General features: G+C 39.4%; 1 protein-coding gene across 2 annotated transcripts; it reads right to left on the reverse strand.

The window, feature by feature from the left end:
- Positions 1-5005: 5005 nt before the first annotated feature.
- NR5A2 (nuclear receptor subfamily 5 group A member 2) lies at positions 5006-88120 on the reverse strand (the record flags this gene model as incomplete). Of its 2 annotated transcripts, XM_084211084.1 has the most annotated exons (8): positions 5006-5253; positions 27678-27825; positions 38587-38706; positions 71123-71769; positions 74483-74624; positions 75829-75947; positions 78295-78432; positions 88057-88120. In XM_084211084.1, 8 exons carry the CDS (start codon positions 88118-88120, stop codon positions 5006-5008), a joined length of 1626 nt encoding a protein of 541 aa, XP_084067210.1. The 2 variants fall into 2 exon arrangements, with proteins under 2 accessions (XP_084067210.1, XP_084067211.1); XM_084211085.1 differs by lacking the exon at positions 78295-78432.
- Positions 88121-144179: the final 56059 nt, after the last annotated feature.

The raw sequence follows: 144179 nt of genomic DNA on the forward strand, positions 1-144179 counted from the left end.
GGCAGGATGTCAATAGACACAATTTTGATTCAAGTGCTGTTTGTTTTGGCCTCTGTTTTATTAGCAACTAATGGTAAACCCTGCCGTCCTTGCTGAGGCAGGGCAGCAGTGGTCTAGGCCTCCCTGAATACAAACAGCTTCAGGAGCTCATGCTCCACCACCTTGCTTTACCTCAAGTCTGAATTATCCCCTGGGGCACGCACAGGATATTCACAGGTTTACAGCAGTTAACTTAGGACTTAGAGAAGTTACAGTAAAATGGAAATGGGTCAGAGCCTTCCTGAGGCAATGGTGAAAACTCATCTATTGTTGGAAGTCCAAGCTTGCATACCAGATTTCAAAACTGTCAGTAAAATAGAGAGAATTTTGTTATGTATTGGAGCAAACCCAAAGGTTTGCAAAGTGTGTTTGATGCAGAGAATCTACATCTTGTCCCACCAATGTGTGCCAGACCAGACTGTATCTATCAAGTAGCTTCTAGTGCTGCTGTCTTCAGCTGAGATCCACTGGCATCAGAGTAGGCATCAGCTGTGTACTCCATCTGAGGGTCAGGTCCCCTTTTACCCTTATCATTAAGGAAAATTTTTTTTTGTTGACAAGTTGCCCTTAGAAAATGAATATTTTTTCTACTCAAGTGCAACTGAATTTGCTTGACTGTCACAGAAGTATTTGGGCTCATGCCAGTATCATAGTGTAATACAGCTCTAGGATCTGCCCCTAAAAGTTTATCTGCAACTTTCTTGGTTTGCTAGTTAGTTTAATGCTGTTTGGCATTCCAAATTCCTACAGATGCAACTATATGGAATTTCCCTGGAAAAAAGCAGCAGTTCTGTCAGAGAAGATAAAAATATTGTTAGAACTCTTGTGATGTATTTAGACTATGGACTTCAATGTAGGGGTTAATAGAGTGTTATTCAGTATTCCAGGAAATTGTCAAGATCACCAAGTATTGTACTGGCTTGACCTGTGTTACATTGAACTCACTCTTTCCATGTTTCCAATAAAAACATACAGCAGATTGTTCCAGAAGCAGTGTCAAACTCAGTTAAAAATAAATCCCCTCATACTTTAAACATGTAGTGTGTATACTAAATATATCTCACCAAAATATCTCTTGTAAGGAAAACTATCTAAAATATATCAACCCTGAAATCTCCCCTGGGTCTCTGCAAAACCATGTGTTTCTGTTATGATTCCTAAAAGTTAAAATAATCCTTCCTCATTATAAGCCACCAAATCCTCTGTGTTTTACTCTGCTTTTATTTCAACACTAAACCAGCTTTGTTTCATTCAAGTGCAGGATTTGTAAATACCTAATTATAGCCCTGTTTTTTCCCTTGAAGCATTAACATTTGGGACCTGAGAGAGCAGCCCTGTTTCAACTACCAGACAGTTCAGGGGAAGCACTGGACTGGGTCTCAAAACAGTAGGGTACAGCTGACAAGGTCTCTTGGACCACTTCACCTCCTGCTCTCAGAACAGCAGTCAAATGAGCCAGAGGGCAACTTTAGGAAAATATTTTCCTCTAGTAGCAGTAACATCTGTCTCCTTGGCAGCCTGCACTGGCAGTTGTGTTGGAAGCTGTGGGTTTGCCCCTGGCCCTGCCATGTATTTACATTGCTGAGAGGTTATCCTGAGCTCTGCTGGATCCTGTTACCTGATTTTCTTTTGTTCTGTCATTTTCCCTCCCTGATGCTTCAGCTGCTTAACTCTTTGTGGATACATGTAAAGTGAAAATTATGTGTGCAGTATGAAATCAAAGGTATTAATTTGAAAGTATTAAGCAATAAATTTCTTTCTGGTTAGAGATTCAGTTTTTCTAAACTGTTTTAGCTGTATTTACTTGGCTTCAGCCTAGGCAGTGTCACCATTGCTGTCTGAGCTTTTGAAGGTGCTGTTCTCTACACTTGTGTCTTCCACTTGTATCAAATTCTCTTTGGTGCTCATATTTCTCCTGCATTTTACTCTCCTCTTCTGAGTAACTGATTTTTGACTGATGCTTCATTTCAGTGGAATGATGGTATTAAAAAGACAATTATAAAGTAATCAGCACGGGCATATCAATATTTATTGAAATACTGAAAAAAATAATTCCATTGGTGATGAGAAACTTGGCAAGAACTGACATGACAATATGTATTTCACTGATACAGTAAGAGAACTTCAACTTCAACAAGTAACTCACTGCACATTCTAAGAGTTGCATGGATTTAAATCCAAGGCAGCTGCAGAACATCTGTAATACAAATAATCAGACTTTACAGATTGTCTGTTTACAAACACAGAACAACTATAATAAACCAGCCAAAGCTAAACCTTTTGAATTTTAGTCTGCTTTTACTAATATATCCTGTAATCAGTAAGGCAGTCAGAAGAAAATGCTTGGTTACAAAGTAGTTAACAATTAACGTGAGCGGGTTCTTTTTGCGGTTTGTTTTGTTTCGTTTTGTTCGTGTACTTCGGGCAATACGATGGGGTTCTTGGAACCCCAGATGTGGGCAAATATATGTTCCATTATCTGAAAGCATTTTCATGAACCTAAACTGTTCCTTTCTTCTACATTCTTATTTTAATTCTTCTGTCCTGTATATGGATAATGGTGCTATGAATATTTAGCAATATTTTTTCAGCTTTTCCCTTAATATTCAGTGAAGTTCACTGTAGCATTTCAACAGGAAAAAAAAAAGAGAAAATACAGAATGCAAACACTTGAATTAATGCTTTGCTTTTCTTTCTGAAAGGAAAGAATGACCACACGTATCTTGTTCGTGTATTTCACAGCCACATCAATCTTAACTGTTAATTTGGTTTGTTTGAGGGAGAGCGCTGGTATTTAAATAATGCTTCTGTCTGCCCTGGGGGATGCTGAGGGGCTGTGCTCGGTTTGCTCGAGGTCTGTAGGACAGTGTGTGTGTGCTGTGGTACAAGACAGGCATGTAGGAGTTGCAGACACTTGGCTTTGCTGTGTTGGTACCCTATGCATGGACAGAACATTAGAGCTGATTAATACAGGCAGTTAAATAGTGTGCTTCGTACTAATGCAGATGTAATTACTGATGTCTTTGGTATACAATGTATGAATGGTTGGACAAAAGTGAGAGAAATGCACCTTTTCAAGTTCACATGAAACAGAAAAAGTTACAACTCACATAATTTACAATAGATTTAAATAAACTACATTTAGGATTATGAAGATTTACAGACATTTAATCAAGTGAATGATTTTAATTTGTAAAGACCCTTCTGTGTCCCTGAACTATGTTCCACTAACTTGAAGACATGCTACAGTAAACACATATATTTGGCTTCTTCATTCTGGCTATATCTTATATAAAGATGAAACCGAAGAACAATAAATTAGCATCATAATTGTCTACAGTGAAAACTATCATATACAATATAAATAAACTATTCAAAAGCCAGCAATCTTCATGAAAAAAAATTAAAGCATTAGGATTTTATACAGTTTCTACAAGTGATTGTGCAGCCAATAATCTCAAAAATTAAAGTAAAAATGAAATACCCCTATTGATTTTAGTGTCTCACGACATACAGTAATTAAGTAGTGGTAAAATAATTACCAATTTAAAAGAAATAATAAGGAAATCACTGCTCTGCAATTTTATCACAGTTTTTCCCCACAGGACCTAAAGAATGTAAACACTATGTTTTTGTTAATGCTAGAGATTAATACTTTATTTTGAAATGTATGTTGATGTACACCTGTGCAGTTACCTTTAAGGGTAATGAAATAAGGCAAGACTTATAAATGTGGCACTACATGTTAATACTGATATCTTCATTTGGACAGAGAGAGAAGTGTTTGTTCTTTTCTAATATTTGTTCTGCAGCAGACTTTGGCCTACATAGACACAGCAGTATCACTCTTCTTTCTTTGCGTAAAATAGGTATATTACCTAACTTTGAAAACAGGAAGTTTCATTAGATATTGGATGTTTGAGTTGAAATGTAGTTTCCAAATTACTGGCAATTTTAAAGATAATTTCTTAATAAACTCCCTGGCATCATCCAGTTGTACAATTCCCTTGTCACTTCTTTTATCACAAAATTATTTTTTAAATTTATTTTTAGTTTTTTAACACCAGTATTTTTTGTTCTAATTTCTGTTTTCTTGTCAAAGAAATTGTTGTTTGGGATGGCTGAAATATCTCTATTTTCTTTATTTGGAAACAGCCATGAAAATATAGTATAATATCTGTTAGCAGCTGGTTGAGTATGCAGTTGAATTGGCTAATTTATTTTATCAGATAGCTTAACAGCTGTCTGATAAGAGCAGTAGAAGAGGGATACTGCCTGGTAGAGCAACATGAACACGGACAAAACAAACTTCAGAACGCAGTTAAGTATGCCAAGCTAACTGGATCCCAGACGCTTCCTAGGAGCGGTTTGCAGGCTCGACAGGCAGGCCCAGCCTTGGAGGGTTTGGTGGCCACAGCCCACAGCACGTGGCCTAGGCCAGCTCTCTCTTACAGCTTGTTCAATGGATGCCACATCATTTAGCACAGAAGAAGTGTTGGGTCCCTGTAAGGATGACAGAAGATGCTGTAGATGCAGTTTTGCATCTGTTGTAACTGTTTTACGAGTCCTTCTATGCAGTGAAGGAATTTAGTGCACTCAAATTCCCCACCATCTTAGCTCAGTAATACAGATCAGTTTCTTTTTTTCCACTTAGGTTTCTTCATGTTGGCAATCAGCAGAGTTAAATATACAACAATCATTCTGTCCTTTTTCTTGTTGACATTGGTGATGGTATCCGCTTGGTAAGTTCACTCCAGTATAAAGTCCTATATAGATTCCTTTGGGGATGTGTAGCATATGATTCACAGTTTGCAATACAAATACCCTGATACATCACTTATTTACTATTAGTATTTGATTATTACACCATTTTTCAAAGTCTTAAAACCATGTTTTAATTAGTGTTGCTTGGAGCAGTTCAGAATAATTTCTTTTCCTTGAAAGCAGAAGCTGTAATGGGTATAATTTATGCTCTCTTTGCATGCAGCATCTCAATGAGAAGGTTATTACACGGCACATCCCCGTTCAGGTGTTTGTAATAGAGGTATTCTTCGGCCTGCATACTGATGGCCCGGATTTCTGGTAGTCGCAGGAGAAGCTGCCCAAATTTGTCTGTTTGCTGTGGGTAATTACACATGGTGTAGTCCAGCAGAGCAGCATTCACTTGTTCCTGAACACCTTCCACAAGCTGGAAGTTCTCGAGATTTTTGACATCTGAATGATAATAAAAAAAAAAAAAAGTAAAAAAATCCCAGGTAACAATTCAGTTGCATTTTAATTCCTGTTTATGAAGTCAGTGTTTCACTAAATTGATGTATTTTTTTGCCTCCTGACAAAAGCATACTTTACAAGCTGCTGAATATTCAGTGAACTCTTTTGCCAACTTTCCTGGGAAAATGATCACAAAAGAGCTTTAGTGGAGTGTCTTGTTGAAATTCTGCATATACCTCAAATCAATTAGACACCAATGGAGTCTGAGCAAGGTCAGCTCTTTTCATAGCTAACAAAAAGAAAGGTTGAGGATTCCTAAAGTAGAAGACCATAATATATTGCTAGCAAATGAGTCCCAAGAGGAAGCCCTATCTTTAACCTACTATGTTACACAATTCATATAATTCTGTATTAATTTTTCTGACCCAAGGTGAAATCTGTGTCCAGGGTATGATGTAGTTAATTCTAATAAAAAGTGACAGTGCTCTTGTTTCTGTTTGACATTTTCAAAATGATTCTGAAAGCCTTTGACTTGTCTAGCCTATGTTAATGAACCATCTGGTACACTCCAGTGACTGCCAAAATAATATTCCCTACTAGAAACTCTCTAAAAAATATATTTCACTGACTAATGATCTTTATAAAATGAAATCATTGTCCTTTGGGTAGAATACTAGATAAGAATGGTGCCCTTTAACCTGCATATGGTTTCTGAAATCCAACACAGATTTTTTTTTTTTTCTGGTATTGGACAACGCGGCATTTACATCAGCACGGCAGGTACAGTTTGTTCACTCTACCTCTATTTGATTATCTTCTGTTCCTCTACAGCAAGTTCAAGCTCTGGAAATTCTGGTCAGAGATAAATGCCAGTATATTATCTTCTCATTGTTTGCTCCCCTGTGTAAAAACCACTCAGATGAAATTGTCTTTTAACATGTCTGGTGAATGCAGAAGTTATTCTAAAGCTTGCAAATTAGAGTGCTGCTCTAATGCAGGAAGAGGGAGCTGATTAGAGAGCACTTGCTGGGAGAGCTTGTTTTGGTTGTGTTTGATCATTTTTACCATCAGTAGAGTACTGTAGCACTTTCTTGTAAGGTTAAAGCATGGTGCTACTGGGCACAACTATGCTGCTTATTCACTTTGCATAAAGACAAATCTGTTCATCTGTGGATATTTTTGGAGCCCAGAAGATGGAGCATTTTGCAGAATTTGGTTCATTGTAAATGCCAGCCTCTGACTGTGGGGAAATGAGTGTTTTCCTTTGCAAAACAGGAACACACGTTGGTCACCCGCTCCATCAGGAGCCTGGGAGGCTGTGTACATTTGGTCTCACTGAAGCTTTTCCTAGAAGTGCTTCAAATGGAGCAAATACTGGTTTCTGCACATAACTTTGTGCTGGAACATGAGGGAAATGGTTGGAGGAGGCAAACATTGTCTTTAGAACAAGAGAATAGGAAAGATGCCAAGGGTCCTGGTGGCAGCCAGTGGCAGCATGCACAGCTCCAGAGCCAAGTTCCAGGCTTTGAGCAGGAGCCCCTCTGGAATGTGCTGGCTGCCAGCTGCACACTGGATTCCCTCTTGCATGAACCGGGGCCAGTGTTTCCTGCTGGGGTTGTTATTGCCTGCCTCTTTCCTGTCCCAGTTTCACTGTGGAAATGAAGCGAGTGACTCCTGGATTTGTGCTGCTTGTTTGGGAACTGGGGACATAACATCCACCAGAATTTTGCTAGCTGAATTAAGGAACTTGCCAGTAATACTGAAATTGTGATGGCTGTCCAACAAGAATCATCTGAACTTTACATTATCCCAAGTGAAGAGGACTGGAAACTTCAAAGCTGCTATGCCTGGTCCCTTAGCTATTCAAACTCATTTATCCAAAGTCTTTTTGCCAGTGTCTCTGGAGATCTTTGGATAATCATGTTTTCCTGTACTACACTGGACATTTTCTCATATAAAATATAGCTATTATTTTATGTACCTACAGAAAACTCCCAAGGTATTTTGTAGCTAGTGTAACCTGGTTTAAAAATTGGGTGTTCTAAGCATATTTTTATAAAGCTAAAAAAGAAGCAGTATCACTTATCACAATTAGCTTAAATAGGTTGTTTCAGATGCAAAATATAATCATGAATGAATTACTAGAACATAAAAAACTCCCACAGAAAACAGGGACTATGCTGGAGATTAAACTGTTAAACAGCAAGGTAAAATGTATGATGATTTCAGAATCAGTATTTGGAACTTTTTTCCTCTGTAAAAATAACTTTAAAAGTCAGGAAGTTTTACAAACTGTTATCTGATTCAACCCCCTTTAAATTCAAAGGGCATCTTTCTGTTACTCTCTGTCTATTTTGAGCCGTACTGTGTATGAGATTGTGCTGGCTTCTTGGAAAACCAGGTTCATTATTATTTTTACCCCCTGTTTAAATGTTATTGCGTGGAATATATCTTTATTGAAAAATCACAAGATAAACTTTTACAGAGAGAAAGAAGAAACAAAATCAGAGAACTGCAAACTTTTAATATTTTTCTACAAAAGTGGTAAATTTAATACGCGTCTTTGAGCCATATATTCTTCTGGTTTTAGCTGTATTGATGCCATGCCTCCAATATAAGAGGAGGCATAATATTTTATGTATTATATATTACCCAGGATCAGTGGTTTTTGGCAGTGAGTGCACGGGTGCAGTGTGAGGTGCTCCTGTACCTCTGTCAGCTCTGTTGCCTCAGGGAGTCCCATGGGCATTGCAGAACTGCAGGGGAAGGTCTGTGTTGTTTTCTTTCCTTATCTTGGGACAGTTCCTTCAATACTTACATGTGGCAATATAAGCACTGCAGCCGAGATGTAGAAACAAGTCCAATTGATACTAACAGTGAAGAAAAAGTAGTTCTGGGCTCCTGTGCCATATTCAGCCTGGGGAAATACTTTTAATGTTGTTCCTCTAACAAGTTCTTGCTATTTGTGGTGAAGGCTCAGTGCTTGTAAACAAGATGTTATTAGTTAACCAGTGGAAATATGTAGATTTTCCTGACTTTCTATACTGAATCAGGCACAGTCCAAGTAATCACTATTTAGGACATCACTACATAATTCATTTGTGTGTAGATCTCTTCAGGACTGCAATTACAATAGTAGGGACGCAGAGGCAACCTGATGTGGGGTGAGTCTCTGTGAAGTGACCAAGATCTCTGCATGTGGCTTTTGATATGTGTTCTTATGTCATATACATTAACAGTGAATGTTGCAGTAAAGCAAATGAGACAATCTGAACAGAGAGAAGTCAAAGGATATGTGCTGAGAGCACTGTGTAAAACACCACTGTCATCTCCTCTCAGGCTCTCCTGGGATACTTATGGGATCAGCAAACCTATTTTTGACAATATATAATTGCAGTAAAAACTCTGTGGGGTTTTTTTTTATGAGAGATCATTAACTGTAGCTCTGGTTAAGATAAGTAATAACAAAGGAAAACATGTGAATATTAAGTTATTTGCAGCACCTTCAAGTATGCAAGTAGAACAAGAAATGGTAGCATTTTCACTGGTGGTACTTAGTGTTGTACAAATGAGATTAAATAATAAATTTGGGGTTTAAGTAGATGGTTTTCCTGTGGTTTGAGTTTGGTTTTGTGCTCGATATTTATTATGGACCTCTGGCTAAACAGATTTAGTTTTACAAGTATTCCCTTTGACTGCTAAGGAGTTAACTTGTGAGACACCAAGCAATGCTGGTGTAGCTGCTGAAGGCAGTCGTGTACAATGAGCATGAAATCTGCTACTGATGTGTACAGCATGACATCCCTTATGCTTTCACGTAATTCCTCTTTCCTGTTATTTTTTTTTAATCTAGAATGTCTCTTATCGATCTTTACATTGGTTAGTAACAATTTAAAGTACACATGTTTAAGCTTAATGAAAGAAATAATTTTCTGAAGTTTAGATGCTTGTAAATTAAATGAGTAGGAGTAGGTCCCCCCCTCCCACCCACACACCCTTTAAATCCTAGCAGCTAGAAAAAGTGTTTTGTGCTGCTACAGTAAGTATCAGTCTCTTAGCTCTTCTACTTTATTCACTCAGGGACTAATTACCAACTTTTTACATGAAACAGCCTTACTGTGAGCTCACAGTGGGGCGCGCATCTTTTTCTAGCCTTATTGAAAAGTAAACCCTTAGGTCTTCTGGAATATATTATATGTTTTACAAGAAATAGCAATTGCTTTTCTGTCAAACAAAGAATTTTTGTTCTCTATAGCTTACTTTTGACGATTAAGACAAAAACAGTATTATAGTGTGTCAGGATCTGCTCTGCAGTCACAGTGAAGATCTGCCAGTATTCCCAGATATCCCCCCATTTTGATTATTTTCCACATCTGCCATAAAACCGTGCGTTAAGCTGAAACTGCATACAACATTCAGCCCAAGGAGAACATTTTTGCATATTTTCCCCCAAAATGGGTCTGGTCTTTAGAGGGGAAAAAATATTTAGGTTTCAGAGAGATTTTCTCCCTCTCATGTTCCAAACGTGAAATACTGAAAATTTGGGGGTGTACTAATCTATAGAGAGTTTCCTTTGGTCTGGGAATTTTGAAAAGAAAAATGAAACAGAATGAGAGATTTAACTTTGAAAAATAGTAACTCCTTGGGAGCACTAAATATTTCCCAGAGAAAGCTGGTTAAACTTTACTGCTCGTGTCTTTTATTCTATGCTGTTTCTACATGAAGCAATGAAGAGGTGTGAACACAGTTCATCTGCCTCTTTGCATTTTGCACCATTGCAAGGACAAAATAAGATTTTGGGCCTCTTTATGGGAAAGAGGTTTTCTCCTTTTCACAAGGCTGCTTCCAGCCTCATAGATACTCTGGGCACTAGGGCTTGTTACCAGCCCTGGCCTGAGCTTCCTCACCCCAGGGGTCTGATGAACCCCATCATTTAAGGACTTTATTGAAACCCAATGCCTCTAACACTTAGCAGCTCTTTGGAACGACTGATTAGCTCATTGATAAACTTTTACATCTTCCAAACTCTGCTGAGGCTGGTTTTGGCTAGGATGGCCTTTAGGCTTGCCCTCTGAGAGGTTTGCTTGGTTCTTTCCAGCCATGCTGCACAGCATGAGAAGCAGCCTTGCCTCTGCCTAGAAGTATTCTGTTTTATCAGGGAAAGTGACAACGTGCCTCCTCACATGGCTGGGGCTCTCATCAGGGCCTTTTGTGTGAGGTCATTTGAGCTTGAGGATGGAACATGTTAGTTCTGATGAAGATTTTTACCCCAAAATAGTTCAAAGAAGGGGAATTAACCAGGACTGAGGTGATGTTGCCAAACCTTCCTCTATTTGAACAGTTTTGTACTACTTTTTCCTACTTTCTGCTAGCCCTGCAAAATCTGTGCATTATAGGACTTAAAACATAGGTAGATTTTTGACATGTGGTAAAAATTTTTTTGAAGGCAAGTGTACTAATGGTTGATAAAGTGCCAGTCTCTGAAAATTACCCACAATTCTCCTTCACTGAAACTAAGGGCAACAGCAGCAGTTCCATATAGCACATCTGTCATGAAGGCAGATGCATGCCATTCTATAGCTAAGCCTTCTTGACAGACAAAATGCTATAATGAAGGAAGATTTATGGTAAAGATAAGCTCCTTACTACAAAATTCCCCTCAATTTTATTACAGCAGGACTGTGCTGAATATTATTCACTTAGAAGTCATGGGAAACAATTCTTGATAGATGTTTTTTAATCAGTGATAAGCTGCATATATTTAGCACTTTCCAAACCTTGAAAAACCTCTACACTCTAAGAACAAAGAGCACTTTTCTTAAGACTCCCAAGTCCAAACTAAATGTGTAGAAAACTTTTCCTGTCTTTAGGATTCTTTTTTGGCAGTGGCTAAGCTGTCTGTAACAGTGCAACAGTTGATCTATTTATTAGGGTCATAAAGTAATTTTTATTTTCAGTTGAACGTAACATCTGATAAAGGGCACATTTGCTTTGAAAATCTTAATTAAATTCTTCTATAGCACAATGTTTCATTCTTGCCCAAGTATGGGGCAAGACTGTATATATTCTTAAAGTGAGAAAAAGATACTTAGGAGAACAAGCTGCAATTCCTCGTCTGGATCCTATTTCACTCCCTCAGTTTTCAATCTTGATGGACTTCTGGTTTCTTTCAGAAGAACGTAGACTCAACTAAAACAGTTTCATATTGCTTTATAGTGGTAGGCTTCTTTCTAAAGCTATTTAAAATATTGAAGCCTATTATTCTGTTCTAAAAAGATTGTAAAATGATGGATTCTTACTGAGAAGCTCCTGATGTCTGTTAAAAACCATGCTTATTGATTTTGTGAGTAATTTTATAATTGCTTTTGGCACTGTTAGCTCTGCAACGGGAAGAGAGACATGGGGAAAAAAGGTGGATTCCTCTCCTTGTGCGACTGTGGAAGTAGGTTACTACATTTCAGTTGTTTCTTTTCTTACAGTACTAGTAAAGACAAAGGGCAAAGCTTATTTGATTTCTTGAATCTTTATGACTGGTGTAATTACTGAGTCATCACTCAGGAAAATAAAACAGCTTGACTTTCAGCAGCTCAGGCTACATTTACTCTCTTGGAAGTTAAACAAACAAAATCTCCACTCACTTCTTGTCCTGACACCCCAGGAACCAACATCCTTATTACTTGCACATGAAGCATACGTGATACCGTGGCCATTGAAACGCAATAAAACAAGATCCTGCCAGGCCTCTGATGGAAGAGTTGCTCACAGATCCTGTCCCAAATTCCACAGCCAGCTACACCCTTAAATACAAAGTCCAGCATTTATGCAGCTTGGGAAGGAAAAATATATCCAGGTACAGCCACAAAGCCAAGAGTGGTAGATCCACACATGCAGGGGTATGGGGAGTCTGTGGGGATGAAACTATTCCTCAGCCCGGGAGATGTGGGGACAGACCACAGCCCCAAGCAGTGGTTCTGCTGCTGGCATTTCAGCTTTGCCATGCTTAAACTCCACTACCACCTCACTTTCTTTCACTTTCTAAAGCTCCCTCCCTGCCAGCAGTTCTGCGCCTGCTGAAGTCCCAGCCTGGCTCATGCCCTGTGGGTCAGCAGTGAAACATTTCTTGTCTCTTGCTCATCTGGGACTGAGGGCAGCCCATCCATGGCCCAAAGGTTTATTCTGTAGGTATTTTAGTCCATGCTTAAGCATTGACTGATAGTGTTATGTTCCATATAAAAGAGTAGCTGCTGCTTTCTTTGAAGATATGACAGAGGAACAGGAATTTGGAGAGCAGTTGCTGTGTTGTGTCTTCAAGGAAATTCCCCAAACAACTGGAGTCTCTCCCCATACCAATGGGTGGTCTTTGCTATTGCTTGCTACAGGCTGTTCTCAGTGAAAGTGTGCTTCAGTCTTCAGGTTGAAGCTCTGCTGGTGCATTGGAAAAATTAACCCAATGTGGTTAAGCCCAAATTTACAGCCTGCCTTTGTAGGCTGGTGGAAAGGGAACCTGTCTGGGCTGATGTGGCTTTCTGGTTCCTGCTTCTAGGCTTGTTTGTGGGCTTGATCTAGTGACCACTTAAGGTAAATGACAGATCAATTCTAGATAAAATTTCTCAATCTAAATCTCTCTTTTCTAGGAAAAAAAAAATCTGTAACCACTGTCTTGTGGAGGCATGGTCATATTTGTATGTGAGCACACATTGGTAAAGTAGGGCAGAAATGATTTAGTGAAGGTCTTGCAGATAAACTGAGAAAGAAAGTAAATTGAAACTTAATCTTTTTCTGAATTCCTCACCTCATCCCACGATCATAATATATGTTTGGGCAATAAATTTTTGTCTTTGAATATTTAGTTAGAATGAGCATTGGTAACAAAACTACTGTGCTAATTGTCCTCCTATCACCAAGCTTTATATATATACATATATATATATACATACAAAAATATATATGCTTACATGCAGGCAAATCTGCCAGAGCAGTAGTATCACAGTATCAAATTTTATAAAGGCAAAAATAGGCTTCCGATAAGCTAAAAAATGAGACTAAGTAGGAAATTGGGGAACCAAAGAGTTTCCCCAGTTAATTTCTGCAACATCATTTTAATCTTCAATAGCACACAGAGTTGTTGGTGTTTTAAGGGAATTATCTGTCAATGCCTGCAATTTGTAGGGTGTGAATAGTTTAAGATGTCATAAATATTTATGAAGTTCCTGGGAATGATGATAGGACATCATACAAAGTCCTTGAAGTTACGAACTGAGGCAGAAAGGGTGTTATATGCAAATTGCAATAATAGTGTGGTATAGTTTTAAGAAGAGCAAAAACCAATCTATTATTTAGGTGAGAAGAAGCTGAATATTTAGAAAACAAGGAATGAAAATTTTTGAGAGATTTGCTTTTACCTAGAAAAATTTTGCTCTGCTTTTGCCTAGACATTTGTAACTTTTCTGAATGTTTGCCTTTATTGGTCTCATGAGAAGCTTGCGCATTATCTGTCCTTTCCCTTTCTATCCCTCTCTTGCTACTCAAGTACCTTTTGAAGTAAGAATAATGGAACAGATTAATCTTGAAGGTATTTATACTGCTGCCACTGGAAGTTGACCAAAGGGTGATATAGTCCAAAAAGAAGAAATATAAATATTTTCTGGAAAAATATGGGATATAAATTTCTACTGAGGTTAAAACACAGAAATGCAGCTGCCACTGAAACCCTTTTGAGTATCAGGCTCTATCCTTTTATAAAGCCCATCTGTCTCTGCAGATTATAAAAAATGCATGATCATAAAAAGCAGTACTCCTTAGGGGAAAAATCTCTCTGTACTAATCTTGTAGTCACTTCACAAAACAGTTTTTAATCCCAAATTTGCATTTGATTTTCAGTCAGGAACTTTTGTGGTTTTTGCAAAGTTTTCCTATTCCATTAGAATAAGATATGAGGTACAGTTTGTTCAGGTGGCAAGTCCAGACTATGAATAAACCAATGTTATCATATGAAAGAGAATTAAACAGGCAGATCCAAGTGGGGATATATTAAGCCAAATTTAAGCTCCAGTAGTTGAATTTAGCCTGTACTAGATGTCTGGTTTGCCTCAGGATATATTCAGCTTTCCAGCTAATCGACTGAGGAAAACTGCCTCAGGTATGATAAAATTTACAAGAGAGCTCAGTCGAATAGCTCTTGTTATAAATACTAGCTTAAAGGCATTCTTCTGGTCTTTGGGATCAGAACTGTATTTGCATTTAATTATTATATTTCAAACTTTTTCAACTTGGTTAAAAATATTAGACCAGCCAGTTTGGATTATATCATAATAGTACTTTCCAGATAATGATTGAATTTCATACCAGATTTTTATTACTGGGAGAATATTGTTTGGCTTTATTCTTTTGTTAAATCTAAATTCCCACAGGAGCAAAAATTATTATAATATATTCTCATTGAGAGAAGGAGAATTAAGCAAAGGTGTTTTAGTGATGTGCCAATCTAAGAGGTACTGCGCTCTGCTATGATTTTCTGTCAGCATAATTGACCAATAATTCAGAGTTTTAAGCCTCTTGCACTATTTTCAGACAAGGCTTAGTGTTAGAACTAACTGTCTTTTAGTCATTGATTTCAAAAACCTCTTTTTACGCTCTTCTGAGACTTTTCAAGACATGGTTTTGCTAGTTCTGTGTGCCAATATTTGCACTAACACTTTGAGGTTTTTTTTCACTGAACCAAGTTGCATCAGTGGAAGTTGATTCTAGTTTAGAAAGAACATGAAGAAGACAATCACCTCTACCTTGTAAGATACGGGAAGTGGGAGTAACAGAATTATTATCTTTTATAATTGTGCTGAGATAACATAAAATGAAATGCTTTCATTTATTTGCTAAGTAATTAGCAACAAATACATGATGCCTGTTATCCAAACACTTGAATTCTACTATTCTTAAGAGGTGGACTCTACTTTAGGCAGTTACAGTTATTTTCTATGTAAATGTACCTGAAGATGGCTCACAAGACATCGATTGTACACTGAAGCTGGTGCTATTTCAATCCCCTGTCAAACTAGCACTGACAAAAAAACCCACACTGGCTTAGATGAAAAGAGCCAACGAGTTTGGTAGTGTCGTGTACAGGAGTGTACTAGTCACCAGATCACTGTCACACCTGACTGCAGCAGCCCATGAATTCACTTAAATGCGCAAAAGAGTACTGCCTTCGTGGACAATGAACACAACTAAGGGAGATAATTTTCTGCTGCAGTATTTCAGAACACATTCTTTCTGACATTTGATCTGAGAGGGAGTTGCAAATGTCACTTTTTACTGTCCCAGATGTCTGAGCTTAGTTGTGGAAATCGTTTGGCAAATGGGATGACAGAAGCCCAAACAGGCATACCTCCAGCTACACTGCAAGTGTCAGTGCTGCCTGTAGGAAAGACTGGAGAGGCACCTAGTGTGTGTCAAAAGAGCCTTTGGACTACTTTTGCAAAGATTTAGATGTGTTCTTCATCCTTTTTCCTTAAACTTTTAAACATACAGATATGAAATCTAAAGAAAAACCCACCTGGAAGTCCCTCTGGCAGCATGGTTACTCATCAATCAAACAGGGTAGGGAAGTGAGGAATAGAGCAAATACTCTTACACCTGCATTTCAAACATGCAGCTCTTAGGAGAGAGTTTTACTTTTCAGCTGCCTCTGATTTCTTGACAGGAAGTCCTGGTCAGAAAGGACTGGACACTCTCAGTGAGGTACTGTCTCAGCACATTTTTAACATTTCAATCGCTCAGTAAGAAACAGCAGCAGGAAAACTGCAGATTTGTGCTCACTGCTCAGCTCAAACTGAAATATTTTGGTCAGATATGGATGAGATGTTTCCATAAGCAACACAGTCACAGGCTTAACAGGAGGAGCATGAATTATGGGGCTCCAGATCCACACTAGCCAAGAAATTGTGCTTTCCTGTAGCCTTGGAGCCGCAGCAGACAGTGGGATAAGCATTTGGCAGGACACAATTGATGTGCATACACATGTGCATCCTCATGCTTTAGTTTCATGGAAATCCACAGGCTCTCAAATCTAAGGTACTGAGCATCAACCACTGCATTTACAGCTGTAAATCACTGTAGTCTCAAAATGCCAAATTTAGCACTAACTCCTGCAGCAGAGCTGCCCACCTGCCCTGCAGGGACTCCTGCCCAATTGCTGGGGAAATGACCTGAAACGCTGAATGGCCTGGGTTCCTTCAAGGCAGTGCACTCACATGCTTACTGTTCTTGCCTTTCTTCATTTACATTTGCTAATTGGAAGTTAATTTGTTCCCAGAGGCAGGCAAGTATTTTTAAACCAAAAATCACATTATTTTTTTTCCAAACCTTGTGTTGAAAAGGAACTCTGTGCTTTTCCTAGAGCACAGTCCTGGGAGCACCTTTGAGTGTGTGATAATACTGTGCTGCCTCTTTCAACTCTATCCTATTTGTGTTTAACACAGAGATTATTGGTCTGTTCACCAGTCAGCTTGCTTTGACTAATAAGATAGACTAGTTCAACAAAGATTAACACAATTCTTACTGCTTCTGTCCAACCAAGTTAAGCACAGCCCAGCAATATATTTGGGTATTAATTTCCTCTGTCAGTGTTATAGTAAAAAAAATACACAGATAAGAGTACAGAAAGTAAAAATCAAGCCTGATACTTTGGGGAAAAAAAATCATATACTGGAAAACTTGACATAGAATCCAGTGGTGTCAAAAATCTTAGATATTTGTTGTTTTCAATTCAGTCATTCTTCATTTAGACCAAAATAACAGACATCTGTAGTGTACCTTACTGCTGGTGACTATTTAAGAAGGAGGTGCTCTCACAGCATGGTACTTTTTATGTGCACAGTAATGAAAGTTCACTATTGATTTTTCTGTAGCTGCTTGTAACTATTATAGTTGATACATCAATAGAAAAGGAAAGCACAATGTTTCACAGGAGGCAGAAAATCAGAGATTACATGATGCTGTGACAGTAAATCATGGCATAATCTCAAGAATTGATAGATGGTTACTGCTAACTTGAAGCCCATGGCTTTCTCTGAAAAGACTTACCTATAATCGTTCAATATGTTCTAACAGACTGACTGCCCATAATAGTGGTAAAGGACACAACACAATGTTTCATTTCCAGAATAATGGTTTCCCCAAACCAGGTGGTTGTGGTGGAATTCGTTTTGTGTGTTACCACAAAGGAGGGAGAAAGAGTGGTGGGAATGCCATTTAGACTAATAGTTACAAGTTGTAGGAAAAAGACATTTTTTTTAGAAAAGAGCACAGAAGGGTTTTGTTTAAAAAATAAAAGAGGAAGAGAAGTTGTCATTAATTTTTAACTTGCAAAAGTCTGCAGTTAGTTGAAAAAGAAATGCAAAAGAGCTGATTATTCTTGAGATCAAAATATTGGAGGTGTTTTGTCAAGTTAGGCAAATGCAGAGAAAATACATTTACTGTAGCTGTTTCCAGTTCCACAGTATCCTGAAAGGAAGCCAAAGGCACGTAAGTAATGAAAGCTCTTTTAAGTGTCTGCTTCTCTCTGCTGCACTTTTGAGGGGCATAACAATCTCTGAATTTTACAGTATGCCTAGTGAATTTTTAACAGGAAAGTTCTTAATTGCTTTGTTCCCTCTTTACTCCCTGGCTCATCTCTGTAGCTTCATCTGTGGTTTTAATTAATTGTGAGGGTCTTTTTTTTCTTGTCTCAAAACAGAAAGTGAGGAAGTACCTTCCGTAAAGGTGGCCAGCTGGAGCACAGTGTGCAGTCTGGATGACACTGCTCCTACAGTCACCTCTCACAATGTTCCTCTCTGGAAGATATTTTCATTGTGCTGCATTGTCTTCCAGCACTTTTTTAGGGCATGTGAGTTTGATACCTGCCCTTTTCACCTTTGCTGGTGACTCCATTCTCTAAAGACAAATGTGTCCCAAATAGGATGGTCCTAGACAAGAGGAAAGGACCTTCTCAAGCTACCACCCATCCAACCTGCCTCAACCAGGCTTGAAGGACACTGTCCTGCTTAGGCTGTAGGTTTTCCCCTGGTGAAAGACTGGATAGTGTTGTCTATCTTGTCCCAAGCAGTTTGCTGATCACTGTTACCATTTTTGGTGTTGGGGAGGAAAGATGCTTCCCCACTCTGTTTTTGTAATCTTTCTCTTTGCTGAGGTGAGACTTTCCTTCACCTGGCAAGCAGAGGTGTTATGTAATATGTTTATAATACTCATTGAACCCTCCCAGTATTGAAGATCTTATTAAATGTAAGATTTTCCTTAATAATTTTTGAATAACCTTTAAAGAAGCCACATGGACTGTTTTGGGGTTTACTCTTTCAATTTGTCCCATGCTAAATGGCTCTGCACAGGACCAGGGCAATACTAGGAACTCCTGCTCTGAAAGCTTCATCCAGTCTTGGTAGCAGCATTGCCAGAACCTAAGGAATTGCAATTTTCATTCTCCACTCCTTTCCTGCCAGCAGAAATCATCTGGGACACACTCCAAGCCACAAGCTTGGGAAAGAGTGTTTCTGCACAGTCCACTTCTGTCACCCAATTCAAGATTCCAGCTGTGTTCAAGGCTGGGCCGCAAAGTCTGTTTCTGAATTTTCCTTCATTGTTTCATTCCTGTTTGCTTCTGTTTCCTCCCTTTCCACCTCTGGCTTGGCTTTGATCATAGTCCCATGGTTTCTCTTTCCTTCCTGGCCTTTTCCCCCTATTTTCATTACTCCTATCTCAAGCCCTCCAGTCTCTATTCCTCTGGTCCACACCACTGCTGTCCCTTGTTTTCATCAATCACTCCTGGTTCTTGATCTGCCCAGATATCTTCTTCTCTTCCACTCTTCTCCCATCCCTCTTGCAGAACCTTTTTTCCACCTGTGATTTCTTTTCATTGTCCCTTACAGCATTTCTCCTCTCTATTTTAATTCCCTTGTTCCTTTAGAGTATTTCACCTCTCTATTTTAATTCCCTCAGAGACAGACTTTGCTTTTGTTTTTCATTCAGTGCTCAATCTTGCACAAGCAGCGCAGGGGTAGGAGAAAGAGGGAAATGTGCCATAGTCTACAGTGCATCTCCAGTAAATGGCCAACATTACCCATGTATAAACTCAGGTAAGAGCCTCGGCAATGTATTTTTTAAACTAGAAATACATGAGGCAGTTTTCAGTCTATGTATTCTGGTTTTAAAACTATTTAATAAGTTGTCTGTTACTACTGCAAAGTTAATCTCATTCAGAGAAACATTTAAGATTATGTTCAAATTAAGACTATAGGGTAGTATTACTGGCTCCAAGATTTAGGATATTCATTCACTTATCTGTATTTTAATATATAACCATTTATTCCCATGTTGTGCGAAGTACTTGACTAAGAAAAGTAGTCACTGATGTTAAGGATTTCTGCCAACAGCAGCTGAAAAGATTCTGTGTAATACTGTATTTCCTTTGTTAACTATATAATACATTTAAACTTGCAACTTAAGCATCTAAAAATGGTAAGGAATTGTAAAAGTATTCCAAAAGGAGAGACACTTATAAATGTGCGTTACATGCAGGTAATTTTTCCCCCTTATAGGAGGTGTTTAAAAGCCATCCTTACTAGTATTCTATAAACACAATGGGGAAAAAGTGCAGAGCACACTGATTGGGCTATTCTGAAATCCCCACTGTCTCCGCACAAAGGCAACAGTACAGAATACAAATATTGCTTGATACCCATGTTTCTAATTACTTGCAAGATTTATATCTAACAAATATATGACCTAATTTTCTCTCAAGCATCTAATCCTATTGTTATTTCAAAACCTTGTTAAATATGCATTTTAGAAAAAAAAGGACATGAAAAGGAAAAGTACTTGCGGAAGATGGTTAATCTTTTTTCCATGGCTTGCAGCTGTCAGACAAGCAGACAACATAACCAAGTAATGAACAGATTGAATCAAATTCATGCCTCAAATAATGCCATTGTACTCAACAGTTACATGAGGTATGAATTTGCAGCATTCATTGCATTTAATGAAATAAAATCAGGAACAAATCAACAGCAATTATTAATTTTCCTCTATAATTTAGTGTAGTTTATTCAAAAAACTCAATCAGCCATGAAACAGAAGGCTTTCTCTGGGATTCCTGGAAGATTTTTATCATTCACTACTCCTACATGCAGGGCTGAGATGAATGATTAAAATTTTATTTATTAAAAAATATTGGTTTAATTTTGAATTGTTCCTCATAACCCCAGAATTTGTACTTTATTCCTTTTATATTACATGCTTTTTTCCCCCAAAACCATTGATTGTAGATTTCATTAAGACAGATACCTGGAAGATAGACACTGTCCTACTTTCTTTCATACTGCCTGCACTTGTGTGCCACCTGCATAGGAGGATGGACTAAAACCTGTCAGCTCACTGAAATAATGTTCTTAGGAGCAAAACATTGTTTGTCAAAATCATCACTCTATACATCATTTAACATCTTAAAGAAATTTAGGGACCTATTTTTAATTGTTTGGCTTTGCTATGGGTTTTGACAGGTAAAAGAAATGAATATGTCTTTGTTTTTGTTTTTCCATAAAGAAATAAAAGCCAGGGCAAAAAAAACCCCAAAAAACAAAACCACAACACTTTTTCCTGCATGTACTAAATACACTTATAAAATAGTCCCTCAAAAGATGAATTGTCAAAGTTTTAGACCCTGAAAATGCAACAAGGAACTACTTTCATGCCAAGTGATTTATAAAGGAAAGGATCCAATTTTCTCAAAATTTAATCAAGATATTTTAAATCAGATTAATTTTAAAAAGTTGTTTGTTATAAAATCTGTAGAGATTTCAAACTGTGTTGTTCCAATCTGCTTCTACTCTACAAAGTGTCTTTTAATACATTGGATTTTACCACTGTTTACAAAAATAGATGACTATTGCTTTTGTTTACCAGATTGCATAGTTGAGATATTATTTTAGGGACTTCAAAGTAATGGAGTGAGAAGCAGAATTAGAGACAAAAGGGTTGATTTCTCTGTTGAGCAATGCTATATCCATGAAAGGAGAACATCCCTCATGAGATTATTCTGAAATGAGGTTTTGTCCATATTCATTTGCTTTACTTTCCCAGAGGGTTAAAGTAGAAAAGTGGAATAGCTCTTCTAGTGGCAGAGTGGAGTAGCCCGGCTGCTTTGCCTGAGATCCAGAGAAGAGTTAATGTTCCAGGAGCAGGCTGGCTGTTTCACTGTTCTGCTGGCCCTTATCATCTCTAGTAAGAAATGGATCCCTGGTTTCCAAGGCAGTGTGGAACATACAGCAGTGAGGGACTATGTAAGATTGCTGCTAACTGTTCACATTAAAAGCTACCAAATTTTTCAAATCCAGAAATATTTGTAAAACTTGAAATTAAAAGGCATGATAAATTTCAACTGCTTGACTATTTAGGGACAAGAAAGAACCCCTATAATCGTCATTATTATCTCTTTCAGTCTTCTCCTCACTGCAAGCCATAAGTTTCCATCCAATGGTTGGGCATCAAGTAACTTTTGTAACTTTTTGTAACTTTTGACTGAGCTCTGTCATAATAATTTAGAGAAGCACCATCTTGACTTCAGATTTAAAGAAGCAGAGCTTTCATTATATCAAGAGATGATCCACTGTCTTCCAAAAGACAGTGATCCTCACCTTGAAATTTGTGTATTCCGTATGCAGTTTATCCCAAACTGATATTACAGCTAATCCTGCAAATGTATTCTCACTGATTTCCATGAGATGTGCACAGGGGACATTGCTTAGTTGGTTAAATTTTTAACAGACACATTTTGCTTCAGCAGATCACATCTCAGTGCCCCAGCATTTCATCCTTTGGCAGTGGCAAACGGTGCTGCCAAGGTACCCTTCTTATCTCATTGCTTCCCTGTCTTGGCAACTTTCCTTTCCCTGCCACATTCACTTTCAAGGCCTTGTGGCTGTTCCTGCCTTATCTGTCACCAGTCATTCAGTGTCACAAGGTCACCTCCTGCCCTGAACTTGCCCAGAATGCCATCTTCATTTCCCACCCACCAACTTTCCAGACCAAGTCCTTTTCCACTTTCTCCTTTCTGCCTCTCAGGCTTAATATGCCAGATCTATTTATCCACCTTCTTCATTCTCTATCAAAACTTTTTGTAGTGACATCTGGGGGAAGCCTGGGCTGGGTGTGCTGGGACTGTGCCTGTGATCCCTGCATTGTCTGTCAGTCAACACCTGTTCATCAGCACATATGGAGATTGTGTCATTTAAAGGAGCATTTTAAAATGTCACCTGCTGTTAAGGACTCCTCATCATAAAATTAGGAAATGTTTCCATTGATAAATTTGTCACAGTGAAAGGATGATCCTAGCTAGATGTCTCATTCTCCATTTTTTTGGGTTCACTCCCAAGCACTCTGCATATGGGACAATAATTTCAAAAAGTCTATTTGAAATGATGCAAAAAACCAATCAGAATCCAAGGGAACAATTTTTTTGTTAGAAATTGGTGTGTGGAAAAAGGTACTTAAATAAATCTTGATTTTATCTATTAGTTAGTTGTCAGCTAATAATAAATTATGTTTAGTTCTTCACTTGTTATAAATACATATTGATTAGTTTTAAACTCTGAACTTCAGAATGAGTTATATCTGGTCATGCTAAACTGCTCTCTTCACTAAGAAAAATATCCCCAACACCTATTATAGTGCACTTAATTAAGACAAGCATCACCTTTATGTACCTTTATTTGCTTCTGCCAAGTCTCTGTGGTATAAATATTGAGCAGTTGCAACTCTTGAATACTAATCAGTCCGTCCTGAATTTCAAATGATTACATAAAGTTTAGGAAGTGTTTCCCTGCCAGTGTGAGCCTTCAGTACATACTCTGGGTGGACATTAGGGTTGAGACAGCCTGAATCAGACAGGTATGCAGTAAGTATTTTTTAAATTCAGATGTAATGTTGGGAAGCCTGAAAGCTGTGCCAGAGTGCTGTCCAGAACCCCTTGACTGCTGGATTTCCTGGTGTATAATTAGTATAAAAATTTAGTCAACATTCCCTGTTATATTACCTCCAGCTGATGCTTATACTCTTATTTTCCTGTCTGCATAAGTGTGATATTAAACCCTCAGCAGAAGTTATGGAAGTGAAAGTATTGACAACTTTATGTTTCATCATAATCTGCTGCTGTATTTTTTTAATCTTTTCTGTGCATTTAGACTGGAGGCTCCCTGGTCTGTAAATCTAATAGAACAATGACTAGAAAAATGATGTTACATAAAGTACATTAAAAAGTGCAATAGCTATTTTTTTCAGTTGCAGATTGCTGTGTAACTGCATTGAGTGAGTTTCTGCACCAGGTGGAACAGAGCACAGGCAGGCTTTGTGCTGCTGCTCCCCCAGTGTGTGTTTGAAGGGAACACCTTCTATACTTGTGGGTGCTGGGGGTAGAGTCTGCCTTGAATATGCTTCATTTCAGCCTTTTTCATCTGCATTAGGATCTTAACAGGCACATTTATTTTCCATATGTGCAAATGGTGGGGCCTAGGACTTCAAATACCTCTTCTCATCTCAGCTCTGACACTTTACAGACACTAAAAGCAAGGAAAGATTCCTTTTCTAATATTCCTCTTAACTTGCTAATATTCCTCTCATTTTAACAGAAATGAGAATGGAGTGTTGCAGATCTAGATGAACTTCTGTTGAATTTTCTGCCTAAGTAAGACTGTGGTTTGTTTTGCTAGGGTTTTTTTCTGTTGCTTAAGCAAGAGCCCATTGTTTAATGTCCCACAATTAAATGTTTATTATTTGTACTGGACCCTCTTGTCTCGTTAAGTGGGATGTGAGATCAATAGTGGCTCAGTGATTATTTGTCCATTGATAAAGCCTTCATTTCTCAAATGAAGCACATTTGTCTGTGTCCTGACAGTGATAAGGGAGCAGTACCAGTCAGCTGCTGCCTGGTCCAGTATTTAGCTCCACAGCCAACAAGTGCCTGGACACAGGTCAAACTATGTCTAACTTTTTCTTACTGGCATTTCACTTTACAAACTGCTCTTATGGGACTTTGAAAAATCATCCTTGCTGAGTTCACGTAATAAAAACTAGCAGGACAAATGAGAAGTTTTTGTAAAGAGAAAACAATACTGATTTCAGGTTAAATAACCAGTCTGTAAAGCTACAGGATGGTGAAATAAAGATGATAGAAAACATTCCATTTAAAGTACTAATTTGGTTCTTCAAGCATCATTTAAATTTAGTAATTTGTCAAATTTAATTGATGAAAGTTTCTTTTGATTTTTTTTTTTTTTTTGTGATAGAAAGCAAATTTTGACTCCAATAAAAAAGACTGAAATTCTCTTAGCTTTAGTGAGGTCAAAAGTGCATGTCCCAGTGGAGCATATGAATTGATTTCAGCTCCAGAATTAGACAATTCAACAGCATATGTGGGGTGATTTGTTTGCTTTTTAAAATTTGTTTTATTTCTAATTCTTATTTATGGTAAGGAAAGAAAGGCGTTTTCCAACTAATGTCACACTGGTAATGAAAATTCAAAGAGCTTGATAAACTGACACATTTGCTTTTTTTGTCCATACTGTTTCTTGATTCAAGCCAGCAGTTATTAAAGACAAATAATATGTATTTAGTTTTTGGTCTACTTTTTGATAATGTGTACAGTGGGTTGTACTGTGTACTGGTTATATGCTGTAGAAAAATTAGGTGTATTTTTACTCTGGGATTAGGGTAAAGAATTCACATTATCCTCAATTTAGCCAACTTTCAGAAAGCCAGAAATGTTCATTGTTAATGTATTTGGTAGTAAATCTGGTAAACAGTTACAGAACTGCGTGATCAGCATCTTTCTCAGATGTTTGCATTCCATGTGTTGGACATGAGCTGATCAAGTAGTGGTAAAAGTAGGTTTAACACTCAAGTCAGTCAAAGATTTCTTTATTTTTTCCGATTTTTGCAATTTGTGCCTGGCCACTAACTTCCCATCAATGGTGTGACTGCAGTTGCTGCATTACCATATCCATGTTGGTTCTTCATTGGAGGAAACCTGTCAAATGCAACTAAGAAGTTGAGAAATCCATACTTGCATATCTCTTGAGCTGCTGGTTTTTTTTCTATTTTGTTAGTCCACTTATCTTTAGATTGCAAAAAAAAATCAGCGGACATACCTGAGCTAAATTATGGTTTGACTCCCTAAGGTGGAATTTAGGGGAGAATGTCTGTATGTGAAATCACAGAAACGATGCCCCAGAAAACAGACTTACTTTGGGGTTTGCAAATATAATGTAAACATCAGTCAAAGAAGGGTTGGCAAGGGAAACTGCAATGAAAGACTTTTATGTACAGAGAGGTAAGAACTAGCTACCTGTAAAGACATTTGTTTTTTACAACTGAGAGAGGGACTTTAAAAATTATGTAGTTCTACATATTTAACTCTTCTATAGCACTAAAATAAAGAGACATCACACTTGAGAGACTATTTACCAGCCTCTGATCAATTTTAAAGGTGTCAGACCTGTCTTAGCTACATCACTTTTACATGCAAGTGATGGGAATACAGGGTTCCTATTAGCAGCAAAATTAGCTTGTTTTAAAGCAGCATAAATGAGAGGAAAACTGGCTAACCTGGCTTGGTACAAGTTTGCAGGTTATTCCTGCCCAAGTGCTTCAGAAGTTGAGCACAGTACCTGGCAGAAATAGAAGAGCTAGAGGTGAAAAGTACCAGAACAGCTGATGGAAATCATTAAATAAAAACCCTCCTAAATGTGAGAATTTTCCAAATGCACTTCATTTATTCAGCTAATTTAAAATGTTTCTGGACTGACATGAATTCTCTAAATATTTTATAAGAAGAAAGCTACAGGCTTTATTTGTGCCACTGTATAATGACTAAAAACCTACTTATGAGGAATTAGGAAATATGAATTCTTGTTATCCATCAGATTAATTCATAAAACATAATTTCTGCAACAGATGGTTTGCTTTCGCTTCTCTGAATCTAAGATATTCAAGCAATAAAGCCCTGAATACAAAATGTTAATAGTTACCAAGGAAATCCATCATCTCTTCCTAGGATTCAAACTGGACATACCTCAGGATGATCCATTCCATTAGCATCATTCTAATTTCATTATAATCTGTAAAATATTTTCTATCTTCTGCAAGTTCTGTCCCCTGTACCTCTGAAGTATTGGTCTTTTATCTTCCCTACATTTAAAGGGAACTTTATCTAAAATTTTCTCAAGCAGGTTCAAATTCTGTAACACCGAGGAGGGACATATTTAAGACTGTAATTGAGATCTACAGTGTGATCAAAAGTGTCTCTTTTAGTCTACTTGCAACTGTATCACAGCAATTTATTTTTAGAATTTGATGAATTTACGGAATTTTTTAAAAACTGAAAATGAAAGGAAAGCATTACTAAATGTAACCACTGCTGATATCTTTCATTGTGTCCTTGGCTCACTTACTCTCTTTGTAGACAAAACCACCTTTTCAGTAAAACAGGAGTTTTGCTATGGAGGCATGGCTGGGCCTGACCTTATTTATGTTTTTAAGTTTCTCCTTTGAACTGTCTGCCAGAAAAAAGCTGCTCAATTGGGCAAAGTTCATTTAGACCAGCTTTACAACAAAGTGCAAACCTGAGACAGAGGACAGGCAGAAAAATCTCTTCCCATGAAGTCAATAGGAATCCATCTCCCTAAGATCTTTTTTATTCTTGGCACCAGTGATTTTTCTCAGCTGATTTATTGGAGGGCACTGGTTTAACTAATTTGTCTTGCATAGGTATCTTTCCCATTCTGTCCTCTCCACTACTACAAAACAATCTTCCCTTTAAAGGTTATTTCCTAGCCAGATCTGTCCTAAAGCTATTATCATTAATTTGCACTTTAGGAGTTCCTTTCACTTTTAAAAAACTATGAGATACATTCCTGATTTATGGGTTACAGTGTGTCAGCCATCATATGCAAAGAAGATTGTTTATACTTACCAGAGATGCCCTTGAATAAGGGAAATTTCAACCATATCCCCAGTTCATGTGCTTTACATAACTGTATTCAATATCATAGAAGAACATGGCAGTCTGTATTTTCCACTGTTCTCTAGGTGTCTAATAGAATTTTATCCTTGTTCTGGAAAATTCAGTATTCACATACCAAAATACAAAAGGTTTATAATACTCCACAAAATTCCGTAGGTTTTAGGAGTAATTTCCATGGAAAAACATTTTTAATCCTTATACATAATTTCCCTGCAACTGATAATTAAAAAATTATCCTCAGATTACTGTGAACCTCATTAAACATATTTCAAAATTGTGGGTTTCACAAAAAATTGAAGAAAAGCAAAATATTTTCAATGTTTTTTAGAAAAACCAGTAAGTATGAAGATGAGAGTGTACCTACCTAAACTAAACAGCACCAGGAATTTGAGACAGACAAATTCTCGTAGGTCAAACTGCAGCGAACGAAGCTTTGCTACCAGTTCTTGTGCATGGCTCATAAGATTGTTGAGGGTGGCTCCAGCTTGGGATGCTATTACAGAATAATCCACCTGTAAAAGAGAATTATATTCCTATCTGGTTGTCATGCCCACACTTTAGGATGTTTCAAGCAATAATATGCAACCAGGATACATCTGGATATAGAAATCACTCTTAATTTAATGAAGTTACCAAGTCAAGATAATTTTATGTATAAACCAATTTTAACCCAATGGTATATATTGAAAATAACATTAAACCATATATCTTAATGGTATGTGACATCACTGTGAGTGCTGGTTTGTCTATATTAGCTTTTTTAGAAACTTTAAATAGCTGCCTATGACACTGGTAGCTGTCCACATCTCAGTTTTTTTCCTTTGGTGTCTCCTGTTCTCATTCTAATAGTATGGTCCTGCAGAGAACAACTGATGGAGTGAGCTTTGTGCCTACCCTGGCTGTATTGCTCCAGATGGACACAATGATATTCATGGCAAACAGTCCTGTGTCCAGAACTTGGCCAGAAATGTCGGTGTATTCCCACAGGAAACAGAGGTATTGTATGGGTGGTTGCTGTTCTCCTCAGCTACACAAATACAGGATTTGTTGGAGTTGACTGGAACTCACTCGTGGCAAGTGCTGCCCTGCAGGGGAAGGAGGGGTGGCAGGTGTGTGACAGCCCAGCTGCCCCAGCTGTGACTGCAGTGCACAGAGCTCCTTTCCCTGAGCTGGGGACACAGGTGGTGCTGGCCTCTGCTGCCCTCGGCATGCTGTCCCTTGTTCTAGGGGCAGGCTGACCTGCCTGGGAGCTTTCCTTGTATACAGAGATCCAGTGGAGGGCTGGAGTTAATACACTAAATAAAAAAGGGAAAATTCACAAGCACAGGATACTTAAGGTCTGTCATTGCTGACTCATCCGTGGGTGATCCTCGAACCTTGAGCAACCTCCCCATGCCCAGCATGCTGAAACTGTTCTGGCCGATGCCAGTCCCATTGCGGGGATGTTTCCATGCAGGAGACTGCCCCAGCCCCTGCCACTCTGAAGATGTGCCTGCTTTGTCACAGGATGGTGACCAGTGAGGAAGGGCACAGCCTGTGGGAATGCTGTGATGGGAAGTTGAAGGGAGGGGCTGAGCTAGGCTGGCTTCAGGGCAGGACCATGGCTCGGTGTGGGGCAGGTTGTAACTGCAGGGTGTATCAGAACTGGGGTGACCTGAGCAGCAGCTTGAGCTTCAATGCTCAGCCCACTTCTCATCAATGCTCCACATCCCCTGCAAGCGCCACTGTCCCATGGACATGGCCTGCTGTGCTGCTTGATCCCCACAGAACCACTCCTGGCCAACTGGCTGAGACCTAAATGGGTCAGTGGCACATTTTCAAAATGCTCTAGTATTACCATCACCTTTCTCTTCCAGGAGCCTCCAGAACAACAGGGAGATTGCTAATCATACTTCATCGAAGTGAAGTCTGGCTGTAAATTACCACTAAGCACAATAGTAAGTGCTTGCTTTGGGTCAGTCATTTGTTTAATGCAATCAGTGCTCTCAGCCCATCTCTAAGGTTTCCCATAATAAAGTAGTTAATAAAGAATGGAGCCGTATCACCACAAGAAACAAACCAATACTGCAAAGTTTTGTTTTTCCAGGCTCAGATCCCTTAAAATCTGTTTTTAAAAAAAAGCATGTTAAGTAACATGTATTTAGATTCTTAATTTTAAAAAAAATTATTTTATTTTAAAACTACTGAATTGATTTTGCTCAAGTATAAACAGCAGTAAAACTTGGAATACTTCTAACCTGACAAAATTGCAGCAAGGAAAGATAGAAAGATGACTAAAAGAAACTAAATTTAACTTTTCCTGGTAATGACCTTAATATAATAAATAAATTATTGACTTTTAATAAGAGATTTAATTTGTATGTACTCTTATTGTGCCAAACTGATTGGATGTAACTGCACAAGAAAATGAGGTTACACTTTTTGAATAGAGGTTAAGAATAACAACACTTTGCAGTGTTGGAGCAGTTAAGAGTTCATGCTTCAGTTAAATAAAGGATTATGCTGACGAGTCCTGTGAGGGATTTTACACCTGGGGAAACTTGAAGTAGTGACACATTTTTAATGTGTATATATATAAATAATAAGAAAAAATAAAGTAATGTACCTCAAATAATTTTTACTCAAAGATCAGTTTAATGTATTGACATGGTTTAACTACTTTGTATTGAGGAACTGGTCACAATAAATATGAAATTTCATAACTTAATATCTCTTTTGTAATTGTTAAGAGTGGGGGAAAAAGCTCCAAATCCCTTACTGAGCTTCCAGTTTGTGGGGAAAATATGATACTCACTTCATAAGAAGAAGTTAAGATGTCTGAATGTCAAGAATATCAGTGGCCTTAGTGCAGCGATTATGCCATAATGGAAAAACCCAGTAGATGCCTGGATCTCCCAGCATCCCTCTACTGGAGAGCTCTCAGGCAGCCTGCTCCTCTTTCAGGTGCATTTAATATTTGCAGCACCAGCAAATTTGTCTGGGAGGCAAGTCCTCATCTGCCACTCACCAGGAACAGGCTGTATTAAATTTTTATATTTATTGACATTTCATTACCATAATTGACTGCAGTTGGTTCTCTAGTAGAAGGCACAGGGCTGCCTCCTAAGCATGAGAATTGGTCCCTTGAGTAGGATTTGCAATTAAAAACAACGCAGAATGGATTTTTTTTTTAATTGTGTAAATATGATGAGTTGAATTTTCAGCTTTAACTAGAGAATAGTAGGTGTGCAGAAGGCTTTTTTCAAGAGTGAGCAAAATTATGAGTCAGTGGAAAGACGACCCCCAAAGGTGTCAATCAGTTTATACAAAAGCAACTGTGCATGAAAAAGCCTCAGTTAATGTCTATTCTGAAAAAGTGGTCACATTAAAGACTACACTGTTCTGCTTGCTTGGTCCTTTATGCAGAAATTGATACTAAAATGTGTATTAATTCTTTTACCTTCCAACATGATTAAAAGCACTTTTAAAAGACAAAGATTTAACCAGCTTGGATTTTGTAAAAAATGCTTAATTGCATAATGAAGTCTTAGCATTTACTTTATATTGTACATTTTACTTCATATTGTATATTGATTTTATTTAGTAAAATCAAATCCATGACTAAAATATTCTTGCATCCCAATTAATACTACTACATTTCACATTGATTTTGATCTTGACGATGTTGTCTGGCATTTTTGAAAACAGCAGCTTTGTCAGAACTTCCACATAGCCTAATTTGGAAGTACAACAATGAGCTGAAGTTATGGCTGCACAAACAGATGTGTGAATTCCTCCTGTACCCTGGGCTAAAAAAATGCTGTGGCTGAAGGCCAAAACTAAAGGGAGCACCAGTTTTTGGGGGGTTTTTTTGGGTTTTTTTTGGGGTTTTTTTGGTTTTTTTGTTTTGCAAATGGTGTTTCATGGTAATTAAAGATTTTTGAGGACAAATTACTGAGCTCAGATAGTATCTTTTCTGGTGGAATCAGGTGCTGGCTTCTGGTATCACCTCCTCTATGCCCACAAAACAGTCTAACACTTGATGGTGGAATTAAGTTCCCTTTTTCTTCTAAAATTAAGGAGTGTTTGATTATTCTAGAGTATGACTGTGGTATCATGAGTAAATATTGTGTGGAACTGCACCATCCCTTTCAATGCTTCAGCAAGTTTGAAATTGTCTCCAGAATATGATTAGGGTGATTTTACTTGTTGATGGTGTTGCCAGGTGCTGACTGTCCCTGAATGCCATTCCTTTCAGCCAGACAGAAATTGGACAAGTAAGGAATAAAGCCCCTGCTGTAGCTCTATTCAGTGTAATCTAGCAGACTAAGGCAGTCCAAGTTAAGAAAAGATTGATTTCATATTGGATTTAGTAAATTAGACAGCTGTGAGCTTGGGGTCCAAAGGCAGAGGCAGTGGGTGCCCATGTGCAGCAAAGGGAGCATCCTGCTCCTTCTGCTCTACAGGGTGCAACCCTGGCCAGCACCTCTGGCTGCTGGGGGGTGCTCCCCCAGCCCCCTTCTTGGCTTCAAACAGCACTGAAAGGCAGGGATGGCCCATAGTGACCTGCCCTGGGTCTCTGAGCCCTGACCCTGCTCGAGTGGATGCTCAGTGGGTGGGTGGATGAGCCTCATCTCAGAAACATGCATTCAGTATATGGCAAACAAGCTCATTTACTCTTGCAACCTTTCCACTCTTTCCTGAGATACAGGTTTCACTGGAAACTGCAGTGGTTATTAAACTCATTTTGAGCTTTTAATATAATTTTTCAATTAAAAACAGTGCTTCTGTTACATTTCTAAGCAAATAAACATGGAAAACACTTTGAAGAGGCACCTACATACAAAATTGAGGCAGTTTCAGAATGGAAAAAACCCACAGATATGCTTGTATCTGCTGGTTATCAGGTTTGGATATATTAATTAAAATTTTGTTGACTTATGCAGCATAAGATGCTTGTCATTTTAATGTGAGACACAATAATAGAAGATAATGAATTAAGTTGCCAGTGGCCCTTTCCCCTAGGATGATATGGTGCTTGATAATTAACTATAATATGCAAATAGTAACACTCCAAAGTACTGCAGAGTACAATAGAATCCATTTCTTTACCAAAGCATTACAATTTACTTTTGTGGGTTTTTTTAATTTTGAGATGAGATGATAAAAAAATCACTACTGTGTTTGATGTTCAGTAAAGCTGATCAGAAGACAGAAAACCACTGGAAAAAAAATTGTGATTGTCTGGGTAACATCTCACAAGGCTGTGCTAACTCAAACTGCTTCTTCAGGAGCTTTGAACCATGTAAATGAATTCCCCCTTAAGACCCTCTTATTTTACCCAGATTTCTGCTCTACTGTTTAAAATCCTTTTCCACAATGGGTAGTCAAGACTGGATGTATTCACCTTGGATCCCATCACTCTCACTACTCCAACAGGCAGTTGGGATAGACTCACATGGTGCTTTCTGAACAACTTTGTCTTTCATGCTGGAGAAGCTTAAAATCAGCTAAGGGATATTTCATGAGTTTGTGTTGACAGATTTGTTCACTAGCATGGGACTGGTTTGGAGGACTAACAGGCTTGGAGAAATGCTGCCAGACTCCAGGCAAATAACTTTTGTTTTCTTTCTTACACATAGGAGCCATGTGTATGAAATACAAAAGACATGTGTTTCCCATGAAGACAACAGAGTTAATGTGTGGAAAATTGAAGAGTTCTGGTGTATAAGGATTTATTTCAGGTGCTCTCTCCATGAACCTTTGCTGGGAGAGGGATTTTAGACTTTCAGATGTAGTGCTATGATGGTTTCGTGGCAACACAGTAAAGTACATGTGAATTAGGATCAGGTTGTTCATATGTCCATAGCTACATGGAAGGCTCAAAAGGTATGTCCATAGCTACATGGAAGGCTCAAAATATGTAACAAATATTTTGAAAAACCTGAATTCAGGGCACTTCATGGTTATAACTGAATTTTTATGTGTTTTTTACTCAGTTTAACTGAGCATATCTAGTTCATCCCCAAGGAGCAGCCAGCAGAATATCTTCATATATTCATAAGGCCCTTTTAACAACTACCACAACCTTACTTTTCTTTAGGCAGAAACCACTAGAGTAAGGAACTGTGCAAAAAAGCTAATACTATACCGAACAGTGAAAGAATGATTGCTTGATCTCATTTGTATCCTCCATGAATCAAATCCTGTCTTTATTTGCTGATGTAAGGACTTCTAGATTTGGCCCTCAAGTGCCAACACCTCTTTTGGGCCCACCACAACTATGAAGCCTCACTGACTATAACACAAATTGAATGGGAAAAAAAGATATTTACTAATTTCCAAAAATATAAGAAATAATAAGTTTCCACTAGATATCCATGAGCTTTCTATACCTATGACTTGTGGATGTCCTTTGCAGCCACTCCTCTGACTTTCTTGTGCTTTTGTACTTCAGTGATACTTCTGCAAGAGTGATCTTTCTTGACAACACCATCAAGATCTCATGCTCTTTCTCTGGTGCTATGCTTTAGAATAGAAATCCAGGTGTAAAGATGCATTTGTGTGATGACTTCAACTAAATCAGTAGTTTCAACAACCTCCAAATAATCTGAGATTTAGACAAATTTTTGAATGGCCTTTTAGTTAGAAAGGCTTTGGCCAAGCTCAGCAGAGGGAATATTTGGCAGTAGAGTGCAGGTATGAATAAAAGGAGCAGATGAGGCTACAATTCACGTGTTGTGCATTGACCATTGCAGGAAAATGCACAAGCAACAATATTCTGTGCAGAGCTTTAGCATCTACCTTATGTGTGCTGGGTCTTGGAAGCAGGCAGTGTATTGGTCTTGTAGAAGATACAAGAGGGAAGTGCTGAAGTTGAAGGAATTAAAATTCTATAATTAGAAATGTCTGTTAAAATTACATGCCAAATGGCAAGCCTACAAAACTCAGCATGTGGAGAGCATATTGGCAATGATTTACAATTAACCACCACATTGCAAATAACTTCTTAGCTGTTTTCTATTATGAAATTTTGAGAGTTGTAAAATGCATTTGTGCTACTTTATTTCCTTTTGAAATGGTAATTGCTACTGCTGAGGGGCAGTACTTAGTGCAGAAAATGAAGTGTGCAGCACACGGAGGAACTTGTTTCTGAGGAACTGCTGAGGAATTGTAATGATCTGAAAAAAGTGCTTTCTTGAAACACATACACACAAAAGAGCTTCATTTATGAAACCCCAAATAAATAACAAAATAAAATAAAACACAGTCTCTTTTTATACAAGGGCCAGAGCTGTTTCTTGCTGACTGCACTTTTCCCTCATCAAAGTGGGAACAGTGGATTGGCACTGAGTAAAACCCATAAGTCAGTGGCTTGAGGGAAATGCAGATATATGGAAATGTGATAGCAGTGCCCTAAAGTAATGGGTTTTGAGCCAGTGTGTTTGAAAATTATCAAGTGTTCTTCTAACTACTAGCCCCTTTTAGATACCTAGTACAGCACTGACAGTGGTACCGCCCTGGGGACCTGGATAAAGTTTGGCTTTTGTGTCTGAGGAACAGAGGCTGTGCAGTCTAAGTGGAGAGAGCAGGTATGTTCTAATTAAGTGATGGTAAGTTCCCCCCTTACAGCTTCCACCTTGATGGTGATTTGTAAAAAGGACAGTGTTTATGAGTAGCTTTTATGGAGGGATATATTAAGGAAAGTGAGGAGTGAGGCTTCTCAGGTCTTAAATTTGCTAACTTGTGACAATAAGCTTGATCTCTCAGGTAATAAAGTTGGCAATCTAGCTCAGGTCCTCAGTTTAAAGTTATTATCTTTGAAAGCCAGGTGATTGACTGTAATTTTGCTCATAGTGCTTTGTTGGTAGCAGAAATAAAAACATCTACAGCACTTTTCATCAGAAGCGTCAGAGTGCTTTCCACACCTTAATCAACTAATTTTTATGAAATGGTGGCATGGTTTTTCCCTGTCTCTTCTGTGGGAACTGAAAGGGTCAGGACAGTAAACAGAAAGCATGCAGGAAAGGTGCACTAGCAAAGACTCATAATGCCCAGGTCTAGAAGAGTGGCTTCCCAGAATTATTTTACAGTTTTTGCAGAGGATACAGACACAGTTTAATTGTCCTGTCATAAACACACTTGAACAGATGTTGTGTCTAGGAGTACAACAGTCTGAGTCAATGCTTCCAAGATGGTCCACCTTGACAGTTAGGAAAAGAGACAGTTGTATTGGATCAACTTGTCTAAAACAGTAACTCACTATTGAAAATGGATGTGCAAAAGCAGTGCACAGCAGCTGAAGCCAGGAATGGATCAGGATGGGTGATGCAGAAATACCATCCATGTCCATGTCCACTGCCATGGAGTGATAATGTTAAAATAGGGTTCAGCTGTACTTGAAACTTGCAAGGGATGTTGGATTGCCAGGAAAATGTGGGACTGCAGCTGGATTCAGATGGTGATTTTGTGGCAGCAAGCACAGACCAGGCTAAGGCTTTCAGTGCAACCTTTGCCTCAGTCTGTCCTAACAAGATCTCCTGGGCTCTGTGCATTGCATCAGGGCTCAAGGAAGAGGAGAGTTATGAGCACTGGGTGTAAAAAAAAAGACTTCATAGGAGAACCAAGGAAAAACTTTCTTCCCATGGAGATTGTCAGGCAGTGGTACTGGCTGCACATGAAGTTTTGCAGTTTCTATTATTGTATGTATTCAAAGCCCAACTGGACAAAGCCCCGAGAAATCTGGTTTGCAGGGGTTTGGACTGGTCCTTAAAATTCCTTCCAGTCTGGATTATCATGTGATTTTAAGATTTCTAGCTCTGGCAATTCTAGATATATTAAAACTTCTGCTTAGCTCACCCAGCCTTGTCCATTTAAATAAAAGAGTTTCTTCAAATAATGATTTTTACCCATGAAAATAATTTGAAAAGATGCTGGTTTAAAGTAAATGCTTTTGATGCAGAAATTGCCTACAAGTCATGTAGTGGCACAGCACTGGCACTGCTGCAGCAGCTCGACTAGCAGCAGCGTTTGTGTGAAACGTGTGCCGTGCACAGCCCAGCGGGGCAGGCACCTGCTCCTGGAAGCAATCTGGCTTTTCACCAAGGAGCCAGGGGGGCAGAGCTGAGTGAAACTGGGACAAAGAAGGGGCATTATGGGGAGATTTCAGAACCAGCAGCCAGAGACTGTAATTCAGGTCTAGTGTCTCCCTGTTTCTTGAACAGAATCTGTGATACATCCATGGGAGTATGTTCTGCAGCTGTTAGGAATTGTGAAATGGGAAAAAGGACTGACTGTGGAGTTCTTGTTGCTGTTGTAGTGATATTGCTCCTGCTCTTAGCCTAAGTGCAAAGAGGAAAGTAAAGAAGGTAATGGGAGACTCTGGGGTGCTTGCAGCAACTTCAAAATGACAAATTTTGGCATAGTAAAGGGAAACTGGATTTCAGGAAGGATGTGTTAAAACTAGTTTACAAACATGGGCATAAATGAATGCAGTCATTCCAACATAGCCAGATTTTAACCTAGTTGGAGACTGCCTGCAAATGCACAGCTTCCCAGTCCAGCTGCTGATTTGCAAGCAGTACATTTAATAAGCATCCTGCTACCTGTTGTCCAGCAGTGAAGAAACGTTCTGCTTTGCCTTGAGATCATGTACAGCTGGGGTTTTTATTTTCAAGAAAAGAAAAAAGTGGCTAATGAGGTAAAAATTACTACTGTGGGAAAATGGGGACAATGGCTAGAATTTAAGGGTAGTTAGACACCTCTAATGATTTCAGTGGGACTTAGGCACTCAGTACCTTTAAAACAGTGCTAATCACATAACAAAGGAGAGACTAATTTAGCAGTTCTCTCAGGAACAGAAGGCTGTCAGTGTACTTATAGCTTTATAAACAAGCATCCTGTGTGGTAAATGAAATAATTTCCAGTAAAATTGTCTATATTGCAGAGCATGAAGTGGAAAGGGAATCAGTCATTTTCTCAATTGCACCAATATAAATCTTGGTATAAATTGCCAAGAGTAATGCAACTAAATTAACTTTTGCTAATGCAATTAGGGAATACAATGATATCTGAGATAGGTTTGTGACTTTCCATGAAGTGCAGGAGTCAGTTCCATAGATAGAATTTGAGTTTTCCCAATTCCTTTCTTGAACAAGTCAATAATTTCTGCCTTCTTAATCATAAATGCAAACAGGAGAATCAGAATCCTTATTCTAAGTGCACTAAGTATTCTAAGAACACTTATTCTAACTGTTAAGAAATGGCTGCATCTTTAAAATTATAGCTAAAGCTGTAAACAGATTCCACAACTTACAGACACAAATGATGTAGCACAGGAAAAGGAGCTCTTTCCCATGTGTGTATAAATTGAGGCAGTTCAGTTTGCACCTACTTAAATACCAAAGAGCCATCATTTGTTTTCACTTCAAGACAGAAGCATAATGTACAGGCACACTTTGCTTTTCTTTGATACTCTCTTTTTTTCCTTTCTTTCTTTTTGTTAAAAGCAGAATAACAATCTTAGGAATAAGGTTCTTGTTTTACTGTCAAGATTGTTGTGCTTTGGAAAGCATAGTGGAGACAAAACTTTCTTTTGTGTTCTCAGTGCCACCTGAGAACACAAAAGTTCTCACTGTGTTTTCTCACAGTTTTCTTATATTTATTACATTATAGCTCTTGCATTTTGGGAGGTGCTTGTATCTGACACATGAAGAAAACTACCCCGGGATAGCCGTGCAGAAACTGAAGGGTGCGTACCCTGAGGCAGTTTCTGAGACACTATCTGCTTTTATAGCCTATGGACAGAATAATTTCCCTGTGATTAGGTGTCTCAGCTGCCCAGTTTCTCACACATGTGCATATGTCTCTAAAAGCAAGGTATTTCTGAGGTAGTAAGCAGCAGGTTCTCTAGATTTCTGACCCAGCCACTGCTTCTTTTCAGTAAATGACAATTCTGAAGGGAAGAAAACTATACATGCTTAAACCTAAAGCATTAGGTTTGGCAGTGTTGTTAGAAACCATTTAGCCCCAAGGAAATACTACTTCTTGAGATACAGTTTTCATCTGCTGCTTTTCAATTACTGAAGTATTTGAAAAGCAAAGTGCCTATGATTATATCTGCTTTTTTAGGTTTATCTGTCATCAGCAGACTGGAAATAAAGTGCACAAGTGATTTTACCTACACTACTTATGAAGGATCTCTGAGAACATGGTAGTGCTTCTGACCTAGTTAAACTCCTGGTATTTTGAAAATTATTATAAAAACATGACTTTCTCTCAGACCACATATTCACCTGTTGCCCAGTAACCAGAAGGATGGAGCCTTCTTTCCCATGTACCACTTGCCGGTAAATGTGATCCAGGATTAAGAGTTCGCTCCAGCAGTTCTGAAGCAACTTCATTTGGTCATCAACCTGTAAAGGAAACACAAACATTGGTGACATCACTCTGGGAGTAAGTCTGACATCACAGTAGGGGTCAGCCCTACTTCACACACAGCTGGCTGACATCAGGAGAACAGAGATGCTGTCTAGAACTATTCATGCCCAAAATCGCTGTTTGCAGTTGAATAAACAGAACACTGCTGTAGCCTTTATCTTAAAATGTACAGAATATTTACTCCTGAATAGATTCTAGGAAAGCAGAACTAGGAATTAGATTCTAGGAAAGCAGACCTTTGCATTGTTATGCTAAGTAGTAATAATTGTATATTTATGGCAATGGAAATTTATCTTTACCCAAAACAAGAAGAGCAGGAAATAATGCTGATGTGAACTTTCTCCTATTCCCTATCTTAAACCTTAGCTTCTGGAAATAACAAGGAATCTGCAGATTCGTGTTATTGCTTCAACAGGCCCAAGTCAGAGACAGGTCCCTTACAAATTAAAAAGTGAAGAGAGGTTAAAAATGGCTGTGGTGCTATGAAAAAAGAACACTTCTTAATAAGCAGAAGCTGAGCAGCCTTGGGTGTCACTGGAACGACAAGAAAGGGCAATGCATAAGTCAGTGATGACCAGGGAGACACGTGAGTAGATTTGGGAGCAAAAGGAACATAGTGGGCACCCAGAACAAGGAACCTACATTAAAATTTTCTGAAGTTATTTATGATCTATGTCTTAGAGGACAAAGACATTTATCCCTAAACTGACTGTAAATGCAACTAGATTGCATTAAGGCTTCTTCACTGGAAGACTGAAAAAAACTTAGGATTTCCATGGAAATGGGAGAAAAAAAATCACAAATTAGGGGAAGGTAGACTGTGAAATTAAGTCATCAATATCCTGTGAACCTATTCTTACTGAGCTTCATAATTTCTTTTTAAAATCAAAGTCTTTGACTTTAAATGGGTGCCCTGGAAGAGTTGAGAGGTGCATACATTAGCCTTACTACAATTCAGGGTGGTAATAGCACCTATGTAGTTGAAAGGACTCTAAGAAGCTGCATAGGCAGCAATTGCTGAACAAATTAAAAATGCTATAAATGCTATAAATCTAGTTTCAATTGCTTTAGAACTAGATTTTGTCCTACACAGGAAACCACACTACAAAGACTAATCCTGCATGAGCTGAATTAGATGATGCAGTAGATGTTTTCAAGTTTTATCAAATATGACTTAATGAATTTTAGAACTTTATTCTTTCAGGCTTGTTTTCTAGTTGTGTAGTAGAGAAGGAAGTAACATTTCTTATTAATAGATTTTTGTAATGTCACCTGTGAAAGTTACCTACAATTGTCTCTTTCCAGTCCCTTGCCACATAGCTCAGACTTTAATATTTGAAATAGTGAAATCTTTGCTTCTTCCATTTATCTTAACTTCCCTTCACCTTTCAAAAGCACAAGAAGCTATGTGCTGCCATTTGTGTTTTCCCACACAGATACAGAACAAGGCTGATTTGGTGTTAAAAATCTCTTCCTCTGCCCACAATATGTATTTGACTACAAAACTATTTCAACCAATTGATTTGTTGGCTCAAGAGAGGACAGTAAATCACCACTTTGATACACTTAGGCTGGGCCAGGTTTAAAGTAATTATTTGAAAAAGATGCTTGAAATGTACAGATTCTGTTATTCTTGCTTTTTATGTGAAACAATTCTTTGATTTTTTCTCCTCTGAACAAAAAGGGGTTGGAAAAAATCACAAAAATCAAAGACATCATGCTAACTTGAAAATGTAATCCAAATTACCATTTCACACAAAGCTATCACAGCTTACATCCAAAGAAAACAAATGTTGAGAGAGTTTAAACCTTCAGCATCCATGTCATAACACCTATTACCTGAATAAGAGGTCAAGCACTTGACTGTACTATAAATGACTATATATTTCCAGTGTAAGCCAGCTGTCTCAGCCACAGGCTTTTGAAAACAAACCACAGGCATGGCTTTCTGAAGATCTCAACAGCAGCTACTCCACAATCAAAGCCTACCTCCCAAGCTCTATCCCATCATTACCGAGCTAGTGCTGTGAGAACACTGCAAGATGGCAAAATCACAAAAAATTGTTCCGCACATAGTCTGTTCCTATCATTTTACAAGCCTGACAAAACTAGCACAGCAAACATCTGCTAGTGGTTCACAGAATCTCCTCTGTGTTCTCTGTAATTTAACCAGTGAAAGCCCATAAAATGGATAGCATAGCCAGCTCTATACACATCCCAAACACTGTGTTGCCTGTAAAAGATTATTATATCCAGCTGCTTTTGCCATTTTAAGAAAGATGGTGGGGCAGCAGATGCCTCCAGTTTGCACTAGGAAGAAAGAAACATGACTTTGATGAGGATTGTGTATTACTAAAAGGTAGCACAAATGACCAGTTCCAGCCTACTTCTGAAAGACAGGTAGATGAGGAAAAGCATTTAGATCACGTTGAACAAAACCAGTAATGCACCACTTCTTGCTTGTTCTGTGTTAGAACAAGCTGGTAAAGTTTGTGATGTGTGGAAGTGCAGCAGAACACAAACACCATTGTGTTTCCGTGGCACATCAATAAGTGTGTTGCAGAAACATGTTACCTGTCAAAATGAGAAAATCAGCCTTTGACAAAAACAATTATGTGCCTGAAACCTATCCTGAAGGCAAAGAGACTCAAGTTTGCTTCTGAAGAGGAAGGTCCTCTGCAAGAAAATCCTCTTGTGGACTTCTGACTCCGAAGCCAGAGAAGGCTGCTCTGCCATTAGCAGTATAAGCAGGAGAAAAGGTAAGATTCTGTCTCTAAGACACTTAAGTCCAGTCTGGGACTAGACATAATCAACAACATTTTCAATTCTGGTATAAAATGAATTAAAACAAGCTCACAAGCTTTTACTACTGGCTAAATTTTGAGGGTTTTTTCAGTTTGTGGAGATCCTTAAAAGTATTATCAATGTTTTAACAACAAGAAGAAAAAGCTCCTGTTGTCCTAACTACTAGGAATGCTTATAAATAAAAGTTAAGCATCATGTGGCCAACACCTCCCCGCTGCAAGAACATTCCCCAAATCTGCAGCTGCTCCTGTCATAACAGAACACTGGCATGAGGATAATGTAACCTGGGTCTTACCTAAGCACATTGGCAGATGAGATGCCCATTTGACAACTATCCAGCCTCAAGCAAAAGTGTGAGTGAATACTGTGCCTCCCTGGCCAGTGGCACTCAGATGAGGACACACCAGTGGGGACAGCATAACTGGAAATTGTTGCTGAAGAAATGGCTTTTAAAGAAAGATGAGGAAGAAGGTAATGAAAAGCCTGTGACTTAAGTAGGAGATCATTTGCAGCAGGCAGGGTGGCATTAAAGAGGAATAATGTTACAAGTATGAAATGAGTAAAATATCACACATGTAAAACTGCTCTTAAGTGACAAGGGAAGAAAAGGGGGTGCTTAGGGGGCTGCTTTAAAGGAAGAGAGAAGGTGGTGGGAGAAGACAAAGGGGAGCTGGATATTGGGTAAAACCTCAAAGGTGAGGAGGACGAAATGCGGACTTAAAGGGTTTGTGCAACTGCAAATGATGCTGCTGGGGCAGAGGAGAAGCAAGTACTATTTGTTAGAGAAGCAGAGAATAGTGGTGGACAGCAGTACAGGTGTGGGATTGTTCATCTGCACAGTGAACTTGATTCTGTCAAGTGTCTGACTACAGGTTTGAACACAGAACTCTCTGGTGGCATGTCACAGTTCTACACTGCCAGCTGCGAGTATAAGGTGACTTTAAAGAGTTTTTTTCTGCGTTTTCCCCTTACAAGGATTGGAAAACAGGTATGAGAATACATCTAGATGCATCTATTAGTTTGCATAATTTATCTTGCCAATATAATGCGAGCCACATAGAGTATTTCCAGGAGTGGAGGAAATGGATTCTCAATTTGAAGAGGAAAGATCTAACCCTGAGCACTGTGGTGTCAACACTATCTCTTGGCAGGAGTAGAAGATAGGAATGGGAGTGTCACATCTTCCTGCTAAACCCAGGCCTCCCCTCAGCTGGGCCCTGAGCTTTTGATATGGAATTTAGTGGAAGTTTGTAAGTCTCGCTGAGGCCTCTGTTGACACTGAAATACGCAATCACACCTTATCAATTATAGTTAAAGGGAGGACTTATCTCAGAAATGCTGGTTACTCATCTGAAAAACTATTTGTGCTGGTGTTATAGATGAGGAAGGCTAGTGTGACACAAGAGTAGTATTGTTGTAGAGTGTATGCTTCCCACAGCACAGAACGTTAATCATTATAAACTTTTGTTTTTTCTGAAGAACAACACTGAAATTACCAAACAGAAAAATGAAGAATAATGTGTATGCTTTGCTGAAATTCACCTTAATCTTATCAAAACCACACTGTGTCTTTCTTTTAGGAAAGTGTTTCACAATATTTTGCGCTGTAACCAACAACTGCAAATTTATTGCAATTTTTCTTCTGAAGAGGTATTTTCAGCCTGAAACTTGATGAATTACCTGTTAAAAATTTCAGGGTCGTGGGTTTTTTGTGTTCTAAGTTAAATATTTTCCTTATAATTATTGCTGCAGATTCAGTTAAACAATGTGTTCACCTTTTACCCAGTTTACACCTATTTTTCTCAGAAGCTGGAGAATCCTTTTTCATCTCTGTTCATTTACATCAACTTGCCACAGTAGCTTTGGGCTTTTGTGCTACTAAAAATTTAAAAGGGTATCTAATGATTTTTAAAAACCACAATAATTGAAATTTATGTGATAAAACTCTACTGGATTCAGCTGAATTATTTTTACTTATGATTCTAAGAGGGAATGCAAATATGGAATAACATGAAGCATTCATCTCATAGTGCCACTTTTAAATTCTACGGCCATTGAATAGCCATTTCCTAGTGAATATGAAGTGATTAAACATCTGTCTGAGCTGTTCAGCCTGAAGCACATCGGTTCAAGGAATGGTTGAACTTTCTTTCAAATGCAGTTAGGAGATCACTCACAAGTCATTGCAGACATATAGTTTGAGTTGTTACTCCATTTTCTTATGCTATGGTGGTGCAAATCACCCCAAATCAAAGTTTTATAAGACAAGTGCACTCCAGAGACTATTTTTTACTCCTGAATGCATGCATAGTTTCCAAATCATTATATAGGTTGGGAAGGATATGGACTCTCCAGATGGCTTGCTGCTAACAGTGGGAAACCTCCTGTGCAAGGTTGCTGTCAAAAAGCAGCACGTAACAGCCAATGTGATTTTAGAAGTGAATGCACATAACTTTCAGAATCAGTGAATGCCCTAATAAAAAGTGATTACTACCTATAAGCTCAGTAATAAAATGCTACAAAGTTCAAGAAGAAATGATTTAATATTAACTATGATTGTTCCAGCTCTTTACTAGAAACCTGTGGGTTATAAAAATTTCTAGGTGAAGGCAGGGAGTGATCTTTACAAGTCTGTGTTTGGTTAAATGACTGTCCTGTTTCCATCTAGCTCTAGCATGAAGGGAGTATAAATCTATTCAAGTTTGATAGTGCTTTACATTTGTCTTGATTTAAAAATGAAAAGAAATACAGAAATACTTCAGTGTGTGCCTTTTCCTGCTCCTTTGCAGCTTGTACAGAGGCTGTTACACAAGTGCAGTTGTACTTGGAATGTGCCTCTGTGTGTAACTCTTTCTCTAGTAACTCCTGAATTCACCAGTCAGAGCTAGAATATTTCAACAGGAAGTTTTTCTATCCAAGAGACTAAGTTTCTATAGGCTTTGTTTGAATCAGCATCCACACAGAGGAAAGTAACTGCTGAATACCATGCTGAAAGAAAGGTTAATGTACTCATCATTTTTTCAACAGCAGGGAAGTGAGAAAGAGAGAAGGACTAAACTGCTTCATTAACTCCTTGCTTATGGAACCATTAGTATTTGGAATAACAGATTTCTTTGGAATTTTTTAAAGGACATAGACAAGGAATTTATAGCACAAAGCAACATTTGAAAAGTCCCACACTTTTTTACCCTTCCAACCTGTGGAGGGGTGCATGAGTGGTGCCCATGCTCTGAAAGGTGTGCAGAGTTTCCTGCTTAGGAAATGGCTTTGCCAGAGCTTCTCCACTCACATGCCCCTGGACAGCTCCCTGTGAGATCACTGGGAAAGAGGGAACCAAAGCAGCACTGCCCAGGCATTTCCCAGTTTCATTGCTGATCTTCCAGAGAGTCAAAATTCTTTGCAGCCTTGAGCATCAGCTCACACTCATCCTGTTTTCTTGCAGGAATCGAACACAAGGTGCCTGAGTCTGGGGGCCTCAGATTGCTGAAGGAGTAGGGGCAAGCAGCAGATGGTCATCCTACTAAAGAATAAGATCTCTCTTATGGATCTCTGCACTCCCTTTAGAAAGTCTGTTAAGAAGAAGGTAAATGACCAATCTCAATTCTACAAGCATCAAGTGAAAGGGCTGTTACAATGAGTTTTCTGTGTATATAAATCTATTATATAGGGCATCAAATGCGACACATACCACTCCTATTTCTTCTCCTTTTCCTCACATTTATCTCTGTGCAAACTGCATGAAAATTACTTGGTATTTCACAGTCAGCATTATTTCTGATGAATTATGAATGTGTTTTTCTTAGGTTCTTTTTTGGGTGGTTGTGGGTTTATGTTTTTTATTTTATTTAACTGAAAATAAGGGAAGTATTTCTTTTTAGTCCCAACTGAAAATTTTGCTTACAATGCAGTGTTTCTTGCCTCTCAAAGTGAATAGAAAGATAAGGAAAAGTGAAAATTAATTATTTTTGCCATCTGTTTCACAGAGTAGAGGTACCTTCTTTAGCACTGGACTGATAGAATTTACCTTCAAGATCCTACTCCTGTGAGTATTTCTGCAGATGTTAGTACAGCCTAAGCTAATGCATAGTTGGGTCTAAAATTTTAGAAGAATTAGATAAAGCTGTGTAGTTTATGTAGAAATATTGGTAGTAGAGCTGTGTTGATCCCTTGAATTTCTCTGGAAATACACCTTTTTTTTTTTTCAAATGTTAACTAACTACAAAATTGTGTTGGACCATATTCTTAACTCTTAACTTGTGTGGATATCAGTTCATTGACTTGCAATAAAATCTGAATTAGTCCCACCTGATGAATTGTTAGCCTTGTGGGTCTGATCTGCTTTTTAGGCTGCACAATGATGTCCCTTGGGGAATCGGAAGACAAAACTGAGTCCAGTAAACTTTATGGTACTGCTGGTGAATTTATTCCTAATATATTCAATCAGCAATTTCACTCTATTGTAGAACAGCCTGTGACTAAAATCTTTGTGGTCTTCTCCAAGTCACATATATTCTACCATTATCTGAGAGGGTTTCTAATGTCTATATAATGTTCCTTTCCTGTTTGGTGATTAATTGGTTAAATTATGTTTTCATTTTTCTTACAATTAGTGTATTGCTCCAGCTGAAACTTATTCTAAGAGTCTACAGGTAAACTCCAATATTAGCTCTCATTTTTAATATCTTAGATATCAGCAACATCAAATCTCAACAGAGATCAATACAATATATGGGGTACATTTTTAATATTAAAAAACAAAGCTCTAGTAAGATCTAACGTTATTTTTGACAAAATAAATACTCTATTAAAACTCAATCAAGTAGGCATTGTATAGAAAATATTTTTCACTTGTGGCAAAAGACACATGTGAATTTCAAAAAGCAATCTTTAATATGATAACAAGCAACCAGAGTAATTTCTCAACACACTTAGGGTTGCATTGTTTCAAGTGTTGCATGCCCCAGAACACTGTGTTTTGCATGTGTTTTTATAAGAGTTACTTAAGTCAGCTCTCATTTAAATTACACTATGTAGTTACTCCTCTGTTTAACAGGGTTAGTGTTTGTTTCCAGTACAGCTGTTAAGTGGGTGTGGAGTATGGGAAAAAGACAAGTCACAAGTGAAGAACAATCGTACTCCCTTTTAACAGGTGACGCCTACAAACGTTGGTTTGTGTACACAGTGTGGGACTGTATTCACTATTACACCAATGGGAATATGCAAATAATCTTCTGAAGTCATGACTAAAAAGAAGTTACTTTAATGTTAGAGCACTGTAAATGAGAGAACAATTTGCCAGGTGAGTATTAGTGACAGTCAGGGCTGGACACAGACAAACCACACAAAGAATCCAGTACATTTAGTGTTTCATACCATTTGTAGGTATCAGTAAATCAGTAGTTTTTTATTGTAAATGTTCTTTATCTTTTGATTGAATGGTACTGTGATATTTTTCAGGAATTAAAATTTGTTGGTTTATATTTTACGTTTCATAGTGCTCTTAAAACTTTAGACAGACATCCAGCTATGGAAAGGCAATTATTTCCTTCTGCCCATACTTGAATCAGGGAAACATGATGTAGAGTCTCCAGACTGAGAGCTGGACACAGAGTCACCTGTAATACACTTTGGCAGTAGAGGCTGGTGTTACTGTGGAACACTGCACTTGCCATACAAATGTATTCCACTGTGTTTTCCTCTGATTTGTAGTAGAACAGCCAGAAAAAGCCACAGCAAAAGCAGTAAGAAATCATGAGAAACGGTGTCCTCAGTCAAGATGTGAAAGGAGATGGTATACTGATGAAGAAAAAATACAGAAATGTTGTCTTACATCCTGAGGGCTGCAGCAGTAACACTAAGTCACTGGGGCAGAGATTAAATGAGAAAGAAGACCAATGCTAACGGAGAAAATGAAAGAAAAATCAGCCTTATGAATGGGTGTTGTCATATATTAAACCAGTATCCATCTGACTTGATAGAAAAAATTGCTTAAAAACACCACCAAAGAAAGCTGAAGTTATACAAGAAGGTTGTGGAGGTGTAGTGATGCATGATCCAACAAGGTACGCAGGAATGATCTGAAACACTTTCTACTTCTCTTTATATCTTAAAAACGTTGCAGGAGGCTCTCAGCATGCAGCTACTACCATCTAGCTAAATCCTTTCAACTAGGAACATCACCTTCAAAATATTACCTCCTTTCCCAACAGAGCCAAGTGTGAAAGAACAGACAGAGCCATAATTATTAAAAAATCACAGGAAATCCTGATTGAATAAATGTTTAAGGAACAGGCAAGTGTGTATTAAAATGGTTTTTTTTTCCCCATTCATCCTTTCATTTGGCTTTGTTTCATTTATTCCTACTTCCTGTTTCCTTTGGAAATCTCTGAAGTATCATTAAAATCCAATTGTCACAGCTCTGCTCAGGTCCCATATTGTCATTAGCTCTGCAATTAGGATTAATATTAATTTTAAAAAATATCTTCAAAGATACTGGTTTTATTTGGGTTTTTTGGTATGTTGGTGAGAGGAACTTTTGCAGTACAGAACACAGAATGAGTAGGAGCTTTATAGGCAAAAATGACAGTAGACTGTGACACAAATCAGTCAGCCTCTGACTTTCTCTGCTGTCACAGCTGGACACAGGTCTGTGAGTCTCTAAATTGTGTTCCTAAATGCATGCAATAGAAGATTAGCTGTGTGTTTAGGAAAAATGGAGAGAGTATGTACATCTAACTTACTGGGTTTTTCTTAGCTTGTTTCTAAATGACAGCAGGGGTGATGAACAACAAAATCAGGCTGCTCTAATTACTTCCTGTTCACCCATAACTGCACCACACTCCTCAACTGCAGGAGCTAAGTTTCAGACTGGGAGAGGCTTGGCCAATGGGCAAAAGCTTGCAATAAAATGGAAACATTTTCTTCAAAAAATCGTTTTTTGCATTGCTTACATGCAAGTATCTGGCAATATGCTATTAGTCTAGGTATAAGAACCAATTACTTTGGTTTGTAATTAGTTTAATATGAATTTTATTACTGAAGGTTTGACATGACCAAAGCATTACCATAACACCCAAATGTAAGAAGTTTTGTTGTTTAATCCCAGGTTTGGCCTAGTTTTACCAAAGTAGTTTTACCAAAGCATGATGACTCTGCCTCTAATAAGTTTTTCTGAGCTGTATTAGAACTTTTAAAAATATAGCTACTTAAATCTATATCAGGGCAAATTTCCTGGTACATAGAATAGCTTGAATGATTCGAAAGTATAAATGAATGCAAGATTATACAAATATTCAGCATTATGTCACTGACAGGTAATGGACTGAATTCTGTCTTTGGCTAATCTGCCTGAGGGTCTGTTTCTTTTAGAGTATAAGGTCTTTAGAGACAGACTGACAATTACTGTCTTTGGGCAGTATCTGTCTATGTTACCATAAATCAAATAGCAGAAAAGGGTTACCTGACTGCATGGAGCATACATGGACACTTCTCTGTAAAGAAAATTATCAGTCTTTCAATCTAAACTGCCAGCCTCCAAAATAAACACAGAATGTTCAGTTAAATAATACAAGATATTATTAGTGAAACTCACTAACTCCTTACATAAATATGACCATCACTTAACAACACCACAAGAATATTTTGCTCAGTAATTTTTGCACTGTGGCATAATCATATAACCTGACATCCTATGTAACCATGAAATACCAATAGTTGTGGCATTATACAGAATCCTGAGCTTGGATGGTGCACAAGAAATTCCTACATTATGAATGTTTTCAAGACTGAGTCTAAAATTTATTTGCAGACAGAAATACAAAAATGCCTGGGTGTCAACAAAAGGCTTCAAGGTCCTTACTTTTATTGCTTTGTATCTGTAAAGCCTTTCATAATGCCCAAATTTTTAAAGTACACCCTAACATAAGCCAACTACTACATTCAGCCTCATAAGACAGCTCCTTTTGTATTTCTTCTTGCATGAGCACACACTGCACCAAAATCCAATATACTGTATCAAGTTTATGCATTTTGCAAATATATGACTATTTGATAAATGCAGTTGAATGTGGTGGGTTTTTTTGGTTACTTTTAGCAAATGAAGAATGTGCATAGTTTAGTTTGTAGCTCACATGTTGCATTCAAATTGCCTCTTTCTACAGTGCAGTGTGCATATGAAATTCTCTGAGATGTCTGAACTAGATTCACTGTAAGTACTTATCCAGAATATGCAATTAAAATGTAATTAATTTCTAGATATCATCAATGTTCTGTCATTGCATAAGGGGAATGGACTAGGTGACCCATGAAGTCTATTCCTACCCTCATATCTATTATGATTACTTTATATTAGTAAAATTACTTTTTAAGGTCACTTTTATGTCATGGTTCCCCTTACACAAATATTTGGTACATTTGGCCGTTTATGTGTATTTTTTCCATTTCTGCTTAGCATGGATTCAGTACAGGCAGAGCACCAAATGAAGGAAAAATTTGATATTTTGTTGTAAATAATTCATAAAACAACGTTATGACCCTTATTCCCCGTGAGGCACCCAGATAATGAGCCACCCAAATGAAGCAGTGAAAACATACACTTCCCCTGCCATGGGTGTGCCCCTGACAGACTTCTCAGGGTCACAAACCCATCAATCTCTTTTCACACATGAGCTAATCAATTCAAAGAGGGAAGTGCCAATGAGCTATTAGATCAATATGGTGAAGTATGGAGATTGATCTTATCCCAGAGTGACTACATTAACAGACTCGTCAGTGTGACCTCTGCCCTGCGGCACACATTATACAGGATTGCAAGTCTGAGATCTGAATGAAGACCTCAGGTCATTGCTTTTAATAATCTGCTTTGCTGAAAGAATTAAAAGTAAATCTGTAAAGGGATGACTAATGAAAATATGAAGTGCTTTCTGCTCCTCTAGTCTTGCAGAAATCACGCCAGCTTTTCACAGCAGCCGGCAGCATCGGGTGTGTCCCACAGGCACCTGCTCAGCCGGGCTGGGCTATCGGCGTTTGAGAGAACAGTTTAGTACAGCCACTGAGAGGGAGTGTGCTCTCGAGAAACCAAATACAACAGCATAACAAGTACTAGCTCTGTCAAAATCACTTAAAGTCTTGGCTGACCTGCCAGACTGAGAGCTGGACTGGAGTCCTGGCAGTCTGAATTATTTAGCTGGTGTAAGTGGGATGGCAGGAGCTGCCACTGCTGTGGAAGTTGCTCAGAGTGCTGCCATGTACTGAGTGTTCTTTCACCAAGCAAAATGTTCCCCATACTTCCATTAACTCGAGGTCCAGCCCTGGGAGTCAGTCCACTTTCAGTTAGGCCAGAGGCCAGTGACTTTGGGGAGAATTGATCTGATCAGAGGAGCCTGGTTAACAGAATTCATGAGCAATATTGTGCATACATTCTATAATGCTCCGCTGTCCCTCAGTCAACCTGTGCTGGTAAACATCACCAAATCTGCAGGAATTCTGTACATGAAGTGACCATATGCAATACTAAGCAACCAGTTTGAGCATCTCATTTTAGACTCATTCTTTTCATATATAATTTCAGAGATGCTGGAAAAAAAGTAGACTTTTTTGTCTCAGAGCATGATATTAGTATTGTTAATATTTTTAAACTCTGAATAATTTCATTGCAATGAAACATTTATGTATATAACACACTTTTAATACCGTATTTTTATTATACCAAACATTTTTATTGTTCATTGTATAATTGAATCAATGAATTAGGAAAAGGTTACTAAAAAAGGATTAATGCATTTTTAATGAAACTAAATGATATAACTTCTGTTAGTCACTGAGAATAATGGCAGATCTATCAGGTTTATACAGATAAGAGCTTTGTGAGTTTATCTGAAAGCTCACATAATGGCCCTCATTTAGTGTAACCTAGAGAAACAGCCCTAGCAATCCTATTCAGGATTTTAATTCATTGTTTATGTATATGATCTCTCTTCCGCCTTGTGATCAGAACACCTGTCTAATGATGCAAATATGAATCTCTTTAGCAGACACATCTATTTCCACTTGTAAAACACTTACTGAAAACAATGCTCTTTCAAAGTCTTAATGGAAGAACCAAGCAATGCAATACCACTGGGAAATGTTTCTGGACTCAGGGTAACAGATAGGGAAACCAGTGAGAACTCTGCACATTAATAATGAGAATGTGAACATTTCAATGCTCGCATAGGTCAAATCCTTAATGAGCACACCAGCCTAAATTCTAAACACTTTTCAGGTAGAAACTACTATGCTTAAAGATACCCCAGCAGAAAATCCTAATATTGGTATAACACTGATTGAAATGTGAACACTGTACAAATGTTATGTGGAAAACTGTAGGATTCAGAACCAACTGTGAACTTGATTCTGAATCCTACAGAGACACTAAATATGTGATCTTTGCAACCTAGCATTTAATTTTTTTATTATTTGGGAATGGATATAAAAATAGATAACAGAAGGTTATATTAGAACAGGATATACTGGAGAGGAGGGACTTAATAAAGACACCCTTAGAAATATATTTGCATTTTTTCAATTGGAGGTATGTTGCCAAACTTCAAGAGAATGATTCTGGTACTTTTCCTACCTTCCAGTAGAAACTGAGAGTATGCAGAACATGTGTGGTGCCCAAGATGCTGCTCAAGAACTTGTCTGAATTCTGTGAGACCACATAATTCATGGTGGTGAGCCACAGTTACATAAATCTCACCACCAAAATGGGCATACTTCTTCCTACCACTGAATTGTGATTTTTACATCATGTCCTTTCCAAACAAACTAAAAAGCTATTCTATAATAGAAGTGTTTTAGATCTAGAAGGGGTTTAAAATCCTGATATTATATTTGTATCTTTCCACTTATAAAGCAAGGAAGCTAACACATATCCAACAGTACAGGTCTCAGAAGGACTTTGATGCAGGAAAGCTCTTGTCCTTACCTCACTGATTGAAGCTGGTGATTAAAATATTTTCATTAAAATGAGAGTAATTCTCCTGAACCGGGCCAAGGGTAAGTAAGTTTATAGCATAAACAGAACCAAAACACCTTTTCCAGAAATAATGTTAGTACTATCTTTTTAAGATTCAGCGCCTCACACTCAACAAGTGCTAGAAGTAAATGCTGCCTCCCAATGGAAACATAAAGTTTGTTTCCCAATAAAACAACCGTAGAATTTCTAGTCAAATTGTTTTAACCTACCTCTAGTAAGAAAGGAACAATTTTCATTCTGGATTTCACAATCAAATATTTTGGTTTATGAATTTCATACCAGTAGGCTCACTATGTACTTCTTGAGTAAGGCAGTTGTCTTTTCCCTTTAAAAACAACTTTTGAAAACTGGTCAGAAATACAAGGAAGCAAAACTGGAATAGTGTTAGAGTTCAAACAAGGTCATGAAGTTCATGAGAAATACGATTTATCTTACAATTCTGCAATTAGCCTCACAACTCGTAATTGCAATGTCACTGTCATACGTGCTATCAACAGATGCATCTGTCTAGTCACAGAATCTGTGGCTGCATTAGGGGTATCTGCTAGTGGCATCTATTTAGATGCTTGTTATGTATCTGAGTGCAAATAAGTAATACACATTATTTTATAGTGAGTAAGACATGTTACTAAGTTCTTTGTAACACAGGAATGGATTGAAAAAAAACCAATTTGCACTGTAAGCAAGAGCTTATAGGCAGAGAACATTTCTGAAAACTTTCAGAACAGAAAAATAATCTTCTGGGAAAGTTACAATAGATTCAAAATACATGTCTAGAATCTAAATGCTTCCTCAGCCTCGATAGAATAAATAATGCTTTCTAGGTAAGTACTGCAGCTCTTTTGATAACATATATATTAATAAATTAAAAATGTCTGTAGATTGACAAGTGCTTTGTGGGCTTATACTGGAAAGCCAATAGCTAATTATGAAAGCCTGACTTGACTAATCAATTATTCAGATGAACATTAGGTGCCTATTATATGCGTAAACATGGGAATTATATTTCCCCTAAGTAACTTTCTAAAATAACAAACCCAAAACATGTAAATTTGAAACAGATAGAAATGGCACTATTATGCCCTTATTGCACATGCAGAACTCCCACTGAATTATTCAGGGAACAGTGAATCGGGAGCCTCGATCTTCTGACTCTGAGCAGCACAGCAATAGCAGCACATGCCATGTAGTATTTGTTATGCATGTAATATTGATTTAGCTCCTTCTTGCTGGTCATGTTTCAAATTCATTTCATGTTTGGGAGATAGAGGAAAGGAGTAGTATCTCTGGATTGATATTTGCAATATATTTTTATGCCTGTTGAACACAAGATTATCTGATAAATTAATAACACCAAGTCTTTTGATTGCAGGAAGAACAAGCCTTTGAAAATGAGCACCAGTGAGGTAATGGATTGTGTTTTGGAAAGGTTTATACTTGCTACGTTCCCCACCTTCTGTACGTAAAGACGTGGAGAGCGCTCGTATTACAGAACAGATTCACTTATGTTTCTTTAAGGCACAAACCACAACAAAGTAATGCATAATTGTCCTTTGCATTTAAAAAAGACCATGCTCTTAAACAGCATACAGCAACAGGGAAACCAGAAATAGATGTGACCAGACACCTGCTGACAAACAGTGACAAATCCCACTGACACTGCAGTGACCCCCAGTTAGTCAAGATTTAATTAAGGAGTATAATTAAGTCAGTGGAACAGAACACTAATGAGTGGTGTTTTTTTATATGGGTAATTACACATAAGAATACAAAGTAAGCTAGACCCCTACATATATCATTAAAATGAACAGTATAGAAGGACAACCAGGGCTTAAATATTTTTGTTTTTTCTCCGCAATAATGCAGGTTGAAACACCCCATCTTGTCAAGCATATGTAACATGCTAACAAATGCCCTTGGCCCAGCCAAGCACATGTCTAAGCATGTTGGTAACATGACCTTGGTGGCACAATGCACATCACCACGGCTATGCATGCATGGGGCTGCCAGGCTCTGTCTGTCACTGTGTTCGCCTGTGCTTGTACTGGGCAGGGGTCACTTGGGCTCCTTTTCTAACAAATGACATTCTGTTGCTATTCTCTTACAAGTAACACAGCCTCTGGATTTCATTTATCACAAGTGTTGATTACAAGGAAGACACAGGTTACAAATTGTTTCTATGATTATCTGCATGTTGGGCACAATATACCTTTACAATCAAATGACAGAGATTTCTTACAGTACATCCAGATCCAGTTCTCTGGAATTTATTCTGGGAATCTTCAGGCAGTTGAATGAAATAGCTGAAATATCTCTGACTACATGGTTTTTGCTTATATTTGCTTATATTTCCAACATAAAAGTATCGTAAGGTAGATTTACTAGACCAACATTTTAAACTAGGGTGGAAAACATCATCATGAATAATGATGACAATGGTAGGGGAAAAACAACTTTCCTGTGGTCTTGAAGATTTAAAAGAATGCCTGTGTAGTTTGGGGCCGACCCTCTGCTGGGATTACTCTATCTGCTCCCAGCTGGTAGCCTGCAGTTCATGACAGCCTTTTATCTGCTATCAAAGCAACAAGTGGAAAAGCAGATCCTCCTGCCTGCTAACACTCTGTTCTGTACCCTCTGTAGAATTTCTGCTTCTAAATCTTTCCTTTTAACAAGTCCTCAGATTTCCTTCTTACGGCTGCAGGAGACACTAAATATCTCTCAAGTTTCTAGCTCACTTGTCTAACAAACTCTGCAGAACACTGAAGGAAGAAAGAATAATTGCACTGCACCAGCACGTTTTCTACAGGAACTGACTGAAATGCAGAATGAGCCTTATCTTGCTGACACTGGAGGGCTGAGAGTTTAGGAACTGAGTTCAGTGACAGCAAAGAAGAACCTAATTATTTAAACAACATGGTACAAATACAATGCTTTTACAGTTTATGGAAGTACAAGTTTTACTGTTGCAAAAACAAAGCAAACAAACTGCATTGACGCTTACATCATATATCCTGCATTTCCTTTGCTTTTTTTGTAGCATAGGAAAAAGAAAAAAAGGTAGAACTAGGAGATATTTAAGTATAATTAATGGAAATTCTTTCAAGCAAATTCTTTCTACTGAAACTGAACAGTTATTTGATATTAAAACAAATATAAATGAATATATTTTATATAGTAAAAATATATATTCCAATTTCATTAAAATCATGCTGTCATGGAGTAATAGACCTTAGATATACAATCCTGTAACAGTAACTACAATCAGGTAAAAATTAAGAGAATTTAACAAGCTGTTATGTAGACTATGTTAAACAAAGATAGATATTAAGATTTTGGGGGTTTTTGTTAAGCACTTTGGTTTTTAAGCAGATTTTCTACAATTTATGACAGTCATGCAATGACAGAATGGGATTGCCATTGTGGCAATGAATCTGGGACTCACTCCCTCTCTGGACCCAGGCCTTTGCCACCAGGCTTCTCTGTGCATGCCAAGATGCCCCTCTGAGCGGGCCACTAGAGATGAGGCAGGGCCAGGTCCTGCCAGCACTGTGGCCTGCCCACAGCACAGTCCTGTCACACTGAGCAGAACCACCTCTGGGGCCTCTGGTGCTTTGCTGAGACGTGGGCAGTAGCATCTCATTTACCTCAGGTGCCTGAGGTAAACATTCCGGAGAAGGACACAAAAATTTCAAGATACGAAGTTTGTATCTTTGTTTTTTTCCATAAGCTGAAGCACATGCAAAAACCCTAGCAGAACTTTAATACAATAAACCAAGGGAGGTCATAAAAATTATGCAAATTATTTCCCCATTTTCATTTTTCTGCAGGCATGTGCCAGTATAAAATACAGGGTTAGCAGGAGGGACTTCTGCACGGACTGGAGACACATGAGTGCATAATGGGTCCCTGACATCTTCTTCTGCCCCGTGTTTGTCCCCACGAGGCTGCCCCTGCCCGGCCGTGTATGAATGAACAGAAGTGCCTTTCATCCCCCACTTGCCTGGCGCTTCAAAAGGAATTACAAAAATAGCAGCCACAAAAATCCAGCTGCCTGCCAAAAGGCCCGCACACGTCCCATTCTCACAGGCATGCAAAAGGTTGGAGAGCTCAGCAGAATTTTTATGTACGGGAGCAGGCCCAAGGAAAACTCACACGCCATAACCAATTGTGGACAGAGGATCATCTATCAGCAGACAAATGCAGGAACTCCAGAATGTCTCTCCTCAAATGAAATAATATATCTTTGAAAGCCAATGCCCGTTTTAGGCCTGAGGCCCATATATCAAGCCTGAGAGGCTTGTGGATACGCTCCAGGGCCATTAACCTTCCACCTGTTTCCCCTTGTCCTTCAGGATGAGACCCTGCCCTTGATTTTACTCCCTTCCCCTGTTCATCTTCCGACAGAGTGTAAATGTAAAGCAGAGGGCCTGCGAAATAATTCAAAGGCAATGGACCAGGGACATGGTTACAAATCTCTGCCACTGGCACTGTGACTTATGCAGGCAGTTTGTCACACATGAGCCAGGTGACCTCTGTGACATAACAGAGAAAAATATCGCCCGAGATCAAAAGATGAGATTCAGAGCACTCTAAGTAACTCTGGTGTACACAGCCATTCTATGCGGTGGCCAAGGGTTTCCTCTCCTCCCAGTGCTGCTTGCTCCCTCACAAGTGGGCGAGACACACTGCTGTTAATTTCAGTAATCTCTTTTTCTCCCATCTCTTTGGAAATCTTGTAACCTGAACATTTGTGTCCTTCTGAAGCCCCTCTTTTTCAAAAAAGATAATTAAATTGACAAGGAGGGACAGCAAAGTGTCATTCAGCAGATAAAAATTAATGAAAAAATGCATCATGCTTGAAAAGGGTGGATTAGTCACCTAAACAAGTCTATTTCAATCAAGTAATTTTTGAAATTTTTAGTACTAAAACTTTGTATGAGCAATAATGTCTCTAGTATAGCAATACAAAGTGTTCAAAGTTCAAACATTTAGTGGGATTCAACTCTTATGATGGTAAAAATGAGAGTAGAGTTAGTATTAAAAATGATGTAATAAACCCAGATAGCACACTTCTGTACCTATTAATATTTTACAAAGAGATATATTACAGAATTAGAATAACAGTCACTTGAAATAAACCAAATCAGATTAATTTTTAAAAAAAATCTTGAATTCATTTTTCAAGCTGTGTGCTACATAGGAAGTTTCCCAGCTGTTTTGTACATTCAGAACTCTGCTGGGTGCAGACAAAAGAATAAGGCCTAATGCAGAGTTTCTCTTTCACTCCCCATAACCTAATGATATGTCTGGTATGGACATTTAATTTTGTCTATTTCATAAATTAAAGAAAACCCACAACTGTCACAGTATCCCTGGCATGATGATGAAACGAGAAATACAACTGTAGCTAAATCAGCTTAAATCCCATTCTAATCCTAAATCACTTTGGCACTTGCCAACATCTACTTGATGAAAAACTCAGTTTAACCCATGAATGTATATAAAAATATACAGACACACAGAGAAATTCAGCACATTGATTACAAGTGTGCCAAGTATTACCTTATCAGCTATTTCATCCTGCTTCATCTCATGCCGACTTGGAAAATTTTGCAATGTTCAAGCTCTTTCTCAAAACCACCTTGTGTTCCACTATGGAAATATATCTAAATTCACTACATATAAAAGCATAAAAAAAGTTGGACAACGGATAGGTTTTGAGGCTACATCGTGCAGCAATTACAAAGAAACACGCAGCTGAAAATCATTTCATGTTTCCCGTTGACTGAAACCCGATGTACAGCAGTAAACCACTCTGTTGCAGAATGCTGCAACAGTAAACACAGTAAATGCAAATTTAGTATTACAAAAAGGTTACTGTGAAGTGTTGCCATATGCATTTGTAAAAGTAAGACAGCTGTTTGATTTTATTGTGCTACAATCTTTTGCTCTTGTTCAGGCCATATGATTAAACACACATTTTCTTCTTTTTAATATCTCTAAAGAAAGTCTGTCAGAGACACAACAGTCAGCAATTACAGGTCACTTTTGTCACTAGTTTCACTGAACTCCAAGTCAAATTCCAGATGTCTTCATATTTGAAAATACCTAGTGTTACTTTTCATGTAAAATATAGGTGCTATAACCAAATTTTCTGGCAGTCAGTTATTTAGCTCTTTTACACTTCTACTGAATATATAAATTTTTATTTAGTTTTGGTTTCACTTAGGCTTTCTGCATTTTTTAATATATTTGATGTATCCCTGAAAAAATTAATATTTAATTTCAAAAGCACCTAACCCAATCCATTTCCTTTTACAGTAAATATGATCTAGTGCATCTGCTTTTGTAATATTCATGAAATCTGGAAATCAAGGCTAGGCATCATATGGTACCATCATATGCTAATAGAGGGTTTTGCTCATTTGAGTATTTGATCTGTTTTGAATGCCCAAATGGCCTATTAGAATTTCCAAGACATAAACTACTGTAAATGTTATTATATGTATAAAAATACTATTATATGGATAGAATAAATTTTAATTTTTATGGATACACATAGATTCACATGAAATAATTTGTCTCATTTACCTCCTGCCATGTGCTTTTTGTGTAAGTAGCTGCTGAGCTATTTTATAAAACTGAGGGTTAAATTATGCTGATTCTAAAGAAGAGAATTTGAATCTAATATAACAGAATTTGGTTGTAATATAACAGAATATCTTGTCGTGGGGAAAAAAGCCTTAAAATAATTGGTTTACATCATACACACATGCTACGAGCCCATCTAATTGTATTTTTGGGTGGATATGCCTTTCTGATTCAGGCATTTGAAACAAAATAAAGCAAGGAGTATTTAACAGTAATATAACAAATAATAATAATTTGGGGCATGAATCATTCCTTACATTCCTTTCCAACTACAGACAATTTCTGTTGGGAAAAGTGCCATATAGTATCGACAGTGACAACAAATTGCATTGTCCGCTGAACATCTGTTTCCGACTCCCACACTGATATTGCAGGTTGGCTACTTCTGATTTAGTCTTCACAGGCTGCCCAACCACAGAGGAACTGGAAATTACCGGTATGTTCAACTTTTATTATTGGAACACAGGAAAACTTTATCATCATGCTGGGAAGGTCTGTGTCTTTTGAAATATTGGAAGGAGGATTATGTGAGCGCAGAAAGCCACAGGCAGCAGTTCTTAGGAAGAAGGAGAAAAGTGGCTCCTGTTCATTGTGCCTGTCTATACACAGGGGTATGAATGTCTGAGATTAAAATCTCAAAATGGAACAGTATTTCTGTTTTCAAGGTGTGATGTTTGATGGTGAGGGTTTGGCGGGGGAGTGTTTATTCTTAACAAAACCAGCAGCATTGCAAAAAAGGGCTGGATTCTCCTAGTCTTGCTCAATAGGTAGCATAGTGTCCCTATACAAAATACCTCCGGAGCTCAAAGCAGTTTCTATAGGGCAGAGCAGACTGAGGTTTAGTTTGAATTGCAGGCTCTAGCCCCAGAGAATTGAGCTGTTCTAACTTGTATTTACTGCACCAATTTACTATGATAGCAATTGAAACAGTAAGGCTGTGTTAACTAGCTGAAATTACACCTGTTAAAAAAATCAAAGCCAATACTAAGCAATTTTTTCAAAACTAAGAGGAGCTTGTTAGAATGATCAATGTCATTTTTCTCATAGTTACACCACCATTGTTAGAAAAAGGTTAAGTTCCACTTTGGCTGGGAAAAGGAAGAAAAGAAGATACATTCTTGATAGGCACCATGCACCAGTTTGATAAAGCTCCAACTTCTGATCTGTAAACTCTTTTACAGAGAAAGGAGAGCAAGAAATTCCAATGAACTCCTGTTAACACTAATTAGAGTTGCCAGCATGCAGCGGAATCAAAGGCAAAACATGTGGAGCTCCCACTGAAGTCAAGAGGAGAAGGGTATGACTTAAAGGAGAGGCATGCAAATTAAAAATAAATGTGGTTCAACTTTACCAAATGAGCTACTCATGTAAATACACACTTTGAGGTCTAACCCTTCCTACTGGGAACACTCTCCCTGCAAGTTCATTCCTAGTCAGGAGACAGCATTGTCCTTGACCACACTTGCCAAATGAGAGCCTATCTTGTAAATGATGGGTCCAAGCCATGGACAACTCAAAGCAATTGCCATGTGTTTCTTTCTAGTTAAAGTTGTTACTATTGTTGCTGTTGTTAATATTCTTGTTGTTTATTCACTGTTCTATAAGCAAGAACCATTCTTTTCCAAGTCCTGCCATCAGAAAGGCAGTGCAACTTCTTACAGCAATTTTTGATTGCTCAAAGACTTGAAATTTTAGGTTAAATCTTAACAATATGGCAAATATTCCAAATAGTGTTAGGACAACCCACGTCTTGGCCAGAAAATTGCCTGTTCTTGTTTTTCATGAGTATGATATGTACTAACCCGAACAATACTTAGTAGAATTTGTTTGTGAGCAGCTGGCCTTCTATGTCCTGCTCTTCTCTCCATGTGTAGATTAAAGGTACCTCAGTGACTGTGGAGTTGTCCAAAAAGAAACAAACTATTTTATGTATAGTGACCTGGGTATGAGCTACACATTAGTTTTGGCTTCCACTTGCACACTGGATTATTTGCACCACCACCTAATTTAGTGTCATGTCTCCTACCAGCCAGTCTAATACATCCCTGCCATCTCCCACAATTCTAAGGTTGTTATTGCCCTAAAACCACTGCACAGACAAACAGGAGCAGAAACAGAAACTTTGGGCAATTGGCACCTGTTATTCTTTCTACATGTTTTAGCTGTTACATGAAGGAAAGTTAATACTTAGAATTAAATAACTTCGTAGTTTTATTGTGATTTGTACTGAGCTCTAGAAATATAAATATGATCACTACTGGCCTTGTTGATCCACATACCATGAAACTTTTTCTCAAATATTTCCACCTTTTCCAGAAACGGTGCACAAAGGTTTTGAGAGCTTGTCACTGAAACCACTGACTGAAGCAAAAGGTCAGTGTAGCCCAAAGCCAGAAATAATTGCAGTTACTGCTGCCTATGTAGTGGCCATGGCACTAGCACAATCCCCAAGAAAGAGAAAGGAAAAGAAGATAAAGTAGATAACAAATAAGGAATTTAGAAGTAATGCGGCAAATGAAACTTAAATGCTTGACAGAAGCAGCTTTACAGAAGAAAACAGAAAACTGGCAAATGCTATGAGTGAAAATGGAAATACAGTATTCAAGATCTTGCACTTCTTACTTGGACAAAATTCTCATTGGTTACAGTAAAACTTTTTCTGATATGCAGTACAAGACTGGGTCCATAAGCACAGCGTGACTTACACTGAAAAATTCTATATACAAGGCTGATTTGTTCAGCTCTCTATTTAGGAGAGCAAGCAGTTATAGGCACATATTTATTTCCTTGCACAGCGAATTCTGGCCATAGCATGGAGATGAGGAAGGTTCCCATCACTGTTAGTCTTTTCTGCCCATACCTTGAAGAGGGATGAAGCAGATGAGCGTGTGACCAGACAGCCCTGTCTCTGCCTCCCCTAAAATGCTGGATCATCCCACACACTAATCAGTTGCCTAAGAGATGCAGAAAACTGCTTCTTGAGTGGTGAGGGATTATGACTCAGCACCACCAGTGTGCTCATTACTCAGGACAAACTGGGAGACTGCAGTAAGCATTCCCCAATAAATACCAAAAGGTATCCAGATGAAACAAAGAGACCATGTTGACTCTAACACCAGAATAAGGATACAATTCTTCCTCACATTCAGTGTCACTTAGTCAGAGTGTTGTTTCCTGTACTCAGCAAACACGCCAGTAAAAGAATTTCCTTGGCATCAAGACAACATGGAAATGTCCTTTTAAAATCAGTTAATACCAATAGAACTCATGAGCTAGCTGGAACCATTTCCTATGCTATGGAAAGAACACTCAAATAAGGTTAACCAAGACATTTCACCCTCCCAGCTTCCCCCCTCCCCATCTATTTCTGGATGTCTTCTTTTGTTCACCCTTTGCTAATTATAGTGGCCTTGCTTAGGTGATATTTATAGTCTTAAAAGAGTTGCCTGCCTTTTAGAACACTTTATTCATGTATATTTCCTGTGTTTATTGTTGTCTTAACTAATTTTTTAAAATTAATTTTACTTGATCCAAGATTTTATTTAGCAACAAAAATCAAAGTAACTTTTCTCTCAACAAATGCAAGAGCTGTATTTAGATGTAAAAAGTATTTTACTATTTCTGAATTTCCGAACACAGTTTTTAGTTTCTTTCCCTCTCTAAGTGATGAGATGACAGAAAACTCCAGAATCAGACAAAATGAAATTTCTTTTTTCACTGCGGTATGGTTACTTGATATTTTATTTTACTAATTTATCCTTTTTTGTCAGTAATGGTTGCTCTAATGAGTGGGGTGTTTCTAGGACACAGTGTTAAATATTTTTTTTCCAGACTAATGTGATGTTTTCCTAACCACGTATAAGTGAAATTCCACAGGTTACAGAAGTGGAAAAATGACACAGAACATCTACAGAAAATTACATCTTCACTTTCCCACCTCCACCATATCTCATCACTTTCTTAGTTTTTCTTCATTCCTTCTTAAATCTGCCCTTTTGTTTCTTCTGCCGTTGCACTGAAAACGTGCCTGTAGTGATGCCGGTAGCAATAACTTTCAGTCCCTATTTCAAGATAGCAAATAAAGAACATTTTAGGGAAAAATTTGATGCGTGTGTTTCAACTTTCTTGACAGCAGTTGGAAACGTTGGAACAAAACTAACTGGTGTTTCACTTTTCAGCAGAAGGGCTTTGCCCGTCCCTGGATGCGGCCGCGCAGCCAGGCGCGGGCAGCTGAGGTAAGGGAGAGCGCCTGGCGCCCGCGGCTCCGGCCGCCGCCCGAGTCCTGTCCCTGCGTCACACGGGAGCCCTTGGCTGGGCTGGCCGAGGGCTCGGTGCCCGCCGCAGCCGCTCGAGGGGGGACGCAGGGACGCGAGCGGCTCCTTCTCTGGGAGAGCCGCTGGAGCCCCTCAGCCCCTCGAGGCTGGAGCCCGGGGCTGGCCACGCACCCCGCCTCACGCCCGGCCCTGCCCGCGCTTCAGCGGCGCTGGAGCGCAGAGCTGCGGGCGGCACCTCGACCCCTTCACTCGGTCCAGAGGCAGCCTCAGAGGAGCAGAGCCTCGAGTGAGCCGCTTTTTTCGGCTTTTCTCCCGTGTTATTTGCTGATGACTGCGCTGGGCGCAGCCCTTCCCTCACCTGCCAGCCCCAAGACCCCTCACGGCCCCACCTGGGCCCCACCCACGGCGCCATCCAAGCTCCAGCCAAGGCCCTGGGCTCCCTCACTGCCGGTAAGTGTCCTTGTCTGGTCCCTTCCAATCCCGCCATGTCCTTGGGGCTCCCGAGGCTCTCTGTGAGGGAGGTGGGGTGGGATGGGATGGTCCTGTGGGGGGATGGTGGCCTCTGCCCCTCAGTGAGGCTGAGGCCATGGTGCAGCCATGCCCGGCGGTTTCTGTGGTACATGGAGAGCAAACGTTTCAAGTCCATTTTGTAATGGGCTAAGATGGTGTGTTGTGATTTAGGTGACATTAGCTCTGAATAAAACTGTGCTGGAATGGAAAATACTTAAATCCTTTAGTATGTTCTTGTGTTTATACAGCTGAATAAGGTGTCCAACCTGTTTTGAGTGATCCTGTGATTTGCAGCGCAGTTTGAAAGCTCTCAGCTTTAGGCCTTCTCTCCAATAATGAGTCTGATGACTGAGTGCTGTGGAAAACATATGTGTGGTGCTACTAGAGGCAGTACCAACAACATTTATAGTGAGGAACTACACAGTTTCTCGCTCTCCTAGGTATGTTTTGTTCAGATGTTGTACTTCTACAAGGCTTTCATATGGCTATCCATTTATATGATGCAGCTTCAGCAGGACTTAGTAGGAAGTCTGTGACTTCAGTATGGCTGGGATTTCATCCTTACTGCAGGTAAACCTAAAGGCTACAGGTTGACAGAAGAACATCCTTAAATTTGACCAGCTTTGATAAATTTATAGAGGCAAACTTCCACTGTAACTGGGAGCCATCTAATAGACCAGAAATATGATAGAGATATTGTATACAAGTGCTGGTTCTGAATGATACAGATGCCATACAAAAATTCTGGATCGGAATGGAACAAGTTCTCTTCCTCCTTTAAGATCTACAGCCTGGTTATATAAAATATCATAATTTGGAGATGAAAAAACAGTTCTTTTTGGGGTTTGTTTTTGGGGCAAAAACTTGCAAAAACTGGAGATCTTTGCAAGTGAAGCTCTGTCATTCTGACAATAAAAATGTGACCTTACCTGGTGAAATCAGTCAATGTATCTGATTTTTCCAAGAGATTGGAATTGTTTAATTTTCAATGTGTAAAGCTCTCCATCATTTGGCAAAATGATCAGGCCTTCACAGCAGAATATAACAGCTAAAAACTATCTGAAAATACAACAGTCTGTCAGCATGGCTGAGCATTCCCTGTTCAGTTTCTTAGTACAGGAGTTATTGTTGGAGTTAACTTTAACATCCCTTTGGACTACTCAGCATGCAAGATCTAAAGAGCACTGGTTTTTCATCTCGCCCTACAGCAATGTGATATGCATTTGTTAACACACCCAAGTAATCTTTCTGTGTCACTGCTGGCAATTGTCAAACTTAAATTGGAAGCTTACATTTTGAAGGAAAACAATTAAACTGTAATATTAAACTTCTGTTCTGTGTAACCAATACTTCAAACTCAGATTAACTCAGTGTCTGCTTCAGGATTTGTAGCAGGAGTGGCTGTAGCTATGTAATTCGTTGTGTCCATATGTCAGGCTATTACATCTCTGCTTAGGGGCTGGCAGCTTTTTGAATGGTTGCTTGCTCAAATTTTCTCTGTAAGTAACAAAATTTTGTTATTGCACCATGGCTGTTCACAGTAACTGCTGGTGAAGTGCTGGGGGCAGGTGCACTCAGGTGCAGAAGTGTCAGTGCTTCCAAAAACACCTACATGGAATGCCTACGTGGTTCTTAGTCACAGCATGATGCTTAACTGGCTATTAGATAGAAAATTACTGAATCCAGAGAGACTAAACACAGTCCCCTGCTATCAGGGGTGATAACATCCTACACCAGAGTGAAACTAAAGTACCAGCTCTGACATGGAAGGGCATAAGAGAATGTCATTTTTCTGTTTATTCCTAAAAAACGTGCCAGCACTGACCAAACTGTTTAGAAAGGTTACAAAATCACATGCCCTCATGCTGAAATGCAATGTTTATTTTGCCTTTTTCCAGAGAAGAGCCAGATCATCATGAAGTTTATTCTAACAATGTGTTCCTCTACATTTTTAAGTGTTTGAGGAATATTTTTCTTAGATCCAGATACACTGAAGCCAGACTAAAAATCAGAATTTACACATGACAACATGTGTAACTGATCTGATTACTGGAATCAAGCGTATTCCTGCACCTCAGTTTCTGGCAGCTTCCGTAACTGAAAGAACACTGCAGAAATTTTATTTCATCAGCTATGTGAGTTGCACTTCCTGTCCTGATAAACACACACTACAAAGTCCAAAAGCACTTCAAGTTATCAAATTGCACTTGATTACCTAAGTCTTAATAATATATCAACCTTTCATCCTGAAAATTTTTAAGGTATTTCAGTGTTGATTTTTTTCTCAAAAAAAACAAAACCCCAACAGAACCCCAAATTATTTCTTGCTATTCTGTGCTAATTCCATTTAATTATTGGATTTCTGTTGTTTAATTCCTTACTTTCTATGCATTCCTTGATACTCAACTACATATGGACTGAAATTTGAAATTAAAGCTGGTGTATAAGAATTACATTATTACATCTATCTAAATTGATTTCACAGAAGAAATTAAGAGCCTCCAGGAGTTCTGTTAATCCTACTCACATTAAGTTTGCATTTACAGAAATAAGTTGAAACTCTGATAATATAGTTTCACTTCTGGGGAATATGTAACACTAGGCCTTTGTTAGTTTATGAGCTGCCAGAATATCTGTGGTGCCATGTACAGTTCAAGTTCTATAGACAGGGTCCTTTGGAGATATTTGGATAAACCACTGTTTGTTTGAAGGCTACAGCTAATGTAAGCATGAGGAAATTTACACTTACAGCAAGAAATCTGGCTTGGGACTGACACATCTGTGAATGGTCTAAATTTGCAAACTCAGTGAATAATTGTAGGATGAGCTTCTTTACCATGAAGTGCTCTGGTTCTTCCTGCAATCATTCACTACAGGGTTTGTGCTCACATGGTACTTTGACCTATGACATCCTCACTAAAATAGCCAAATAAGGAAAGGTAGTTTTTTTTGTGAGTCACCATTCTTTTAGTGCCTTTTGTAACTATTAACATTGAGTTGATTTTTTCTGATCTTCAGTGAGAAGAAAGTATCCTGAGGACTATTTTTCAATACAGGTCCTGTGTTTCTCCTGCTCCAGGCAGATACTGCTTTCTTTTATGGGTTCAGTAATAGTTAGCTCTGGAAGCAGTCTCTGAATTTTCCCTGAGGTGGGCTGATGAGGAAAGACCAGTCTAGAGAAGCTGTCTGCATCATTCCTTGGGGCCAGGCAGCCTTTGGACTCTAGAAACTCTTGCAATATTTTCTTTTTAGCTTTGTACAAAGACCTTTCACCTGACTAAGACAGCTGGTGACAAATCTAGCATCCCCAGGGCATTCTTGAGTTTTCTTAGCTGAGGATAAGATGGATATATCTTACTTTTATATTTACTGAGCTTTCAGCAACTCCAGAATGGCAAAAAAATGCCTTCTTTACTATTACTATTACTATTATTATTACTATTACTATTACTATTACTATTACTATTACTATTACTATTACTATTACTATTACTATTTATTACTATTACCCTGTGTCTCTTGGGATGTAACCTTTGTATCATTTCATCTGTGTATAAAGAACCAAACAGAAATAAATCTCATTATTAATGAAAAAGTAATATGTAACATCAACCCCCAGAATTTATGGCTTAATTATTCCTTACAAAGTATTCTGACTTCACAAGACATGTAGGGATGTTTGAGATTTTAGCAGGTGTTAAATTCAAATTTACTGGATTGCAGTTCGCTGCTTTGGATCTTACTCGGACATGATTATTAATCCTGACTAGTTGGCTTCTTTAATTTTTCCATTAGTTTCTGCTGTCCTGCATGAAGATGAGAGGATCTGCTCCTCAGCAAGTGTGAAAATTACCCTTAACTTATATACTCAAATCCATACACCGGTGATATTCCAATGCAGTGCATTCTGTGGGTAGTTCTATGCAATCCATATTTTTCCCTTTTACATCCTCAAATTGTAACATATTCCAAAGGAAGCAACACAAATTTGTAGATCAACAAGTGAGAAAATTGTGATAAGCTTAAACTGGTGAAAGCGTCAGAAAATAAAGTTTTAAGATGGATTTTTTTTCACTTGAGATTTCTTAAAAAACAAACAAATCTGCAGTCAAAAGGAAAGAAAAAAGGGAAACAAAAGCTGTAGCTCAGTGGTGGGTTTTTGTTATTATATCTAGGGTAATTGTGGCCTAAACCACTGACAGACTGGGACAGTATTTTTTATCAAATCCTCCCCCTGAATTCTGCTAAATGCAAATCTCTACATTTAGCAGAAAGGAAAATGATTGCTCCTTTATATTACGTGAAGAGACGAGGATGTAAGACAAAATTTATAATGAAAAGATACAGTAAATAATTGTAGACATGCTCCTAGTAAGTAACAGCCAGTTGTGTGAGGCATCACTCATCATGACAAAGCCAAGATAAATTGCATACAAACCACATTTACAATTTTGTACTGTTTAATTATTTGAGTAATTTAATTTTTTCAGTCCCAGAAATCTGCTAATGCACCTGTCTTATCTGAAAGCCCTCTCAATATTCCATTGTTTAGACAGGTAGGAATAGGAGTAAAATATCTTTTTGAGCAAATACATGCTTCTCAGCTGCGAATAGATAGGGAACAAAGTTAGGTGTTCTGAAAATCTAATTGCATCTCAATTGCCTCCCCTTCCTTCTGCATTTAAAATATGTCATAGTCTTAGGTGGCTTTTTTTTTTACCCTCTCCCATAGGTATTCATGTCCTGTGGAGCTATCTGAAATAGCTGCCTTTGCTACCTTGATCAGAAGAGCCTGAAATCGTGGATGGATAGACGAGCACTGCATTCAAGAAAGGTTTGGAAATATTTTGTTTAATACTGTTCTTTTCCTCACAACTGAAAAGAAAGCGTTGTTACCCAGTGCTATTAAAAAAGTAGGGTCTGATCTAAACATGCTTTTGAAACTGAGAAGCTTAAAGTTCTTAGCATTGTGTATAGCTTGGTCCTGAAATTTTGCATGTGGATGGATTTCTTAATGAGTTCTTATTGTTCTGGAATGCTGTGCAATTTTGTTGATCTTGTCCAGCTAAAAAAGAATAATCCAGATATGGCAGAAGGTAGGAAACTGTCTGGCCTCAAAGCTTCCAAGAAACAAAGGGTACAAACACTAAGGTGAAAGCAATGCCTTCTACAAATGTGTGAAAATCAGTTCATAAGCCAAAGACTATGTAGAAAATTTTAGAATATGTGTATTTCCAGAAGCTTGTGTGTACATCGTAATGTATAATACATCCAGAACCAGAAGTTGGTTAGCATTTTCATAAACAAATTTCTGTATCTTTTGTGTCCATACTAGTAAACATAGGTTGGTTTAAGAACATAATCCAGGCTGAAATTGGAGGTGAAGGCCATATTTAAAACTGTTCCCAGTATAGCATGTTGAATTCTTATAAAATTTGTCGCTTTAATCATAAATGAAATTTTAGGGCAGATTGTAACTTAAAATTTTCTACACTGAAAAGTATATACTAGACAGTCACTTTTAACTCTAGAGTACCTTACTCTAGACTAAAATACTCCCCAATGTATGGATAGAAAGATCTGGTCTCAGATATTTGCCACATAGTCTATTGGAAATATAACATGTTCTCAATTTCAATTTTTAAATTATTTAAAATTAGTAGCATGGCTTATAGCTCGCTACAAAATTGTATACAACTGAGATAGGAAACATGTGAGAGTCTTTTACTGTCTTTAATGCAAATTTGGTTTTCTTCTCTAAGTAAACTTCCTCTCTTCTTTCTCTTTGAATAGACTGGGCTTTCAGTGATTCCTGCAATCATTCTCACAAAAAAAAAGCCCGAAAGAAGCTGGAGTTGCATATGCAGCATATACACCTTGCTTTTCTTGTAATCTGGCTACATGTTGTGTGTCCATGTCTTTATGGTCATGACAGACATGCTGTTGTGGCAAGTTCTCCGAGTGCAGCTTTTCAATGGATCTCCCTTTTGTGCTCTTTATAGATTCAATTCTCAGTGAATCCCAACAGTAATTGTTATATTTGGAAGCTGAGTTATTTTCTCTTAGTTTGAAAGTAGTCAGAAATTATGGGCAGTCACAAAACTTTACAGATTTCAGTAGCAAATACTCTCTGTAGCAGACAGACACAGGAACTGGCAAAGTAACAAGGAAACAAATCTGAGTTTAGTTAACCATCTTGAGGGTTTTTTTGAGACTGGAGATTATTCTTTCCAGAGCTGATTTTTGTATCAAGACAGTGGTTAAAAACTGTAGTTCATATCTATTGTTTCATCTCAAATTTCTGGCTTAAAATTTCAGACTTGAAATTTCACACCTGCTCATAACAGACCACAAGGCTGCTTTAACAATAAGACTGAAAAACATACATGGGTGAATTTCTGTCCACCAGAAAGCTGTGCATGAGTATTTCCTGGGTGCTCCAGCAAAAATAAGAGCATTGTAGCAGCTTTGACAAAAGGAATTTCCTATGTATCAGTGGTGATGAGAACCCAAAGGGGTCCTTGAGGTGTCTACTTTCTCATTGCTTTCTGTTCTGTGTATATCCTGCTTAGGTTTCAGCCTGCATGGTTAATAAGACACATGGGAATGCATAAAATAATATCCCATCAAATAATATCCCAATGCATAAAATAATATCCCAAACTGAATATTCCAAATATGGACTTGTATAAAGTGTGAATGGAGGTGGAAAGAAATGGCATTCCCCCAAATGTTAAATAAGGTAATGAAATAATTACATAAATGAATGTGGAATGGTGGAACCGGTGTGCTTGCAACCCTGAGTACAAGCCAGACAGGGAGCAATGCTGACAGGGAAGGAGTAGGGTTAGGTGAGGCCCTATGGATGTTAACAATAGTTGTGATAAATACTGAAGTACAGAAAAGCTGAACTGAATACTGAATCTCTGCTACAGCTAATTACAGGCTCAGGTGGAAGTCAGCGGCAAGTTTCCCCTTCTAATAACCTGCCTACTTCAAGCCAAATAAATAAAGAATGAGATGCTTGGGGGGGAGAAAACAAAACTCATGCTTTCCTGCTTGAAGTACAAGATTGTAAGAAATAGTATTTTTTTTCTTCACTGAATGATAATATAACATAAAATTATTACCTACCTTAAGTTCTCTAAAGAAGATGCTACTCCTCGCCCACTCAACAATAGAGAAGAGCGTTTGGTCAGCCATTTTACACATAAGCCCGAATGTGTTGAGCTTCTCATGTTTGCTTCTGTTGGCTTGCTCTTGCTGCAGGTATGCCATGATTTTAGCTTGGACTTGTGGCTCATCAGGCTCACATTTCAGGAGTTCCAATATCAGATGTGGGATACTTGCTGGTGAGCTTGTTTGATAACTATCCATGTATGAGTAGCCCATTATTGACTCTGGTGAGCTAGTGTAAGGGTCAGGGTACTCGGACTTGATAGCACGGCTTGGAAAATGGCCATAGGTTTGGTAGCCTTGCAAACTGCCGTGGGGCGGCATTGTCATGCTGATCGGTGAGGTCACAAAGGGACTCCTGTCATAGTCTGTAGGAGGCAAGGCAGTATGGTTCAGAGGTAGGCCTTTAGAAGCTGAATGGATGTTCTGGATTGCAGAGGATATTGTCAGGTCAGTTGGCATTGCTTGGATCACCTGAGTCATGGCTTCCAGTTTCAGTCCATTTGCTCGGATAAGGGCTTTCTTCTGCTGCTTCAATGCCCTGTCTCTCTTGTACATTGGTCCAAACTTGTTTCGACCACCACGCATTCGGTCAGCTCGCACAGCTGTCAGGGGAAAGGAGGAATTAAATCCTTAGTAACACTTGGAATCAACATTTATAATCAAACAGATATTAGGAAGGAGCAGAAATGTAAAAAATTAACTCTTCTTTTTTTTTTTTTTTTTTTTTCCAAATTCAGAGTTGCACTTTTATTCCTAAGGAAAAGGATTTATTTTGACTTAACAAATGTCACTTGTTTCTAGTGATTTAAATGTCACATGCATATATTACTAACAAAGAAGGACTTCTCTGTACATTGATTAGGACACAGGGACAAACACAATGGATGGCTACAGGAATTTCACACCTGCTATGGTATCATGTGGAAATCTCAATGTATATTTGGGTTTATATCAAGCTACTATGTCATTAAGAAACAAGGGCTGAAGTCCAGAATTTGTCTGAGACGTATCCAGCAGACCACATTGTCTCATTATAATCATTCCATTACTGCCTTCCACCGCAGCAAAACATCTGAAATGTAAATTGTGAAATGTTCAGTAGTCACAAAGAGGAATACATTTCTCTTGGCAAAAAGGAAGCATTTCCTTTTGATGATTCTGTCCAGGTTGGTGTAAAACTTTGAGATTTCTAGTTAGCTCAGCTCTATGGAAATGTTTAGCTGCAGTTGGAATGTGCAGAGAGAAAGCTGTGCTGCCTTCTAGGTGGAAGATAGAAGTGAAACAGAAACTATTGACACTGTTCTGGCTTATAATATCTCTGGAATTAGAAATAATTAAAACAAATCCTACTTAACAGCTGCCTTGGGAGGCATACTGGTGGTCTCTGTCACCGCAGTGTCTGTCACCATGGGATATATGTGATGGACTAGTGAGGAGCTTTCACCAAGCCCACCTTGCCCAATGGCAATTAGATTGAAAGAGGAACCTTTGACAGCCTGGTGACATGTTGAGACTGCTGAGATTGCTGGAGGTTAAGTTCTTGAGCTTTTTATCTTAGGGATTAGTAGGACATTAAAAATTTATTGTCAATGCTAGATACGCATAATACTGTACCTTATCACGTAAGGACTTTAACGTTTAATGATTTTTTTGGTCCATGGTAATTTATGAACTCGACTTTTAAGGCTATATATATCACTATCAGGGAAATACACATATAAATGTCACAAGTATTTACAAATAAGAGAACACATGTTCTTCCAATTTTCTAAACAAGGGAAAAGAAGTTGTATGGATGTGTAGATAAAAAAACTAAAGTACATTTTCTGCAGTACCTTTAAAACTACAGGTGTTTTGCTTGAATTTGTAGGAAAAAGGAGCTGCCAATATTACTTCTGAATGTTGACTTTTAACAAAATGCATTAAATTAATTTTATGACTAGTAAATGTAATGAATTTTAAATCTGTATACACAATATCCTCATAGGTACTCTGCATTTAAAAACTGTGAGCCAAATTGGATTAGCAAGTGCTTTTGTATGCATGCCAGTTAAATTTAAGGCGAACTTTGTGTAATGAGAGAGGACAAAGTTTAGTGTTGTATCATTGTCATCAAGTGAGAGGAGTTAAAAGTAGGAGTAGACAAAAGTATTTTATCCTTCTTAATGCCAACAATGACAAAAGGATTCCACATGTCCTGTATTTGTACTATTTGAATTTGGAAGCACATGCAATGATTCAGGATGTTTAGTGTGTCAGTGCTAGCTCAGTCTTGTGGATAAATACAACACTATTGAATCAAGCAAACTGCAGGAGGCTGATTTTTCTGTTTATCTTCAATTATACCAACAGCTCCCCTTTGCCAGAGCCTGGTGACTGCCTCTTGTCTTTTCTGGTTCCCTTCATGGCTTCCAGTTTTCCTCCTTGGCCTGATTTTTTCTGGTTTAGCGTCTAGTGTGAATGTACTTTCATACAGTTGTAACAGTAGGTAATTTAAGAGATTGTCCTTGGTCAAGGAAAAATGTCATCTGCTGTGAAATCTGAATTTTAATATTTTATATATCAAAGTTAGAATGAACCATGCATGATTCACAAATTCAAGTTGATGATATTTTTGCATTTGGTTATCGCAAAGGGTATTGTACACTTTTCATTGTTCTCTGTAGATGAGAAAGTAAAATGAAGTCAAAAAGTGTACTTCAAAATGCCTTATCCTCTTTCAATCACAATAGCCTTGCAGGTGTAGCATTACAAAAATATAGGTCACAACTTTAGAGATTATTTGGTTCCTTAATCTCAAAGGCAAGTCAGTGTGAGAAGAACACTTATTTTATCTGTTTCTTTGTGTTCTGCCTAGTTGTCAGAAGAACATATGTAAAAAAACCAAACCAACCCAACCCTAGATAAAATACAAATAAAATCAGATCACTCTCTATAGCAAATGAATATTTTTTTTCTAATCTGGACAGTTGTTTTATATTTAATCTAAATTAAGTATTTTTTAAAAGCTGCAAAACTATTCAATCTACATCCATGAATTCACAAACTTGAAAAGCCTGAAATATCAAACTATATACTTATATGACAAAATGGATTATGGTTTTGACTGCTTCCTAAATGGTAGTGATCTACCATTTACTTATTAGATTTTTAAAATAAAGCAGCAATTTCACTGACCATACAAAGTAATCTTTTATTAACATTTCAAACCCATAATTATATATATAACTTTTTAATATAAAATACAATGCATTAACATCTGATCCTATAATTTTATAGTATAGTTGAAGATACCAACAAGACTATAGCTCTTACCTTCCAATTTCATTCCAACACTTAGACATTTTTGAAATCGACAGTAAGGACATCGTTTTCGCTGTGTTTTGTCAATCTGGCAATTCTGATTTTCTATACATGTGTACCTTTTGTTATTCTGGACTGTTCGCTTAAAGAATCCCTGTATGACAGACACAAAAATTAGCCTGTTTTGCTTGAACATGTGTTTCATTCAGCATTTTATGAAAATCATTGTAAGATAATTTTCAGATGCCATTCAAGCACTTACAAAGTTACATAATTTATTTTAAATTAGCCAGCTGAGCCCAGGAGATAGCCACCAGATTCCAGAGGAGGTTTTCTTGTGTTAGTGCTATGTTTTATAGACTTAATGTCAAAGCTTGGTGAGACTTTAAGGAGGCTGTAGCTTCTAACACCAGTGGCAGAAATAGTGACACTGACCACTTTCTTTTGTATTCTTAAATCATTGCAGAATTATTACAGTCTTCCTTTTCAAGTAGTTTTACATGAAATAACTAGTTGCAAAGATAAGAGTAGTACAGATTACCTCTGGCTATTTTACATCCCAGTGGGACATGCTGGAGGCATAGTGAGTGCTTGTCATTCACTTCTCATTGATTATTTTTTAGTGAAAATATAGTGGGCTTAGTTAATTTTTCCATGCAACTAAGTGTTTTAAATTGCATTGTTCTGGCAAAGGAGCTTCACTTACAGTGCACTGCTTAAATAACTGTAAAACTCTTGAAAATTGTTTACATGAAAAATCTGACATAAATTCACAATTATTTAAACTTTATAGCACAATAGACCAACACAGGTATATTCATCTTTCTATGTGTTAATTGGTTACTTGACTTTATGAGTTAAAGTGACAGAGTTTGCATGAAAAAAGTGCATGGTCATTATAATAACAGAGATCGACATTGCAATATTGAAGAATGAAAATAAACATCTTAAGAAAGGTCCATTAGATTTTGCAAAGCTGATCTGCTTGAAGGATAATCTTCCTACTTTATCTTCCAGAAAAAGAAATATAAATCAACTAAAACCAGTATTTAGCACAGTTAGCAATGAAAGTTGTTCTAGAACTACATCAATGACAGCAAAATACTAAAAAACACTGACAAAACTACAATGCAAAACAGTCCAAGTTGTTTGCATTTGTGCAGATGTCTCTCTCAAAGAGACTTCTACATCCTAAAGCTTTTTGATGGCTAATTATTTTATGTGAATATATTAAGAAACATATTAAAAATAACCCAAAATATTATACATCTGGTTTATTTATTATCCTTTTTTTTTCCTGCTTGTATTTGAAACATTTTTGCTGTACTTGTGTTTTTATGGACTGATTAGTACAGAACCTTGCAGCTTTCACAGGTGAGAAGTCCATAATGGTACCCAGACACTTTGTCTCCACAGACTGGACACAGCTCTTCAAGGTCTTCATCATAAGAGTAATTCACCATTTTAAACTGAGACACTGGGGGAAAGGAGAAATAGCACATTCAATTAGAATTTACATTACTAACTCAAATATTCTGCAACTTTCTCATCTAGAGACAAAGCTTACTTAAACAAGCACACCACTGAAAATAAAGAGAAAAAAGTTTTATTTAAAAAACCAAATTGCATGGAGACATTCAACTTCCCATCATCAGCAAATCTGCATGGTATTTAGCAAGTGTAATAAAATGCATCAGCTTCTAAGTTTTATGTTCTAAAGGCACTTATAGAGTGCCTTTAGCCTAGTTCTTATTTTATGGAATCACAAACTGAAAGAATTCCTTTAAATCCGAAAAAGATCAGGGGCAAGCTTTAAAAAAGCAGAACGAAAAGATTGTCACTTGCATATTGAAAGTAATTATTTTCCGTTAAAGTTTTCTTTCAAAACCAGCCCGCAAATTTTTAGCTAGACTAAAGCTCACACACCCAGCACTTTTGCACCGTGTGCAATCCAGGTTAGTTACTCGCAAAACCAGGTTAAAACGACCTCCTCCGCCCCTCCCAAGCCCGTCGTCTCGGGATGACCGCCACCCCTGCGGGCCAGGGCAAACGCTGCGTGCCTGCACCCCCGGCAGTCGCAGGCAGCAGGTCCGCGGTCCGGGGGAGACGCTTTTTAGCTGTTCACGTATCGGCAGAGAGACACGAGCCGGGACCGCCGTGCTCGGGGAACGCGCTCAGGGTCTGCCCGGCCGGCGCCCCCGGCGTCCCCCGCTACCGGGGGCTGGCTTGAAACCTGCACGCCGGCGCCGCCTGAAGTTTCTGCCGCTCGGGGAGAAGCCGGCGGTCAGGAGGGAACGGGGTGCTAAAATATGCGGAATGAATGCCCGGAGTGTGTTCACTCGAGCCGGGCTACCCTCACTAGGAGCCCAGTCAGCCGCTCCAGTTACTTCTAAGAAGAAACCTTGCTGCTCAGTGCAGGGCCGGTTTCCTTCCCCTTCCCTGCTGCTAAGCCTCCGACCTTTTCGGCAAGCACTGTGGCAGCGGAGGACTCCTCACCAAGGCGAGAGGCGCTGGGCATCGCCGCTGGACTGCGTAGGATGTCGCCTCTTTGTCTTTAACTCTGCGGCTGCCACAGTTCGGCGGCAGCGGGGCGGTCAGACTCGACCCGAAGCCCCTGGCGCGGCCGCCCGGCTTGCCAAGGCAAGAGCTGCACCCGGCACTCGAGGGAGCTCCCGGAGAGAGAGGGAACATTATTCCGCCGTCACACTGCCGGGAAAACGTTTCCTGAGCCACCTCGGCACGGCCAGGGATCGCCTCCTGTCAGCGGCGTGGGGCGGACACGGGGCGGCCGCAGGCGGAGGAGGAGGTGGACCCGGCCCTCCTCTCTGCTCCGGCGGTCGCGGCTCCAGGGTCTGGGACGATGTTGCCCTCCCCGTAGGAAAGAGTGGGAAACCAGGGGTTTTCCGAGCTCCGCGCCCTTGCACGGAGCATCCTCCATAGGCGAGAAAAGGGGTAGTCGGGTCGCTCCCAGCACCTCTGAAACCCCCGGCCCACCCTGCCTCTACTTCCCGAGAGGAGCGGGGACAGTTTCTAAAGAGCAGCCGGGACGGGAGTTTCTGCCCCGGGAGAGTCGCGCGGGGCGGGGCAGCCATACCGGGCTGCCGGCTGCAAGGCAGGGAGCCGACCCTCGGCGGGGTCTGCGCCGCCTCCCTCCGCGCACCGCTCCGGCTCCGAGTACGGCACCGGGAACAGCCCCGTCCCTCCACCCAACATAGACATTTCCAGCGCCATCCCAGCTCGGGCATCCCTCTGCCTTCCTGGGTACCCCGCAAATCCGCCACGGAGCTCTCTCCTGCGAAGTTTCGCGACACCGCCTCTACCACCTGCACGGTACCTGTGGGCGCCGCACCCGCGGGACAGAGCCCTCGGGTCCCGTTTCGGGACGGTGTGTGACACACGGGGTGCTCTCCAGAACTTCCACGCGTACCTCCACCTGCCAAAAACTTCGAGGCAGTTTTGCGCGGAACGGGAATTAGACCGAGATCCCCTGGATCTGCAGCGAGGCAGGGCAGCGTCCGACGGGACGTCTGCACCCTGGGGTAGGCTCCCGCCGGCCAGATGCTTGGCAGTTTCTCGGCCCCGTTTGCACCTTCTGAGCAGGGCTTTGTCGTCGCCTCGGCCCTGGCACCCCGGCCCCCGGTACCCGCTTGAGCCACCCTGAAAGCTGGCGCAGGAAGGCAGGGGTTCGGTAGGGCGTGGAGCGGGCAGTGACGGGGCAGCTCGTAAGCAACTGCCGCAAACTTTTTTGGCAGGACGAAGGAGCACTTTGCCGAGGGAAACCCGAGCGTGCGCGGAGAGGGAGCGCCATGGGTCTCCCCCCTTACCTTGCATGTTTTCCGGCATCTGCCCCTGTTCCCCATTCGACCGGGCGAGTCCCAGGGCCTCCGTTTCCACTTTGGGTAGCATGACAAGGCGGCTGCGGGCCGGGCTGGGGGCTCCGTGTCCGTCCGCGACACCAGCACCTGGACACGGCAGCACAGATTTAGCTGGAGCAAGGGGCGCTCGGCGGCTGCTGCCTCTTCCCCCTCTTCCTGTTTTTCCCTCCCTCTGCTCCACGCCAGCCCTTGCCAGTTGCAGCGTGAGTACCGAGCGGCCCCGGCCGCCGGGAGGAGCCGCCGGGTGGTAGTCGAACTGCAGGCGGCGGGGGCGGAGGAGAGAGAAGGAGGAGGAGGAAGACCGGGGGTGCTGTGGAGGAAGGAGGAACCCCGGGAGCCCGCAGCAGCTCCGCCCGGGGCTCAGCACGGTGGCAGCCCGGCACCCCGATCCATGCGGAGCGGCACAGTGCACAGGAGCACTCTGCAGCCGCTGGTGCTGCTGGCCAGGGTTCCCACCCCCGTCCCCCTCCTCCCTTCCTCCCTCCCTCCTCCTCCTCCTTCCCCTCCCCCTCCTCCTCCCCCTTTTCCCCCCGGTACAAGTGCGGAGGTGCCGAGTCGGGACCTCTAGCCCCGGGCCCGCGGGGAGGCGCTCCGGGCGCCCGGGGGCTGTGGGGAGCGAGGACTCCGGCGGAGGGGGGCCCCGACACTGCCGCTGCAGCCAATAAGGCAGAGGCGGGATGAGCAACACCCCCAGCGCACACACACGCACAGAGCGCACACAGTGGCCCAGTGCAGTCACCCCTACCCGGTTCTTAAACAGGGCTGCGGGGTGAGGGTCTGGGCTGTTGCCTCCCCTCCCAGCCCCAGCGGAGCCCGACGGGCCACCAGCCTCTCCAAGCCGGGCTACGCCTGCACTGCCTTCAACGGCAGTGCATCTTTGCCAGTGGGCAGTCACGCTCAATCTCTCTTGGGGCCGGTGTCTCCCGGTCAGCGCCGGCTGCGGAGACCCCGGCCCTCGCCTTCCCTCTGGGCGGGCGGGGGTGGACAGCGGAAACCGCTGCCCTTGCGGACACGTTACCGCCGCGCAGCCCTGGAGTCTGAAACAAGCAAGCGGGAACCGCGTTGGAGCTCGCTGTACTCATTCAGGCTTTTTGAGTCTCCCTTCCCTAAGCGTCTTGCGAAATCCGTCAGTGCCAGTCTCTTCCCTTGCACAGAAGCCAAAGCCCTGGCAGAGCCATCGCTTGAGCCCCCCTACCCCGGCTCACAGTGCAGAAAGCGGCACTATTTTCCAAGTTGTCCTAAAGAACTCGTTTCTCGCAAGTTGTGCCTCAGCAGCGAGAGCCGAGCGGTCCCGCGGCGCGGCGTTGCGGGGGCTCCGAGGGCAACCGGGTGCCGACCGCCCGGCGAGCCGGGCTGGAGGTCTGCCTGCCCTCATGGGCCTTTCCGCCCGGCTCTCCGGGAGGGCCCGGGGGTTTCATACTGCGGCGCATAGGTTTGACGGTGTGGGATGAGCGATATTTGCACCTTGGAAAGCATCCGAGCCCTTCGTCCGAGCGCTCGGTTGCCCATTCTCCTCTGACTCTTTAATCTGCATAAGGTGTTGGAGGAGCTGAAAATGTTTGGCGGTGAAAACTGCTTCCGATGGAAAGTGAGGCGCGGAAGTGTCTCTATCGCGGAGTTTGGCATTTCCCATCGGCTGGGAGAGCGATAGTGAAAACTGGCGGTTGTTGTAACTTATTCGGTAGTGCTGGTGATCGCAGGGTGAACCCGCGCTGGGACAAGCGCTCCACATGCAGAGAGCGGACTCGGCTGTGCTCTTAACTTTTTCAACCGGTAGCTGGGACACCTTTGCTAACTTAACGCAGATTCCTAGCCAACCCAACACCAGCACCACCGGAGTAGAAGAAGTCTTTTTTCCTTCTCTGTGCAGCGTTTGATATTTGGGGGATGGATCCAACACTCAGAGGGGCCCCGACCTCTCTGTCTCCTTCCGCTCTCACCTTTCGCCATTCGCCTTCGGGCGGGAGCGCGAGCGGGCGAACGATACCAACACGTTATTTCTCAAGTTATAATTTAACAATTAAACAGGTCATCTGCGAATAGGCTTTAGGACAGCAATATGGCGAGATGCGGGACCGAGCAGTTCGATGGCTAAGACGGGTTGGCTGAAAATCATGTAGAGAGAATGACCCCGTCTCTAGGCAGAAATAGCTCGTGTTGAGACCCTATCTCGGCCCTTGGGAAGTTATTCCCAGGTGCATTAGTTACAAATATTCCCTCTGTCAGGCGCCACCGCGTAGCATCGCCTTGCGCTGATCCCGGGCGGCTCAACACTGGTGGCGACAGCAGCGCAGCGCCGATTCCGCTCCCTCCCTCGGGCGCCCGCCGAGAGGGCTGCGGGTTGGGGGCCACCGCTTCGCGGCGGGGCCACGGCCCTCCGGCCTTCCGAGCCTGCGGCCGGGCCGCCTGGGCCCGACGGGCGGCCAGAGCACTCCGGGGGCGGCTCGCAGAGGAGCGGCACCTCCTCGCGGCCCTTCCCCGCGGGAGAAGAGTCCTCAGGGCACAGCTCCAAGCGCATTTACAGCAGACCATCAGGACACCTGTAGACCTGGGTCCTGCAGCCTGCAGGGCTCCATCGGGGACAACCGGTCCCCTCCCTCTCGCTCGCCGCCGGCTGCGTCACGCCGCTTGGCGGTTCTCCGACGGGGCGCTCCGTGCTGCCACTGTCGTTACTGCTGCTCCGGGAAGGCAGCCGCGTTTTGGGGAAAAGCCGGGAAAGGAAACGCTGCATCCGGACAGGGCAGGCGAAAACAGCCCGAGTGCTGACGGGGTGAGGCGGGCTGCGGCCCCCGCGGGCGCCGCGGCTAAGTGCCCCAGCGGGCGGGTAGCCCGCGCAGGGCCGGCTCTCCCCGGACAACACTCCCCCGCGGGCACGGCCCTAGCACCCGTCCCCAGGCTCTTCCCTCCTACTCGGGGGCTTAGCGTCATTCTGCCAGGGAATTGTTTGGAGGGAGTTCCAAAGTGACTCTGCGAGCTGTCGCTGTGGATGAAAATACTTTGGAGTGGTTATTACACATCCACATTTCTCCAAAGTAACAGTTTAGGGCAGTACATATTATAAATGATACCTGGTCCCTTGTGGCTACATTTAATTTAACATGGAGTTCTGGCTCTCACGATTGCCTTGAGCAACCTTAATTACCCTTTCTTCTAATCTCTTCTCCATTCCTTACCAAGTTCTCCAAACTTTTTTTTTAATGCGATTTCTCTCCTGAGTTTGCCTGCCTTGTTCTGACTTTGCCTGAAGGTCTTGATTGACGCGTGTAATTATAATTATAAAAGATGATGGCTCGGGGAGCTTCTAGCAGCCTTGATTAGTACAAGGAACAAGACCTGGAATACTTTATACTTCCCCATTTAAATGTATGTACATTTACATTAAAAAAAACCCCACTCTCTAATGTTAACTAATCTGAAGCTTTTCCACCTCTTTGTTTCCAAGGCAGACGTTTCTGTGTGATGATAGTTCAAGGCAAGCTCCGATTGCTTACCGCTTCCAAGAGGGCACAGAACCTGAGCAAATGTCAAAGTCTTTTTCCCTAAGCAGAGACACTTCCAACTTGGAGTGGTCTTCTCGATGAGAAACAAATAGCATGCTCTCTTCGAGCTTTCTATCGGGAGGTGTCCCAGAGAAGGTTTAATTTACCTTCCCAGCAAAGTAGTGAAAGAGAAAATTTGTGGGGTGGGATGAGTGGGGGAGGGAGGGAGGGAGGTAGGTGTTGAAGGAAAACTTCCCAGAAACAAATGAAATAAATAAATAAGCGGAGGACTGAAACTCTTCCGCTGGGAAGTCAAAATCCAAAACCGATTAAAAAGACTTAAAGGGAAGTATTTAAGGAGGGAAATCCTCATCCTGTCTCCCTTTCTCTCCCGCTGAAAATTCCCGTTTGCCACCAGCGCAGAGCCGCTCTGAGCCATCACTCAGTGAAAACAGTGACTTCAGCCAGGCTCGGGGAGAGAGTCAGCATCACGCATCCTGTCCTCGGCATAGGGACGCAGCCTCGAGCACAGGCTGTCACTGCCACGGGCACGCAGCGGCGCTGCCTCCAGAAGCGGCCGGGCGAAGGCAGCGTGCGGCAGCGCGGCCGGCACGGGATCCCTGTGCAGCTGGGAAAGTTCAGAACGCGATTTTTCTGCTTGACCTCACACACTTGTCACGCCCAACTTTACGAGACTATTTACACCAGGAAAAGCATGGCCAATATAGTTCCTCTCCTCTCCTCTCCTCTCCTCTCCTCTCCTCTCCTCTCCTCTCCTCTCCTCTCCTCTCCTCTCCTCTCCTCTCCAAGCAGGTCATCCCTACAGTACGAAGAGCAGATTACCTCGAAACCTTCCAAACCCTGTAGCCAACGGTCTCCTTTCATAATTTTGCCGAGGTGATATTGCATTCAGTTCCTAGGCATTCATTAAATGGAGATTGCTAGTGCCTCTAACTCAGGCTTTGGGAAAGAAACTGTCCCTTCTAGAAAAAAAACCAAAACAACAAACAACCCAGAAAAAAATCCCTAACTTACAAAATCAACCCACTCCAAACATAAAAATACACTTCCCACTCACCCCTCATTTTTTTCTTTTTCTTATTTTTCTTTCTTTTTCTTCTTTTTTTTTTTTTTGTTTGTTTGTGTTGGTTTGGTTTTGATCCGCTCCCAGCAAAACAGAGTGCATGCCTCAGACTGAAATACTTTTGTAGTAGAATGCACGCCACAGAGGATCACGTCTGTGCCTGTTGCCTTTTTTTATACAACTAATCACTCATTTTTGCTTTACAGAGACGTCGTTCCTCTTTGGTCCGGCTCAGAGAGCCATTTCCAAACGGTCAATTATTGACCGAAAAGCTATTTTTCAAGCTCGGCCAAGCTCCTGCTGCCCGCCGGAATGCACTGCTCTTATGTGCACCTGGCAGCAGCGTCATGCAGAATGACAGGAGATTTCGGAGAGAGGAGTTAGCCGGGCCAAGTGGGTGGTAAAACATCGCTCTGATTGCCTTTCCTTTATTGGTAAGTGAGTCATCAGTGAGGTGTCGTAACACTTTACCGCGTCCCGCCGACGTCTGCTCCGTCCCGCCCGGCTCGGGGCGCGGGGCCCCGCCGTGCCCCGGTGAGCATCGCCCGCTCGGGGCGCGCTCCCTCCCGCGGGGCGGCCCGCACGCGTCGGGGCAGGGACGGCCGGGCACTTGTTGCTGCAAGGCAGCTTTCCGACCGACATTCTGCTGAACTAACTGGAAGGCGTGGAAGGGCTAAGGCATGCCCAGGCGCCCTTGAGGACGGGGTAAGCCGTGCCCAGGGCTGGCGGCACGGCTTCCCTGGATCGATCCCATCATCAGGTGTGTTTCACTCAACACTTAAAGATCCAGTTTTGCAAGCAGGGACTCTATTAGAAATTCCCCCCTCCCCTTCCCGCCCCGAAATTACATGAATTCTGTGTGGAAAACGCCTTCTAGTTCCGCACTGCCTGGACCTGTTGCCGCTAATGGTGCGACGGGGAAACGCGCTCGTTGATCGCTGCTGTCTGCCGCAGGGGCGGCGGCTTGCCCCGCAACCGGAGGCGAATCCATCAGCGGGGCTCCTTTCCGCGCCCAGGAGCGGAGCCGCTGCCCCGCGGCGGCCGAGGGTCTGCCCGGACTATCCCGACGCTCCCCTCCGCTGCCATCCCATCACCCCTTCCCAGCACTGATCATTACTATTCTGACGAGGCAATTTTGTTTCTGTCTGTGCTGCCCTTTTGGAGCCAAGAGTGGAACCCCTAGTTAAAAAGCTAGAGCTTCGTCTGGGAAAAGAACTCCAAATATATTTGTATATACCGCAAGGCTCCCGTCAGGGCTGAGCACCGGACTCTGCATCATAAGAGATAATTGATTTCTATCCTGCACAGACAGGCTTAAAAATGAATTTTTTTTTTTGCTGAGGCAATTGACCTTGATCTGCTGGTGGAAAAAAAGAGATAGTTTAGGTCTGCTTTTTCCCTCCCTCTACCTCCATGTTTCAAAGCTTGGAAAATTTTTTTAAAAATAATTTTTATAGCTGATCTTTATAATGAAAAAAGTTCAAGCTCATATATAGCTATCTGTCCCAAGATTTATCCTCACATAATGTAAAATAATAACAATGAGAAGATAAACTCGGCATAGTTTACACTGAGAAATCTAGATAAGGATTGTGTGCACTTGCAAGTCTGTTCATTGCACATAAGAATGTATTAATATATATTAATATATATTAATATATTAATATATAAGGTTGCATATTTATGTAATATATATACGTACTCATGCAATATGTGAGTAAACTCTAGACATTAATAATGGTCTGCCATGAGAAGTTTTAATGGGTTTCCCCACAAGACAGATGCACACAAATCCTCCTGCAGACGCTTCTTCATTTTCACCCTATATATATAAGACAAGTTTGAGAGCTGACCTTTAAATTACCCTCACAGACAAGAAGCCTGAGGCGTTTTGTCAGTAGTGAAGAGATCCCTCAGAAAACCACAGGCATCATCTTTGCCTCATGTATTGTGGTATTTAAAATCAGACTAACTGAAAAAAAATTGGATGTAAATACTGCCCCTTTTGTAGATAGCTCATTTGCAGTATAAGCAAATGAGGACAGGAAAAGTGGGAAGAAAAAGTGATAAAAGAGTAACAGCCAAAGTCCAGTGGTATAAGAAAATAACCTATGGCATATCTTACAGTCCTCACACAGCTCAAACTGTTCACTTCTGTGAAAGTTTTGCCTGCATAGATACTGGCCAAAAGCCTGATCCAAACTTTTAGAGATAGTATATGCTGTCTTTGTTAATCATATGAAAATGCTACTATTCCTATTACTACTAAAAGTAAAAACTAACTTTGCTAAACTCATGAACCATAATTTCAATACTATTAATTGCCTGAGGACATACATTAAAATGAAGATGGCAGTAAGTATTCTACAAGCTGAAAAATGCCACAGTTGGAAACCACAAGTAGATTTTTTTCCTCTTATATGACCATTTTTTAAAAGTAAATGAAAGAGTTGTTTCTGTTAAATAATCATAGCTAATGCTTATAAAAATTGCATAGTGTCCCTGATAATGCTAAGACAAGAGGCTGATTAGAGGAAAAATAAAACTAGTCAAGTATCATTGTATTGCTTCAGAATCTGGTAGAAGAAAAAAACATGGCACTTCCATAAAAACATTTATAAATCCGTATGGTGTTTGTCATCTGGAAGATAGGATGTTCTATCAAGATTTTGTGAATTCTGGTTGCCTCTTTGGTCGTATGACTATAAACCTGAAAGCAGGTGTCAACAACCAGGAGTGCCCACTCACACTCCAGCTCCAGACTGGTTGTGTTTGCACTCCAAGGGAGAGGTCCACTGCTATTTATATCAGTGGAGTCTGATTTGCATTCATGGGAGCTGGAAGATGCCTCCTTGCTGGGAGGAAGCTGTGACATGTCAGGGGTTTATAAAAAAAACTAACTTATTGCCAGATGGGGGAATGCACAGAGTGCTCCCTGACAAGGGCAACTCAGCCTCTGTGGTGGGAAGCAGCAAGTGTCCCTGCCCTGAGGAGCTGGTGGGATGAGGGTGCAGAGGCTATGACAGCCTCTCACAAACCCACCCACTATGCCTTGGTTAGAAAGGGAAAAGTGAAGGAGAATGCCAGGAGGGATGGGACAAAAGCAAAAGTCTAGGGACAGGATCTTACAAGCATATGACCCTGCTGCTGATTGTACTTCTACCCTGGGAGGACAACTTTTTCTCCTAAAGAATTACTCTCCAGTGCAAATAAGAACAGAATCTGGCTACTACCTCTTTGGTTCCCCCAGCTCCAAGCAGAGGCCCTCAGGTTGGTGTGGGTTCCATTTAACCCTTACAGGTACATGGTGCAGTTCACAAGGCTGAGTTAGGTAAGCTTTTCAGGAATGCTACCATGGGTTCTGGCTCTGCAGTGTCATGGAAGGACAGAATCCTTCCCCTGACTCAGAGTACAAAGGATTTTGGAAAGTTTCCCAAGATTTAGGCCTGCTTATTTCTGAGCCATGCTTTGTGAATCTGTCCTGGTATATTTGTGACACAGCACATGTATAAGTGGTATGGTGACAAGAGTCTCTGCTACACTCTGTAGCAGTCTGTTTTCTCATATCCACATGATTTTGGGAACTGAGACCTGCCAGTTCTTCTGGAAACTATGAAAATGTCATTTAATTGGTCTAAATATCACAGGTGAGTGTCTTATTTTCCCTTCTCCCAGGGTTTTAGCCTTTCACCTTAAGAAACCTTATCTGAGTGATCACTCTTCAGATAAATGAGAGGCATAATTATTTTACTATTCCTCAGGAAAGACAACCAGAGAGTTCCTCCATGGCAACCAGAAAGAGGAACAGTTAGAGAAAGGCCTGGGGAGGAAGCTGGACTTGCTACCTTTTCCATGTGTTTCTGGGGGCAGAGCTGTGCAGAGGAGTACCGCACACCTGTAGGGAGGCACAGGGACTCTGAGGGGACATCTGGCTGAAACACAGTTGGGTCCAAGGTAGTAGCCTTTCTCTGGGAGAAGCAGCAGCTCTACTCAGAAGATAAAGATCAGTTATGTTTGAGGCTGTTTCCTGCAGCTGTTGCTGTGCCCTCCATTCCCACAGTCCCAAAGCTTCCCTTGATGGCAAGGTGCCCACATCACACCCAGCATCAGGGTGAACTCCTCACCTGCCATGTGATGATGCACTTTGGGGCAAGAGGAGGAAAGTGTGCCCTGATTCCGGTTGTGGGCCAAAGATCCCTTCTTTCATCCCTGCCAGGAAATGCTGTGCTGAGGCACAGCCTTGCAAAACCCTGGGCTGTGGAACCTGCAGCACAGCTAGGCTGGCTTGTGAAGCGCCTTCTGCTCCATGAAGGAGAGTTTTCCCCTGGTAAGCCTTCTGCAGCTCTGCTTGGCCTCAATTTCAGTCTGGGCACAGCCTGGTGGGACAGGGGAAAGGAAAGATACCTCACTCCAAGTGTGTGGTGAGAGACAGAATGGCTTGAGACAGGAAATGTGTGCAGAAAGGCAGGGAGGTGGTGGGGACATGCACCCACTGAGGCTTGGTCACAGCCACCACAGCCTGGGACAGGCTGGGACATCCGGCTGTGCAATGCCCCTTGTGTCTGCAAGCCAGAGCAACCTGTGCCTGATGGCTTTCTGACAGGGAGTAGATGCTGTTTCCATATGCTACTACAAGTATTCATTTCTTTGCTGCTCTGAAGTCTTAACTGACTTCTGTTATCCAGCCCACTCCCACTGAATGACATATCTTAATTTTCATCTGTAAGAAGGAATCTGCATTTGACAGAAACCACAGTATTACTGAAAAGACAAAACCATTCCTGTGGTTTTCTTCAATATGAATTATCAGAAGCAATTTAAATCTAATTTTTGCAAGTGTTTCTACATGCACACACACAATTTCACAGTTATTATCAATCATAATAGATAAAAATACTAATAAAAATACTTAATTATCCAATGATATATATTTGATAATTGCATTTTCTCTAGAGAAAATTGTTACTCTATGGATCATCATCTGTTTTCTTATATTTTTACATGATATTGTAATATTCTGTCTAGCCTAAGTATATGTGCAAATTAATCATAAGCTCATCCAATTGTAGTGATTTTTTCAGTTTGGATCCCCAGAAATCTAATATATTTACGCAGAATCTTCAAAACAGTTAGAAAAGTGTTACTTACCAGCTGATGTAAGTCCATGTTTTATAGATTCCTGTATGATGGCTGTGTGAGAACCAGAAGACATTATTAGGTGTGAATATACCGTACCCTTGGGTACAAGGGGTAAAGCATTGAGTACAGGAGAGGTGCAGCCTGTAAACTTTTCTGGCCTTGAGAGCCAGGCTATGATAGCCTTCAGTGAAAGTCGGCGTGATGAACAACAACAACAACAAAAAAATATCCAAGAATTCAGAAAGTAACAAGCATGTCTTTGAGTGGACTCTGTACTTTTTCCAGCATTAGTGACCTGCTGTAAACCATGTATCCCATTTCATGATAGTCTCTAATCAGAAGAATTGCAACTTGTGATAGGTTTGGCACCATCACGTGATTTAGTAGAGCTTGATAAGAGACCCTGTTATAAAGTGACAGCAAAAGAGATAAGAACTGTTGGCAGATAATGGCAGAGAAATGATTAACCTAGAGTGGAGAGGTGCTATGAAGCCCAGAGAGGGGAAGGTTGTAAAGTTGTGGGGTCATAAGATCATACTGAGTGGATGAAAAGCCATACCAACATGAGTGTAATGTCTATAAACTCAGACTTGTGACCTGTCTTCTTGATGTCATCACCTCTTTGCACAGTGGACAGCAAGCATGGTTGTTTTGGCTTCTGTAAACACTCTTTGGATGGCAAAACAATCAAGCATTAATTCCTTAAGGGAGGCTTCTGAATGCACTGGGGATTCTACACTCTGACTAACAGCACCAGCAAATCTCTCCTGATAGTTTGTCACACAAAACCATTTTATTGCCCCAGACCTCAGGCTGGAGAGTAGCTGCAGGTTGTAGCCATTTAGTTGAAAGCACATACTACTTTCTCACTAAAGAGCTTTACAACATGGTTAAACATTGATATCCCAGGATTATGATACGTAGAGTATTGCACTCACCTCTAAGGGTGTGAGGCACAAACCCTACCCACAGCATGTCAAATGGCTGTCAAGTGTTTGGCTTTAAACAATTTTTATGAAAGTGGGCAGCTGTGCAGATGACTGGGTAATATTTCAGCTCAGCTGGGAGTGGGTCAGGTTGTGCTTTCACCCAGTCCAGAGGAAAGGCAGGGGCATGCCAACTCCCAGCCTGAGCACAGTGTGCCTTGCTCTGCAGTGCCACCGACAGCCTCTGCAGCTCCAGCCCAATAGATTAAGTCTGCATACTCTTTGTGAGATCAGACTCAAGCCTGAATAATCAGATGATATTTTACATTTCATTTCTCTTGAAAAACAGAGTGAAGCTGTTCCACTGTGGGCTGGATCTGAAGCCTCTTGAAGTCAGTGAGAGTTTTTTTCTCTTTAAACTTGCAGAGGACTGAAAGCAGCATGGGCCTTTTTATATACTTTGTCATGGTAGATTTTGGTGATACAGTGGCAAACAGATTAGCTCCTGCACAAAGTGAACTGCTTCTCTTAGCTAGGATGAGAGCTTGAGAACTGGTCTGAAAATGGGGCTGGTGTGGCAAACCAAGCAGTGCTGGGCCTTACAGCCAGGAACCCTGCATTATCACTTGGTCTGTGCAATATTGGCCTACTGTAGAGGCCCTGTTAGTAAGGACAACTGTAGAGGGAAAGTCCAATTTCCCAAATTCTTATCTTCATATTTGTCACTGGAAAATTAACTTACAAATCTGCTTAAACAGGTACTGTGTTTTTTAAGGGTCACTGATATTTTTTATCTGTTTAGATTGAGTGAAAGCTGGAAGCCAGCTTTTAAAACAGAATTCATATAAACCTAAGTAATTGGACTCTGTCTCTTTTAATTCATTTGGTTATCAAATAGATTTTAAATTCTATTCATAAAAAGTGGAAAGAAACATTTATTCCATCAGCAAAGACATGTCTTTGGGGACTGGGGATAAAATAAATGAGAAATGCTGCAAATGATACTGTGGTTAGAAACTTTCCATTGTATCATCAGAGACATTGCTGGAGCACTGTTGGCCCATCTTCAAGAGCTTCTATAAAGGAATCTGCCTTTTGTGGGGGAGTGAGATATTAAATCATAGGAAATATAGAGAAACTTCATGCTTTTGGCTTCAAACACTGTAATTCCTTTCCTTTTTTGCATCAGTATCAAATGTCAGGGTCACAGAAAAATGTTCTATTTTTCCCTTTCTGATACTTTGTCTCCACGGACAGAGGAATGTATGCCAGGTGCATAACTAGACAGACTTTCTTTGCCTTTCTTTATACCTAGTCCAGTAGGGGAAAAGAAACTCCTAGGGAAACTCCAGGACAGGCTATATCAGCCTGTGATCCAGCAGCTCGATGTGTTTAGCAGTGATCCATTTGTAGTCCAAGTTAAACGAATCCACAATGAGGCTTAAGAGTTGTGCCACTGAAGTACCTGAGCTCACGGCTCATTACTTTGCTTGATTAGGAATTTGGAACTGTAACTTTTCACGAGGAAGTCCCTGCTAAGGCAGCCACCAACCTCACCCAGAACAGCTCTTCCTAGATGTTGTTGGTTGTGGCATTATAGACTCACCTTGTATTTCCCTGTTTTTCAGTACTCCCCTCTGCCTTTTTTTCCTTCCCCTGTTTTCATCCTGAGAAGGTGAGATGAGTTAATTTTGTTATTTCAAACATGCTTTTCTGTCTCAGATCTTTCAGGAAGATTATTAATTTATAAACTTTTAGTTTCTTTTTTGTTTAGCCAATTCTTGTGTGATGAAATTGTCCCTTGTTTGTCCCTCTGACAAATGTCCCTCAAAGAAACTGTTCCTGATTTCAAAAGCTTGGCAATAATCCCTCCTTTGACTCTTGCACATCAAATTATTTTGCAACCATTTACCACAAAAACGGAGTCAAAAGCAGTTTCTCCTCTCATGGGCATTTCCATAGGTGACATTTCATTTGGGCATATAAGAATATTAAGATATAAGCCTTGAAAATGGACTGACTGAAATTTAAAATGACCTTTTCAAAGAGCTTTAATCCCTGACTTGTAAATCTTGGTGTAAATTTAGTGAGCTCAGTCATGATTGTGTAATTTTCGTGTAACATTTTGGATATTGCTTGTCTGAATTCAGCATATTCCTTGTAATTTTTCTATGCCATTTCAATGTATTGTTGTTTTTATTATCCATACAACTCAGAAAAGATATGTGCTCAGCACAGCGCTCATCAAAAGAGGGACACGATTCTCATTCTACTGAAAGTTCAGGGGAAACGTGGCATTGATCTTGGCATGGTGGCCTCCAGGCATGAGCTCTCTGGTCCTGAGAGTAGTCCAGTTGGTTTCAGCTGGAACTTTGCATAGGTGGGAAGAGATTTCCAAGCTCTGTTCTTTGATCTAGAAATCACTCTTTTAAAACTTTTCTCTGTTTCAGGCACTCCAACGTTCCTCCTGCTCCATCACAGACATTTAAAATTCTTTTGGATGCTTCAGTGTATTTTCTCACCTTCACGAATTTTATTTCACGTATGCAAAACCAAGTCATTAAAATACAGTTTTATACCTTTTCCCTGGTAGTTCTGTAAAAGAAATTGTGAGAATCTGATATATCTGATGATCTTTACCCTTTGGATTTTTCAGTGGTTACAGTACTGAAATAGAAGGTTTAATTTATTAAGGAATTTCCATCAGCTGATCCTTAATTCCTGTTTGGTCTTATGGTACAACTGCACTATTAAAATTTCTTGTTAGTTTTGGTTTTTTACTTGTTTGTATTTTACACATTATGTTTATCATCTCAGTAGAATGCAATTGCATTAAAATACATTTCATGGTCTGCTACTCTTTACTCAGGATTTTCAGCTTATTGGAAAGGAGCTCTGGAGAGCAGAAGCTTCTGCATGGTACCTTCTTTATGGGTGTCCAAATGTGAACTTTTTCCTTGATTATATTTATCAGTGTATATTAGTCTCTCATGTTTCTGTTCTCTGTTTAGATGAATACAATTTAATATAAACCATATTTGGAGATGAATAATGAAATGTAGGAATTATAAATTTGCTTCTTGTGATTTTTCCTTACTAATTACAAAAATTATTTCAGTGAATATTTCTGATAATAAATTAATTTCTGGAGGAGGAGGTAAGTATAGACATTTGTAAACACCTTTCTTAGGTTAATTGAGCCATCAAGTAACCTCCAGGATTGCTTAAAAGGAAAACTCAATTCTGTGCAGATGGAAGCATACAGCTGTGGAACACAAAAGCTCTCTTTTTAGCCTTAATTATAGGAATAGCATGAGCTTTGTTGGGACCCACATTTAGTGCTAACTCTCTGCACTGAAAGAGAAAACTTTTTCATGGCATGAGGAGTTTCATCTGCTGGTCTATCTGTGTAAGTAGCTTCAATTTAAATTTCTTGTATACTTCTTTTTTTTTTTCCACTAATCTCTCTTATTGGTGTACAAAGAGAAAGTTATTAAATAGTTATGGACCTTTACAAAGCTTATCTAGGAGATATTTACTGGTAATGGGAGCAAAGTGTTTGTGAGAAAAGAACAGATTTCAGTGAAACAGGCAGGGGGAAATGACTTGCACGTAGGTAGAAGTAACAGGTGTTGTGAACTCATCCATCATCTCACATAGCACTCAGGAACAGACAACAGTTTCTTAGAACACTATTAATAAAATATCAGGAATTTATTACTTTGAAAAGAGGAGAGGAGAAGGAGGTGAGAGTGAGCCTTAAAGTGAATCTGAAGTGGAACTTAAAACCTTCTGAACTTGGTATCTATATTATTATTTTTTTAAAGATACATACATAGGATGTAGGGATAACTCTATTTCCACTCCTGTACCTACACCACAAAAACCTTCCAAACCCTTAGTTGGAGGTGAGATGGAAATACTGAGTCTTACATCAGGAAACTAATTTGTGAAAAACCCTGAGTGCTCTGATGAGTTTCTGATTAATTTCTGCTCCTGAGGGAAGCTGCATGTGTGTTACACCACACAGACTGGCTTTGCTTGAGACCATGAAGTAAGTGCAAGCTGAATGCTACTGAAAGGTGAAAGACTGGCAGAAGAGAGCAGTTCAGAGGCATTTCATGTCTAGGCAGAGGGGGTCTCCTTGCTGGAACTCATTTATTGCACCAGGAACAGATGGATGTCAGGAGGCTGACGTACTGCAGAACCACATGTAACACTCTTGACAGGCCACATTCCAGCCGGAGGGAGGAGAAATCAAGGCTTGAGTGGCTCCTCAGACCTGGTGTACAGGAGCACTCCCACTTCTTTCTGTCTTCCCAGTGAGCACGTGCAGAATTTGTTCCAATTTCCAAGCTGACTTTCATCAGGAAGGACACTGGGCAGGAGAGGAAAGTAGGGTAAAGGGCATTCAGAAGTAAGGATTTCTGATCATTTTATTAATAACTGTGAGAAATGTAGCAACTGGCAGGAGAGATAAGTGGATTTTCCTAAGCCCTGTTATAGGCAGGTAAATATTGTTCTGGTTTATGGCACTAATAATTAAACAGAGCACTAGTCTGTCTCTTGGCAATTTGAAACTTAAGGTGGTTAGTTTCTGGAGGCATGTGTTGAAATCTGAACAAAAACTACTTTACATGTAAACTTCATAATAGAAGGCTGTATATATTCTGTCCAGTGGATATATTTCAGGGGCATATATAGCACTGAAATAACATGGTTTTTTTCATTGTCTTCCAAGTCATGTAGGCACCACTTTTGGTGAATATTGCAGTTCTTCAAACCCAGACCAAGTAGACTTAAGATCTGAGAAATACTAATTCCTTCAAGAACATCATCTCCCTAGTGCAGTTAAATGAATAATAGATTAGTATAACATTAATTAATATTTTTGTATCTTTTATACAATAAGCTCACAGTTTGTTGGGCAGTATACTTATTTCATGTGCTTAGGTCACAGTAAAAAAAATGCAGATGGCAGTACCCTATAATCCTGGGGAAAGCAGTAGCACCTGGGACTTCTGCGAAGTCCTGGCTTTCAGAAACCAGCTTTAAATTAGACTGTTAATGCATTTGCAATGGCATGCAAATCTTGTTTGTATAGTGTCTACACAGAGTTCTGTGTCTCAGACTGGGGTTTCTGGGTACTTCTACCTCAGAAAGAAAAATGAAGAGATGTTCAGGTACCCTTATTAACCACAAACTTACATTATTCTCATCCTAAAATTGTTACTCTTTCCTATGGTCACTGCTGCCAACGGTCCAATGAGACTGAAGTGCTTTTCAGTGGCCTAGACAACAGCGTGTATGGCTAAGAGGGAGAACTGCTCAGGGCCTCTGGAAAATACTGTTTTACAAAGATGTATATGCACCTGAGAGATCTTCACTAAAGCAACAGTAGGGTGATAAAAAAGGCAAGTTTTGTCAGGGCCCCAGGTCACTAATGGGCCTTAATGGCCCTGATCACTTGCACCTGGGTCCCCCTCACAGCTCCTGCCCACCGGGCCACCTGCTCAATTAAGCTCTAGCTGGGAACGCAGCCCCTTCTCTGAGCTCTGCTGGCTGAGGACATGTTCTCAAAATTATTTTGTGGATTTTCTGGCGTGACTTCAAACCCTGGCTGCTTTTATTGCTTTTGCACAATGACCACAGGAGCACCAACAGGACTTGGTGCTGCTCTGCTTGTCTGGCTCTCCTGCTGTGGGACTGTGCTCTGTTGGTGAGTTCCCTACCCAGTCTATGTTCTTCTTGCCTTTGGCTCCAAGTATGCCTCCTCTTAGGGTGCAACTGGCTCTTGCTTTCCCCTGAAGCTTTTTGTAGGTGCTCTCCTCATCTCTTCCTACAATCTGGTAATAAGTACTCCTATAAGGAAGCACAGGGACTTGTTGGGGTCTTGAGGTGCTTTTCAGTTAGAATATGGAGGTTTTTCAGAGCAGTCGGATTGTCTTAGGCTTCTTCCTATAGATATATAATAATGTGTTTTCCTTCTGTTTAATTAATTGTTTTTCTTTTCTGAGGGGGGAAGTTTTTGCTCCGATAGCTCACAATGAGAGGCAGTTAAGATGACTCTGTGCTCTTTCCCTCTGGTGAGGCCTGGGCAGGACATTCACTGACCCTCACAAGATCTTGCCTATGAAAAGCTTGCAGTAGCTCCAAACCAGGTGGTTGCTGGGTGGATGCATAGCCTGTCCTAGCTGCTCACTAGTGTCCCAAGAGGGGACAGAGCACTTGATAGGTGAGAAGCTAGGGCCAGGACATTTGTAATGTGCAGCTCAATCATGCTTCTAAAAAGCAACCTCTGTGCCTTGTTTTACCATTAACCCACTGCCATGTGTGACACTTGGGCATCAGTTGATGGGAGATAGTGGCTGAACAATAGCTATTGATTTTTCTTTTCATATTAACGGCATGGCAAGCCCTGAGTCTGATAGTGAGGCTAGGATGCTAGTGTAGACATTCCTGTTTGGCTGTGAAAGGAGTCTCCTTGCCTTCCCTGGACCCTTACCTTGTATAGGATTCTCTCATTAAGGCATCAGACTGTATGTATATTTCTGCTGGCTTTTATCTTGGAGTAAGCATCTATTAAGCTTAAAATAATAAATGTTTATCAATTTAACCAAAGCACACTGAGGGAAATGGCAAAGAATGAATAACAGAAGAGGGATGGAATAGAGTGGAAACTCCTTCTGATTGGAGAGGAGTGTTTAGGCAAGTACAGAGAAACACTGGCTTCATTTGGTGGAGAGTTCAACAAACTCAGTGCTTTTCTTTATAAGAAGAAATATTGACCTAGAATCCTTTTCTAACTTATCCTGGTAAGACCTGTTTCAGTCAAGTCACTGGCACCATAATTGTGTAAAATATTCAAAAGAGATGAGGTATTATTTTGAAGTTTCAGAAGTTTGCAAAATTATTGTAGCTTTGCAACAGATCCTAGGATTTTGGCAGCAAGTTAAGTGAAATGCTAATATCATTTCTCCTGTAGTATCAGCAAACTTAAGAAACTTGCAGAATTCAAGTGAAATAGTTTCAGCTAACAATGTTTCCGCAGCATGAATAAAAAGCACAGGTTGTTACTTCAAACACAAACATTTTAATCCTTTGCTCTTTTAGTCTGCTGCTGTTTGATTTTATTCCCCCTCCCTTTTGGCTGTAGATTTTATTTTTCTCTCTTTGCCTGGCCGGTCACTATCCCTGTTTGTGGACAGCTTTGCTCTGGCTGCTGCTTCCCGTACATCTGAAATTTTGGTACCTGCACAGAGAACCTTCTGCTATACAGATGTTGAGGATTTTCTGTGTAAGACTTTTTTGCTGCTTGCAGTAATAGTGCTGCTGTAACTAGAAATTATTATATAAAAAAGGGTACAGTAAAGAGTCTATATATGCAATACTACAATAGGCAGTACCAGCAGTCTAGGTCTGAGCTCTTGCACTGTAGTCTGGAAAAGTAAGAATTGCTTTTAACCTTTGAATTTATAGTATATTTCTTTACCTCCTGTGGCTGCCTTAATTGCAGTATGGTGTTTGGTTCTGCAGGAAAGATAATATCCACAGTGTTTTGGTTTTCAAGTCCCTCTGACTACTCTGGATGCTGAGGGTATTGGGACCCCATTCCTGGTCAGGGCTATTTGAGCAGAACAGTTTGTGACACTACAGCCTGAGTGGTTTGCAATGTAGAAAGGCCCTGGCCTGCTTTAAAAGAACCTCAACAAAAACCAACAACTCTTTTGGTTGGTAAAAACCTTAAACTCCACAGCAATGCTAGAAAGCTTTAGCTCTGGGGCTTTATAATAGATTTTAATAGGATTTGAAACTAATCCTGATCCTTTAGCAAAAGGTTGTTGACAAAGTCTTCAACTCAAGACAACTATGTCAATACGTCTGATGGCCTGTATGGCAATTTGAGCAACCTGTACAAAAGCTAAGCACCCCAGAAGTACCACAGCTGTTTTTGATTCTGTCAAATCATCTTTGAGATGAGCTAATTAGAAAGTACAAGTTACGCATGTTGAAATGAAACCTTCAAGAAAACGGAGTCTTCCATGCAAGACCTCCACATATACAGGGGAATCTGAGACCTGGCAGAGTTTCACAGGCTGGACCTGAAAGCTTACAGCTTTCTGCTTGTGGAAGGTAAAAAGAGCCATCCTTAAAGCAGACAGACCCAGGTGGCTGGCTGGTGAAAGAGGTGATCCTCACTTAATCTTATTTCATTTCATTGCTTACAATGTTGAAAGCCATCTGCAGTGTGCCGTACTTTGTGCTTCTCCTTAAGCCTCAAATAGTTTTATGCCATTGTTCTTAGAAGCCATTTAATTGTTCTGAGAAGCCATTTAGAGAATTTTGAACCACTGTGATGATATGATTCAGCCCTAGAGTCACTCTGAAGCACAAAGGCCCTATTGTCCTACCATATTACTGAAGTGTTGTAAAGGATAGCTTGCTACTTGTAGTTTTGGAATGGTTTCTCACATTTCAAGCATGCCAGCCAAGAGGAGAATCCTTACTAAACTCTATGACTTCAAGATGCACCTCCACGGCACCCTTCCCACACCGTGTGCATGTGCCTTTGGGTAAGGCAGTACCAGTACATGCTGCATTTCCTCACAGCCAAGTGTCTCATTTCCAGGGCTGTCTGCCTGCTTCAGAAGTGGGTACATGTATTCACTAATGAGGAACTAGGTTTTGTTAAATGGTTTTATTAGGGTTTAACAGTCTTCAGAATTTAACACCAGTTTCACAAAAGAGTGGTGTTAAATTAGGGCCGTAGCGAATTGTTGTCCTCCCAGCTAACCTAATTGGAAGTATTATTGTGGAATTGTACTGATTTGTCAACATTTACCAAATGCTTTAGCAACATCATCAGCTTAAGTTGTATCCATCCTGAAATTGCATTTAAACAGGACAGTTACTATAACAGAAGGGGAAATTCACTGAAATATAACGCAGATCTTCATAATCAGAACAGTGCTTTAGAGGCTAATAGAATTGGTCTAGCTAAATTAGTTTCTGCTGGATTTCTGAGTGCCTTATTTCTCCATTTTAAAGGAATAAAATGTTAGCTGAAATTCAGCAGATATCTACTTAGGGTGAAGTTGTGGTGGTTTGTGGGAGAAGATAAAGCCCCTTACTTCTTCCCTTAGAAATCTGAACATCAGCAGGGCACAACTGCCTCGTGCTTCCTGGCTGACTGGGCAGAGATCCCTTGAGTACCTACGGAAGCAGTCATATTCCTACAATGTTGTGTGTTTTTACAGGCAATTACATCACATTCTCTGGACTCTTACATTTCTTATTCTTAACTTTGTTAACTTTGTTTTTACCTTGCATTACTTTATTTCTCCTTTTTTTTTTTTTTTTAATTAGCAAATGAATTCAATCAAGTGTTTATTGATGTTCAGGAAAGACAATAGTATGAGGCAGTGGTGTCTTCATTAATATAAACAATTTCCATACAAAAAGGATTCAGCTCTGTTAATAGGAACTGTTCTGTAGCAGGGTTTCCTGTACATCTGTGCTAAAGTGGAGCACATCTCATCCCACTGAGGGAAGTGCAGCATATGAAGCTATTAGATAGAACCATGCAGTGGAGTTAATTTGAAAAGTGCCAAAAGTGCATTTTTAACTGTGTGACCCCATCCAGATGAGACGTATGTTATAGTCTATAAAATCCACGAAGTTGTTAAATACTTCTGGTGAAGTTTAATTAGTTTTAAAGTTCTAAAAGTTTTAAGTTTAAAACTTTAAAACTTTTATAATTATAAGCTTTAAAATTGCAATTCAACAGGATGTTTTTATAAAATATTCGCAATCTCATGCCTGAGATCTGCTTTAATGTCATGCATTTGTGATATGTCCCTTCTCTGTCTACAGGATGGTGGAATATCACTTAATCACTCTACAGGTAGTATGATTTAAAACACTTATGAAATTCAGTATTGAGCTACAGTGATTCACACTTGCTGAAGATCTAGTCCAAGGTTCAAAAAGTACATTGAAAAAAGGGATAGCAGGTATCACAAAACCGCAAAGTATTCCATCAGTGAGATGAATGGAAGAAAATTGTCTTCAATTTTTAACAATGGAAAACAAAGAAGTCTGAAAGAAAATATTATGTACATCATCAATATGCAATGACTTTTGTTTGTCTGGTATCAGTTCTGTAATTTGTTATACACAGTAAATTATACACAGTAAATTAATCTGGTTCCTCCACTCCAGATTAACAATAGACAGACTTGTCCTCTTGGAATTACAGTTACTAGATTTTGGGCATGAATAGAGGGTTTTTTTTGGTTTTGTTTTGTTGTTGTTGTTTTTTTTTTTTTTTTGCCTAAGTCTAATCATTAAAAGTATTTCAGTTGAAAAGTGAGAAACTGTTTGAAATGCTATTTGTGCTTTCCAAATGCTTGGTCAGAAAAGCTGTTTAATTTATGCTTGCTTTTCCTGGGGGAAATTAACCACATGTTGTAAATTGGATTGATCCCTCTACATACTCTCATGACACTAATCATTGAGAGGAGGGAGGTGTCTCAGTGCCACCTATGGTGGGTTCTGTCAGTCTTGAAACTTGGCTATTCTGTTTGCTTTTGCCCTAGTGAGGTACCTGGGAATATAATTCGGGAACCTTGGCCAAGGGTCTTGGGACCCAAATCAGGAATGATGTCTATTTAAATGTCAGAGATTGAATGACTGATGTTGAGTTTAAGTAATCTACGTTGTGAAACTTTAGGGTGCCATTAGATTTGAAACAGTACTTACTGTCAGTACTGCTGAAATACTAACTTTTTGAGACATAGAGATCTGTCCTTTTGAATATTGAATAAAGCATAAGGTAATCTCTCTTGTGGGCATTATGCATGCGCATCCCATGGTAAAAAATGTGTGTCCTTGGATCTGGTGGGACAAATTCTTCCCTTGGTTACCTGAGAGAAAATGCAGAGTAAAGTCATAGCTGTTGCTGATTTCTCCAGTACTCAATGATGCAAATGAGGGCTGAATTCATCCCACTGCCTGTATCTGTTATTTTGCATAGAAGCGCTCACTGTACTGAAACATACTCACATTTGCAAGAATGTGTCTGTGTAGTTTACATTTCCAATTTTAATTTTTGAGCCATGTGTAAGAGGCTCCAGGGAACAGTGTGTACTGTCAGCAGAAGTTATCTTTTTGATGAATCAGGCACATTGTTTGTAACCGTGCATTTGATAGACATGTTGTAATAAGGTCCTGAACTGCTTACTGTGTCTTTATGTACCTTCCCCCTCAGCAGTTGTAACTATTGTGCTGCTTGACCTATATTAATGGTACTACAAACAACAAGTTTAACCATTAACTTGTGGGCCCTGTTTAAATGGATTTTACCAAGAGATGAGAACTGAAGATTTAAGGAGGTAAAAATTAAAAAAAGGGCTACCCAATATGATGTTTTTTAGTGCTTGCCGATCCAATAGACAGGGTGGGAAGGAGTTCAAAGGCCCAGGAATAAAGGCTAACATTATATTTTTATGGTCTGAATGACTAATGCCATTATAGGTATGGACAAGCCTTCCTTATATGCTTTGTTTATTAAATAACTTGTGAATTTTTCTGTGTAGTTATTCCAATGAGGTTTGCTTGCTCTATTTGCTAGTCTATACACACTGGAGCAAGAAGAGGCTGAGAGGGTTGCACTGATGAGGGGTAAATATTACCTCCTTGTGCTGTCTGGGAAAAGGAAAACTGGCTCTTGAGTAATGTGTGAGGAGACAGTGAAAGCTACAAAGAATCCAACTGGAAGGAGCCAGTGTCAGAATAATGCTTTAGGTATGGAAAGAGCTGAGCAATTTTGCTTGATTTATGTGGACTGCATCTCAGGAGCTTAAGTTCACTGTGCAGAACTTGTATTTGAGACCATTAAATGAAAGCCAAAACTCTGATTTCTGACATGTATGACTCTATAACCTCAGGAACAAGCAAACTGTAACAGCTGATCTGTGGTAACTGACTCGTGTGCACAAAGCCGACAGCAAACCTGTGGTGGTTCAATATCTGATGTGATTTGATCCTTCATGGAAAAGTAATTCTCTGTTTCTAATTTATTGACATTAGTGATCTTTGACTGAGGTCCTTAAAGGGTAGGCATGCAGAAGTTAAACTGGGGACTGAGGGGCTGGAAGTGCTATGCTCTGGGATGTCCTGGCAAAAGCTCAGTTTTCCGTGATAAAGCTGCCTCATCGTATGCAGGCAGGGCTTAAAATATGCTACTGTTTCCATTCGGTGGTTATCTCTCTGTCTGCTGGGATTTCACCATTCTGGCTCCACAGGGCATGTGCAGGTGTCTTGTGCAATCCAAGTGTGTGTCCTGCTGATTGAAAGGGGCAGAAATGTGTGCTCTAGCTAAAAGTAGCAGCTGATATTCATAGGTGCAAATGTCTGTGGCTCATTGCACCTGAGCTGTTAGGCATTGTTAGAGCATGGAACAAGCATTAGGTAGCCCTGCGCATACAGTCAGAACAGAATCTGAGTGAAAATCCCTCACATTGATTTAAGGCTCTTGCAGAAATGCGGAATGGCTCGTTTTACCTAAGTTGCACTAAAACCTGGAGTTATGAAACATTTCCAGAGCATGTTTCTATACATATAGAATCATAAATAAGGATCATATGCATAAATGTTATTTATGTTTATGATCCTTGCTTTGACTACATTGAAATAAGGTGAGTGGAAATGTACCTGTCTTGTCACTGATGTATTTTTTTTTATTGAAACAGGCAAGCAGGCAAGATGAAAAAAATCCTTGTCAATCCTGACCATTAAGAGTTAGCTGACATCTTTGGGCCTTGATTTGAAGATTGTAAACAGCTTGGTGAACACTGAATTAAATTACTAAAAATTTCATAATAGGAAGGGAAGCAGTGAACAAGACTGCCAAACAGTAAATGATGTATAAGACAAGTTGGGGAAGGAAGCCCATGTTTTTAACTGCTAGACTTCTCTAACCAGGGACTTCATTGTCTTTTTTGGATTCTTAAAGACAAAGAGGCACCAAGTCACCCTTACAAGGAAGTGATCTCAATTGGAGTCAAAGAGAAAAGGCCAGAAATATTGGGGAAAACTTACTTTAAGCAAACAAAAATGCAACTGTGCCAACAGAATTTTTCTTTCCCCTAAGTTTCTGTAGTTGCACTTTTCTCTCATGCCAGTATTTCCTACAGTTTCTGTATAAGTAAGTTACGCTGGTAAAAGCTGGTGTATATGGAGTTTCTGAGGATTATTTCTGCTTTCTGTAGTTATATTTAAAATTCTACAGGAATGACTTTAACTGAAGAAAATCTGTTTTCAAGTTTGTCTATATGTTTAGTGGCATTGATTTCTTTAATCTGAATTAGCAGGCACAGTTTTGCTTTACCCAGTGCAAAGGTGGGAGCACGGCAGGCCTCTATGGCTACTCTTGATGTTTTTTTTGGTCTATCTATTCCTTCAATTCAGAAAGGGCCATGTTCAGAATGAGGTCACAGCACGGTGATTTTGTTCTGAACATTAACTTTTGTTCTAGCAGCTGTGCTGGCTGGCACCCATGCAAGGAAATTTAGCATTTCCCACTGTATTGGTACAACAGTATGATTTTTATTTTGCTCTAATGGGCACGTTCCGGCTCGTAATCATGAGAGGGCCTGGCAGATGAGCTTTTGAGATGCTTGTGAACAACTCTGGTGGGAAGCTTCCCCCAGTTTTGTGTGTTTAAACTAGCTTGCAAGTCTTAAGATTTTTCTCCTGATGACTCCAAGTGGGAAGGTTTGTTTACTCACCAGTTTAAAGCACCATGTTACCCTGATGGGAAGAAAGGGAAAAATCTAATTTAGTAAACTGGTTTTTTGCCAGTTCTCAGGTATGAGGGGGGAAAAAAGAGCAATTTAGTCACAGAATGTGACCAGTGCAAATATGGGCAAGACAGGTTAAACGAAAGCAGCAGTTTTAACTTCATGTCTTCTTATAGCTTGCAAAACAATTGTCTGCCAAAAAGAGTGTTGTGACCCAGTGACAATAAACAGACACAACAGTGTCACAGTTCAGTTACTTTTTGCTCATTTAGTCAGTCTCTCTACCTTGTAGTAAGCAAGCCCCTCTATTCTTTGGCACCTGTCTTGGTAAGACCGCATCTTTTAATGTCTTGATATTTCTGTGCTAAAAGTTTAGTGCGAGCTGCTTGAGAGAATTTTGTCTTGTATCAGAGCTATAAACCTTATCTCAGTAAATAGAATAAAGCTGGCTAATGATCACCAACTCTTTCAGGGGATAGGCTTGAAAAGGTAGTCATTTCTTTTGACAATGCAGAAACCTTCATAGAGAAAATAGTCTTCATTACATATCAGTAAAGATAAGCAGCCTTTTTCAGGCTCAATTTTCCCGTAAAGAGTACAGGTATGGTGCGTGTGTAACTTGCTTGATGCTCTCTGTTCCTGAGAATCTGAATCTCAAACCACACTGGAAATCCGTGGAAGTTGTGCATTTCTAAGGACTGTGTGATTTTATTTATTGTTATGTATATTTTTGGTTTTTAATTGAAGACATCTCAGAGTTAACTCATTAGAACCATCAGAGGGAAATGGAAATAACTTGTTTGATTATGTAGCTCTTCTGAAATGGAGGGTTGCCAGCTGGAGGCAGCCATATGTATGTACAAGATTGCAGCTGGGAGTGCAATCAAAATTCCTTAAAAGCAACTAGATGGTGCTTGCATTTATTGCAAATAGTGTAAAGTAAAGTTCAGGAGCAGGGAAAGTACATTGTGGAATGGCAAAAAAGAATCATGTTTGCAAACATCTTCATTAAAAGTAAGCAGCAGGACAAAGTGAGCATTATATTGAGATCTCATGAGATACCTTGGGATCCCCATGTGCATGTTAAGCACAGTTAGATAGAAAAAAGCCATACAGGACCACAATGTCTCAATTTGCACCCAAAAGACTGAGGTATAATGTTAATTATCCAGCAAACATGGGGTTTTCTCTAGCTCTATGTATTTGGACTTCTAATGATATTTGAATTGACACACAGAAGCAGGTCTTTTAGCCCAAAAATCTTTTCTTTCTTAGTCTCACTTAATTGCTTTACTCTGGACTTCTCAGTGCTTGCTTTCCTCATTTTATCACTTGCTCTGTCAGAGAATCTTTTAATGTAAGTTTCAGCTATGCTATTCATTCCAGTGACCTTATTTGGCATACTGGTTTCTAAATGAAATAATTCTGCTTCATTTCTTTCCTTTTGCTCATATCTGTTACCTTATGAACTCCACAGTACTACACACAGGTTATCAAAAGTTGTTCTATTAAATTATGCATTAACCAGCACTATATGTTTACACTGTGCATGTTTAATGGCATATTACTACAAATACTGTACAGTATAAGGACAGCAACTTAGTAAAAAGTATATTATGAGGTGAAAACCAGAATAAATCAGGGTTTGAAGCTGTGTGAAATGAGAAGTTTGGATGGACCAGCTCTGGGAATTTACAGACTATAAAACGTACTCCGTGCAGATTGTTTCCCCTGTCTTTATGAGGGGAAGCACCTTGAGCTCTGCAGGAGCTTCACCAGTGTGAGGACTGTAGGGCTGGAGCTCAGGGGCAGCACAATGGAATTTTACCTGTGCCACATTATGTATTTTGGAATGATTTGAACATTTTTATTACTGTTGATGTTTGAAGAGTATTTTGGTGCTTTTTGGAGCAAGCCCCTCTACCAGCATCACAATGAAGGGGTGCTGAAACAGATGATGACTCTTATATGACTGAATATTACAAACCTCTGAGAAATACAACTAAACTGTTCTTGATAGCAGATACATGAGGATGTTTATAAGAAAATGCATTTATTTGCAAGCTGCATCAGGAAATAGAGATGTATGTCTGCCTCTGGTGTCCTCTGTTGGTTTTGGTTGCACAGAACTGGCATCCAGGCATGCAAGCCAATCTCTCCCTGTTCTGATAGCTATTAGTGTGTAAGGGGAATATTAGTAATTTCTTTGAGGTTTTTGTGATCCTAGAACACAAAGGTAAAAGCAAGGGCTGTATTGCTGTAGATTTTGAATAGGTCCAAGTAAAAAGTGATTAAGTAATTTACCAAGACCATTTGAAATGGGAAGCTGACAGTTCTTTTGATTATGGTCCTATGTTTTCATCTTCATAACAAAGGGCACGTTGCTTTGTAGCTGAGGTATTTTTTGCCTTTTGAATAAGATTCTTGCTAGACAGCATAAACTTTGTCACAAACATTGTTTTTTTGTCACAGCTGGTCTACCTGGTACCAGGTATACATGACCCAAACCTCTACTTTTAGCCAAACATTGACTTGCTTTCTGGCCATTCCTGTATTCCTATAAAATATATATCCCATAATATTTACATTGCAAGACTTACTACTTTGAGAGTAAAGATAAGAAATTAAATGCTCTCAGTGTGATGGCTACACTGTACACAGAGGACATTGGTAGATTCTGCATTAGAGTAGTGTGGATCCAGGGCTGCTTGTGACTGTCCTTGAGTTGCCAGCTGTGGTGCCTCCCAGTGTAGTGTTCCTCAGCATATAGTGCGGGAAACAGGCACCAAACCTCGTGCAATTCTGCTGCAGTGCTCTTTTCTTTTCCAAACTCAATTCCAGACAATTGAGTTTGGCCCAGCTGCAGTTACCCAAATGGCAAGGTCTGGGAGGACTGAGGGTTTGGGTTTTTCTCATATCCAAAAGAGGTCATAGTATCTTTTGACATTGCATGGGACTGGCATCCCAAGACCCTTGTGTTATCCAAACCCATTAGAAAAGAGTCTTCCTGGAGACACAGGAGAACTAGAAAGACAAATTTTACTGGATAAAAATCCGGAGTTGAGTTGCCCCTGTGGTCCAGATATTTGGGATGTGATAGAAATACCCTTTAAGCTCACTTGTTTTTTGGCAAATATTGTTTCACTACTTCCACTCAAAAGTCTTTAATTCACAGTCAGGCCAGCTACTCTTTCATGATCCTCACTTAAAACAAAAGTGCCATCTCTTATTATGAAAGACTTACTGGTGCTTTTAATAATGTTTTTACTACTTTACTTTTTGGCAAGTAGCCTGGGCATGTTGCATATTATGAAATGAGCCAAATGGCTCTTCACAATAGCTGTGGTAAATGCACAAGTGATTTTGCTGCTTTGAAAACAGGAAAAAACCTCGTGTTGCATCATTCTGGCTGGGAAGTGCTCAAAGTTATTGTGACAGGACTGTATTTTGAGCAATTGTTGGTGATTTGTTTTTTAGCACACAAAGAAAGTAATAAATCTGTCACCCTGAAAAATCAGGTTGTGACCTAAAGGAAGGAGAAAATTGTGGCTTTAGGTAAAAAAGAGTGACCTGTCTATGAGGGTCATTTATCATTATAACAAAATTGCTGGTGCTCTCCTAGCTGACCAGGAAGAAAGGCTGTGGTAAGCAGAATTGAGGGATGCAAGCGTCCGAATATTTTTAACTGATCAATATTTTCAGGATTTACAAGAAGCCAAAAACCTGTCAGCATGCAGAGTAAGTTCACGGTGCATCTGTTCTGAGAAAGAAAACAAGGGAGAAAGAGTTTATTTTGGCCATTAAAAATTAAATGCATTTTAGATTTGGCATCAATAGTTCAATTCACAAGTGTATCTTAGTGCAGATGTCTTAAGCAGCCTGTATGTCTTGTGATACAGAAAGTATGTATGACACTTAACTCCCAAGGAGGTTGAAACAATAAATGACATAAATTCAGGGTGGGGTTAGCAGCACTAAGTGTCTCAGAACTCACTTGGGGTATGTGGTTTCCTTGTTTGAAAGTAACAGGAACAAAGTGGTTTTGGTTAAAAAAAGAAACAATCCCCAAACTTTCATTCTTAGCTCACCCTCACTTATTCTGCATTATCCTATATGTAAATAGATTTGCAGGTATCTTACTAATAAAAAAAGGTAAGTTAAAGGCCACAAATGAGGTTGGTAGAGATTGGATCCATTGCAAAGAGTGTATTCAATGAGTTCATGTGACTTGCATGGAATAACAGCTGAACATGTTTTGAAATACAAGGTTGACAAGAAGAATTCTTTTTATGTAATTATTCTTAGGTATCAAACCTATCTCAAAATTTAAAATACTTCTGGTTAATTCTGGAAAATATTTTCCTACTGTTCCATCAGTCCTAGTTGTGAATTTTCACTTTAATCTGTTTTTATAGAGTTCACAAAGGCATAATGAGAGTGCAGGGAGAAAACCCAAAGCAATTTCTTGCACAGTAATTTTCATGCCAATTGCTAATTTCCACTGATTGCCTTAGTGTAGGAGTGTCTTATCAGACCAGAACATCCAATGCTAAAAACCAATTCTAACATGTTTAGAAAGGCATTTATGATTCAGGATATCACTTATCATTTGGCATTACCAGCATTATACGGTACTAGGAATGCTTAACAAGCCTATTTTAATACAATTTATGAGGGCATTTTAGTGTATCAAAGCTGGTAAAGTACTGTACACTTTACAGGCATTATGAAGGCATTAAGATAAAAATCATGTAGAAGGTAAAATAGGAATTTAAAATATAAACTTATTTCAAATGCACTTTGATAATACCACTTTTATTAAGGAAATTACTTTAGCATAATTATTTTTAAAATATAAATTCTATTGATTGATACCCTGTTGACCACATGGCAGTGCCAAACTCTGGTGTAATTCTGTACCAAACTGCCCTGTCAGATTTTACCACTGTGGAGGACAAGGCTGGACTAGAGGCACTTAACAGAAGTCTCACCACTTTATAACTGGAGTTTCATGCTCATAGGGCTCTTTTTTAAACAGTTCTTCCCCTTAGAGGAGTCAACAAAGCTACTGTGGAAAAAAGGTTCCCTAAACTTATCATGAGATAGCAACATTTTCATCTCACTCTTTCACTCTTTTCTGAGAATGTTGAAAGTGATTTTTATACTGATAATATGTTTCTTCCCCCCAAGCCCCGTTCTTCTACTTTTAAAAGAATGAGAAAGTTGTCTCACCAGTTTATCTCAGATATACTTTGATCAAATTTGCCTTGAAAATTTCATACAAAATTTTGTGAATCTGTGCTCAGACATGTTTTTTGTTTTATATATATATATATATATATATATATAAATAATTGACTGAGGTCAGACTTCCAGAAAAGCCTTTGTCTATTATTTTTATTTGTTATATGTTCTGGTTTGAGTTTTTTGCTTCCATTAAGCCTTTATTTAAAAGGTCATGTAGTGATAGGACAGGAGTGAATGGGAGTATGCACAGCTTTGATGTACAATCCAGGTGCAGAACTACTGGACTCTAGATTATCAAATGGGTGGCTATGTTGATACTATTAACTATCTGTGAAACCTCCAGTCAGAAGTCTGCTTTTACTTCAGCAGATAAAATGAGGATGTGTTAAGTGTTCTGAATTCTTAAGTACTGTTAGTACAGAAACCATCAAATGGTGTCTGGAACACCCCTGTTGCTCCTATTTATTAATCAAATTCTAAATTGCAATGCATTTTCCTTGCATCTTTTTTTATTGTTCCTAAAAGGAGTCGTAGCTGTTGCTAGAGAGTTCTTTTTATCCTATTATTTTTGAAGAACTTCCTGATTCAGATTTGAAGTGTTATTAGGACAAAGGTGCCAGGTTTTATCTGGGCAAATTTTCTTGCTATTTTTAGGAACAAATGTGATTGCATTGGGTACCATAGATTGGCACTTAGATGAGGCTGGGGCAAGCAGCTAATCAATCATATCTGGGTAATAGACATCAGTGATATTGCTTTACAAGGTTTACCCTCTTTGATTTATACTAGAGGGTTGTTTTTTATGGGAGTTTTAGAATATTTGTCACTGAATAATGTTTTCATGACCAAGCCACAAACACAAAGCCAATATTTCTTTTAAAGCTGTCGATCAAGAGTTTGATTAAATTTGTACATATTTTGAGAGCATTCAGACTGGATGCCATCAAGTGCGATGAACAGAAGATGCTTCTAAAGCAATAGTGATGCTCAGCCTGAATTGCTATTGACCATCACCTTGTCGAGTCATTTACAACAGGAGGATGTGAAAATACAACTAAGTCAAAATGCCAGCCCTTTACAGGCAGCCTGTACTCCCTTTTGTTGCTCTAAAGCTCAGCAGAAACATAAGCACAATGGAGTCTTGAGCCATTGTCCATCAAGTATCACAAAATATTTGGCTAAAACACTTTGACCTGTTTCATTGGTTCTAAAGGGTTTAAAATCTTTACTATAACTCCATGCAAAGAAATAACAGCTATGACTATGTTTATAAGCGCCTCATTATTTAATCTATTTTTGGGTCCCACCCAGTAGAAGAAAGAAGGGATTGAACTGGGGTGAGTGCAGAGGAGGCCATCAGGCTTCCTGGGTGCTGGAGCAGGGGCCCTGTGAAGAAAGGCTGAATACCCAGGACTTGCTCAGCCTGGAGAGAAGGCAGGATGGAAGCAGGGAGAAACCTAACAGCAGAAGATGGACCCAGCCTCTCACTGAATTACATGGCAAGAAAACGAAGGACTAGTCAGAAATTGAATCTGGATGTTTGGTGTGGGGAAAAAGTCAATAGGAGTGTAATGAAACAGGGGAACAATCAGTCCTGGAGATTTTCTGGAATTGGAAAGGCCTTGAGAAACCTGCTCTGGATTCGGTGCTGAAGCTGCTCTGAGTGGGAGACTGGACAGAGATGCTCTGAGATTCCAGTTGGAATGATTTAGTGTTTTTCTTTTTTCCTCACAGGACTAGGTGTGGGGAATTTTGGAGTGGTCCAGAGCATCTGGAACCTCCAGAGGACTTGTCAGATGCATGCAAAAGGGTTTGGAGCCTAAGTGGGCTGTCTTTCCAGAGGTGAATGGGTAGAGAGGGCTGCACCCTTGGGAATCTGTTCTTATCTCCACCTTCATTTATCTGAAAGGTTTTAGTGATTCATGTGGACTCACTGAAGTATACACAGAGCAAGTACTCTGCCATGTGATGGCAGTGTAGAATGTTAAGTCACCAGTGAGGCAATTGAGGTGAAAGCTGTCAAAATCTGCTGGCTAAGTGATTAGGGAAAAATGTGATCAAGTTCTCTTTGAATCACTGTCTGAGACTTGGCTACGCTGATAAGATAAAACTAAGACATTACAAATGAAGCAGTGGAGACTTAGGTTGTAGCTTACAGTCAAAATTAAATGCTGTTTAACTGCATCCTTGAGGGAAATTACAATGTAAAATGATGAGAACTACATGTTCCTCAATGCTATGCAGAGGAGGCATCACAATGAGCAAATCTTATCTCCCTGTTTGTAAACTAGTGTTTTGTCTTTAATCTACCAGCGGACAAAACTATTCTGATGCCCTTCTGTTGTTCATTATGGTCATTCTGATCTCCATGTGCTCAGCTTGATTCAGCTCCAAAGCATCCTTTCTAACCAAGACATTCTTATTAGAAGGCAACATATTTCTGATATTTTGTTAAGAAAGGCTGATAATATTCAGCAAAACAGATTGCACTTTTACAGTGCTTGGCTCTGATCAAACACATTTGCAGCAGAGTATGGCTAGTCAGGGTAGGGGAGAGGAACAGCATCCTCATTCCTCAAAGCTGACTCTATCAGAAATGCCACATGCTTCCTCTTCAAAACATTTGCATTTTAACACATGAGCTAGTATTTCCTCATGATGTCCCAGACTCTGTATCCCTGGGCTTAGGACTCCACAGTACAAGAACTAAATTGGGATGGAGCTTTCTATATTAGGTTGCCCTGTGTTGTAAAAATGCTTGTTCTAATTTCCCCTCATTTGTTTGTCCATGCTATATGAATGGAAGGTCAGGCAGAAAGTAACTAGAGGAGTCTTATTTTGGGGCTATGTGAATAAATGAAATAATTACTCCAAAATAAAGGACAGCGAAGAACAATGCTGGCAGTACTACCTCTATTACCTGGAGTTCAGGAGCTCTGCACTTGCATGTGACACAGCTACAGCAGCCAGAGAAGGGTGTGGAGAGATTTGCTGTATGGGTCATTGGTATGATGAGATGTGCCTATTCAGGATGGCAGCAAAATTTTAACCAGAATAGTATGGGAAACCTTAAGTATCTGGCTCAGGGATCAGTTTTTAAGAACAGATTTGTTTCCAACCTTGTTTCCTAGCACATGGCATTCTTGCTGAAGGCTTGGCTTTCACCAATCAAATCACTCTTCCTTCCTGCATCTCTTTAGCTGTGAATGCTGCTACTTAATGAGGTTTAGTTTCCTGCAATGGAATTCTGTAGTTTATGGATTACTTTTGCTGTCACCCTTTGTAGCATCTCTGGTTTGAGAGGACAAAAGCAGAAGTGGCTTGATGATAATCTGCTGGTTTTTAGCTGCACATTAATTTTGGACCTTGTTGCAGAGCATATGCAGGTGACTGTGATGGGATGGGGCAAACCAAATGAACAGAAAATCTATCTCAACACATAAGCACACACTAAGCCCAAGGGGGGCTGACAGCTTTCAAAAACGATATTAAAAGGAATTTCTTGTGACAATACACTTTTGAAAATACACTTTTTGTGGAGTTATTACTGTGAACTCTGAGTCAGTTTTTTTTGTCACTCTGCCTTTATGACTTGGTTAGTACAATAGTGAGCCCTATAATGGCAAAGGACCTGACAAATTATTAGTGAAATCCACTTTATGTGGTCCACTATCAAGTGTTATTTTTGTTTAAATAATCTCCCTGTTTATTGAGGTGTGTGTGCAAATAGCATCCCTATAACATTTTTTAGGGTTTTGTTTAAACAGAAAAGTTTATGAGCAGTCAGATATCAACTTAGACAGTAGTAGCTATTCACAGGTTGTTGGTTGACAGATGTGCAACATAATGTATGTTTGAATACAGAAATTCAAGCTGTATTTGTGTTCTTAAGCCAACCTAGAGCTTTATGAACAAAAAGAAGACGAGTTTCCACCACAGATAATTTGCTGTGCTGCTATTCAACTTTGCAGAAAACACTTTTTAGTAGATCAGAATCAACTTTTCATGGCTAACTCATTTTAATGAACTATTAACTAAATTACCTACCTAAAATAATTTTCATCTTAACACTATTCCATATACTAAGGAACAAGTATTCCTCAGGGGAAAGGATATTAAACCTTACTACCAAACATCCAATGTCATTCTTGCTGGTGCCATGACACTGGCATTAATGTGATGACATTGAGTTTATCCCAAACCATTGAAATGGCCTACAAATGCTGCTGAACATTCTAGTTTTTTTTTTTTTTTTTGGTGGCACTTTTGTGCTAAATATCTCATTGGAGTGACATGATGCTGAGCATCTTTAGGAACCATAGACTGAAGCACAAAATCACAAAATGCTTGATTCATAGAAGTGTTTACTGGGCTTTTATGTGGGGAGTTACAACCAAAGTAAATGCACAAAGCAGAAGCCTGGATTTGTATCAGTAAAAAATTACAAATTAACTCTAAACAGGCATGTAAAAGTGAACTAGGCATTTCTTCTTTCTATAAGAACTCTCTCTGATTGTTGTAGAGGAAAATAGTGAGATAGACAGTAATAAGTAATATGAAAAAGGTGTTAAAGGATTTGCTATAATTTTTTAAGGAAATATGCTCAACTCTTCTAGCATCTGTGAAAAACACATTACACTTGAATGCTTGCTTGCTACTCTGGATGGGACTATAAAAGCTAAAATAAACTTTAACAATAAAAACCTGTCCCCCTGCCACTTTCAGCCTTAGGAAATTAAAATTTTCATGTAAAATCCTATAAATATATAAGGCAAGATTTAAGATAGTTTTAAAACTCATTAATGAATAGCTGAAGATTGTAACTTGTAAACCTTACACTGTTAAAATTAGTATTTATTAAAAATGAGGAGGAAATATTTGCTATTGCTGAAATAAGTTAGAAAAGTAACTTTGCTTCATTGTTGTTTATGCTAAGCCAAGTATAACAGGCAAAGTTATCACAGAGAGCCTGCATGGTACTGTAATGTCACAAACTAGTGCAACAGAGTGTGAAGTGCTCCAATGACTTGTTTAGGATGGTAAAGTGACCCTATGACACATCTAAAAAGCCCCTCGAGTACTGGTTCCTGTCCTGTGACCTATTTCCAGGAACATTTCTGTTGTAGTCTCAATAAGGAAATAAAATGCCTTTATTGAACATGGAAGATGTACAGTCTTTTGACAAGATGTATGAAGATAAAAAAGTGTCATTGCCAGGCAGGGCCTCTCTTATATCCATTTTTAGCTTCAGTTCCAAGTTCATTTTGGCACAAGTATGTTAGCCTATACCGATAGCAGTTAGCTCACTTTGGATATTCATGGAAAAGTTTTCAGAGAGGAACAGTCTTCTGTATCCAGAGCCATTTACTGAGAGGGCATGCTGACTGACACAAAAGAGATGTGATCCCTCAGCACACAGCCTGTGGTGCAAACCTCTGGACCAAACTGAATAGAATAGTATGGGATTGACTGACCCTGGTGTGGTGCCTGGACTCTGCCACAGGTCTGGAACTGGCCTTTAAGACAGCATTTAAGATTTCCAGCACTTAAGATAACAGACCATAGTGAAGCAATGAAGCTTGTGGTGTTGGCTTACAGAGATAACTGTAGGTATCAAACTATCAAGGAAGAAGAAAAGTGTGAAATTAAATTAATCTGTGTAAATATATTTATTCATATATATATATACGTCTGTATTAATGCACAGAATATTGGGAACACTTTTGTGGGGGTTGGTGATGGTTGTTTGTGGGGTTTTTTTGGCAATATGAGAATTAGGGAATTTTGAGAAGGAAGGAAAAAGAGTAAGTCAGAGTATCCTAGACAGTCTGGTTGTCAGGAGCACTGTCCTGTTTGGCTTTTCCCTGCATACGCCTTCCGTGTTGAATACCAACTTGCAAAAGACAGATCTGACAGTACACATGTATGAGGTTAGATGCCAGCTGCATACCAAACACTTAAGACATAAAAGAAAACTCCTGACTCAGACAATGCTTTTAAAGCTGTTGAGATAAGAAACTGAAATTCCTAAAATGCAGGATGTCCTGCTGCAGGAGGGGCCATTGAGAAGGAAGTGGAAGGAAGCTGGACAATCCCAAAGAGAACCATTCACACAAACTTATTTTCAAGACCAAATCCAAAACCCAGCCATGCAAGTAAACTTACATAGGAGAAATGATTGCAGCAAACAAACTCTCTGCCACCTGTTGTCTTAAAGGGATATCAGCAGTATTGGCAGCTTTAATGAAAGAGCTGAACTTGTTCTTAGTCATTTGATCAATTTTAATAAAATGAAGGTATGTGATTTATCTCCCCAAACTGAAAGAATCATATCTCTTCCCATATATTAAAATAAGGTTTACTGTGGTGTGTAAATATGCAATAACTTTAGCTATACAAAGCAGTCCATAATGAAGCTTAGGACCTGTTCCTAATCCCTCGAACTCTTTCAGTAAGTCTTGGAAATGTGCTTTAGGTCAAGTCTTAACATTCAGGAATTTGTTTTTATTTATTAAGTTGTTTACTTGTTTCACTTTTGCTAATTTTCTTATACCCATGGAACTTAAGAGAATTTTATTAACAAAATTTTGTGCTAAATATAGACATTAAATCCAAATGTGTAACAGTAATTGATCTTTACATGTTTGTAGAGATATGAAAATGAATTTAATATAGACAAAGTTCAGTATTGATATACGTAAACATATCTGCATGGATATGAATATATGTGTACAAAAATGTAGAAATGCTATAGCTGCTTGCACTTGGTAGTTATTTTTTGAGAGAAAAGAAGTTTGGAAACAATTAAAGAATCCATCCAATAAAATTGAATTACTTCATTTAATCAGATGGAGTTTTTTGCAGGGAGTAGGAGAACACATACCTGACAACAGAAAACAATATCAGAAAATGCAGTTTGACATGGAACACAGAACCAATTTGTTTTAATTCATTAAGATACATAAGAAAATGTAAGAGACTATTTTTTGGGGCTTTTTTTTCATTTTGATTAATATTCATACACTTTAAGTGTTCTCCCCTGCTACATTTTTAATTATGTCAGAGAAATGTGCAATGTAGATTTTCCTTTCTCAGATGAAGTGTAATATTATGGAAATATATTAAACTAAAGAAAAAAATAATCCTGGAACATTCCCACTGGCATCCACCAGTGTGGTTCTCAAATATCAAATGGATGTACATGACAATTAGCTCAGGCTTTGCCTTAGAGAAGCACAGAACAGGATGCCAAAGTTCCTATCCTATGATGCAATAAGTTCTGTTTTATTAGCAGAGCTTCAGTTTTCAGTTAAAAACAACCTCAACTTGCACTATGTACTTTATTCTCTGTGATGTGACTCGGTGCTCCTTCATGGAGTAACTGATCCAACTCTTCACAGCAATTTCTTATAAGAGAACTGTTAGCAAAAACTGACTGGAAATTCAAATACTTTGAGTGCAGTTAAGATTGATTTATACTTGCAAGAAAGTATTTCAAACTATCATATTGCTGGTTACATTTTTTCCTATGTATTCTACACACACGGAAAAGTAATATCATCTGTGGAACATCAGTCATTCAATAGACCCTGCTTCTTCTGTGAATGCTACTTCTCTTAGATTTTTCCACACAACTGCACTTTAGGCAGATAATAGTGTTTAATGCATTTGCTCATTAAGCCAGAAGTAGCAATAATTTTGCAGCTGTATTCCCTCAACATATGGCATATTCTCCCATGTTTTGAAAAGTGTAATGCACATCTGTGGTGTATGAAGGGGTGTTCTTTAGGTAGATAAATGTTTTGGAGGATTAGGACGCTTGCCCTAATCAGGTTAAATGTCAAATCATTGCCCATTAGGGGCAAAATGAACTATGGACGCTCTTACAAAATTGAACTGTCTCTATCAGTCTCAGAAATTATTAGTGTTTAACTAGACCTGAGACAAGAGGTGACGGCAGAATTTGGATTCTGCTAAGGTTCTGTTTTGTTAGTACTGTAGAAGAGTTTGTTAATGATCACAAAATTTCCAAATCATTCCCATTGTGGAAAAATACATATTTAGTGTGTTTATACTACAAAAGCAATTACACATGGTTTCCCTGATTTACCTTGAGATTACTGAAGATGAGAATTCAGCCTTAAAATCTGACAGCCTTCAAAATGTGCTTACATACTGTCTACATGAGCATGCTATGTCTCATTTTAATGCAGGTCTTGGAGAATTTTTTTTGCAGTTCAACTTCACTAAAGCCCATGGCTTTTTGTCCCTGAAACACCATCTCTTCTGTTTAGAAATGTGTCCTATTTGGACTGTCCTGGCACCAGTTTGGGGTAATACTTCTCTAGCAAGGAAGTCTAGCTTTAGGGCACATTTTTTCCTGTGGCTACTTTAGTCATGTGACATGGTTTCTAATAGGAAAAGTTACCTTTTTTCATGTCTCTGTAGTGACTGATACAGCAAAATACCTAAGTTTGTGCTGAACCTTGAAAGTCACAAGAGGTCCTAAGTACAGGGAGCCCATGTTTTAAATTCAAAACAATTAAAATCAATCAAAACATTGTGCCAATGTAATGCTTTGGTACTGTTGTTGGGATAGCTTCAGCATGTTTTGCTGCCCTATCATCTTTATTTGGGTAAAAGATTAATTTTGTCTGACAGCTCATGGAGCAGGGTTTTCCAGTCCTTTATGAAAGAGCCTCCACTGGTGAATAAAAATACACAGGTGTTGGTAGTATGGGGACTACCTGATAGTGGTGCATGCTGAAAAATCTTGTCTGCATATTCTGTGTCCCATGTGAGCTCTGAAGGAGAAAAAAAACATTTTCCTTACCAGACAGATTTTTTTTCCTGGAGGGCCAGTAACTTGCCAAAGGACTAATGGCTTTCTTTACTTCTCTTTCAGATCAGCTTCCTTACCACCTCTCATCAGGTGTCAGGGGAGACTGCACATCACAGACTGATGTGTCTGTCATGGCTTGGTCATGTCTCTGCTCTACCTCCTACATTTTGGAAATGCCAAGCACACCAGCACAATTTCCTTCAGTGTTGCTGGTGGGCTGTGAAAACGTGTAGCTGATATAGGAGCTGTTGGCTGTTGATCAGTCTTCAGTCTGGGCCAGTGCCTGCCTCTCAGGCTGTGGTCAGTACCTTCTGATCCCCAAAGGAGTGCAGCAAACTCTACCTTGGCTAGTTCCTGGTTTCTACTCCTTAACGTAAAGATTTTTCTTCAGGGCCACTGGGGATTTGCATATGGCCAAGAGGGTGACTACTACCATCAGTCACATCAGAATTATCTGCACTCTGTTGTGCTAGACGTGAAAAATATATACTGATATTACAGAATTAGTGTACCTAAGAAGAAGCTAGGAATTATTTTGCTGTCCCAGGGCAGCTGAGCATTGCAGAATCATTACTGAGCTGTACCAATATTTTTTTCAACTGAATAAGAACCCTGGGAGCATCATCAGGATTATAATGATTTTCTAAAGTTATACAATACTTTTTGGCGGGGGAGAGGAGAGGGGAAGGCACATGGTGAAACAGTGCTCAGGCTTGCTGGTGTGGATGTTTCTTGCCGACCTTCCAGCAGGTTTCTGCAAGTGCTCTTGTGTAATACTGCTGGACAAAATCACTTGTAGGTGGACAAGTCCCAATTCTTTTAAACCTTAAAGTACTGACAGCTCTTTTCTGCATGTCTTTGGAAAGGGTCCTCAATTTATCTATTACTCTGGTTTATTCAGTGCAAGAATTTTGCTATAACTTTTTCTTTGCTAGCTCAACTTCACACCCACGTGGCTGTACTTGGCAGCCAAGCTGTGCAGTGGGCAGGCATTTTATAAACTGACCAATAATATAAAATAATATAATAAAAAATGAGTGAAAGAATGAGCTTGGGAATGCTTTTTTCCTGGAAATATGAACTCAAATGTGAGGTTAGTATAGAAACATGTCACAGCTTTTGTACTTTGCTGGCAGCTACATGTTTGGGGATCAGCTTGCACACATGCAGCCTGTACAGCTGTGGGGAGCCTGATTGCAGCCTTGGTTGAGTTCACTTGGGAGGCACGTAGCATTTCAGAGGATGGTAGGAGATGAAAAGTTGTCCTGCCTCTGTAAGCACCATATGACTTCTGCTGTCTTATCTGTATTGGTAAAGGCTTTTGTGAGGCAAAACAACTCAAGTTACAGACCTGAAGGGGAATCCAGTAAACTGGTGAAAGCTTGTATGTCCTTTCTTTTTAAGTAGCTATAGGACTCTGACAATTTTTTTTCCCGAAATAAACCACTAAACCCATTTTACACCATTTTGTGTATTCTGAGGCATATGTATTGAAAAGAAAATTTTAAAAGGAAAATCAATGGGAGCTTTATTGTTAAATTTAAATACTTGCTTTCATTCCAACCTCTTATACTTGCTATTACCTGATAATTTTGGTTTTTATTTATATGTGCTGATGTGTTCAAAAGTAGATGCTTATGCTGCCACCTGCATACAACAATCAGCTTGTGCAACCTCAGGGATGAGTTCGGCTGGTGGCATAAGCAGAAGTGCTTCAATCAGGATGTGTGCTGATACATAATCTCCTATGCCTTGATAAAAGTAGATCTGAGGCATCATAGGCATTGAGAGACATGATGGGAAATCCCCCTTGCTTGGGAGAATCAGAAAGTTAGGCCAAGAGTGAGGTGGGAAATAGAGTTGAATGCTTTGAATTTTTAATGCAGCAAAGAGCAGCCTGACACCAGTCTAGTGCCACTTAGGTCTTCTGCTGCCTCCTTGTGCTGGGCTGGGTGCCTCTCTTGCACTTTACAGTCACCTGGCAGCAAAAAGGGGAGGTTTTCCTGTAGGACAGAGAAATCTGCCTTAGCTTCAGAATAAGAAACTTCTAGCGGGTCAGAGTACCTATTAAAGTTTCCGGGTGGTGTGCATGAGAAGCAGGAGAGAACCTATGGTTTAGTGAAGGATCACTGTGAGTCCCATGTGAATGATTGCTAGATAAGGAAAAACACAGTTCAGGGAACACCATAATGCTACTAGAAGCTATTCAGTGCAGCACAGTACATGGCCATAAATTTCATATGAAGGTTATAACAGTTTTCTCCTCAACAATTACACACTGAATGACTCTGAAAATGATAGTGGGCTCATCTGACACGTCTTTATAATAAAATATTTTTTAAAAGGGGAAAATTGGAATGAGAAAAAGAAGGAGAATATTTGTATTTTGCCTTCTCCTGGAGTATCAGAGAGCTATATGCAAGGGTGCTCTATAAAGTCATATGGGGGACAATGACGGGGAGAAGTGAGGATTTTGTTTCTCATGGCCACACACACAAAGGCAGAGACTGGCACTTCTGTCTGAGGTCTGTGCCAAGAGGAGCAGAATACAGCACCAAAATCTGGAGACTAATATTCTCCATTCTCTGGGTATTCTAAAATGCCTTTCTTCCTGCACTCTGTGCAGGGGTGTTTCAATAGCCAGCATGTTCCTGCTGTGGAGTCTCACTTTTCTGTTCTGCTTCCTGTCCCCTACACTCAAGGGTCTCCTTCAGCATTCAAAGGTTTTGGGTACCAGCTGCTCCAGGATCAGAACCATCTCTCCTAGGTAAAGCCAGTAGCTTCAGCAGCAATTGGCAGGACTCAAGTTCCTGTTCTTTTCCTTGTTCTCTCCTAATCTCACTTATTAATGGAAAGCTCTACTTCAGAATGCATTTCTCTTTTTTCTTTCCTATTTTTAGTAAATTGTTTTATCTGCATTTTCATCAATTCAACGCATCAGACAAAATCCCAAATCAGTTTTGACCCAGGAATCTTATGAAATCAGTTAAGAATATTTTAAATTAGAATATATAAATATTTTATTTATAGATCACATTTAATAACATGAGCAAAACCACATTTTTGGTGTGCCAATGGCTGGAGTTGTTATACTGAATAATATTCCCACGCAGGAATGATGACTGAGTGGTGCTCTGGAGATAGGCGGTATTCCACGACACTGTGGAAAATACTGATGTTAAAAGTCAGTGCAGTTTTACTGTAAACATTGTTGAGAAAATAAAAGAAGCTGCAATCTGCCTTTGGTGTAAGTGAATTAACTGGCAGCACCTTCATTGGCAGTTTGTCAGTTTTACACCAAAGCCTAATCTGGTTCTATAAGAACAATCTCAACACAAAGATACTGTAGTAGGAAGCTGCAAACAATGACTTCTCCTTAAGTTCTTCAATTCCTTAAACTTTTACCAGGGGTGACTTGGCCAGGTTTCATGTAGTGTAGTTAAACTTCCTTCTTTGCTGTTGCACTTTTTTCCCCTTTTCAAACACGTGTTTTTTCTCTCCCTCTCATACTAGCAGATGGTCTCCAGTTATATGCAGGAGCTTCTGTTCCCTGGGTTGCTATGCAACAAAATGCATCCTATCTGCATCCTTTCTGCACTGTATCCCGTTTCCGTTCAACAACTCAAAATAACCAGCTTAGTGCTTCAACATGCTGCTTCCTCTTTTCTACAGAGTTGAATATCTATCAAGTATCTTCCTGGGCTTCCTATCTCTTCCTGTTACAGCCTTGAAAAAAAATATGTTTGCCCTGAATTGATTTTCCTCATCACTTCCTATTTACATCAGTCCACTTAGTGCTAAGGCAGGCAAAACATACATAAATGAGTCACGCAGCTGCTAGCCCATAAAAAAAATAGTGTCAGCCAATTGTGTGATGTTTGAAAGCAAGATTCTTCATTGTTGTCAGGTGTGGAGTTCCTGTTTGTCCTTTTTATCGTGGCTTTGTTTCCCTACTGATACCAGAAAGTTGAAAACAAACTTTTTCTTTTTCTTTTTATTTTTTCTGCTGGACCGGTGAAAAGGAAAATATTAATCTCCAGCACAGCAAGGGAGAAGATGTGACAGAATTAGTATCATGGTTTTCCCTGGCTGATAATGAGGAAAACTTTTTGATGGGGTTCATTTTGTGTTACTGGACCACTACAGTTGCAATTGCAAGTGTTATGAAGTACTTGTTTAGTATTCACTGCCAACACTGTTTTGCATGTTCTAAAGCATCTACACTGCTTTTTAATGCTCATCAAGCTAAGTGCAATTACTTTGCACTTCTACTACTTTATAGATGAACTTAATTCCTATTTTGATCATATGTTGGCATTCTCCACAGCAGGGAATGTAAGCTCTGGAAAACCTTTTGTTGCTTGCTCCATAGATAATTCAGTAGGTTAAAGGACAGAAATTTCTTTTGTTTAACTTGAGCAGTCAGCCATGTGGTGTGTCCTCAGCACCTACAGTCCCTCTCCAGTCAATGGAGAAAGAGGCACCTTCAGTAAATGAATTACAGTAATTCAGTCATTCACTAAGATAGGTGGGATTGAGACGCAGGCTTTGTCTCTTTAGCAACAGTCAAAAGAATTTGGCTGATAGCTTGAAATGTCTGATTTGCAAATTGCTGAAGTGAATCTGGATGTTAGCAGTCTGTTTTTATATAATTACAGAACATTTTTCTGTTTCTCAAAAATAATTTCCATTTGTTGGTATGCCATGCCATCATTTCCTGATACAAATAATTTGATCAGTCTTAAAAACTACAAATATGAGTAACCACTCTGCCAGTTTATAATTGTTTTTCAGGGGTAATATAAATAACTAAATATCTGGGGGGTTTTGTGGCCTGAGCTCAGCCAGTGCCTCTCTCAACCCTCTGGCCATGGTTCTTGGCTTTCACCTTCCCTACCACAGCCCAGGATAGGCTTTGGCAGGGACAGAAGATTGCGAGGGCTGCCTCTGCCCTGCCTCTCCTTGGAACCTTTTTGGCTGGCATGAGGAGCATGAAGCAGAGCAATGCAATTCAAAGCATTCCAAGTGGAGAAAGAGCGCTTTCGAGTACAGCATTTATTGGGGCCGGGGGTCCTCTGCTCTCTCTCTTTATTGCCCTGCAGAGTGCAACAAAACCTGGGCACTGCCAGAGGATGTCTTGGGAGCAGCTTTTCCTTCAGGAAGCTCAACCCCCAACTGCTACTTCCTTACTCCGTGGTGGCAGCCTGTGCATTGGTTTATCCCTGTCAGAGCCCAGTCTCAGGGCTTCTCCTTTTCCTCCACCTCCCCAGTGGGCTGTAAAGTCGAGGATTCCCACTTTTTTTGCTCTCCCTCTACTCTGAAACAAGGTCTTGGTTTACAGGCTCCTACTCTGCCTCCAGGAATAGTGAATAGTTGTCCTCATTCTGAGACAAACGAGATGGATTTCAAATTGCTACAGAAATAGCAGTAGATAATAAATAGTGTATTTATTTAGAAAGTGCTAGTTTCAAACTGACATTAATAATACAGTAAAATTAATACACAGAGGTATTTTTCCCTGTTGGATATTCAGATAACCTTTACATTAACACAGGAGGAGAATGAGTTCAGCAAGGTGTGGGAGTTGTTGGATGTTATCTGAAGGACTCTGTGTTTGGAAAGGCAGACTTGGGTGTTCATGCTTTGCTCTAGCATTAATATGCTGGAAGCTGTGCATTTAAAGGATAAGCAATGAAGGAGGATGGCTATGGAGAGGCTGTCAGTGATCATCTTTTTAAGTAATATGAGCCATTTTCTAATATTATGAGAAAGGAGAGGAGTTAAATTTAGGAGGAGTGAGGGAGTTCTACCCAGTAGGAGCTTTCACAGCAAAGGGTAAGATGGGCTTTGCTCTGAGAAATGATGGAAGGATCCCTCTAGACAGATGTGTCTCTTAATGAGACAGGATGTGAACTGGAATTTGGATTATAGCCCACAAAATTTAAGAAGAAAAAGAAAGACAAGACTAACCTATACTTTATTCCTTCATTCTGATTAGTACCCCCACAGCCAAACATCTCTGGTGTCCCAGGATCTGTGCACATGGGGATATTTGAAAGCTTAGGCCCTACATTCAGCCTATGTCAAACACAGAGCAGTGGCACGTGCGCTGTGATTGGTGTTGCTTATTTTATCCATGGGCATTGAAATGTGCACCACTGTTTCAAGTCCATATTAAGATTTCTGGACTCAAGGCTTACATTTGCTAGCATGGGGTATGTATAAATTAAGGCATGATTGTTTCTTTTTGTAGATCTTTTTATAGATCTTTCCTTTTAATAAAGCAAATGTCACCATAACCACAGAATGATAGGAAATGGTAGCTGTGGCCAAGTTATTTCACAAGCAAGTTTTTATTGTGAAAATGATACTTCCTTTTAAATGAGCTCAATGCTTATTGCTTCCCAATATAGAATTTAAAGTAATGTATATGAAAAATATATTCTCAAGACATTATTGCTAATTAGGAGATACAGAGAAAACATATTCTGGATTATGACTTCTCTTTAAAAGGGAGCTCTGTGCCCTGTTGATGTCTGTCTTAGAAACATGCAGCCTAGAAAGCCACAGAAAAAAACAGCACAGGCTAACGCATCTTCAGTTCTTTTAAAGCAATGGAAGTCCAGGTTTGATGGAGTTAAAAAGTTTGCTTGCAGTCTTCCCTAGGAACCTGATGCAATTTGTTCCTCTTTGACCTTTAAATTTAGCAGGCACTTTTCCTGAGTGTTGGCATGAGTTTTTAAAATTGTAATAAGAGGTAAGTTTAGTTCCTTTTAAAATACATTCTGTCACTCATAGAATGGTGAGGTCTTTTCTAGCTCTGCCTAGTAGCAATATAATGATGGAGTCAGAGAAACAGATAAATTCATATTTCATATGGCAAAAATTTGAAGAAAAATGTTAGGAAAAATCTCAACTGGTCTAAATCTTTGTACTGTCTTTGTTTCATCATCCAATAACAAACAGGAACTCCTGGAAGAAATTGTCTTCACTATGATTTTTGTTTATTTGTTTTAAAAAGTCAACAGGGCTAATCCCTGAGAATTAGAGGCTAGTCAGTGGGAGGTCAGAGTGGAAAGCAGAAGTGCAAAGCTGCAACTCATTTAACACTAGATGAAATTATGTCCATGTGTTTCTCTAATAAGCAATTTGCATTAATCACTTTCTGGTAGCTTCACTAATGTGTGTCCATGGAGGCATGTTCTTTCCCAAGCATTGATTGCCATTGTACATTGGAGTTACTTTCAATGTATTTTCTGATTATATTCAGTATGCACATAGAAGGGTTTGCAAGAGGAATATTGTAAACCAGATTTTAACAAAAATGACAATTACAGCAAAATGTTTCAGCCCCAGCTCTTTGTTATTGATGCAGTAACAGGAGGGAGGCAAGCACAGTAATTAACAAAGCAATCAATTCCAGTGTTATGCAGATTTTCTGAAAAAAAAAAAAAAAAAAAGAGACTTCTGTTCACACATGGATTCTTTGCTTTTTGCTGCATTATTTCTTCATGTAGCCTGGTCATTGGGACCCATTTAAGAAAGTCTGGAAATTCATACCGAGTTTACAATCAATAATATATCAACAAACAACATTTGTTATATGTAAGCAAGCTATGACCAATATATTGATAGGGATAAGCCAAGTTCTAGCTCTCTCTACTGGAATCTATGTCTGAAATTCATGTTGACAATGAGCCCCATTAAAAAAAAAAAAGAAATGGTATTCTCATGCCTCGCCAGAGGGGGGATAGCATTGTGCTGCAGGTTTAAATTTCACATGTAAGCAACGTGTTACAGCAAGTCCCCTTGCAGGCTCCTGCTCCTAGCCTGCTCCTGGCAGTGGTGGAGCTGCAGCCTTCATCCCATGCAGTTTCTGTCACTTCAGGACTGTGAATTCAACTGGCAGTAGCTGTGTGGGCAGGTGGAGTCAAGCTCATCAGCACAGTGTCAGGGTCCAGGCAGGGCCACTGTGGCCTCTGAAAGGTGTAAGGGAGGGCCTCTAAAAGCTGTAAGGGGGCTTCAGACTCTGGGTGGGGGTGATGTACACTGTATATCCTATGGTATGATACCTTTACAGCATCAGGGATGTCTTTGAATATAATTGCTTTAATGAAATGGAATTGCTTTGATTGTCTAGCTTTGATTAAAAGTGATTTATCCCATTGCTGGAGTTATTTCTTTTTTAAAGCAGACTCAGTAACTAAATTAACAAATTGAGAAACAGTTTGGTTATATAAGTATATTACCTCTGAGCCCAGAGTGGTCCTTCTCAGTATGTTAAGTTTAAAAATATTTCTAATCCTAACTCTGTAGAAGGTGCTCACAAGGGACAAATATCTTAATATTGACATAGCTTTAAATATATTGAAAATACATAAATCAGAATAATGAGATTCATAAATATGTTAATATTAATGGGGAAACCTTTTGGGAAATGTAGTCTAAAAATCAAAGAAAAAGATGAACTTGAGATGTAAGCAATGATTCTAGTTAAATGAATAAAAGATTGGATATTTTGTTCCTCAAGTCAGAAAAAGACATTACATCCTTTTGAAATTGTGCTTATGTCTTTAATACTGTCATAAACAGACTGCAAAAAACAGTAGGGGAAAAACCTAAAGGTATCTGTAAAAGCCTGATAATAAATTAAAACACTGGAATGATTTGTTTTTCGCATCATGGAAGGGGGAAAGAACCATGAAGCCTTTCTTTCAAAAATTCTCTCTAGAATCGATGGACTAATTCTACGCTGAATTTCAAGGCTATAAAACTTTATTAGCAAGAAGAATATGTATATTGTTATTCATTTGTTCACACTGCAATGGTTAAGGTCCTGTCAGCATTTCCATTAAAAACCCCTATAATTTAACAGGAAACTCCAACACACATAAAAATACATTCAGACTGCATTTGACAAAAGGGCTGCTCTAACCAGATTCTCAAAATTAATTCTATTAAGATGTTTTATAGCTTGAAAAGAAGTGAGTCATGTTCTTAGAGGTACGTACAATCTCATACCTTCTGCAAAGTATCACCGATGTCAGCAGCTGCCAAACCAGGGCTCTTTATCCCCCTTTCCTGGCTGACCCCCACTGTCCCTCCACTGCTGCACAAGGAAGTCCATACCTCCTGTCCTGCTTCCAGTTACTGTGCCACGTTTGACTTCTCTGCATTATTAACCTTTGTTGTGCTGTGTGATTTTTGTCTTGAAAATTCTTCCAAAGAACTTTGGCACTGTCCAGGGCAAGGGGCTCTATGGGATTCTATATGCAAAGATCCTGTGTTGTCTGGACTAAGCTTCTGATGAAGGCTTCTAGGGCAGCTGCACTGTCTGTGGATGAGGACCTAGTTCTGCCCCAGGCTGGGGAGCTGAGGGTGGTGCACAGAATCCCAAAGGGGTGCTGGGCTGGCCCAGCCTAGTGTCCCCACTGCACAGGTGCAGGGGCTGAACCCCATCTTAAACCCTACACTAAACTCAGCAAGTGCACTGGCGTGGAGGGGAATCTTTGCAATCCCCTCCTCAAACAGTTTGAATATGAATAATCACATCCTCTGCAAAAAGCCGTATTTTGTGTCTTAGGACCAATATATTTTGATATAGCAAGAAAAGTTTTACTGCTAATGATTTAAACAGAGGCTTTTAGTATGTGTGTCTAAGGCAGAATACAACTCAGGAGTGTTCAGATAGAGTTTGTTAGCAAAGTAAACTTTGGCTGTTGAAACTACCACGCCTTCATGCTTAAAGCACAGTCAGTGCAGGAGCATCACACCTCCTGGATATCAGACAAACCCTGGTTCTGCACTGATCACTGAGCTGAACAAGCTGGCCTTGTCAGGGTGGGAAATGAGATCGAATGCTTTTGTATCTTTTGATATATCGTAAATTCTTTCGTGAATGTCTCAATCTGGTTGATTAAGATTGCAAAAAATCATGGGGCTTTCTAAACAATAATTATGTAGAATTTTAAAAAAATTTTCAGCTTCTCTACTGTTTAGTTGAGCTGTCTGCTGTGTGACAGTAGAAGCCAGACTGTAAAATACTGTTTGCTCCACTTTAAAGTTCCATCAAAGATCACTCTCATTCATGTGTAGCTGACTACTGTACATCAGCAGTGTTTTCAAATCTCAAATCAATATCCTGGATGTTTCCAGAGAAATTAATTAGTCTCACTGAGGAGTTGCTTTCCTAGTTTGGAAAAAGCCCCCTTTGCTCCTGTTGGTATTGACTACACAGTCAACTGCATAGACACAATGTTTACCCTCCTAAGAGGTCAATTTAACTGCTCCAGGCACTACAGTAAATGTAAGAACACACTTTTCTGCTGTTTGCTTTATAAGCATTGACCACACACAGACTCTTGGTTAAGTAAAATTGTTTCAGGCTATTGTTTCACTACCCATTTTTATGAATACCTATTTTTGATTCTAATATGATTCTTAAATTAGTAATTTTCTCTTTAGAGATGGCCACTTCCCTAACAGCAGTATGTATAAAAAATCTTATTTCAAGGGAAGCAGACAGATTTTATGAAAAGGAAGTTTTATGATTAAATAAGACATTTAAATAGTGAAATGATGAAATCCTACAATGGGCATTAGGAAATAATTTTGAGTACAAAACAAAAGCTCATTAATATAATTTGCATATGTCTCTACAACAGTGCTTATATTTATAGTATTTTGCAGTGTAGGAGTGATGCAGTATTTTTCCCAGAGTCAGAGCTGCTCTTCACACTTTTATGTAAGATATTTCTGCAGGAGTGTGTGCTGCCTTCACCATGTAACTTAGAGATATGCATGTTTATAACTACATGAAAAGTATATTTAAGCTGTTTTGCTTACATGGTACAGATTTTTATGAGAAATTGATGACTTCATTGTAGACTTTGGACAAGTGTTGCAGTGCTTCCAGAACAGCAGACCTCCCACCCCTTGTTCTCAAGTCAAAGGTTGGAAACTGGGAAATTTCATTTTGGTATTTCCTAATGAAATTGTTTTATTTTATTTATTTCATTTTCCATCAGTAAACATTTTCCTAGAAAATACCCAGCAAACCCCTAATAGGAAAAATCCCAGCAAGCTTAAGTTGCCTGAAAATGAAAGGATGTTTGTTGGGCTGCCTTGCAACGGTTTTTAACCATTGGTCTTAAGGTCTCCAGTTTCTAATGTTAGCGTGTCATCAGGAAATAAAAGCAGTAGTGAAATTCTCCCCTTATCTGAAACGTCCTAGCTCAGCTGGAGGTTACTTCCCAAGAGATAATGTGAACTGTAGGACCACTGAACCCTTTGTTTCAGCAAATAGTTCAGTGTTTTGTGTGTCTCAGGAGCCAGTGAGACTGTCCTTTAACTTACTGTTTTGGACACGTTCTGAGCAGAGGAGACATGGATCAAGGGCCCTTGAGCAGAAGAGGAATTCTAACACTTTTCTGTGGGGAAGTGCTCTCACCTCTGGGGTCCTGCTGGCCAGGGAGGGACTTCTTGGGCTTTTAAAATTTTTTTTTTCTTTTTAGTCCTTGATTATTTTGAGGTGAAGCTGTGTCTTTGGCAATTAACTGAATGAGTCTTTGCCGAAACCCACATTTGATGAATGCTTTATTTGCTGAAAAATCCCTCAACTCTGTGTGAATTATTATGGATTTAAGTGAATTCTCTCTAGAGAGTATATCAGATAATTTCAGAGTGCATAGAGTAAAGTTAGAAACCCAGAAAGTGTTCTGCAGTCAGCTTCCTGCATGTTTCTTAAAAGTGGGAAGCCCTGTTGGGTTTTCCTTCCTATGACAGCTTGCCCATAACTCTTTAATCAGTTTTCCATAGCTGAAATGTGTTGTTGGCTTTGTTTATTACAGAGAACTGTGAGTCTGTGTTTTCTTCTTGGTATGGCCAACATGAATCATGGTTTATAAACATCCTGTTGGTATTGATGAAATAACTGGGGACTTAATAAGACTTTGATCTTTTCAAGTAGCTCACATATAAGGCACAAGGTCGGTACTCTTCAAAGTGTTAACATAAAAACCAAAAACCAAGAAACTCTCATACACGGAGAAAAAAACCCTCCATGAGTGTAGAGTGTACACTGAAATGTTATTTCATGTGCAGTGTTTCTAAGAATATATCTGAAACCCTCGAACATATTTGGATCCAGGGAATACAAAAACTGATTTAATTTCTTCTATTTTATAAGAATATACTCAGGGATTTGTTGCAAGAGGTATGAGAAGGATGAACTATTCTGAAATCCAAAAAAATTAAAGTTATTTTTCTGTTTTTTTCTGCCTTTTAAAAAAAATCTCCTGTATACACAATGGCTGGCATCAGTTATAGAAATGGTTATATATAAATGGCTATATACACGGTGATATAATTATCCTTTAGCAAAGCCTGGTTTCTTCTTGTGTCTAAGGCTGGCAAACAGTGCTGCATGTAAAAGCAGTTTTAAAATGACATAATTGATGATGCAAGTATTCTGAAAATAGAACATTTGTGAACCAGTCAACAGTTATGAAACAGATTTTAGAAACATCATTTGCAAGGTGGGGTTTTTTGTTGGTTTCTTTTCGGCAAACTTGACAGTCCTTTAAAGATGACCCTGTGGAGTACAATAGATGGGACAAACAGTGAGAGACAAGTTTCAGATTGCTTTTGAATAACATCTAAAGCTTCGTGGTGGCCCCTTTGATGTGAGTCCAAGGGGACTGACCACCTGTGTTGCTTTGTGCAGTGATGATTTGTTAATCAGGAAAACAAGAAATACAATACAGCCTCAAGTAAACCTTTAAGAAATCAGAGATTAAATTTAGCATCTTTTTCATGATCTTCCTCAGTATTTATACAAATTAAATAATTTCATCAACACTATTAACTGCTTACTTCAGTGATTTTGCATCCAGACTTCCAAGATCATAGATTTTTCATTTAAAAAATTATTTTCCCTTTATCTCCTAGAATAAACTGAATAAAAGAGGTTAGGCTTTCTAAAACAACAATCAGTGTATATGACCAGTTCCTTTTTACACCTTTACAGATGTGAAGTTTATTCAGGGACTTTTCACTTCACAAGTCATTAAAGATAATTTAATATATTTCTGAAGTAGCCACTACTATAGCAAAATCTCCTGTGGTCTGATTTGTTCCCTAAGAATAAACAAAAGGACTAACCATTATTATTTTACAGACATTTAGAAAGATGAAGTAACTTGATATTTTAAGATAATAAATGCTGATGTCCATAATCTTTTTAGTTTCCATGGATTTCAATACTTATCAATGAGGCAATGATAGATATTTTTCAGTTTTTATACTGGCTGTAAATCAACTATTCTGCAATCATCTGAAGTGGTAGTAAATACTACCTCTTTATAATTTCCTGAACATAAAAATTACATCTATTATTTTAACTAGGAAGTTAATGTCAAGAGGATATATTGAAGCTTGGATTTCAGTAATAGAGTGCTGGACTGGTGAGCATCATAGTATTTAAGATATTTGCCAGTCATTTTTTCCTTTTCAGAGAAGAATTGCCAACGGAAAGGAGAGTGTTTTTTATAAATGAACCTACGGAATACTGTCTTCTAGAATGTGTAATGTTTCTCTACAAAGAATTCCAAACAATCAGTAATATAAGGCTTTCTTCAATAATGACATTTAAGCTTGTCATATTTTGTTTGGAACACATATCTGAAGAAAAACACATGTTTAGGTGTATTTATAATGAGAAAGTTGCTCAGGAGTACTAAAACTACAGATATTCTTGGGTGAAGGGCAGAGTGATTGAGAAATGCCAGTTTAGTTCAGGCAAGGACACAGAGTTCAGTGCATGTCTGTCCCACTGGTATAAAGGAGGCTTAAGGCCACAAAGCTACACAGGGGTGTTTTAGGGGGAAAGCATCAGTGTCCTCCAGACTTTTTACAGATTGCTAAACCCCCCAGGTGAATTTAAGTTTCAGATGGCTTACAGGCCTTCTTCCTTATTCAGGACCTGAACTCAATCCTATCTTATAGGATGTAGGCTATTAAAGGACCAGACCAAGAGGTTTTGTTCTATGATGTGCTGAAGGTCTTCTGAAAGGGAATGTCCTAAAAATTCCTCCAACTTTTGAGTTCTCACCATAGGGGCTGGGAGAAGCTTAGAGGCTTGGGGCTGTAGCTGTCCTAGGCTGGCTCTAGGCCCCCAGCTCTCAGTTAGTGCCCAAAGCACTTTCAGCCCACACCTGGGAGTGCACATCATGGCTCTTTTCAACTCAGACCCTGGAGCATTCAGAAACACAGGCATGGACAAAGGTGGGGGCCTATGCCAATCAAACCTGTGTCTTTGGATAAAGGAGTTGGCTCCTTACAGAGTGGCAGCCTGTTAAGAGGTGGGGTAGAATAAAATGACATAAGCACAGTAATAAAATTGCATGGGCAAAGTTCTCTTACTACTTTGTGCTGCAAGTTTTATTTGTAGGCCTCTTTCTTTTCTCAGTGTGCCTTTGTGATAAAATTCCATGTTAAGGATCTCCTATTGTCATCCAGATAAACGTGTTTCTGCCTAAATAATACTGCAAGCTCACAAATTCCACTTAGGATTTGTTTAGTTCTGTTTAGTAAATCTTTTCAAGTGAAGTGTTGCTGTTTTTGCCTTGCTTACTTTAAATCCACTGTTGGGATTAGTTTGGTTATTTACTCTTAATAATGGAAATAAGTCAAAGGGGAAATGCTTTTCACACTGAGCAGGCACCATGTTCTTCTGGAATGAGCATTTTTTCCTTTGTTTTCAAAGCAATCTTTTGATTTCTTTGCTTTTCCTTTCATGATGTTTAGGAGAAAAGGAAACTGCTGTGGAACACGGGATGCCTGGGATTTCTGTTTCACATTAGACTTTTTTAAATATTTGAACTCTGCTTTGTGACGGAACAAATTAGAGCTGAAACCGCAGGGCGGGTAAGGAGCTTCAAGGTTTCCTTATTTGATTTTCAGGGGTCTATATTTACCCTACTCTGTTTTATACTGTGAAGTACCCTTTCTGCTCATTCTAAACAGTCTTTTTATTGGTAGCAGGCTTCTAAACTCATAGTTACCTGCACAGCAGCTGCCAATTGTCTCTACTACTCTGTTTAAAGCAAACCAACCAAACAACAAAACCCCCCAAAAAATAGGAGATTTCTTCTGCTATGTGCTTTGGCAGACAGATGGAAACTTCCCTTATGCCCTCTTTCATTTTTATTTATTCTTTCTGCCTATCTCAAAGCACAGTTTATAGTAGCTTGATTTCAGTTTTATGAAAAAGCAGTGCGTTTTTCCTTCCTTAGTAAGCAGCTGGTGAATCAGAGACCTGCATATTGCAGCTTTTTTCAGTGGGACACAGCAGTGCTGGCATTGCAAACTGCTGCCTTCCCAGAGTCCCAGCAAGGCTCCATCTAGAAACCAGTACTCAGTTCAGATGCTTGTGACAAGGGGATGTGTAATCTCCTTGCTTTTGTATTGAGTATATTTGCTGTGTGATAGAAACTTGAGAGAGATTCACTTGTTCAATAAAAAGGCAAGTGAGATGAAACTCATTTCCTAACATATTTTATCTATGCCAGCAGTTTGGTAGTTCTTATATACAGTAAGCAGTAAAACTAGTTAAAAGATCATTAAATAACTCCCATGAAGTTATAACAATGCAATAAAAAATCTAACCAACACAGAGCACCTTGCAGCATGGAGCCCTTTAATCAGTCTTTTCCTGGGCTGTGTTCAGACCAGTGACCATAAATCTATCAGCTATCCAATCTCCAGCACTGCATTTCCTCTTTTGCTCTGAGATCCTGGGCCACCATGGAAGGAGAGCTGAAATCTTGCTGTAGTTGCTGTGCTGTGCCAAGCAGCTGTTCAAAGCTAGAGAAATTGCTTTGAACAAGGCAGAGAGAAGTTCTGATTTTAAACTTCTATATTAAAGTGGTAATGAAATGTATTTTTGTACATAGCTTTGAAAATCCCCACAGTGGAATCATGTGCTATCAAGGGTCATTTTAATAACATTGATTGTTAAAAGACACAGCTCCCAGTGTAAAACCAGAACTCATTAGAATTCAGGATAGAGCTGATTACAGAGGAATGCGTAAAACTGAATATTAAGAAGATTAAGAAGAGCTGGATATCAGTGCTATATTCCAAAGGGAAATCCACCATGTACTTACTGTCCCAATCAGTGGTACCCAAAGGCAATGTGTACCTCTGTGAGTGTACCCTACTGGAGAGGGAACTCTCAGAGTTTGGCCAAGGGTAACTATAAATATTAAAACCTTTATTATCAATGTTTGATAGAAACATAAAAAATTTATGGTTGTATACAAATTCTTTCTTTAGCAGAGGAGACACATGAGATTTTATACTGCCACTGTTAAGTCACTTTTTTCTTTCAGACAAAATCTAATTATTTCCACCCAAATTTCTTTCTGTCTTTAGCAGAGGAGGCATCATCCAAAAGAAGTAAAATAGAACGAATAGCTGAAGCCCTGTATATAGTTAAATAGCAGATTCTATATCAAGGTCATTCAGATAGGCTGTTCTGCTATGTTTTGTTTATTTTCATTTTTTTTTTTCTTTTTTAGTTTCCAGTCCCCTAGCCTCTCTGCCTCCTTTTGCTATTCAGTATGTGTTTGTCACAGACACTCTCTTGTTTAGAAACAAATGCATTCAGACATCTTTGGTACTTAGAAAATCAGTCTCAAATTATAGCAATCATTAACATACCAGGAAAAACATAGGAGTTATCCAGCATATGGAAAAAAAAAACCTGGGAAGACTTCAGTGCACTCTGTAACTGTACAAGATGGAAATTTGAGGTATCTACCCAAATGTGAATTTCCATGCCTCTATGACACGCAAATGGAATTACTTTCCACGTCAGTGAGAAAATTCATTACGTAGATGTAGAATCTGAAGAGGAAACCTTCTTGTCTTGTAGTGGGAAGTTGTGTGAGATGTAGCAACACCTAGGTATTTAAAATATAATTATCAGAATTGAAATGCAGAATTAACCAATCTTACACTATTTATGCTAATGGAACAATAAATGTAAACTTCCTGAAAAAGACAATGTGCAGAGAAACTAATTTAGAAACTAACAGTCAATAGTGGCACTGGTATCATTCTAGAAATATATCTCATGGCTCTGTTGTGAAGTGTAGAAATCCAGTATGTCCTGACTTCTTGTATATTTTACTACTGTTTTCTACTTTCTCAGCTGGTGTCTTTTAAGTGGCCAGACAGTACTCACTGGGAGCCTTTCCCCCTCCCAGCATCACCTCCAGTAAGGCCCAGCTGTATCTCTGTGTATCACTCTGCAACAAATAGCCAATATTCTTCTCCTTCATTTGTCTTGGGCCCTCTGCAAGTCCAGCAACATTATTGTTGCAGAAGCATTTGAGAAATACATAGAGGGGATAATAACCCCCCAAACTAACAGAAACCAGACATTTAAAATTTTCTTCTAGGCTACCTATCCTCCCATGCAATGTTACTACCATGCTGCCATGGCCTTACTGCAGTTATTTTTCCTGTAGAAAATTACATGAATCCTCTTGGCTTTCTGTGTGGCCAACAGAGTGTGAACTTTCATATATTTTGAGCAAAAATGCACACTTAGATGTGGCATTTTAGATGTTTGTGGTGACACTGCTATTGCACTACTAAATTGCGAGATTCATTTCATGTACGTTGCTTTAAGTTTATTTAATTTAGATTAACAAAAACCATCATAGTATTAGGATAATCAAAACTATATAAATAACTGAAGCTTCTTTTGAATAAATCAATTTTTGAATAGAGAGTAGAATATACTTTCCTGCAATCTAGGACAAAATGCTGTATATAAAAGTTTCAGTAACTGTCCATGGACAGTCTTTGCTGTAAATGAATGTTTTTGAATAACACCAGTAATCTGAAGGTAATGAAAGCAGTTTATGCAAGGTGCAATAAACAGTCATTGTTGTGTCTACAGAACATTACTTTATGCTACTGTGAAGATTGTCTTTTTAGTCTTCCATCTGTTTTGAAAAAAAATAAAATTCAGAGGCCACTAGTCTGAAAGAAACAAGGACAAGATAATAACTAGAGACACAATTAATCCCTGTGCTTTGGAATAGGACAAATTGTTACAACAATCACAGAGAAAGCTGTACAGAGGTTACAGGAAGGCAAGTTAATGCAATGCTTAAAAATGGGAACAAAGAGTGTTAGAAAGAGCTAAATTACTAAAGCAAAGAAATGAAAATACAGCTTAATAAGGAACAAATGTTGTATGCTGTGTATTAACAGTGGAATGCTTGCAGAAAATATGGAAAAGTCTTTGTTTACTCAACCCTGACTCATGGGCAAAGGTTTACATAAACTGAGCTTCTCTCCTGATCACAGGTATGTGAGATGTCCTGTGGGGATGGGTAGTCAATAGGGCTTCTCACTCACTTGAAATCTGACAAATGTTTGGATTTGGTCACTCAGGGTACAAACTTGGCTGGATAATTGTCAGCAAAAAGCTCCCATTTTTTCACTGGGGCCAAGATGGCACTAATGCAGCAGGCTCCATCTGCGTTGCCAGCCCTGGTTGCTGAAGGAGCAGCAGAGTGCTGCAGCCAGGGTCCGTGCATGGCTGGATCTCAGCCCCGCTCCTGTACGGAGCACACGGGCTCTGTGCCCTCCCGAGCTGCTTCTGGGGCTCCCCTTCACTCACTGACAGGAATGAGCTTTTGTCTTGTGTGCAAAGGAGGAAATGTTAGCAATAAAAGTCCTGATTAATGAATATACAGAGCAGATCCTGTTTTCAGTCATGCCCTTTCAACCACACTGAAGTTGAGGCCATCTTGAATCTCGTCAGGACTTTTTCAAGCCTGCTTCACCTCCAGAAATCCAGAGGGGCTTTGGGATGTTAAGGGCCAGGACTGAGAAAGCAGAGGTTTATTTAGTGGGACATCAGAGTGGGGAAGAGAAAAATGCACCTAGAAAGGACCACAGCAGGTGATGAAAACCCTTATTACAGTTTACAGCAATTTAATGAAAGTAAGTCAGAATAAATAAATACCTGAGGTGGAGCCAAGAGGCAGCTGACCCAGCCTGAATGAGAGCTAAATTGCAGTTGACCCTATTGCATCACAAAATTACCCTCCTCAAGAGGAAAGAATGCAAGTTCCATGTTGGTGGTTTTTTTTCCTGTTTTAAAAAAAGTTTTAATAATTCAAAGAAATGTCTACTGTTAGTAAATGTGCATGGTAAATACTTGATGGATTGAATTAATTCCCCTCTTTGTGTGCTGACATCCTTCTCGCTGCATAGGGAGATTGTACAGATGTACAGAAATGCTGCACAGGATGGGATGTTTCTTTATGGCATTTCCGTGTGCTTTAAATCTCTGAAGAGTTTTCTGTGTGTGTGTGCTTTATATTGAGTCGTTAAATACAAAAACAAACTTATTCACAAACCAGCTTTGATCTAGGCTTCCTGTGATTTATCTCTGCTGCCTATAGCATGCACTGAAATCCTACCTGATTGTTATTAGCTCCCCAAATATTTATATCACTCCAGATAATCAATGCTTATCACAGCCAATACAGACATTACAAGTTCCTCAAAGAAAGGCACTGTCAGCATAATAGCATTTTAATTATTGCAGCATATGTTTTCAAATAAGTCTTTTCAGTATCAATTGAACAGAGTAAGTATACACATCTTATTAATAGATGATATTAAAAATATTATACATGTAAATTACAGCTTTTCCCACTAAGTGTAAGAAGCAATAATGCTATGTCTTGGAGGTATTAATGTTCACTTAATTTAAATCATGTTGTTAGTGCTGTTTTCTGTTTTCATTCCCTTGCGTTTGCACTCTCTACAGAATGTTTTTCATTCGACTGCTGTGTAAAACAAATTTGCTTGTGGGGGTTTGGTGATATAAAGTATCTGACTGGCACCAATGCATTAGTTATTCTACATGTAACTGAAAACATAAATTCGGTATTTGGAGAAGTAGAGATAGCAGCATCTACTGGTTCAGAAGATGCAGATGACATGTTTTTGGTTATCAAGTGTGCTGCAAGTTCATGGGGAAGTTCAATGGAGAACATGCTGAGCCCTTCTGTCCCTCAGCTTCCCAACTTTATGTAACCTCTTACACCCTGCACCACTTTGAAGTTCTCCAAAAGGAAGTGCAATGCTTTTTTCTTTTTTTAAACGATATTTCAGAGAAAATAGTACTATTTACTTTGTAAGGAAGACTAAATATTCATCTGTCTCCCAAGAGAATCTAGGCTAGGAACCCTACAAAAATACTTCTGTAGGCAGCACAGTCATATTTTGAAAAGGGAAATTACTCTTAATCTCTTTATAAAAGTACTTGCTGCTCATGCAAGATATTAGGGACTCAGTTCTGAATCAGAATTCTGATTCTGTCTTCTGGATAGATGCAAATCAGAAGACAGATGTACAAATTGGTGTGAGGATTTTTCATGCCTTAACTACCTAATACTTCGACTCTCACCTAAAAACACCCCAAAACACTAATTTCAAGTTAAAATCATTTTTTAAGTGGTTTAGCATATTTCTTTTATTACTGTTCTCAAATCTAATTTTTTTGTCTCTGATGTATACAGAATATACACACACACGTACATATATGCAGCTACATGTAGACATATAAAAGACTGCTGACATTCCTGATTTTTCCAACTCACACTGAGTACAATAATCAAAGTTTTTCCTGAAAATCCCTGTTCCTGAGGTCATTGGATTAGTTCAAAATTTCAGCTTCTGTTTGAAATGCAGGCTTTCTGGAACCTCAAAACTACCTGGTAAATCTGGACCTTTCATGACTGACTCAAAAAGCTGAAACATAACAGTAGTAAGTTATCTGTATATTTAGAAGGAGAGAATAATTTGGATAAAAAGTTATTTGAAAGTTTATAATGCATCTGAATGAGACTTCTATTTTCTTTTGCAGGCTTACACATACCATTTTATAAATCATGCAATATAATCAATGTAGGTCCCCACAGTCTATATTTCTAGTTGTGTTGCCTGTGAAAGGCATTTTTCTTCTGCTGGAAAATATCTTATATGTCATCTTTATTGTTACTTACTGGAGTCATAGAATTATTTAGGCTAGAAAAGACCTTTTAGATCATTGAGTTCAACCATAAATGAAGAATTTGGCTCAGTGTGGTGGGTTTTTTTGAAGGAACACTGCTTTTTCTGCCTTTTTTTTTTTTTTTGGTGGTTTTTGGTTTTGGGTATGGGGGTGGTTTTTTTTTTTTTTTTTTTTTCTTTCTGGATTCAAAGTGATGGCTTGAGCAGACTTACATGGTGGTGTTAGATCACTGATCACCATCACCATACTAAAAAGCAGGCCAAAGTTAAGTTGATTTAACTTAGAATTGAATGTAAACTCTTGTTCCTAAAAAACAATTGCCCGTAAGTGGGTGATTTTTAATGCAGTGAATAACCTTTATATTCTTTCATAATTGATTTGATTGTTTCTGTACAACAACTCTGCTGGAGGACTCTGACAAATGGGATACACGTGCTGTCTGAATGTCTCATTCATGTGCAAACTGTAGCAGGGTAACAACCAGTGGGAATAAAGCACTACCTGCTGACCTATAAACATAAAGGGAAAAGAAAATTAGGAAAAAAGTACCCTGTTGGTAATGCACATTCCGTTTTAGGATTAAGGAAATAGTCACTGGAAATAGTTGTGGTTGAGCAGACTCCTCCTCTGCTGATTGCTTTTAGAAGTGTATGAATTGTTTCCTTTACACCATTGAAATGTGGAAAAAGGGTTTTAATGCAGACAGTTAAATTAATGGTAACAACCCCTATGTTAATGTGCAGAGGTGTACTTGGGAGCTGTATCCTTGTGGCCTGGTCTGTTGCATGGATCTCTGAGGACAAAAAATATTGGGAGATTCAGTGCCACTTGCACATACTAAAAAGGGCAGTGGATTAAAAGTTGTTCCACTGTTTTCCTTCAGCATATATTGAGTCTCTTCAAGTAAAGTTTCAGGTCAATTCTAGGACATCATTGCAGGTAAATGAGCGCTGTGTTTATTAGTCTCTCTGGTAGATAAGGAGGTTTCAGTTTTAATGACTGCAAGATCAAATATTTGACAAAAAAGTGAAAAGCAAAGACCAGACGTATATATTCTAAAGTAAAAGAGGGAGGAGAATAATGAGTTTGAAAGAAATAAAACACAGGCTGGTTTGTGGAAAAGAATGCTACAAAGGTCTCTGTGTGAATCTTCGGTTCCTGGAGTTTCTGCCAATTCCTTTTATTACTATTTCAAGTAACCGGGTACATATGGCATGTTTGTAAGTAAAGCAGTCAATGAAGTTAGTTACACCTCTGCATTTATTACCCTACCCCTGAGTATTATTAACTTTTACATTCCCCATAAAATATAATTTATCACTTAAATAATTTGCTTTGTGTCAGGGTTCAGTGTGCTCCAGTGCTTTCCTGCTCATTAAATGAGATATTTTTACTTAATGAGCCCAGAATGTCCTTTGCATGTAACATTAGAATTGATTTCAAACTCTCCATTTTTCTAACATATTTGTATGTAATTTCAGAATGTGGACTTCATTCCCCAGTCTTACTCTGAAGAAAAAAGAGCTACAAAGAATAATGACCCATGAATTCTGGAGAGGAGCACAGTAAGTATGTGTGAATATTTAAAAAAACCCCTATTATCTGCCTGCACTTTGCATTCTTTCATCTAGTTTGAAAGTCTGAGTTACTATTTGAGCCTGATGCTGCAGTTATTACAAACATAATACTCCATTAGGAAAGTGTTTTTAGAAGGGACTGCATGATATGTATTTCCATGAAATTAACAGCATTTAAAAATAACCCCACACTTAGATGTGTGTGATGCCCTGATTGATATAGCAGACAGCCAGTCTTTCAAATGTACACAGTTCACATATAAAATATATATTCATAGGATAAATAAACATCATAGAACTCTAACAATGTGCACCTAATGGGGATCTGGCTCATCTCTTTGCAATTGCAAATAATCTCTTTGCAATTATTTAATAAAATCTAAGTAGAGAAACCCTCTGTTGTGCAGTAAATCATTTGCTCATAATAATCACTGGAACCAAAAACCAGCCCAAACCTCTGAGCTATCTCAGCAATTCCAGGATAAACACTGTGCCGCCACACTTTAAATGGAATTTTGCCACCAGCTAGGTTTCAAGGAGTCAGTGAGTAGTATATGATGGATTCACAAGTGGGTGTTCATTTGAGTCCATTATAACAAATGTGACCATCTGTGCATCAGCTGTACGCCACTGACATGCAGGGTGCAAGTCTGATCAGTCAGGTGCTCAGGATCTATGGCAATTTGCATGGCATGAAACACTCAATAAAGGACAGGAAAGCTGAAATTCAATCCCATAAAAATGCTAATATTGTAATATAGATTTTTTTTTTCTTCTGAGTGAAAAAATATTAACTCATGAAATAAGCAAAAATATATTTAACAGAACTTACAACTTTTTTTCTAAGTGTATTTGGCCATCATTAAATGTCATATTCACAATTTCCCATGGTTGCCTTGTCTCACCTGATTAAGAGCTTGGGCCTCTCTTTGTGTTTGCTCCTCTGGGCTGGGTTCCTTGGCTGATGTCCGTTTCCTACAAGGCACGTGCAGCCACGTACCTGAGGTGCAAGTGTTTGTTGTGGGATGTGCCGTGGCTAGCGTGGCACACGGTGGGCAAAGGAGCACGAGCAGGAGGTAGCAGTGGGTAGGCAGTCTGTGCCTTGGTGTAGCAGCCTTCCTTAACACACTCCTGTTTGCCAAGGGAAATCTCAAAATTCTCATCAGACTGACAAAAACCTATTTGAAAAAAAAGTTTTTAAAATAGTGCAATAATGTTTCATGAGACTGGGTCATGCCTTGTAGGTCAAGGAGAAAAAGAATGTTTCCCTGGTTGTGGCAAGGAGAAAAAGATAACATTTCCCTGATTGTGGCAATAGGAGTTAACAGTAGTGTGATTATCCATACAAGTGTATGAAATGCGAGATCGTCATTGTTGCCATATAGGGAGAGAAAAACAAATGAAAAATTGGAATTGATTATATTTAGTGAGGGGTGAATACACCCAGGTTATTTATTAAAGCCATCTTATCATTGAAAAGGCTACTAAGTTACATAATAGCTCTGATACAGATTGGGGAAACAATGTCTAGGAATATGTAAAGTATGAGGGAATGTCTACTCTTCTCTTGCTGTTACCCATCAGAGGGTGCATCACATACCCCTAGGAAATCAGTTTATTTTGCTTTTCCTTACAGTCCTTCATAATTTTCTCCATTTGAGCTGCAGACGCTTAGGGTTGGTACACTCAAGCTGAATGTGCTTTTCTTTTTCATATTTTTCACTGTAAAATGAAAAGGAAGAGTGTTGGTGTTTTGTTTTGTGCTTTAATGTTCCTTCTCCTTCCTCCCCCCCCTTCCCCAATAAAAATAATGCTATCATTTGCTCCAGGTAAATAGTGAAATATCACTTTAGATACTGAAGTCTGTAATATTGCATTGTATTTATATGGTCTGATGAGTTCTCAGGTGATAAGAAAGTAGTTTTCCTTTCTGATTCTATAACAGCAGTAGACCTGCCCTTCATTTCATTTTTTAAGGATAGACATGAGATTTTTAAAATTTCATTTGAATTACTTTTCTAGGCAATAATTATCATTGATTGTTATGTTTCTAATGTCAAAGAATTTACTTTTAAAATGAAAAATAAGTGATTTCAGTAAAATTTCAATTAAATATCTAGCCAAAATAATTAATTTTTAAAATAAATTTTTATGTTCTGCACTGTGAATGTTTAGTTACTCTGGATGAATAATAGTTTGGTTGTTATGTCATATAAATCCTGGTGATGTCTCAATATGTGCAGAAAGGAAAATGTGATGCACCTACTTGAGAAATTTCTATGAGGGATCAGCAAGTCTTTCAGGAGAGGGAGTTGCTGTGGTGCTTAGAGTTGAGACTGGACCTATTGGAGGTGCAAAACTGGAACTTTCTCCCCTTTAGAGTGTACCACTCCTGGAAACACATTCTATTTTAAGAAAATTCAGGTAAATCATAGAGGAGTTAAGCCTATAATTCCTTTATTCCTGTAATTGACCGTTTGCATTTTATTACTATGTATACAGCTGATCTTGGCACGAGTATTAGGAAATAATTCTTTTAATCAGGGAACTGCCAAGGCTGTTTTGTGGTTGCTGTTGTTCTAGATCTTAAGCCTGGGGAAGAGCACACTTTGTTGTGGAAAATCTCTGGCCAACAGTCACATGTGAGGTGTTGCAGAGCTGGTCGCTGGCACCTGTGAAAAGGCACTAACAGGTGCCTGCAGCCCAGCTGAAGGGTGCTCATATGGGGGACCTCAAGAAAGTGAGGAGCACAGAAACCTAAGGTCATATCCTGATTTTTCTCTGGTATTTGAGACCCTTGTCTGAGACTAGAAATGGTTGAAGAGGGAATAAATGTCAGATGGATACAACTGTCATGTAAGGGATAAGTGACACTGCTCCACTGGGCTGGTACTAAAGGATCCATTATATGCATCTGCAGGCAACAAATCTTACTTTTTTTTTTTTTTTTTAATAAACTATTTGTATTTCAGAAATAATCTATGTAGTTTCAAGAGAGTTTGAGATAATGGTGCTTATCAGCTTCCTTTTGGGAATGGCAGTAAGTATTTTATAGTTAGTTTCAGTTAACATAAACTTTCCATAAATCAGATACATAACTTTTTACACATGTAGACTAAGGCCAAAGGTTCTCTTCACTCTTTGAGAGCACTGACATTAAATTTTTTATTGGTACCCATGATGAATAATGCACTTCAGTTTTGACAGTACTATTGAGAGAAACCACTGCATCTTTCTTGCAGAAGTACCTAAATAGCCAACTTTAATGCTGAATAAAAGTTTATCTTTCTTTTAAATGAATTACTTCTTTGCCCAGTTTGTAACCTCCTGTTACCTCCTGTTAACCTCAGTTTGTTACATGTGCCTCCTGACAGCTGCTGCCTTTCTTGCATCAGTGGTCTCTGCCATCATATTGTAGGTTCATGGCTGGCTTTCAAGCTATCATTTCTTTGTGTCTTGGGCCTGTGTGGTTTGTTTTTACAAAGCGGCCCTGAATCTAATATTGCCACTGCCATCCACTTTGCCACTACCGTGTATCCTTGCAGCTGTCCAGATACTCTTGCAGAGAAATGTAAATTGCTATTCTTAAACATAAACGCAGATTTTCATATTACATACTATTGGCCACTGTGCCCAAGCTCATCTGCAGTTATTTGGGCACTCTCCTGCTTTTATAGCTCAGATTCTTCACACTTTTCTATTTGAGTCCTGTGATGCTTTGACTTCTCTGCTATGTTTGGGATGCTCCCATATTGTTTTCAATTTGGCTGGAGTAGCTTTGCTTGCTTACAAAATCCCAGGCTTTATTTTAGATCTTTGATACACTCTTTCCAAGTGTTTTGATACACTCTCTAAGTGTTTTATACCAAATCCAAAGAACCATCCAGCTTTCTACCAGGAGGCCAACTCTTCCCTTCATATTGTGAGGTTTATTGCAGTTCAGATCAGTTAAAGGCTTGTCTGTGATTTCTCTCTCCTTTTCTATTGCTTGCTTGAAATTTAGTTTCTTGGGGATTTTTTGCATGGGAGTATTTTACATGTAGCCTGATTGATATCTCCTTCTAACCACTGCAAGTCTTAAATGAAAATTAAATAGTTGCTGAAAGTTGTGAGTAGCACAAGGCATATTTTCTTTGCATCCTGTGTTCCTGGAAAGTTAAACTCAGTAAGAAATGCTAAGCAGCACAGAACTTTCATGAGAACTTCTGAATTTTCTGAACTTAAAATCTGAAAATTGTAACTTACAGAAAATAAAGCCCCTGTAAATGAAACTGGTTCTGATGAATTCAAGAATCTAACATCACTATTTTGCAAGTCTCCTTCTTTTACATGTGAAGCACAAAATGATTCTATGAAGAAAATGAGCTTGAATCTCATTAGACATCATCCTGTATTAATGGAACTGGTTCACTCATATTTTATTCAGTAAATAATATTTGTCAATGTGTTTTTCTATTTTAAACTCTTACTGTAAAAGAGAGCATTATCACCTCAAAGTATTTGTTTCCTAGAGTGAATGCCAATATAATCCAGTGACGCCATATTCTCCTAATTACGCTGAGGGTTTCTTTCCTAACGGCATTTATTTTCAGGTGTCAACAATACTTCAGTTAAATGTAGTGTAAAGTG

Source organism: Fringilla coelebs, assembly GCF_963513975.1.
Source record: "Fringilla coelebs genome assembly, chromosome: 9".
NCBI classification, from domain to species: domain Eukaryota; kingdom Metazoa; phylum Chordata; class Aves; order Passeriformes; family Fringillidae; genus Fringilla; species Fringilla coelebs.